This window comes from Ornithorhynchus anatinus, chromosome 6 (genome assembly GCF_004115215.2).
Source record: "Ornithorhynchus anatinus isolate Pmale09 chromosome 6, mOrnAna1.pri.v4, whole genome shotgun sequence".
Classification (NCBI taxonomy): Eukaryota; Metazoa; Chordata; class Mammalia; order Monotremata; family Ornithorhynchidae; genus Ornithorhynchus; species Ornithorhynchus anatinus.
Window position 1 is genome coordinate 32099458 of NC_041733.1, and position 144179 is coordinate 32243636.

General features: G+C 43.7%; 1 protein-coding gene across 1 annotated transcript; it reads right to left on the reverse strand.

Moving 5' to 3' along the window:
- Positions 1–30058: 30058 nt before the first annotated feature.
- On the reverse strand, positions 30059–34250 carry SLITRK2 (SLIT and NTRK like family member 2). The gene is made up of 2 exons (XM_001510529.4): positions 34157–34250; positions 30059–33678 (listed from the first exon to the last, which is right to left on the reverse strand). The coding sequence occupies exon 2, from the start codon at positions 33633–33635 to the stop codon at positions 31089–31091; it is 2547 nt and encodes an 848-aa protein (XP_001510579.2). The 5' UTR covers positions 33636–33678; positions 34157–34250; the 3' UTR covers positions 30059–31088.
- Positions 34251–144179: the final 109929 nt, after the last annotated feature.

Consider the following 144179-nt stretch of genomic DNA (forward strand, 5'->3'; position numbering starts at 1 on the left):
ATCGGTATTTCAAAATTAAGTGAAAAAGAGACCCTGGATTTGACTGGACTAAGGACATTAAATATATATCTCCGGTAGTTGGATGAACTCAGATCAAAAGCTAGACTTATTGCTTATCCCTTGGGATTTAATGCCATATCTTTTAAAAAACTGCTGTATTATTTAAGGCACTGGGTGGCTGAAGCCTAAGATGACTTATGAGCCTCTCAAATCCATTTTAAATGCTTCTTCTCTGAGGTTCCAACAGCATTATTTTCCCCAACGGTTCTGAAGAAAGCCAAAATGCAAACTCTGGATCTTCACTGAACAGTCAATTCCGAAAGAGGCAATTTCCAGTTAATACTGTGGAGCTCTGGGGAAAATACAAACCATCATCGTAAAGATCATTCAAGTCCACTTTTCAAGTCACACCCTGGCCAAAGAAAAGAATGACTGATACAATTAAAGAAGTTTTGGGCAAAATGAACTCCCTCGCTTAGGAGAAACCATTAATAAGCTATTTGGGCAGTAGCCAGCCTATTTGCTATTTAAGTTCCTAAAGGGTCTTTCCAGAAAAATGCGAGCTTTGCATGAGCCATTTTATTTATCTCTGTTGCGACAATTTAGCTGTTTTCGGTTCTACAGCTCATTTGCATTATTCACTTGCTACTTTATTACACCCTAATCCCTCGCAATGAGTACAATTTAATGAAGAGAATTGTAGAAGTACAGTTCGGCCAGTAGATGAAACAAATGCATGTCTTATTTATTCCAGCATATTAACCTTAGTATTTTCCAAGCAGCATCCTTCAGCATGACATTGACTTACAGTTGACCTCGTAGCAAAGATTCACTTTGCTGGCAGAAGGAAAGCTTTTTAAGTGGGAAGCACACCCCACTGGGCCGTTCAGAAACCGAGGAAAAGCACTGCCGTTTCACTTGTTCATCCACTATATTTATACAAAAGTCAACAGTCCGCTTTGGAAAGTAATTCTGCCACTCGGTATTCTTAAATGAATGGAAGGGCCATTTAAGGGTTGCTCTGGATTTAAGGACAACTGAAGCTCAATAATGGATGGTCACTCTTTGACTAACAACTCTGCAAATAGTAGAGGAAATGTACTGCTGGTGGTTACTGTAATGGTCAGCTTAATTTACATGAGAGTGGAATAAGACGGCTCTATTCGTACTCATTATCCCTCGGAGTTCTTTTCTATAAAACAGCCTTACTGTAGCAATGAGGCTTCAATGTAGCATCAACCAGTGAGACTTCGAGATGCTTTCAAATTGACTTAGAATCCATGGATACATTGCTGCTCCTTACAGATTAATTTAGGAAGGATTTTTTCCTTCCCTGACAGTGCCCTAAAGGGTACCCTGATGCCCTAAGTGTTCGATTTACTATTAGAGAAAGCACGGGAGAGGATCCAGTGAGAAACTGCTCTTTCTACTAAATGATAAATATATTTAGCGCATTTGCTTTCATAAATGTAAATGTGAGTTTCTCTTCATACAGAGATTTCCATGATCTTGGCAAGTACACTGAGCATTTTAATTGATGACATTAAAAATGTTGGTGTGATCTAATTTCAGAGTGAAAAAGACTTGAAACATTTGGGATATATATGCATATACACCCTTAAATAGGACAAGAAATACGTTTCTTGAACCGAAGCGACCCTAGTTCCCCAAAACTGGGAGTTCTGCCATTAACTGTGTCGAAAACTGCATTTCCAAACGGCCTCTAACTCTCAGCTCTTCCAGCTCAAGCACACCGTTTACATCTTTTCCCTTGTGTGAGTCCCGCAGATTTGTCAGACTATATCCCTCCCTTCCTTCAAAGTCCGGCTCAAGAGACCCATCTTCCACAGGAGGTGTTCAGACCCCAGTGAAATCTACCACATTTAGGTGGGATACGCATTAACCCTCAATACTCAGGTGCTACTCTATCTATCTTGAGGTCTTTGCAAAAGTCTTTCTATCTAGCTCTCATTTGCACCTATGAATTCCTCATCAATTTCCATCTGTTACTCTTTAGCTACCCCAAGCCACAGTACACAGTAAGAGCACAAATACTGTCGATACTATTCAGTTGCTTTCAACTTTACACACTCCACTTATAATCACTAGAGCTGGATGAAACTTAGACTTTCTAAAGGACTCAGAACTGGCAGTGGAAGGTAGATAGATCACACATGATGACCAAGGATCCTTCAGAGTAATTACAGCATTTTGTCCGGTGTCGATTCCTGGTGAGATTTTTCAGTAAATTCTGAAAGGTCTCACATTATTGAAATTCTCAGTCAATGCTTCAAGTGATTTTGAAGAGAAGTGTCTCTTTTTAAAATACTTCAGAGTGTTTCTCAAGGTCCCAAGATGGAAAAAAAGCAAAACCAATGCACAGCACAACCTAATGATGGTTGATAAAAAACGGTTCCAGAGATAGCTTATGAAGAGTCTACTTCTGAAATGAAATGCAGGTGACAAAACAACTTAGAATGGCTTAAGGAACTCGTCTCTGAATCTGTGCAAGTGAGATCATGGAATTGGAAGTGACCTTCCTACTAAGCAGACTAAGGAAATCTATCTACCAACTCTGTTATGTTATACATTCTCAAGTGATTAGTACTGTGGTAATGTGATTTTTTCACTTTTAAAAGGATTCCACGTAGGGCTCCGGCAAAAGAAAAAATAAATTGTGGAGTGACAGACTGCTGAGCAGTCGAGTTCCACCTGGTCCACCGATGTTTTAGGCACTCAGAAACAGATGTACACTGCTTAGAGCACAACAGCAGGTATGCAACCTATGGATTCCACATCAAAATACAAACATGCTAAGGCTTGACCTTCACTGACAGAATATACCAAAGAAGCCAGGGCAATCTTTCCACAAACAAAATCCCAAACTCAAACTTTGTGGTGAACTTTTACGAGATTTGCAGGGAAAGAAATCACTTTCTTTAAGACATAAAAAAAAAAAATATTTTATTTTTTTAATTTTTTCATTAGAGCACAGGCCTTGAAGATAGAAGGACCTGGGTCCTAAATCCACTCCACCACCTGCCCGCTGCATGACCACGGGCAAGTCACTTAACTTCTCTGTGCCTCAGTTACCTCATCTGTAAAAGAAGGACTAAGACTCTGAGCCCCTCGTGGGACAGTGACTGGGTCCATCCTGATGCGTTTGTATTTACCCACTTAGTGTGGTGCCTGTCACGTAATAAGCACTTAACAAATGCCCTAAAAGAAAAAAAAAGGTTTGAGAAGTTGCTCCCATCAGGGCTGGGTGTGCAGCACCGGATGATGTTGACAAAAGTCATTTAGTACAACTCCAGACCACATCGCTGCCTAACATAAGCGATCTCTGCAGCACACCAGGTCCAGGAGAAGTGCGGGAAACACCAAGCAAATAATTGGGAGTCATCCTTTAAAATCCTATAGGGCTCTTACACTCTATCAACGTATAACCAAAGAATGAAATGGCTCCAGTTTTCTCTCTGACCAAGTTGATTCACACTGCGCAAATCCTACAGGGTTAACAGCCACATTTCAAGGTCCTCCTTATCACGCTTATGATTGGTGCAAAGTCCGACGAGGCATAAAAAAAACCTCCCCACATATGAAGACTTGTTCCAATTATTGATCAAGTCACCACAGAAGTCAGGGCCTTGAAAAATAACCAAATACTTAGACCTGATGACATACCTGTTGATGAGTGTCGGCGTGGGAGGGAAGCATGACTTAGACACTCAGGAAAGTTCTTCCTCATCATCTGGAGCGCTGAGATGTTGCAGGAATCAAAAAGATGCCGCCATCATCATCTCCATCTTTAAGAAAGATGAGAGATTATAACCAAGACAATTATCAAGGCATCTGATTTCCCCCCTCTGTGAGCTATTTTAATATCTGTCATTCTCAGTAGATTGTAAGCTCTTGGTGGTCAGGGATCTTGTCTACCAACTCTGTTGCATCGTACTCTCCCAAGCGCTTAGTACGGTGTTCTACACCCAGTAAGCACTTAATAAACACCACTGAATTGCTGGAAAAGACATTGTCAGAATCCCTCTGGGTTGGCTACACGCTGATGAAACCCTAGCACGACTCCAGACCACACCACTGCCTTACATAAGCGATCTCTGCAGCACATCAGATCCAGGAGAAAGTGCAGGAAAAACCATCCGGACCTCTTTTCAATTTCCTTCGAAACTATCGGTACATCTGGATCCTGGAAATGACTAAGTACATTTTGCTGCTTTAAGGAGTTAAGACTCGAGAACTACTGGAAGATAGCATCATCAGTCAATCCAATCAGAAGCAGCATGGATTAGCTGATAGAGCATGGGCCTGGGAGTCGGAAGGAGCTGTGTTTTAATCCCGGCTTCGCAACTTGTCTGCTGTGTGACCTTGGGCCAGTCACTTCACTTATCTGGGTCTCAATTACCTCCTTTGTAAAATGGGGATTCAGACTCTGCGCCCCATAAGAGACGGGGACTAGGTCCAACCCAATTTGCTTGTATCCCAGCATTTAGTACAGTGCCTATGTAGTAAGTGCTTAACAAATGCCACGATTATTATTATTCTTACTATTATTTCAGACCTAGTGTGCCTGGTCTGTCCCCTTCCCCACTGCCATCGGGGAAAATAGGGTAGGGACTATGTAGAATATATTCTACACTAACATGCTGGAGAACGCAATAGCGGAACTGGATACAGGAAATGAGTATATGTTTCCACTCCTCTGGTAAACTCTTCCAACTCGACCTACTCAAAGCACCATCCGCAGCTCTAGAGATAATCATTCAAAAATAACTGTACACACATGTCTGAACCCTAGAGGAACCCATTCAATATGGGAGGCCAACACTAATGCCATGTTACCAAATCATCATAATAACGATAATGATAATTATACTATTTGTTAAGCGCTTACTGAGTGGCAAGCACTGTTCTAAGCACAGGGCAAGATACAAGGTCACCAGGTTGGAACCAGACCCTGTCCCACATGGGGCTCAGTTTTAATCTCCATTTTACAGATGAGGAAACTGAAGCTCAGAGAAATAAAATGACTTGCCTAAGGTCACTCAGTAGGCAAGTGGTGGAGGCAGGATTAGAACCCACGCCCCCGACTCCCAAGCCTGTGCTCTTGCTACTAGGTCACGCTGCTTCCCTGCCCTGTGGCTTTTGCTTCTTAAGACTGGGGTTCTTCGAGAGCCAGTGTGACGGAACCAAACCTCAAGATAATAGGTAAAAGTGTGGTAGAATTCCATTAAGGCAAGAGTCAGGGAAAATTCATGGTTACTCCAGATATTTTCAAATTTCCAATAGAAGCCATAGGTATATAGGTCAGAGGGAGAATGTGGGCCAGTGAAGAAAAACAAGTTAAATCCAACTTCTTAAATAAGTAATTCAACCTGTATTCTTTGGCCTAAATATTTACAGTTCAGCCAAGAAGTGTCAGAGCAGCACATGAGAAAAAGCAGTGATGATTAAGTCTGCAGACATAGTTTCACTTAGATTTAAAATCTTCCTGATGCATGGTTTGCCTAAATTCCTTCCACTCTTCTGCTGTTGGGCTTCCCAACAGCCCCTTCCCCAGTCTAGGAGGGACTCAGACACCAGCACCGAAGCCTTCAAAACTTTTAGAAGATCGGGAAACCACAGCTGAGGCTGTGACTATTGTTACTTTAGGTCAGAGCATTTTTTTTCCTTAATTTTTTTAATGATATCTTGTTAAGCACTTACCACGTGCCAGGCGCCGAACTGAGAGCTGGGGTAAAATCAGTATAATCATTTTGGACACGCTCCCTGTCCCACATAAGGCTCACCATCCTAACCCCCATTTTACAGATGAGGTAACTGAGGCAAAGAGAATTTAAGTGACTTGCTTAAGGTCACGCAGCAGACATTAGGCAGAGCTGAGATTGGAACCTAGGTCCCCCGATTCCCTGGCCCAGGATTTTTCCACTAGACAACACTGCTTCTGCATTGAGAAGCCTAAACGCCTGCCGGTTCTGCCTTATCTTCATCGTCTTTTACTTCATTGTGTGTTGAGTCATACTTATTAAGTGCTTACTGTGTGCAGAGCACTGTTCTAAGCACTCGGGAGAGTACAGTACAACATTAAACAGTGAGCATCCCCGCCCACAACGAGATTACAGTCGGGGGGGTGGGCAGGGAGTGGGGGGTGGAGTGGGGGAGACAGACCTCAATACAAATAAATAAATGGACAGTTAGGTACATAAGTGCTGTGGAGCTGGAAGTTGGGAAGAGCAAATGGAGCAAGTTGGGGAGATGCAGAAGGGAGTGGAAGATAAGGAAAAGTAGGACTTGGTCTGGTAAGGCCTCTTGGAGGAGATGACACTTGAAAATGTCTGTAGGATTTGAGAAGGAAGGGCATTCCAGGCCAGAGGCAGGATGTGGGCCAGGGGTCGGTGGCGAGATCGAGGCACAGTGAAAAGTTTAGCACTAGAGGAGTGAAGAGCGCGGGCTGGGTTGTAGAAGGAGAGAAGCTAGATGAGGTAGGAGGGGGCATGGTGATGGAGTATTTAAAGCCAAAGGTGAGGAGTTTTTGTTTGATGCCAAGGTGGACGGGCAACCGCTGGAGTGTTTTGAGGAGCGGGGTGACGTCCTGAACGCTTTTAAAGAAAAATGATCTGGGCAGCAGAGCGAAGTATCGACTGGAGTGGAGACAGGAGGCTGAGAGGTCAGCAAGGAGGCTGATGCAGTAATCCAGGTGGGATAGGATGAGTGATTGTATTAAGGTGGATGGAAAGGAAAGGGCAGATTTTAATGATGTTGTGAAGGTGGGACAGACAGGATTTAGTGATGGATTGAATATGTACTTGTAAAATATTTTAGTTTCATCTTTCCATATGTGCCTATCAGTCTCCCCCAATTCTTACCTTTAGTTTGTAAATCCCTTAGCGGCCAGAGACTGTTTCTACCTCAGCCATGTACTTCTTACAGTGCTTTGCATGAGGTAAGTGCTTGATCAGGGCTATTACTCCTCTTCCATGTTATAAACTGAATAAATTCACTCTTCCCCTAAAGGAATTCTAAGTGCATCCTTCAGGTTAGTGGGGAATTAATAAAGTGTCATGTGATAGGAAGCAGCATGCCTGAGTGGAAGTCATGGGACCTATCCCAGCTCCACCACTTGTCTTCAGTGAGACCTTGGGTAAATCAATTAACTTATCTGTGCTCAGTTTCCTCATCTTCATCTGTAAAACGAAGATTAAATCCTACTCCCGCCTTCTTAGACTTTGAGCCCCAGATGGGACAGCTACTGTGTACCTCCTAATTTTTTGTATTCACCCCCGTGAATAGTACAATGCTTGGAACATTGCAAGTTTACTAACAAGTATCAGCACATTGCAAGTGCTAATAAGTACCATAATCACCATCACCATGGACCAAAGCCACCTCAGACCTTTTCATGGATAGACTGGGATCTGGAGCATCTGATGGAAGGCTTGGTCTCCCAAAAATATCCATAGGATTCTGAAACACTGATTTTTTTTTTTATGCTTCCAGGAACAGGTGAGGATTGAAAGCTCCTCATCAAGCCAAACCTAATATCACCCTTTAGGGTCCTGCTCTCACCCATTGGCTCTCAACTATCATCAAGGGGATCATTTGAGATCCAGCCAGGTCTTCTCCATCCCGAGAGGAGGAAGCTTGGCAGGGTCTTATCTCCCTCTACATCCTCTCCGTTCAAGCCCAAAATATCCCTCTGGCACCCGAGAGCTAAAGTCCCTTCCAAATGCAGTCAAAGAAGTCAGAGCCCTAACAAGCTTTCCAATAGAGAATTCTAAAGAACTTTCAATGAGTCAATTAGTAGTAATAGTATTTTTAAGTACTTACTGTATTCAACATAGGAGAGAATACACTTGCCCCATCCCTAAATAATTTATTCAAATGCCTTTCCCTCTCCTCCAAAATGATTTCCTTTCCTAGAATCCTATTTTCCTACAAGCTTCTTAGTGCTGTCATCCTCCCAAGTCTGTTCTCCTCTGTATGGACTAGATTCCCTCCTCCTGCTCTGGATTCCTTCCATAAGATTTTCAGGTTCCAGGATAAAACTTCCTCAGTTTTAGGCCATGTTCTCCCCTTCCATCCCACTGAAGTGTAAAGACCCTCACCTCTAAGGGATCTTAGCCACTAAACCCCAATCTAGATAATCCTCCTGCCTCCCAAAATCACTCAACTCCAACTCACCCACTGTCTGTGAGGCTGCTTCTCCTCCCAATTAAGTAGTCACCGCCTCTTTTCTCAATCCACCCTCATGATTGGCTGTGTTCCAGGTGAAACTAATAACTAGGTATTCCCTAATCCAGTGACCTTTTTTCAAGGAGGGTAGTCATTAAGAGCGACTACCTGTTCTAGCAATCTCTTTCTCTCTTCATCAGAGCCATTGTGGAGAGGGTGATAGAAACTAGTTTCTTAGTCCTATCCCTTCGATGGTATTTCCAAAGGTTCCTGGATAACAAAGTTCTCTTGGGTAGAGAGATCCATTCATTCAATCGTATTTATTGAGCACTTACTGTGTGCAGAGCACTGTACTAGGTGCTTGGAGTCGACAGATGCTCCATATTTGAAGGTTTGTTGGGGGTGAATTCCTATTCTGGCATGTAGTTGAAAGGACAAATTGTACCTGACTTTTGTTGTGATAAATCACCTACCCATTACAGAGCCTGTCATTTTTGAATCTGCCCCTGACTTTCCTATCTTTCTGAAGCTTCTCCTAGAAAGGAGAGAGCGATCCCTTTCCCGATTACTCTGCCAAATGTTAATGCATTTGCATTGCTCGTTCGCTCTGCTCCCTTTGCACTTCACCGTTTGGATAGCCTTTTGTTATCCCTCGTCTATGTGTGATCCATCACAAATCATTCAATATTTCATTCTTTTGAAAGGTCCTCGAGTCATTAGAATGTGTCTTCCTAGTTGGTAGGATATAATTCATCCAAGAACTCAGTCAAAAGACTTTCGAAAATTCAAATCAATATTATGTGTAAAAAGCTACTTACAAATAGAGATCCAATACTGCCTATGTACACGTGTTGGGTTTGCAGCTGGTTTAAGGAGACGTGCTGGATTACAAATGCAAATATGCACCAGGGTATCTTTTGAAACAACATTATTTATAGAGCATGTTGTGTGAGCACAGAAACCCAAGTGCTTGGGAGTGTCCAACAGAGAAGAAACCACTATTTTGTAAGATACAGGATGGTATATGAGTATTTGTTATAATAATAACTGTGCAACTTGTTAAGCTCTTATCATAGTCAGGGATTGTCTCTGTTGGTTGCTGAATTGTACTTCCCAAGCACTTAGTACAGCGTTTTGCACAGAGTAAGCGCTCAATAAATACGATTGAATGAATGAATGTGCCGAGCACTGTACTAAGTGCTGAGGAACATACGAGATGATCATGTCCCACATGGGCTCACATTCTAAGTAGGAGGGAGGATTGGCATTGAATCTCCATTTTGCAGATGGGGGAACTGAGGCACAAAAAAGTTAAGTGACTTACCCAAGGTCAGATAGCATGTAAGGGGCAGAGTTGGGATTAGAACCCAGGTCCTCTGACTTCCAGATCTGTGCTCTTTCCACTAGTCCAGACGGTTGTCTTATGGAACGCATCATCACAGCGTTCACTAAAGGAACGTGGCTGATTACTCACTAAATTTTTATTACCGAGGTCTTTATTTGAAATTCTAATAAATATATTTTTGGGCATTGGGGAAAAAAACCAGTGAAGGTGTATAGAAACAAAGGGCAATGAATATGCCCCTATTTTACAAAGTTATTCGTTCATAAATGGGGATTCCCTCAATTTTGTGCATTTGACATAATATTCTAAATTCAGTCATTCATTCATATTTATTGAGCACTTACTTTTTGCAGAACACTGTACTAAGCACTTGGAAAGTACAATTCAGCAATAGAGAACATCCCTGCCCATACCAGGCCTACATCTATATCAACACAGCGGTCTTAGACGAAGACCAACACGATGCAGATAGGCCTTGGGGACGAGTCCAGGAAAGCATGGGCAATTATCTTTATGCCACATATATTGACCACGGTCTCAGAAGCCACTGAATTTGGATAGTGACATTTTTGGAACGAACTCAGAGCCGAGACATGGTCTAGGCCTAGGGTACTTTGTTTTGCTTTTGCTTTGGCACTTTCTATGTGCCAGGCACGGTCCTAAGCACTGGGCTGCACGCTAACCAAGTTGGACTAAGAGCACGTCCCACGTGGGGCTCACAGCCTAAGTTGGAGGGAAGAGGATTTAGTCCCCATTTTTCAGGAGGGGAAACTGAAGCACAGAGTAGTGAAGTGACTTGCCCGAGGACATTCAGCAGAAAAGTGGCAGAGGTAGGATTAGAACGCAGATCCTTCTGACTCCCAGGTCCCATTCTCTATCCACTAGGCTACACTGCTTCTTTATCACTGTCTGCTGTGCGACCTTGGGCAAGCCGCTTAACTTCCCTGTGCCTCAGTGACCTCATCTGCAAAATGGGGATTAAAACTGGGAGCTCCATGTCAGACAACCTGATTTCCTTGTATCTACCCCAGTGCTTAAGACAGTGCTCAGCACATAGTAAGCGCTTAACAAATACCATAATTATTAGCGGTAGTAATTATTTTAATTCTCAACTATCTTATTTTTACTTTATGTTTTAACATATTTTATTTTAATATGTGTCCCCAGGTAGGCTGAGTTCCTCACGGACAGGGGTCAGGTCCATCAGCACTTCTATATTTCATTTTCCCAAGTGCTTACTTCACTTACCTGTAGTGCTCTTCCACGTAGCCAAAGCTGGAATGGCCCGAACTAATCGCACGTAAATCTATGGGCTAACATCTTCCCATAATACAGCTAAGTCGAGGCAGTTAATTCAAGACACTTAGCTCTATAGTGGGGTAAAATCAAAGTGTTAGGATAATTCATCTTTAATGAGATTTCACTTTCTCTGTTCTACCACCCCATATTTGCATCTTGGCATCGTATTGTGATTTTCAATGTTTTGAAGTTTTTCTCTGCTAATAGACATGAAGGGGTTTCTTTGGAAATATTGGCATCCACAACCAAAGAGCATTCCCCCTCATTCAATCAAGTGCAGAAGGTAGTGGGCTAAAATCGAAGTGAGTCAGACCGTATCTCTAATCCAGGATGATGGGCATGAGAAGAAGTGACAATTTGATCCTTGATATTTATTCATTCATTCATTCATTCATTCATTCATTCATTCATTCAATAGTATTTATTGAGCGCTTACTATGTGCAGAGCACTGTACTAAGCCCTTGGAATGAACAAGTCGGCAACAGATAGAGACAGTCCCTGCCGTTTGACGGGCTTACGGTCTAATCTGGGGAGAATTTAATGGTGCCTTATTATGTTATATACCTATCAACAGCTCTACAGTGTGACTATGATTCCTGGAAAATAGATTTTAGCGGTTATACATATACACGCTTCCCGAAGAGTAGACACTACCCAGAGCAGAACCATTTCCATAATGCACATGATTTTATGCATTCCAACTTTTAAATAAGCAATTTACTTAGTAAATCACTAAATTGGAGATTACCACCATGAGGAAATTAACGGTTTACATTTCGGTCCATTTACAAAATTCCCTTCCGCCGCCAAGCTCTCAAGCAAGTGTTCAAGAGACACCAAAGTAAATTTTATTAACGGTGCTTGTGGATAAAGGAAAGAGTAACGGTAATTAAATTCAAAATGTACTGTTGCAGGTTACACACTCAAGTAGATCTTCTTAGAGCTAAATAGGTTGTATGTGCATGCTCACTAACTATACTAAAATAGCCTGGTATGTTTTATTTACTTTTACAGTGTGACTTGAAAATTATATCCCCAAGCAAAAAGGGTTTTCTTAAAGAATTGTTGAAGGTGACACATTGCCTCTTCAATAAAAAGAAGGAATCTAAAAATATATATTTTTCTTCTCATGTGCAAGGAAACAAAATACTGTGCTTATTTAGTTGTTATACCAAGAAATATTCATGGCTCATAAGCATATTCAGGTAGTAGAATTTATAATGCCAAGATACTATTTTTGGGGGGATGGGGAGGATTTTTTATTGTCCATCTTATTTTTGCCGCAGCTCTGAGTAAGGGTAATGTTTCATAAATAAACAAAGGGGCATAGAGGTTGTGTTACATTCATCTGAGCCTGCCATTAAGCCCATAGACAAAAGCAGAGTGTAGAAATAACTCTGAAATAATGTTGGTATTTGTTAAGCGCTTACTATGTGCCGAGCATTGTTCTAAGCGCTGGGTAGATACAGGGTAATCAGGTTGTCCCACGTGAGGCTCACAATCTTAATCCCCATTTTACAGATGAGGTAACTGAGGCACAGAGAAGTGAAGTGACTCGCCCACAGTCACACAGCTGACAAGTGGCAGAGCCGGGAGTCGAACTCATGACCTCTGACTCTGAAGCCCAGGCTCTTTCCACTGAGCCCCGCTGCTTCCCCTGTAGAAAAACGTAACTGTCATACCACCAAATCATTTTACAGAGCCACAATCATCCAAATGCTTCTGTAATATTGGAAAAGGACAGAATTCCCAGTTTACTACAGATCAGTCAGATGTACATTTATCTAAGGACACAAATTACGCTTTAACTGTACAATCCGCAGCACATCTCTCTTTAGTTATATTTGATTATGTGTGGGTTCTATAGTGTCATCCGTTTGTGTTGAGCCAAGAACAAATCCCCCACTTTTCATAACATTTACCTGGAAGCCGAGGGACCTTCGCAGCTCTGTCGTTTTCCAGCTGTGGGACTATGGGTGAGGCACCTAACTTCTCTGTGCTCATTAATAATTATAACAGTAAGCATAATAGTGTTTAAGCACTTATATGCCAAGCACTGTACTCAGCACTGGGATAGACAGAAGATAATCAAGTTGGATACAATCCTTATCCCACATAATAATTTTGGTATTTGTTAAGCACTTACTATGTGCTGAGCACTTTTCTAAGCACTGGGGTAAATACAGGGTAATCAAGTTGTCCCTCGTGGGGCTTACAGTCTTCATCCCCATTTTACAGATGAGGTAACTGAGGCACCGAGCAGGTAAGTGACTGGCCCGAGGTCACACAGCTGACAAGTGGCGGAGCCGGGATTAGAACCCACGACCTCTGACGTCCAAGCCCGTGCTCTTTCTACTAAGCCACGCTGCTTCTCTGGGGCTCATAGTCTAAGTAAGAGGGAGAAGAGGTATTGCCCATTTTACAGGTTCAGAAAATGAGGCCCTGAGAAGTTTGCCCAAGGTTACACAGAAGGCAGTGGCAGAGTGGAGATTAGAACTCGGGTCCCAGGCCTGAGCCCTTTCCACTAGGCAGCACTGCTTGTCTACCTGAGTTTTCTCATCTGTAAAATGGGGAGAAAGAGCCCGTTCTCTCTTCCCCCTTAGAATGTGAACCTCACTGGGAAAGTGACTGTATCTGATCTGATTACCTTTTATCTACCCCAGTACTTAGTGCAGCATTTTGCACAAAGTGCTTAATATCACAATTATTATTACTTCCCTGACAAGCCTACAGCAAACACTCAATATTGTTGCCTAACAAATCATTTTCGTTATCTTCTGGAATGACTTCACTTTCCTGAAACCAACTTCCACAAGCAAATGAGTTCTTTCCTCTTCCGTTTTCTACATCACTTGTGGACATGTGAATAAATATATGATAAAGTCATGCGACATAACACCCTCAAATTCTAGAACCATTTGAAGACTTCAAAGGAAAAAGGAGGAGGAAGTGGTGATCCCACCTGGTTTGCTGCTAGCTCCAACCACATCTGGTGGACAGAGCACTCGAGCCTGGATAGGGAAGAGGTTTCACTCACTAAACCCCCATAATTTGACAGTCTATTTACACCCCCACGCCCAGAACTCCTAAATCCTCATCCAAACTCACTAAATCATCCTGTTCTTCCACAATCCCTCCTCAGTGATCAGAAGCATTTTCTCCTCTTTCACAATAACTGCATCCTCTCTCACAGAATCACTGAGTATTTGGCAGGAGAGTTAGCTAATTACATCGTAATCCCTACTGATATTACGGACGTGACCCTAGAGGAACAAAATCTTTAGCTTTCAGATTAGGGAAGTGTGTATTAATACTATAAAAGCTTCGTTAACTGGCATTTTAGCAAAGAAATCCTGTAGCTGTATAGGTATGTCTACTTCTATTTTTAAAGATAAGAGTGAAATACTATCCGTGCCGTCTGTAAAGCTCAAAGCTAAATGCTTAACATATTAAGAACAAGCCACGTTCACCACAGTCATCCTTATTTTGTTTTCGAAAAATTCAATCAGGTCTCAGATACGTGCTCCAAAATAGAACAAGCACACACTGGGCCTATAGCTGACTTTGTAATGTGGATGAACAATAACGAGGAAAGAGCGTTAACAGAACCCAGCTAGTAGGGAAAGGACTCATCTCGGTTAGCCAAAGAAGGAGCACCTATTAGAACTGTGGGAAAGCAGGCATGAAAAGAAGTCACAGTGTGACTTCGACTCATTCAAAAAATAGTTGGAAGTATTGTGAAACTTTTGGGTCTTTAGAGAAACTTTTAATGGACAAGAGTTTGGCAGGACAAGATTCTGAATTCTATTGGTGGTGTCCACGTTGTTCAAAGACCACAGACCTACCCAGGAAACATCGCTTGGGTTCCTAAATTACTCAGGAGGAAGTTAGTGTAAAGCAGGCTTAAAATATTTTAATTATCTGACTCAATAAGATATTTCTATTCCCATCCACAGAATACCAACATCCTCCTATTTTACTCCCGTTACTTGATTTCTCTCTTCTTAGGCTAGACCACAGAACCCAATACAACCCGGTGTTGACTGACAATCAAAACATTTATATCCTTAAAACCAAGCGACATTCATCACTGGGCCATACATCTGGGGAATTGATGAGAATGTGGCTTTTTGCTGCCAATATTTAAATTGCAGGTATTGCAATTAACTCAAGTTCACTTTTGCAAGAATAAAATATACATGATGAGCTCTATGCTAATGACTGTCACAGCAAAGATGAACAAGGTATTTCAAACAGTCCCCGCAGGAACACTGTTCTCTCATAACGACTTTTTCTTCTTTCCATCCTGGGGAATGGGAAAGACAAGGAGAGGGAATAAGGACCGACTACTGAGTCTTCTCTCCTTCCCTGAAGAAAATAAAGGTCATTTACTCCAACCCTTAAACCAGCCCATGGAATGAATATGGCCAGAGAATAGGTACTAATAAGTTTGCATTAGTTTGAGTACATTTTCACAGCATCTTCTCCAGTGTTTGGGGGAACTATTTTAGCTCATGCTACGAATGGGACCAACACGATCGCATGACAGTGCGGTGTATAAAATGGTTTCAAAATAGATCAATATAGAATAGATTGCAATCTTAGGTTTTGCAAGTGTTGTGTGAGCAGGAGAGGGAAGAGGAGATAATTCTCCTCTTCTCTAGAGGGGAAAACCAGTTCAGGTTGATGTCTACTGGGCCAGGCAGTTTATTTTCATTGCAGTTAGATGGTAAGACAAAGACGGCTGGGATTTGTGGGAGTGAAATCATCCCACAGCAGAGATGTTGTGACCATATTTTTTTTAAGGGTCTAAAAACTTCCACAAAGGTACATAAGCAAAGCCCAGAGAAAAAGTGAATATGGAGAGGACTCTAGTCCGGGATCCTCCTTGTGAATCCTCTGGCCATCTGTCTGGGCCTCGAGGGCTCCCCGGGATCCCGGAGGAAGTCATTTACTTTCAAAGTACTTATTAGTTAGGTTTGCCATTTGTGAGTTCGCCAGGGAATTAGTCGCATCCCCTCTATACTGCCTTCCTTTCTTCATCCTTCAAAACTGATTTTCTTCAACACTGGCAACAGAGATGGTCTCCAAAAGCATCGGAACTGTGAAAAAAAAGTTCCACTAAAATAAGAGATCTAGGAATGGGATGGCAGAGCCGAAGAGCAGCAGATGGAGGAGGCAGGAGCTGCGATAACACACTTGGCATGGATTGGTGCGGGCTCACATTCCTCAACAGGAAAGAAGTCAAAAGGGCAACCCCTGGAATGCCCAGTACAGTGCCATTAACTGAGTTTACCATTGCCTGTGCGGTAACTAAGGGGAGCTTTACTGCTGCCTGCTTCCTCGGAGAAGGGGACAAATCCAAAGAGAGTAATGGAGGGGTTCACTGAGCTGGGAAATATGTGCAGCGGAAAGGGTTTATAGTCTCTGGGCCATGTTTCTCAAAGTTGCTTTTTTCCCCGGTAACACTGTGGCGATGTCCTAGATGTTCACAGTGACACTACAAAGCACATTTGTTACTTAGTCTTAAAATGGATGAAATATCAAAGTATATATCCTTTTTCTCATGCAGATGAGAGGTTGAAAAACCCTATGAAACATCACAGTGGAATAAAAAGAAAAAAAATAGCTAATTTCTCTGGGTGCAAAGTAAAAAAAAATACAATAAACAAGCTTCCAGATACAAAGGGACCAGTTCCCACAAATATGATCTGTCATTCAAATTTGCATATAAAGTTAAGAAGTCTTGAAATGACACATTTTCAGAAAAACCGAGACCCGGCCGACAACAGACCTTTCATATTCTTTTGCTTTCATTACTAAAAAGCCTCAACTGCTATGCATCAGTAGCTTATTCTACAGGTTTTACTTACAAGAATATAGGAGATCTGTCAGATAACAGAAAGTCGTTCCCACTAAGGGAAAAACAAACTGGAAAAATAAGAAAACTCATTAGACAAAACAGCCACATACCATAATTTCACACTTCTCACTGGAGAATGAATGTGGTGTTCATGCTTGGGTGGCTAGGGTAAATTAGACAATCCAGGGTATCTTCCTGTGCTCTAGCTAAAGCTTGAACAGATAAGAGATCATTAACATCGCCAAAAAAAAAAACCTTGTGTTTTTCTAAGACAGTTTCTACTTATAAGTGTGAGACTTGTAAATATCAACTGTGCATTTGTTTCATTTTGGAAACTCATAAAAGAGAATATTTGTTAAGTTCTCAGGGGCATATGAATGTAAATGCAGTGAGTTCACTCTGCTAGGAACTATCTATAAGATAGACATCAAATCGAAAAAGTCTTCCTATACATTCTTCCCAAGACGAAGAGAAAGCCGCACATAACAGACAGTCAACGGCTTTAAGATGTGCATTTGTAAGTAAACCTCTCCCTTCTCAGTTGGTTGGCTGTCTAGACTGGTTCCATACTGGCAGTGAGAAAGTACATGCTGACTCTGGAAGAGAGTATCTCCAAAGGTTGATTTTCCTCCTTTACTTCTTCCTCTCATTAAACAAGTTGAAAATGGGAACAGAAAAGACAAAATACAGCGCCAGTCTAAACCCACGGATTCATGCATATTGCAGAAAACTGTCAGAGACACTTCACTCTTGTCTAATGTGCATATTGAGTTTGCTGCTCCTGCCGGCTTCCTCTGCCATTGAAAAATTTATTGGATATAAACAGTGAACCAGAATAAATACCATTCGAGGGAGGAGGGAGGAAAGAAACAAGTTAAAGGGTTTTTCTCCCTCTCCTTTTTCAGAATTCCAGCCTCCCAAAGAAGAAACAAAGCCAGCTACAAAACCACCACAAAAAAACAAAATAAATAAAACCCACACATACGATAGGGCTTGGTCACATGGCATTAAAACAAAGACCACCAAAAAAAATGAATAAATGGAAAATACAAAAACTAGTTGCTCAAGTTAGTCACTTGGTGACAGTATAGTATTTTCAATTGACTGACAATACCCAGAAAGAAAGGGCTGATGGATAAGACGACTCAACTTTGACTACAAAATGAATATCCAAGGAGAACCAAGAAAAACAAAGAGTAGGAGAGATCAGGATTAGAGTGAAAAGTTTTGTGAATGAAGACGGGTCCAAGAAGGAAAAGCATTTTAGGGAAAAAAAGATACCAGAAGGAAAATCACCAAGCTTGGCTAATTGATCAAATTGATAAAATGAATCTTCTAATCTAGTGGACAAACATTTTCTACATCAGTAACTGTAAATTCACCGTGGAGAAGACAGGAGTTGTAAACAGCTCACTAGAAAAGCAGCATGGCTCAGTGGAGAGAGCCCGGGCTTGGGAGTCAGAGGTCAGGGGTTCGAATCCCGGCTCTGCCACTTGTCAGCTGTGTGACTGTGGGCAAGTCACTTCGCTTCTCTGTGCCTCAGTTACCTCATCTGGAAAATGGGGATTAACTGTGAGCCTCACGTGGGACAACCTGATGACCCTTTATCTACCCCAGCGCTTAGAACAGTGCTCTGCACATAGTAAGCGCTTAACAAATACCAACATTATTATTATTATGAATTTGGGGTCAGTGAGAGCTATATACCAGGCTAGTAAAACATGAACACTGTACCATCTGCACACTCTTTGAACAGAAAAAGCTCAAAGTGATTAAACACATACAGTCTGTAGATTATTACCCAGCTGACAAAAGTGGAAGCTAACCTAACTTTAATCTGGCAGGCTAGATAAAAGCACCAATACATACTTCTACCCTCAGTAAAAGTGGATCCAGGATTTTCTTTTTTCTTCCTGCGAGTTCTATTTAGCATCCTTTTTTTAAAAAAAATTAAAGTTAGCAGACTTCAGACACACACTCCGGTAGATGACTGTTTCACCCTGAGTTGTGCTCTAGAACAGGTAGTCCAGAGAGGTTTAAGGAAAAGAGAAAAAATACAGTCTTATGCTTTCCCTCTTTCCGCAAAAGACCCAAGCGGATGCCTCCCTTCCCCCCACCAAACCAACACTATACACAGTTTTCACTGTTCTGCCTTCTGTGTGAAGTCGCTTAGTGTAGCAATAGTGCTTTGTGCTGGGGAAAGAACAAAACCTCTGCATCCTAGCAGTGGAGAGATTTGTAAGAGCCCATGGAAGGTCAAAAGGGTGAATCACTGTGTGACTTGTATATAATCAGAATCTTTCCAAACTGAAACAGGCTGTAGGTGATTATATAAAACGTAACGAAGCAAAAAAAAATATTAAAATTAAAGACAATTAGGGATTAGTGTTTTAGCCTTGGTTTTATTCTTCACACAACACTGAATAAAAATAGTTGGAACTTACTTTAAGAATTGAAGAAAAAAGTTTGTCCAGATTGTTCTTACTGTAAGTCGAGAGAATACGGCATGTTGTTAATGGGGAGAAGCAAATCAGTGGAATAGAATGAACGATCACTCTTCCTATCATTGATGCCATTCCTATACTTGATGTCAATTATAAATTATTTTAGAATGGCTAAGCATCAATAATACAAATATTAAGAAAATTTAAGACTAATCAGCATTAATTTCACATAAGCAGTAGCTCTACTTGCCATTCACAGCTTTTAATCACAATAGAAATGGGCCTTGAAATGTATTTGAAATTCTGCACTGAAAGGTTATGCTTCACTTATAACATTTCCCTGCCTTGTATAATTTTTAAAATTTACTTTCTCGTGGGGTTGTGAATGGCCGTTTTTCAAAATATTCACATTTTATTTGGGAAATTTCTCTTTTCTATTCTGTAATGATGCTCGTTTTCCACCATATTAAAAAAGTAAATGTAAAAAAAAAATAGGAAAGCATTAGGGCTTTAGCCAAAATCTTGCAAAGAAGAAATTTATACCCCGGAAAATGTTAGAAAAGGGATGCAGAAGTTTTGGGGGGGGTTTTTGGGGAGGAGGTTATTGCATAATGATTAGGGCTGACAGGTTGTATTACTTCTGGGGTGACAATTCACATTTAATGGTATTTAGCTCTTTGGAATAATGCTGTAAGGGTTGCAATTTTCTTAGTGCTGAATGAAAAACATTTTGAATCCCTTCTTTTCCATTTTTAAGAATCAGATGTGTTCTTTTGGGGGTAGAAAGAAAAATAAAATTTAAGCCAAATCCACATATTTGTTTCCATAACTTTATGTAAATCTGGTGAAGTTTACCTAAATCAAGTAGCTGAAACCAAAGCTGAAATCAGTAAGTTACTGTCGCTTCTTACAGTGATGGGGAATATGGTTCCTTTTCCAAAGATCTAGGATTGCTTCAAGCATTTTCTTCAAAACTAATTTCACTCTAATCACGATGCTGTTTATAAAGTGAATGTTAGGCAAAAAAAAGGAAAATTGGACAAACAGGGACTTTGTTGGCCAAAGAAGGAAAAGTGGACAAACAGAGACTTTGATGTCACTGTTTCCTAGAGAATAAGCAGCCTTTGGCAGTATAAAAAGCATTAAGCAATGAAGACTTTAGGAAAATGAAGAATAAATCAAAAGGATTCAAAGAAAAATCTTTGGCTTTTAGCAACAGTCTTTCATTACTGATTTCTGGGGATGATCAAGATTATTCTCAATTACTTCTGATCTGTACTTAGGTCTTTCTGAACTGAACAAGTTGATTTCGCATTTTCTTTCAAACTGAATTCAGTGAACACTATGGGAATGAGGAGATATGTTGAACTTTTATTTTTCCTAGCAATAAGTGGGTTCCAATAAGTACAAATCTTCAAGTCATAGAAGTAGATCACAATTCACGTGCTAGGTTTTTCTGAAGAGGTTCGGGAAACAACAGATTTAGAGGTCACCTGAACTCATAACCACATCATCATCGGTGGTATTTATTGAGCATCTACTCTGTGCAAATCACTATACTAAGCGCTTACAAGGCAACCAAGTTGGTAGAAACATTCCCTGCCCAATACGAATACTCATCCAAAAGAGACTATACCATTATTCCAAACTCAGCCTTTGGTATGTTCAGAAGGAGGGGAGACAATTTAGGTCCAACGTAGCGAAGCTGATATTCTAAGCAGAATTCCTCCAAACTATAAATCTCCTCTGAGCACATACAGCATTATGGCTATTGTGGTATTATCAATGGCTTAAGAATCATTTTGACTGGGGGATTAGCTGAGTGTTTCACAGCCTTAAAAATGAAATAGAGCTGCAAGTGTCTAACAAGATATATAGTGGGATCTTGCTAATTCACACTAATGACTGGGCAGCCCTTTTAGAACTGATAAATTTTCTGAACAGTTGAAAGGCAACGTACATGAACTAGAGACAAGTTTGTTCCTAGAACTTGTTAATTTGCATCCCAAAGAGAAGCGATAAATTACAACCCCGTGGCTTCACTTTTAATTGGAATACAGATTCAAACTTGTAAACACAAAACTCAAGCGCAAAGCAAAAAACAGCTAGTTTCACAAGTACGACTTTCATAAAGCCTCATCTTTCAAACAAAACTACACTGTTGGTGATTAGGGGAATATTTTCAGTTTTCCCGTTCAAGAGATCTATCGAGAAGGAACTAAAAGTGTACTCAGGTTACCCATAGGCTTAGCACAGTGCAAGGATTTTATAAACACCACAGTTATTATAAATCAATAAATCACGTCCCTGCCTATCATTTGTGCTTATCCTTGACCCTAACACCATCACTGTCTCTTTCACGAAGTCAGAGCAGAGGTATCACATAAGCTGAGCTCCTACTTCCTCCACAGCCAGACTCAGGCCAGGAATCAATACCAACACTTCTTCCTCGTGACTATCCTGATGGTTCCGGCCTATCAGCCCTAGACGTCCTGCTTCTCCCTTCTCTTCTTCACTATTCTTACTGAGAATGTCTACTGCGGCTACATCCTCAGGAGGCAAGGTTTTTGACCAAATGACCTGCTAGGGCATCTCCTGGGATGGGCAAAACCAGAAAGAATCCTGAATATGAACCAGTTAACCAGGGCAACGAGGTCCACAGTGGCTATTGAGTCTGCTCCATTATGACCCAATTGCCAAACTCTCTCTGGAGTTCTGCTGCCGTCACTTGGGCCATAAATGGATCCTTGAGTAAAAAAAAAAACAAACCAAACAAAAAAACAAACCACCTCATTGTCTTTAAATGTGTTTCTCTCTTACTTTGCTCCTCCTCAAGTCTCCACAGCGATACAACAGGTAGGTTCGAGAGAATATGAGTGACAGTGAGCAAATCATTCCAACAAAATCAACTCCTTCACCCCCAAGTCTCTGGTGCTAGGGCAAGGCCCATCAAGTGCTGCCTACAGAATTCTAATCCTCTTTCTCGTCCTCTTTTCTCCACTAAAGCAACTGCTCTCTGGGAGCTGTCCCCACTCAATTGGGGTGATGCAGAGATTTAATTTGACTTCAGAGATTTACATACATGAATAAGTATATTAATCCCAGTCATTTCCTTCAAGTGAATCAAGGGAACTTAATTTTAAGACAAATCCTGGATTGGAGATCTGAGATCCTAAATTTCTTGCTAATTCGTGCTAACCTCTGACACCTCCTTTGACTTCTCCGTTTTTAGTTTACCGTATGCAAAGTACAAAGCAAATCCTCCCTCCTCACCTTAACGAAAGTTGTGATAGTAAAGCTACTAACAAAATAGAAGTTGAGGTATTTTGAGTTGTGAGTTATGTGAAATAAAGCTGCTTTATAAATCGATGGCCTAAATTATAACTATCAGAAAAATGAATTGAAAGATAAATCATGAGCTTTTTGAGGACACCTTCATTTATTATTCATTTATAGCCTACCCAAATCACAGATGAACATTTTTTTCACCTGTGCTTCCTAAATCGAAGTTGGTCTTACCTATAACTGTGACATCACCTTTCACTTCCCTCATACAAGTCATGTGTTGTTAAAAGAACTGCACGCTGGAAACCGAAGTGCCAGATCAAACTATCCAGAAACACCTCAAGAATACAGGGAAGCAGAAGGAAAGAGAAAAGAAGGAGAAAGAGGAAGGGAGAGGGAAAAAGGGAGGACACCGAATTCCCAAACCATGCTCTATTTGAAAGTCAGGGATCTATGTCATGTCTATAAGGTGTCTCTACTGAGGTCCAGAACTTACTTTTTTAAAGGTATTTGTTAAGCACCTATTATATGCCAGGCACTGTACTAAGCATTGAGGTTTATACACAATGCTTACTGAGGTTGGACACAGTTCATGTCCCATATGGGGCCCACAGTTTTACTCCCCATTTTACAGATGAGGGACACTGAGGCACCGAGGAATGAAGTGACTTGTCCAAGGTAACACAGCAGACAAGTGGCAGAAGGACTCCCAGCCTCATGCTCTATCCATTACGCCACACTGCTTCTCCTCTCCTTGTTTCTGCAGTTCCAACAGCATTCAATTTTGTCCATTCCCAGAGAGACAATACAAAGTTCAAGCAAGCGTCCTGTTCTTAAAAGCTCAATGACAAATTTGATTGTGGAGGAAAAAAAAAACAAACCAGAGAAGAAGGACAAGGAACCGATACATAATAAATCTCTCTTTAAAAAGCAGCATTGTGCCATTACAAGCTACAGACTTACAAAAGAAAAATGATCCAAATACAAAATATTTAAAATGTGAACATGTAGTAGTGTCTGATCAAAGCAGAATAATAATTCAGACCAAAAAAAGACACCACGTGACTATTTTTTTCCTATGTAATCTAGAAAATCAATTAAAGTTTCCTATTCCCTTGAGTAGACCCATGACAAAATAATTTTGCTCTAATTAAAAATAGAGATAGACAGAAGGAAAACCCCAAGTAGTGTTACTTTGGAGTCACTACCAAATCTTAACACGTCTCTCAGGATCTCCTGTGTAAGAGCCATGTGAAAACTTATTTTTTCCAAAAGATGCATTATAAATTGCAAGAATTTCTAGGGCTTTACAGTTATGTTTGTTTTCCAGTTCAAACCTATTTAGGCAGATACACCGCTTCAACAAATCTATAGAACTATTGACAATGATGAAGTTGGCCTCTCCACTGCCATGAGATGTTTTGCTCACTAGAGTGGATCAATGAATTTCCTCAAAGAGAACCGAGTTGTCCAAGCGTCAGTTTCCCTGGTGATAAGGAACTTAATGACCTTAAGAAAAGAGAAAGAAATAAGAAACACCATTGAAATGGAAAAAAAAAAATCTTGTTTGCCCTGAACTGAGAAAATTCAGTTAAAAAAAACAACCCACTGGCATTAAATTTACTTCAGTAGGACACAGAAGAGACATAGCAAGGCCAGGGGATGGTTGAATGTCACTCAAACTATTAATTAATGGCATTTACTGAGTACTTAACTATACTGTAGTAACCAGAAAACTGACCAGAACAATATTAAGGATAGTCATTGATGTTCAAAAGGAAAAACAGAAATGCAAATAGTTCAAGTGAAAAGGTGGGTTTTCTTTTGCATAATTATGGCCTTTCAGAAGTTGCCATGTAGAGGAAGACATATAGTATGGCCCACAAAATCCTACTTTAAAAATTGTCCTAGCCTGAAGGAATTATATCGTTCTACCCAGTAGGTACTAAAGCTCAAGCCAGGAGGGAAAAGAAGGCAAAAAGAGAATTGACAAAGTCAAGCTCTAGAGAGAAAACTACCATTCAAAGTTGCTGGTGAGTGCAGGCTATCCCCTCAGAACCCAACACCTCCAAGAGACAGACAGGAACAATTTAACCCACTGTCTAATAGGTAATCTATTTTTAATCTTGAGTGCCACTTGGAGTTGAGGTCATAAAGAGACAAAAAACACTCAAGATTTTCATCATCTCTGTAGATGAAGAGAAATTGTTCTTCCTGCAGTACTAGTCATGTGTCAGAATCAATTCTCTTAGCCTCATAAGCAGGACCGTTTAGACTGTGAGCCCGTCACTGGGCAGGGATTGGCTCAGTGGAAAGAGCCCGGGCTTCGGAGTCAGAGGTCACGAGTTCGACACCCGGCTCTGCCACTTGTCAGTTGTGTGACTGTGGGCGAGTCACTTAACTTCTCTGTGCCTCAGTTACCTCATCTATAAATGGGGATTAACTGTGAGCCTCACGTGGGACAACCTGATTTACCCTGTATCTAGCCCAGCGCTTAGAACGGTGCTCTGCACATAGTAAGCGCTTAACAAATACCAACATTATCATTATTATTATCTGTTGCCGAATTGGACATTCCAAGCACTTAGTACAGTGCTCGGCAAATAGTAAGTGCTCAATAAATACTATTGAATGAATGAATGACCATGACATCGATACCATCAATACCTTGGCAAGAGGCTTTCCAAGAGAAAAAAAACAATTTGTGAAGACGAGACAAACTTTCACCATAGCTCTCCCATATTTAAAAATAAATAAATAAATCAATAGTACACCTCAATTAGAACTGGAGAGTCGAAAAAAATGAATTGACTACTTCAAGAAACTTGCTGTTACTTCCAAAGACCACTTGCTTCTGCTGCTGCTAATGAATGCTAATAAGAGATGTATAGCTGCTAAATAGCAATAACAGATCCACTCTCTTGTTTAATTTCCAAGACTAGGTATCCTATAAATTTATGCACTGCCCTAATCATGTTCCCCCTGGAGATATGCAGCAACCACTGCTTCCAGGTCTTCTACATTAGTCTTTTAAAGCAATAGAACAAAGACGTTTGTGAGGCAATTTAATGCCTCAACCTCCATTTCCTTTTAAAAACCCAAAAAACACAAAACCCACAATTTTTTAAACTTAAAAGGACTGTTATAAAGGTGTTTCATCTGTGTAGAATTGCTTAGTGAAGCCAAAAATATGAAACCGTATTAGCAAGATGTATACCTTATATAATATACCGGTAAAGTTAGACCACGTAATAAAAATAATCCTATGACAAAAAAGACATCTCAGATTCTTCAGTCATATCAATTCAGCTTTAAAATAATTAAATTTTTTTGGTATCTGGCCAAATGTCAAACTCTATGAAAATCATTCCAACTGGTCATTTTTGTGCTTATCAATTACAAGCACAGTTCAATGAATCCATTTTTAAAAACAGTTCTACCTGGATTTTTTTGAGTAAAGCATGCAATTATTAACATATTTCCCATTGATCTCTGCTCCAAATTGATCTCTTCTTTGGAGTCTCATGACTATTTTCACTTCCTTTAAAACGAATATATTCGCTCAAACGCACTTTTCACAGTTATTCAATATAATGGCCTTGAGTAGAAACAAACCATAGACCAAAATGTCCTTCAGGACTCTTTTACTGAGAGATTCACTTTTTAATTCAATACTTTTTAAATGTTATGTTGGGGTAAGAGTTAAAATATGCATAAAAGAAACTCTTACTATCACTATGAAGGGTTTAAGCAGCTGAAAAGTGTTCAAATGAATGTACTGGGAAATCTGAATGCAGAGAATATAGTTTTCTCTTTAGGAAAATGGCAAGAATATCCCTAATTTGGACAAAGTGTGTATCTGCATGTTCAATGACTATAGCCATCCAAATATGGGCAGAAGCAAAAAAAAAGTTGCTAGATTCAAAATGAAATCTATGCTCTAAAGTCCACTCTTGTGCAGACAGGATGGAAATGGAAACATAACTGCCATTGGACTCTATTAGTAAAGGAGGATGCTGCATCCTGTTGGCTGATAATACATTTCCTATAGTAGCATCAACATTGAGGACCTACTAAATCCAACCTACTTTAAAATCCCTGTTGTGCACAAATATAAATTGAAACCAAAAAGTTCTATATTTTGTCTTTTACTTTAGTCTAGGTTCAAAGCTTATGAAGAAAAAGGCATTTCTCTAATCAAGAAACCCTATTTTTTCACTATAGTTCATTTATAGTTTATGGAATGTATCTGATTGTATCTGTATCTGTATCTGATTGTATCAGTCCTTAGTGGACTGATCTTTTAGCTCAGGACAAAAACTGAATTGTGGCATATTCCATTATCAGTCACATCATTTTCAAGACTTTTACTACGCTACGATACATAATTCACTAGTTCAACTTGAGGAAACTGCATCAACCTTTATATAGACAACCCCTTTCAGCAGACACTAATAAAATAGTATCATAACAGGAGGTGAAAAACCAGATTTCTATGCAAAACAACCACCTTAGAAAACTGGTTTCCCTTCCTGGAAGGCAAAAGAGCATCCTAACTATGATAATTGTCATTTCTTATTGTTAGGGTAAACTCTTGAAATAGAGATAAAACGATATTCTCGGCATTTTCAGAAAAAAATGAACGTTAAACACTGCTTTCACGAGAAGGATATTCTGATATTTACAATGCAAACATTTACCAATATTCACATAGCCAAGCAAATAGTTCTGCCTCTTTGGGGAGCATTATTCATAAGAAACAATACTTAGATCTTAATAGTGAGTCCCACCTATCAGAAACCAGGTTATATTTTTCTAGGCTGCACTTACATTCTATTTATGGAAGATACTTTTGTTCAGCAGCTAGACTGCTTAAACTCCCTCCCCATACATTTTCAATAGCAGAGCAGATTGACATCCCGAAAATATATGTTCTAAAAACCCTCTACCTGAAAACTAGCCAGAACACTTCGGGAGATGCCCAACAAAGCATGGAACATCAAATAACCACAGCAGTAACAGTAACCAAACCTCCTGCATGATCTAGAAAAGGAGCAGCCTTCAGTGGACCAAAAAAAAAAATAAATCCTCCAAAAAGATCCTCCAAAAATATGAGGCTCTAGAAAGGGGATTAGCAGGTTTTCCTTAGCCACTCACCACTGGAGAAGAATCAAAGCATTCCAGACTTGACTCAAAATGAGATCCTCTCCCACTGCCTAGTAGCTAAAGCCTGGGCTTGGGAATCAGAACGACCAGGGTTCTTATCTTGTCTCTGCCATTCATCTGCTGTGTGATCTCGAGCAAGTCACTTAACTTCTCTGTGACTCCGTTACCCCATCTGTAAAATGGGAATTCATTTTGGGTACCCCCTGTGGGACACGGACTGTGTCCAACCTGATTAGCTTGTATCTACCCTAGAGTTTAGTATAGTGCCTGGCACATAGTAAGCATTTAAACTAATAACACACACACACAAAAAAATGAGGCAGAAATGTGGAGAGTGTCGTTAAATTAACGAGCCATGGTTGAGCTCAGCAAAAGGTCAGAACCACTAATGAATCATCTCGGTTGAGGGGAATTTCTCCTTAGGACAGCAGGGTCATCGAGCTTGGCCCGGAGTCGAAGACGTTACATTCCCGAGTGGGGCTACTGTTCATACCTTCTCAAGCTGCACGTAAAATAAAAAGCTAGATGGCCAAATCCAGCTGGAGAAGATAAAAATAAGTATCCTAAAATAAAACTCTTTTAAGAACGCTCAGGATGGCAAAGCAAAACAAAATGCATTCAGTGAGAACGAAAATAGATCTAAACAAAGTTTACCCGGAAAAAGCTTATTTAGTTAAATGAACAAATCAAAAGTGTTGGATCTTGAAACAGAATGTAAATGAAATAGGAACCTGGGAAACAGAATGAACATTCAAAGTGAAACCATAATTATTGCACAAGAAAATTCATAAACTTTGAGTTCTTCTAAAAGGCCTCTTTAGAATCATGTAACTAAAATGATTTTAAGCTGTTTCTCCTGAGAAGAATGAAACACATTCTTCTCCATTCCTTAGAGCGATTTTATTTTGGGGAGAAAAATGACTAAACTTTAATTCAATTTCAATTCTAGAAATGACTTGTCAGGAATCTTTACCCAGACAGTGCTAATGGTTATATTAAGAAACACTGAATATAATGATTCACTTTTGCAATGTCAAAAAATCTCTGCACCTGTTTTCACGAATTGTTTGCCAAAAATGCATTTCAGCGACATCAGATAACAGCAGCCCTGAGACCCTTTCCAAGCTTTTCACATGTAAGTACCTCACCCAAAGAGGAGGTCTCGATTTCCAGATGAAATCTCCAAATTCAACTTATAGGATACCATATCTCCTCCTTCTTGAAGTAAGACCATTTTGAAGACAGATTCTCCAGTAGTTCTTTGCAGCAGCCCAGTTTTAACCCTGAGCTAATGAGTAGAAGTTATGATCTCTAAACAAAGAATTGACACGTTAGTTGTCATGGTATTCGAACATCACATCATACGTTGAAATGGATATGCTGAATGTCCTATAGCTCTGAATATGCAACTACGGGCCCTTTCAGTTCTTCAAAAATGAAGCTTTTGACTGGTAAAGTATTGATTAAAAAGGTGGAGTTAAGTAATTTATAATTGAAAGTCTATTGCTCAAAAACCCCTCTAATGTCAGATGATGTGCTATTAGTCATAGTAAGGCTTAAAAAATAAGTCATCAGAGTCCACTTCAATCTCTGCATGATAATAAAGGATTATTATGTGCAGTAACCTATTTATGAAAAGGAAACAGTGTGCTTCTTTCAGACTCCATCAATTGCTTTAATAAGGAACTGAAAAGGCTGGCCTATTTTATATGCAGATCACCATCCCAGTTGCATAAGGATTTACAATAGACCAAACAAAACTGTTTTTGTTGTAAATAAGGGCTGTTTGTTTAAATCACACAATAATGTTTGCATCCAAAAAATATTTCCTGAAAAATAAGTGTTAATAAAGATGTTATATGTACTTGATTAATTAAAATCATTTGAAGTCCTCCACACCCCCTGCTCCAAAATCTAGCTAGGTAAACTTTTCTGGAATTATATACGTAAAGTTGAAATAATTCAAGTAGCATGAGCACAAGGAACGGCTGAAGAGGAAAAAAAAAAAGATACAAGTTGCTTCCCTGGGCGATTATTGTCCTATTAGAAAATGAAAGAGGATGATGGTATAGCACTCTTTTAAAATTTAACAAAACTGAGAGGATTTCTTAAAGTGGGAAAGTGCCGTATTAATTCTCCTCTACTTAAAGAAGGTCACGCAAGTATTTCTATTTGAAAATACTGACGGTAATAAGGGAATTGAGGTAGGTAACTCTTCTGCAGTCCCTGGACAAAAAAACAAAACAAAACAAAACAAAACACCGAACAACTTACATGGAATTTCTGGAAACCCAAATTCGAATCCTACTTTTGAAATCTCTCTAGAATATGGTTAAAAGGGTTCAAATAAATATGTATTAAATGAGGTGTCTGGCGGCCTCTGCTGGTGCACGAGCTTAAAAAAGAGTTTACCATAAGAAGAAAAATGCAATCGTAATTTCAATTAACGTTAGAAAGAGACTCTCATTAAATGTATAAAAATAACTAATTTAATGCCAAAAAAATTACAAGTTATGTAATGGTCTCCTAATTAGGAAAATAATCTAAAGCCACTGAACTTTACTGAGCCATGTTAGTGGTGCAACGTAATGATTTAGGGCAGGATATCAATTGTTCAATTCACTATATCATGTTAAATATCCTTTATTAATAAATGATTAATCCCAACTGAGGCAATATATTGCCCGTAGTCCATCTCTAAATCCCTTCAGTCGACTTCAATGGATCACTAAAAACAAACTCAGAGGAGAAGAAATATTTTACAGTTAAATCTATCAGGTCCTAGAACTAGACTCATTTACTGAAGGGTTGGTTCGTCTATAAATCAAGCAAACTCTCCTTTGATTTAATGCATCTGACATATAGATCTATTTTACACTTTTTTAATTTCAAAAATACAACACATTAAAATATGTTCAATTTATCAAAGCTAAAAGCAACATTTAAGTAATGTACTTAAAGTGCAAAGGCACTTTAACACAAAAAAAGTGACGCCCAGTGGCTATACTTTGTAACCAAAATGAAAATACCGTATATTCTTATTTACAAAAAAAAAAAAAAAAAAAAGGTTCAGTCCAAAAAGATCTTTGGAGATCTTCTGATAATACATGAAGCTGTCACCTTCATTAAAAAAAAAAAAAATCTATCCCTTTCTCTCCCTAACTAATTGATCCCACCTTTAACTCCAAATTCCCAATCCTCCCCCACCCCCTGCAAAGAAGAAGATTTATGCAAAATTCATCGTAGAAACGTTCATTTACACCGCTAGTTACTGGGGAGGGGAAAGACAGAGAAATAATTTAAAGAAACTTCGCCAAGGCCGAGACATCGCTTCACTCAGTCTCCTGACTAAAATATTTTCAAAGGTTCCATGTTAGCACAGGGAAGTAAAGAAACAAAAACCGAAAAGAGCAAGTGAAATGGATCGCGATTATTCACGTTGCCATAATTCTGAAGTCAATTCAAGTTTTATGCAATAGGTTTTTAATTATTTCTCCTTCACAGCTGACTGATTGCAGTTTGTTTTTCCAGAACTTCGAGGTAGTCTGGTTCTGTTTGCAGTTTTCCTTGGAGTAAGGGGTGTTCAGGTTTTGACTGTTCTGCAAAGTATTTTCTGGGGGTTCCGTATAAACCAGTTTTATTTATTCTGTCTTGATTTTGGCGCCTGGATTCATACGAAGGTGCGAACTGCCTTTTAGGTAAGGTGCAAAAGTTATAGTGGAGCACTCCGCCACTGGGAAGCTCCTTGACTCTCTCCGCGACGTTTTGATAGAGCAACTCGGGTTCCCTGGGAGAGGACGGCTTTTCCAGTAATTCGGATGCACTTATCGTATAGGCAAGGGCGACCGGCTCTTCCTTTTTGGGGTCCAGATTACTGTAACTGAATTCTTGAAGGTTTCTGTAATAGGCCACGGGATCCCCTTCCTTCTGCATGTAGATCGGATTCTGGCACATCTGCCCCACGGGGGGAGGGATGTAGTTGTAAACGTGTCCTTCGGCTTTATCGTGGGTCTCCGTGCCGTAAGAGCCGTACTGCAGCTGGAAGGAGCTCACGTCTAAGTTGTTGGCGCCGGCCGGGGCGCCCTGCACCCCCTTCCGCCGCTTGAGGACGAAGACGAACAGGCCGGCCCCGAAACAGACCGACAGGATGAAGACGACCAGCAACCCGAGAATTAAGACGGAGAGGGGGACCTCGGTGTGTATCTCCGGGTAGGAGCTGGGAGACACGCTAAGGGAATGGGGCACGTCCGTGTTCTGATCCGCGGATAAAACGGTGGCGTCCGACAAACCGGGGTCTTCGGGACAGATGGCCTCCCTCCCCAGGAATTTCAGAATCTCCCCCGCGTGCCTGGCCGGAGATTCGCAGGTCACTTCGTTGATGATGACCGGGGAGTTGGCGTGTTCCGTCCAGTCCTTCAGGCCCATGATGTCACACGTGCAGTCCCAGGGGTTTTCCTGGAGATCGATCTGAACGAAGGCGGGGAGTTGGTCTAGCACCCCTCGGACAGGCAGATGGGAGAAGTGGTTGTTCCTCAGGTTCAGTCTCGTCAGGACCGTGCCCCCGAACACGCGATCGGGCAACGACCTCAGCAAGTTGTTGTTCAGAAATAAGAGCTGGAGGTTACTCAAGGCGTCGAAGGTTCGGGGCCGGATCTCCTTAATGACATTGTACTCTAAGTACAGGTACTGCAAACTCTGCAGGCCCTCGAACATGGAAGGGTACAGACTTTCAAGGTAATTGCCGTTCAGATAAAGCCTGCGTAAACTGGTGAGGTTCGTAAAGGCACCTTCCCGAATGACGGCGATCCGGTTGTTTCCCAAATGCAGCAGGTCCAAAGAACCGTATTCTACGAGATCGTTCTTATAAACGATCTGCAGGTAGTTACCCGTAAGATAAAGTTTCTTTGGACTGGTAGGTTTGGGGCGCAGATCTGAAATATTCGAGAATCTCCTCTCCTGGCAGTTGACGTTCAACCCGTTGTCCGAGCTCTGCGAGGTGCAGATGCAACTGCTCGGGCAGGCGAGCGGCACGGGCGACTTGGTCTGGTAGACCATGATGGGGCCGAAACTCTGCCGGTCCTTGGAGACGGTGACCCGAGGGGTGGGGCGGTTCCTCGTCTTGGGCGGCCGGCTGGCTTTCGGAGCCCTGGTCGGGGTGAGGGCCGGGTTAACGGTGGGCGACATCCTCTGGACGTGGGAATCGGGAGAGGGGGGACGGTTCCCCCTCTGACCGGAGTCGCCGACGCTTCTCCTGGGGCAGAGGTCCTGCCTGGTCAACTGGGTCACGTCTTTGCCGTGCAGCCGAAACGGGGTTTCGCAGACGATCTCCCCCACGAAGACGGTGATGGTGTCTAGCCAGGCCTTCAGGGGAAGGAGGTCGCAAGTACAGTTCCAGGGATTTTCTTCCAGCTGGATCTCCATGATGCCGCCAATGTGTTCCAGGACGCCGGCAAAAGGCATCATTTTCAGCCTGTTCCCCCTCAGGTCTAAGTGGGTCAGCAGAACGAAACGAAACACGTTGTTGGGGAGGGCCAGCAGGAGGTTGTCATTAAGGATCAGGACTTTCAGTTTATTTAGTTTGCTGAAAGCTCCCGCCTCGATGGCGCTGATGTAGTTGTAATCTGCTTGGAGGTATTCTAAACTGTCTAAGCCCAGAAACGTGTCCTCTCGCAAAACCTCCAGCTTGTTGTTGTTGAGGTGCAGCCTCTTGAGGGTCTTGAGCCCACTGAACGCCCCGGTCCCGATCTCCCGCAGCTCGTTATTTCCCAGGTGGAGAGTCACGGCGTTGGAGTAGTTGACGAACTCATTGGGATGGAGTCTGGTCAGTAAGTTCCCATTGAGGAAAAGCTGGTAGATGCGGTACTGGGGGGGCTGGAGCAGGCTGACGCTTGTAAATCCTTTGTTTTCGCAATTGATATTCAGAACGTTTTCCTTCTCTTCGCACAGGCAGCGGATCTTGCAAATGTCTTTGGCAGTTTTGCGGCACTCCGTCTGCGAGATCCCGGCCACGGTTAACACGCTGAGCAACCAAACGCCGTTCAGCATTTTTATACGCCGTAGATGCCAGCTCCGGTACCTACAGTCAAGCCTTAAGAGGCGGGAGGGCCGAAGGGGAAGGGGCAGGAGACGGGGTGGGGGGGGGCGAAGGAGGAGACAGACAAAGAGCCGATTAAAACGGCCAGGAAAGTGGGATGGGGGAAGGAGGAGCATCCGACCACATGAGAAACCATCCTTTTCGAATCCGCGCCCCTCTCCGGCCGCTCCCCCGCTCCTCCTCCATCGACCCCCCAAAAAACCCAACAACATAATTACACGCATCATCTATCTCCCCCCTTCCCCCCCTTCGAAGGGGTCCTCACCAACCCAGTTCTCCTACCAAACCTGCCCTTCTCCATCACCCCCGGGGGCGGCTCGCCCGTCTCGCAGCAGAAACAGCTTCACTTTTTAGGGGGCTTTTTCTTTTTTTGTATTTTCCTCTGCGCAGAGACGGGGAGGATCAAATTAAAGACTCCGAAGGGAAAAAGGGGGTTGGGGGGGTGGGGTGGGGGGGAGGATGCGGTACTCACACATCAGGAGAACATGAGACTCCGGTCCTTTGCGGTCTTCTGGGACTTTAGCATCTTGTGTGCTGAGACGGAGAGGTGGACGGGGAGGTTGCGGGGGGAGGAGAATGGCAAGGCGGGGGGGGGGGGGGGGGGCGTTCTTCCTAGAGGGTTGAGTGTGTGTGTGTGTGTGTGTGTGTGTGTGTGTGTGTCTGGTGTCTGTGCAAGCTGGCTGGCTGCAGAAATAGAAGTCCTCGTGGGAAAGCGAGGGGGAGCGGAGAGAAGTTTGGCCAACCTTTGGGTCTCTGCGAGAGAGAGGGGGAAATAAAGAAGGGGGGGAGAGAGAGACAGGGATACAGAGAGAGAGAGAGACAGGGACACAGGGAGAGAGACAGGGATACAGAGAGAAAGAGAGACAGGGATACAGAGAGAGAGACAGGGAAACAGAGAGAGAGACAGGGATACAGAGAGAAAGAGAGACAGGGATACAGAGAGAGAGACAGGGAAACACAGAGAGACGGGGATACAGAGAGAGAGAGAGAGACAGGGATGCAGGGAGAGAGAGACAGGGATACAGAGAGAAAGAGAGACAGGGATACAGAGAGAGAGACAGGGAAACACAGGGAGACAGGGATACAGAGAGAGAGACAGGGATACAGAGAGAGACAGGAAACAGAGAGATAGGGATAGAGAGAGAGCAGGGAAACAGAGAGAGACGGGAAAACAGAGAGAGACCGGGAAAGAGAGAGAGACAGGGATACAGGGAGAGAGAGAAGCGGAGGTAGAGGAGGGCAAGTGTGTGTGTGCGTGCGTGCGCCGGGGCGCCGCGGAGGGGAGCGCAGCGTATCGCAGATGGTGGGAGGCCTCCGATGCCCTTGGCGGGCGGGCTGGGATCCTGGGCCCCCCGATGTCCGGCCGTCCGTCCGCCCGGCCGTCCGGCCGTCCGGCCGCGGACCAGTTGGAATGGGAAAAGGCTGATGCGGCTTCCCTGGGACCCGACGGGGGGCTGACGTCACAGCCTGGAAGGATGCGGCCCGGCGGAGGAGGAGGAGGAGATGGACGAGGAGGAGGAGGAGGTAGAAGAGGAGGGGGAGGGGCAGAGGGAGGAGGAGAGGGGGGCAGCCCAGAGGGCGGGCTGCAGAAGATGGGGGGTGGGGTGGGAGGGAGGGAGGACCTGCGGGGTCCCTCTCCTCCCCTCCCCTCCTTCCAGGGTCTTCCCCAGATGCCCCCCACCCCTCCTCGACCCTCCCCTTCTGTCCCCCGAGGGCGCCTCCGATGCCACCCTCACCTAGGGGCCGCGCAGCTCCTACGGTGGGAACCCGGTGGGGGCCGCGGGGATGTCAGGAAAGGGGGTGGGGGACCATTTCCCTCCCCCCTTCCCCATCCACTAGGCGACCCGGCCCACCCACGGCCACCCTGCGGGATCGTCTTCAGCTCTTCCGAGCGGGGGGCTCCTGCCGGAATCCCCAGGCAGGAGCCTAAAGTAAGTGGGGAGGGAAATGTGGGCAGGGGGTGACCTCCAGAGAGGCCTCCGGTTGGGTTTGGGGGGGGGGGGGGGAAGGGCAACCCTAAAAGACAGCCAGCGTGGGGGTGTGCATGCGTGGAGAAGCAGCGTGGCCGAGTGGCAAGACCGTGGGGCTGGGGAGTCAGAGGTCCTGGGTTCCAATCCCGCCCCTGCCGCTCATCAGCCGCGTGACCGAGCCGGTCGCTTCGCACCTCTGGGCCTCGGAGCCGTAAAACGAAGATCGAGACCGTGAGCCCCACGGGGGACAACCTCGTTACCTTGAATCTGCCCCGGCGCCTAGAACGGCGCTTGGCACGTAGTGAGCGCTGAGCAGATATCATCGTTATCGTGATGATGATGATGATGATGGCGCACACACGCGTGGGGCTGTTTTCGAGGCCGAAGGCTCCTCGCGGGGCGACGTGGACGGTAGGGGAATCTCGGAGCCTGCACGGCGGCCGTTGGGCGTGAGAGCGGGCCGGTGAAACCCCCAAAGTTTAAACTGGATCGGAAGGTGTTGCTTCGCCTTCGCCTTGGCCGGTGTGATGAGTGGGGAGACCGGAGAGGAACTAGGCCGCCGGCCACTGGAGATCGCGTGGCCGCGTCGGCTACGAAGCCTAAGGCCGGGCCGGTTTTTCCGACCGCGGGGAGGGAGGAGGAGGAGGAGCGGAGAGGATATCCAGGACGTGAGGTGGGTACGAGGGACGGCGTCCGAAAACCAGAAGAGGAGGAAGAAATCAAGGGAAGGAAAGAAAGAGGGGACGGAGAAGGAAAAACGCAGACACGCACGTTGGGGCGAGTATCGCCGACGTGGCTCAAACCTGAGATTTCTTTCCGAAAGAGTGGATTCGTTTTATGCCGCAGGTGGACGTGTCTCGGGAAATCTTATTTCTCCGAGCGTATCTCCCAGGAAATTCGTGTGTGTGTGTTTAAGTTGTCAGTTTCCCTCCAAGTAAAAGTTGCTAATTCTGTATCTGAGATGAGCGGGTGAATGATATGACAGTAGAAACCTGTTCATCTGCAGGAAGGGGGGGCAGAGGCCCAGTCTGTACAAGTGACTCTCCCCGCCTTTCCCATTTAATCCTGGCCCTTTGAATTTCAGAGGTTGTATAATGTGCTAAGAACACTTTACATCCAGAATCGCGGGCACGGTGGAGGTCTAGAGACCGGTTTTGAGTTTTCAGTAGCTTCGGGAAGGGAGGGCAACCTAAAAAAAAGAAGAGAGCAACTGCTAGAGGCGAGTGCCGTCCAAACCTTTCAAGTCCCCTTGTCCGGCAATCGCTGTAATCAGTCGATGATATTTACTGAGTGGCCGTGATGTGCAGAACACGCTACTAAGCACAGAGAAGTAATAATGATGTCGGTATGCGTTAAGCGCCTACGATGTGCCGAGCACTGTTCTAAACGCTGGGGTAGATACAGGGTCATCAGGTTGTCCCACGTGAGGCTCACAGTTAATCCCCATTTTCCAGATGAGGTAACTGAGGCCCAGAGAAGTGAAGTGACTGGCCCACAGTCACACAGCCGACAAGTGGCAGAGCCGGGATTCGAACTCATGACCTCTGACTCCCAAGCCCGGGCCCTTTCCACTGAGCCACGCAATCTAGATATTGAGACTGTGAGCCCCGTGTGGGACGGGGGTGACCAAACCGATTTGCTTGCGCTTAGTACAGTGCCTGGTACATGGTAAGCGCTTAACGGACACCACGATTATTAATCCCGTCTCTGCCACTTGTCGGCTGTGTGACTGTGGGCGGGTCACTTCGCTCCTCTGGGCCTCAGTTACCTCATCGGTAAAATGGGGATTAACCGTGAGCCTCACGTGGGACGACCCGATGACCCTGTATCTCCCCCAGCGCTTAGAGCAGTGCCCTGCACATAGTAAGCGCTTCACAGATACCGACATTATTATTATTATACAGTACACAAACAATCAGTGGTATTTACTGAGCCCGTACTGTGTGCAGAACATTTACACAGCTTGGGAAGAACAATAGAGTCGACAGACAATATCCCCGCTCTCGAGAAGCATACTCTAATATGCCCGACACTGAGGATGGATGTTACAAGAAAGTTGTAAAATAATTTACAGACAGAAGGAAGAAAACACTAGTGAGCTATGGAAATCGTCAATATATGCAAAAGTGCCGTGAGTGATTATAAGTCCCCAAGTGCTGAGACGGCACAAAAGAACTTGAGGTAATAGTTGCGAGGCCGTAACTCTATATTAAAAAATAAAAATCGGTTGAGTGAAAGCTTCCCGGAGGATATAGGATTCAGTACCGTGACGGTCAAGCCAACTTAATCCAAGTGGTCAGCGGGTCGGGATATTATCGGACACGGACCGATTTACGGGCAGCTTTGCCGAATGAGAAACAGTACTACAGCAGAAAGAACTAAACTTGATGAAGATTTTTTTTTTTTTTTCTACAAGCAATTATCATGTCCAATTGTGGTGACGGGAGAGTTCAGAACACCTAACGCTTGTTTTACGTGTAATTTCTTTCAAATAGTGATTTGATAGATAGCTCCACTTCAGACCACGGCACCGGTGGGCAGTTGTTCATGGAGTGCATGAAATAAAATGTAAGGAATTAAGTCCAGAATTTTTCAAATGCTGGTTTCATTACAGCAGTGTCCCACTTGAAAAAGGTCTGCAATACTTGTTCTGAAATGTCATAAAGATTTAATATGTCCTTAAAGGGGGAAAATTTTGAAAATAATCAAATAAACTGGGGAACTGCTGAGCATTTTCCTATGATGCCCCAATAGCTGTAAAAAAAATTTTCAGTTTGCTCATCTTGGATAAGACGCTCCTTTAGTTCGGTTACCCTTAGTTTTTTATCGTATATTTAAATATCCTAGGTTCATAGTGCAGATTGTCAGATCGATTTGCTTTTTACCGAATTTAAAAAGTGACGGGACCTGTCTTTTTATGCTTCCCGCAGTTCTGTTTTCCTTTTTTTTCAACACAGATATCTTTGAGATTTTAAGGCTCTGTAAAAGCGTCACAGTCGAGAAATGGCCTTTATCTTTCTAAAAATCCAACTAGGTCGTCGAGGGAGGCAACTTGCCCTCACTGCGGCTTATGAGGGACTGAGTCCCCGGGAGAGCTTTTTTTTCTCTTTTTGGAAATAAAAAGCGAAGGTGCTTTCCATTTGAGGTCGATGGCAATTGGATCAAAGTTAATACTCGGTATCGATCTGGAGAAATAGAATTTATAGGAAGACTTCCTGCCCTAGAGTCTGGTCAGCTTACAGACCAGATTTATCTGCCTCTGCTTGCTCGGCTCTTGGTCGTTCTTGAAGTCTCCACAAGATCTTTAGCAGCTACAGATAAAACTCTGTGGGAAACCGCAGCGCGGAATCCAATAAAGTTTAGGCCCCGTCGATCTTGTCAGCGTGGCTCGGCGGAAAGAGCCCGGGCTTCGGGGTCAGAGGTCACGGGTTCGAATGCCGGCTCTGCCACTCGGCAGCCGTGTGACTGTGGGCAAGTCGCTTCACTTCTCTGGGCCTCAGTGACCTCATCTGGAAAATGGGGATTAACTGCGAGCCTCACGGGGGGACGGCCTGATGACCCCGTATCTACCCCAGCGTCGAGAGCAGCGCTCCGCGCATAGTAAGCGCTCAACAAATACTAACATTGTTACTATTTTTCGATGGGCCGAGGCCAGGACGAATGGGGAGAAACCGCAGAGAGAGAACTAACTGGTTTAAGGGGACGGGGGAGCGGAGTCGGCTCTGGCAAGATAAAACGCAGGAAGGAAATAATAATGAGAATAATCTTGGTATTTGTTAAGCGCTTACTACGCGCAAAGCACCGTTCTGAGCGCTGGGGGGATGCAATGCTAATGTTGGTATTCGTTAAGCGCTTACTATGTGCAGAGCACTGTTCTCAGCGCTGGGGTAGATACAGGTAATCAGGTTGTCCCACGGGAGGCTCGCAGTCTTCGTCCCCATTTTACAGATGAGGGAACTGAGGCCCAGAGAAGTGAGGTGACTCGCCCACAGTCACACAGCTGCCAAGCGGCCGAGCCGGAATTCGAACCCGTGACCTCTGACTCTCAACCCCGGGCTCTTTCCACGGAGCCACGCTGCTCAACATGTCTCACGTGGGGCTCACAGTCTTAATCCCCATTTTACGGATGAGGTAACTGAGGCCCAAGGAGGTTAAGTGACCCGTCCAATGACCCTTCTGTGTCAGTTTTACCAAATGGGGCAAGAGAGATGAAGACTGGGTTTGGGCCAACGCAGTAATGAGGGGCAGGAGAAAAATTGGAGCGGGGTGGGAGGAGGGTAGGAAGAGCAAGGTGGGAGGACCCACTTGGGCTCTTGGCCCTTTTTGGCCCGATCCGGATAATAATAATAATAATAATGTTGGTATTTGCTAAGCGCTTACTATGTGTCGAGCACCGTTCTAAGCGCTGGGGTAGACACAGGGGAATCACGTTGTCCCACGTGGGGCTCACAGTCTTAATCCACAGTCTTAAGCTTAGGGTCTTTCCACTACTATTAAAAATAATAATAATAATAATAACGTTGGTATTTGTTAAGCGCTTACTATGTGCAGAGCACCGTTCTAAGCGCTGGGGGAGATACAGGGTCATCAGGTTGTCCCACGTGAGGCTCATAGGTAATTGCCATTTTCCAGATGGGGTAACCGAGGCACCGAGAAGTGAAGTGACTTGCCCAAAGCCACCCAGCTGACAGGTGGCAGAGCCGGGGTTTGAACCCATGACCTCTGACTCCAAAGCCCGGGCTCCTTCCGGTGAGCCACGCTGCTTCTCTGGTGCCAAGGTCCAGCGAGGAGCCGGCAAGGGGCCGCTTCGGGGATGCCCCTGCCCCTCGCCCCCCTCGGAGGGCACACGCAGAGGCCCGGCTCCCTTCTCCTTGAGGGGCACGAAGCAGCGTGGCCCCGGGGGAAAGAGCCCGGGCTTGGGAGTCAGAGGTCCTGGGTTCTAATCCCGACTCCGCCGCTTGTCATCTGGGTGCCTTTAGGCCCTCTGGGCCTCAGTGACCTCATCTGGAAAACGGGGAGGAAGACTGGGAGCCCCACGTGGGACAACCTGATGACCTTGGATCCTCCCCAGCGCTTAGAACGGTGCTTGGCACATAGTAAGCGCTTAACAAACACCTGTCCGTCTGACTGGAATGCCGGCTCCGCCACTTGTCAGTCGTGTGTCTTCGGGCAAGTCACTTAACTTCTCTGTGCCTCGGTTACCTCGTATGCAAATGGGGACGAAGACTGTGAGCCCCATGGCGGACAACCTGATGACCTAGTATCTACCCCAGTGCTTAGAACAGTGCTTGGCACATAGTCGGCGCTTAACAAATCCCATTGTTATTATTATGTCACTTCAGTTCTCCGGGCCTCACGTCCCTCATCTGGAAAATGGGGATGGAGATTGTGAGCCCCACGTGGGACAGCCTGATGACCGAGTATCTACCCCCGGGCTTAGAACAGTGCTTGGCACATAGTGAGCGCTCAACAAATGCCAGCGTTATCCTCACGATTCTCCTCCATCCCGGTCCCCCGGGGAAGAGGATCGCCTGGTAGCCGGCTCGCTGCGCCACAGAGAGGCCCCGTTGGGCGCAGAGCGCATGGAGCGCCCAGGGCGCAAGGACCAAACGAGCGACAGGCCCGGCACCTAGGGGAGGAAATAATGATAATAATAATAATGATAACAATAATAATAATAATGCTGGTATTGGTTAAGCACTCACTATGTGCCAAGCACCGTTCTAAGCGCCGGGGTAGATACAAGGTCAGGTTGTCCCACGTAAGCTCACAGTCTTCATCCCCATTTGACAGATGAGGTCACTGAGGGCACCGAGAATAATAGTTGTTGTATTTGTTAAACGCTTCCTATGTGCCAAGCACTGTTCTAAGCGCTGGGGCAGATGACAAGGTGATGACGTCGTCCCACGTAGGGCTCACCGTCTTCATCCCCATTTGACAGATGAGGTCACCGAGAAGCAGCGTGGCTCAGCGGAAAGAGCCCGGGCTTAGGAATCAGAGGTCGTGGGTTCTAATCCCGGTTCTGCCACCTGTCAGCTGTGTGACGGTGGGCGGGTCACTCAACTTCTCTGTGCCTCAGTTCCCTCATCTGTAAATTGGGGATTAAGACTGTGAGCCCCAGGTGGGACAACCTGATTATCCCGTATCCCCCCCAGCGCTTAGAACAGTGCTCGGCACGGAGTAAGCGCTTAACAATTACCAACATTATTATTTTTGCGAGCTCACCTCCTCCAAGAGGCCTTCCCAGAATGAGCTTCCCCTTTTCCCTCTGCTCCCTCTGCTGCCTCTCTACCCCCGCTTCATCTCCCCTCAGCTAAGCCCCCTTTCCCCCCTTTCCCTCTGCTCCTCCCCCCCGCCTTCCCCTCCCCTCAGCACGGTGCTCATTTGGATAGATTTTTATTACCCTATTTATTTTGTCAATGAGGTGTCCATCCCCTCGATTCTATTTATCTCGATTAAGTTGTCTTGTTTTTGTCCGTCTGTCTCCCCCCCGATAAGACTGTGAGCCCGCCACTGGGCAGGGATGGTCTCTATCTGTTGCCCGATCGTCCATTCCAGGCGCTTGGTCCAGTGCTCTGCACATAGGAAGCGCTCAATAAATACTATGGAATGAATGGAAGTGACTTAACCGAGGTCATACAGCTGACAAGCGGCGGAGCCAGGATTGGAACCCATGACCTCTGACTCCCAAGCCCGGGCTATTTCCACTAAGTTACGGTGTGACGGTATTTGTTAAGCGCTTACCATGTGCTGAGCACTGTACTAAGCACTGGGGGAGATACGGGTGATCAGGTCGTCCCACGTGAGGCTCCCGGTCTTCATCCCCATTTTACAGATGAGGTCGCTGAGGCCCAGAGAAGTGAAGTGACTTGCCCACGGTCACCCGGCTGACGAGTGCCGGAGTCAGAATTCGAAACCACAACCTTCTGACCCGAGCCCTGCTCTTACACAGTGAGCGCTCGGTAAATAGGATCGAACGAATGAATGAATGAATAATAATGGCATCTGTTAAGTGCTTACTATGTGCGAAGCACGGTTCCAGACGCTGGGAGGGGGATACAAGGTGAGCAGGTTGTCCCACGTGGCGCTCACCGTCTTCATCCCCATTTTCCAGATGAGGTCACTGAGGCCCAGAGGAGTGAAGCGACTTGCCCACAGTCGCCCAGCTGACAAGTGGCGGGGTCGGGATTGGAACCCACGACCTTCTGACTCCCAAGCCCGGGCTCTTTCCACTGAGCCACGCTGCTTCTCGAAGAAGCCCCCCAGACCCCGCTGCCCCCAGACCCCTCCTGGGGTGGGCGGCTCCTCCTCCATTCGTTCAGTCAGTCGTATTTATTGAGCGCTTACTGTGTGCAGAGCACTGTACTAAGCGCTTGGAAAGCACCGTTGGGCAACAGAGAGAGACAGTCGCTGCCCAACAACGGGCTCACGGTCTAGACCTTCTCTGGCAGGTCAGATTCGCAGTGCAATCATCTACCCAGTTGGAGTGTTTTTTACTCAAGATGGGCCTTAAAAATAATTACATTTACAGGAGTCGCATCCCCCAAAATTCGCCCTCAGGGTCCACGGTCAGGGGCGGGGAATGCCGCAGCCTGCGCATCCTGGATCTCTGGACATTCATTCGATCCTATTTATTGAGCGCTTACTGTGTGCCGACACTGTACTGAGCGCTTGGAAAGTACAATACAGCAGTGAAGAGAGACAATCCCCGCCCCACAGCGGGCTTCGTGGCAAGAACACGGGCTTGGGAGTCAGAGGACGTGGGTTCTGATCCCAGCTCCGCCCCCCTGTCTGCTGTGTGACCTCGGGCAAGTCACTTCACTTCTCTGTGCCTCAGTTACCTCATGGGGAAAATGGGGATGAAGACTGTGAGCCCCACGTGGGACACCCTGATTACCTGGTATCCACCCCGGCGCTTAGAACGGTGCTTGGCACGTACGTCGTAAGCGCTTAACAAATACCATAATGATCATTATTATTAGTAACCCGGGGTGTTCAGGGAAGGAGGGCGGATGCCTCCCGTTCTACCGGGCCCACCACTGGACGTACCGAACGCGAATTGAGATTATATTACATTTTATCCTGTATGACATAGACGTCTATCGGGGTTGTTGGCCACCTTAAGAGTGTTATGAATTTGAGTGGAAACCCCAGAGAGTTCTAGACCCCGGTGACGGTCGTGACCCTTTGACGGGGAAGCAGCGGGGCTCAGTGGAAAGAGCCCGGGCTTGGGAGTCAGAGGTCATGGGTTCGACTCCCGGCTCTGCCACTCGTCGGCTGGGTGACTGTGGGCGAGTCACTTGACTTCTCTGGGCCTCAGTTGCCTCGTCTGTAAAATGGGGATTAACCGTGAGCCTCACGTGGGACAACCCGATGACCCCGGATCTCCCCCAGCGCTTAGAACGGTGCTCTGCACATAGTAAGCGCTTAACAAATACCAACGTTATTACTGATGATCCACTCTGATCACCAAATATTCGAAGTGGGCAGCCCACAATAGTTTCCCCAAATTCCTTCAGCGGCACTTCTACCCATCCCTAACCCAAATGACAGAGATTTGATCCTCTGGGGCTCAGAGAGGAAAAGTTCTTTCCCTGGGATTCCAGACCTTAGGGTCTTTTGGCTACTATTAATAACAATAATAATGTTGGTATTTGTGAAGCGCTTACTATGTGCTGAGCACCGTTCTAAGCGCTGGGGGAGATACAGGGTCATCGGGTCGTCCCACGTGAGGCTCACAGGTAATCCCCATTTTACAGATGAGGTAACTGAGGCCCAGAGAAGTGAAGTGACTCGCCCACGGTCCCACAGCTGACAGGTGGCAGAGCTGGGACTCGAACCCATGACCTCTGACTCCCAAGCCTGGACTCCTCCCACTGAGCCACGCTACGACTATTAATAATAATAACAACAATAATAATGCGTGACGTTTAAGCACTTACTCCATGCCAATCACTCTACTGAGTGCTGAGATAATGGTATTTACTGAGCGCTTACTATGTGCTGAGTACTGTACTAAGTGCTTGAGAGAGTTTAATAGAGCAGAACTGGCAGACGTGTTCCCTGCCCCCAATGAGGGAACTGTCTAGAGGGGAAGACAGACATTAATGGTATTTGTTAAGCGCTTACTATGTGCCGAGCACCGTTCTCAGCGCTGGGGGAGACACAGGGGGATCGGGTTGTCCCACGTGGGGCTCACGGTCTTAATCCCCATTTTCCAGATGAGGTCACTGAGGCACCGAGAAGTGAAGTGACTTGCCCAAAGTCCCACAGCTGACAAGTGGCCGAGCGGGGATTCGAACCCATGACCTCTGACTCCAAAGCCCGTGCTCTTTCCACTGAGCCACGCTGCTTCATTAATACAAATGAATAATTTATAATATTTGATTTAAAGGTAGATTCCTTCATTCAGTAGTATTTATTGAGCGCTTACTATGTGCAGAGCACCGTACTAAGCGCTCGGAATGGGCAAATCGGTAACGGATAGAGACGGTCCCTGCCCTCTGACGGGCTCACGGTCTGATCGGGGGAGACGGACGGACGAGAACAATGGCAATAAAGAGATACCTAAGTGGTCTCCTCCTTGCCAAATCCATCCTAATCCTCCTCGACTACTCAGCGGCCTTTGGCAATATCCATCGTCCTCTTCTCCTGGAAACATTCTTCAACCTTGCCGTCGCTGATACTGTCTTCTCCTGGTTCTCCTCCTATCTCTCTGACCGCTCGTCCTCAGTTGATTTCCCGGGGTCCTCCTCTGCCTCCCACCTGTTACCTGTGGGAGTCCCTCAAGGTTAAATTCGGAGTCCCCTTCTATTCTCCATCCCGCGGCTTCAACTCTTCGCGGATGATTCCCAAATCCGCACCTCCGGCCCTGTTCTTTCTCCCTCTCTGCGGTTTCACATTTCCTTCTGCCTCCAAGACATCTCCTGGAGGATGTCCCGCCGACACATAATGACGTTGGTATTTGTTAAGCGCTTACCGGGTGCGGAGCACCGTTCTAAGCGCTGGGGGAGATCCGGGGTCATCAGGTTGTCCCACGTGCGGCTCACAGTTAATCCCCATTTTCCAGATGAGGTAACTGAGGCACGGAGAAGTGAAGCGACTCGCCCACAGTCCCACAGCTGAGAAGTGGTAGAGCCGGCATTCGAATCCGTGACCTCTGACTCCCCAGCCCCGGCTCTTTCCGCTGTGCCACGCTGCTTCTCTAAAGCATCAGAGAAAGCATCTAAAAAGATGCTTCTCTGAAGCATCTTCACATCGGACTTAACATGTCCCAATCGGAACTCCTTATCTTCTCACCCAAACCCTGTCCTCTCCCTGATTTTCCTGTCGCTGTAGACAACACCACGAGCCTTCCTGTCTCACAAGCCCGTAATCTTGGTATTATCCTCGTCTCATCTCTTTCACTCAACCCGCATATTCAATCTATCACTAAATTCTGGACTTCGATCTTCACAACACTGCTAAAATCCACTCTTTCTTCTCCATCCAAATCGCGACCCCATTAATCGAAGCACTTATCCTATCCTGCCTCGTTTACTGGAGCAACGTCCTTTTTTTTAAAATATTATTTATTGAGCGCTTACTATCTGCAGAGCACTCTACTAAGCGCTTGGAATGGACAGATCGGTAACAGAGACAGTCCCCGCCCTTTGACGGGCTTACGGTCTAATCGGGGGAGACGGACAGACGAGACCAATGGCAATAAATAGAATCGAGGGGGTGAACGTCTCGTTAAAACAATAGCAAATAAATAGAATCGAGGCGATGTACATCTCATTAACAGAATAAATAGGGCAATGAGAATATATACAGTTGAGCGGACGCGTACGGCGCTGAGGGGAGGGGAAGGGAGAGGGGGAGGAGCAGAGGGAAGCGGCAAGACTTCCTTGCTGAAGGCCCTGCCATCTGTTTCTCCCCACTTCAGTTCATACTCCACTCTGCTGCCCAGATCATTTTTCTACCGACATCTTCTGTTTCCCCACTCCTCAAAAACCTCCAGTTTCCTCTCCGTCAAACAGAAGCTCCGTACCGACCGCTTTAGATCACTCAATCATCTTTCCCCTTCCTACCTCACTTCGCTCCCAATACAACCCTGCCACACACTTCACTCTTCTACTGCCAACCTACTCACCTGTACTTTGATCTCGTCTATCTCACCACCGACCTCTCACCCGTGTCCCGCCTCTGTCCTGGAACGCCTTCCCTCTTCATATCAGGCAGATCAGACGGTCAGCCCGTCAAACGGCGGGGACCGTCTCTATCTGTGGCCGACTTGTTCGTTCCAAGCGCTTAGTACGGTGCTCTGCCCATAGTAAGCGCTCGATAAATACTAGTGAATGAGTGAATATTGACTCTCCCCACCTTCAAAGCCTTATTGAAGGCCCATCTTCTCCAAGAGACCTCTCTTAAGCCTTCATTTCCTCTTCTCTCACCTCCTTCTGAATCACCCTGATGTGCTCCCTTTATTCACCTCCCCCTCAGCCCCGTGACACTTATTTGCATTCCTGAAATGTATTCATTTATATTAACGTTGGTCCCCCCCTCTCGACTGTAGGCCTATCGTGAGCAGGGACCGTATCTACCAAACTCTGTTCTACTGCACTCCCAGGTTCTTAGTACGGTGCTCTGCATCGAGCAGGTGCTCAGTAAATATGATTGATTGATGGAAGTTCTCTGGGGTTGGGGCGAATATCAAACGCTCAAGCGCGCAGATGACGCAGAAGGGAGAGGGAGCGGGAAAGTGTATTTTAAATCTGCCTGCCAAACCCCGATCACAGCAAAAATGGCTAAAAGGAAATGTTAATGTTTGGTATCAATATCCAGATCACGTAGTCGGGGAACGTGTCCACCAATTCTGCTAAACTGAACTGTCCCAAGCACTTAATGTAATGCCCTGCATAGAGGAAGCGCTCGATAAGTACAATCGATGGATCGACTGATCCATCGGCCAGAAACTTTACATTAGGGACCTGTGAGAGCTCGCGATTTGTGAGGTTGGGACTCCTTGCTCAAGTCCACTGAGGAGAAATATCAACCCTCTTTTACCCAAGAAATTCAGCCAGAATTCTCCTTTCTCCTTAGACTGGGAGCCCCGTGTGGGACGGGGACTGTGTCCAGCCTGATTATCTTGTATCGACCCCGACAGTACGGTGCTTGGCATAGTAAGTGCTTACTAAATAATAACATCAAAAGAGGGCTTAATCATCTCTTGGAGGAGAGGTGACCTTATTAAAGGTTTAAAGGTGGGGAGAGTGGTACGGGAGGGAATGCCAGGGTAGGGGGAGGAACAGAAGCAGCGTGGCTCAAGAGAAGCAGCGTGGCTCAGTGGAAAGAGCCCGGGCTTCGGGGTCAGAGGGCATGGGTTCGAATCCCCGCTCTGCCACTTGGCAGCTGGGGGACTGTGGGCGAGTCACTTCACTTCTCCGTGCCTCAGTTCCCTCATCTGGAAAATGGGGATGAAGACTGTGAGCCCCACGTGGGACAACCTGAACACCTGGTATCCGCCCCCAGCGCTTAGAACAGTGCTTTGCACATAGTAAGCGCTTAACAAATGCCATCGTTATTATTATTCTAAACAGTTCAGACAGAGCCCCTGCTCACGTGGGACTCACAGTCTAGGAGGGAGGAAGGACAGACATTTTATCCACTGTCCAGACGAGGTAACTGAGGTATAGTGAAATTAAGCGACTTGCTGAAGGAAACACAGCAGGCAATCAATCAATCAATCAATCAATCGTATTTATTGAGCAGTGGCAAAACTGACATTAGGACCTACGTCCTCTGCCTCGCAGATCCATGCTCTTTCCACTAGACCACACCGGCTGCTCAGTGACCATCTGGACCTGAGGAAATAGGCAACAGAGACAGTGGGCAAGTGAAACAGGGAATCCAGGTACATTTCTTCCCCTAGTGTAAAAACATTCCTGACTCTGCTTCAGTTCAGTCGCCCATCTTTCACCTTCGCCAAGCAGAATTTGTACAGACTATTGCACCGTGAGACCTATTTCGGAGCCTCAGGTAGGCTCGTGTCACTCCCTTATATTTCAGAGGTTTGCAAGTTGAGAGACAGAAGTTGAGGAAGCGGAGCAAGGAAAATAATCGATGAATAGAGAATGTAGGGATCTGGCAGGGGGGAAGGTCGAGGAAATTGTTTCAAAGGTTTGGTGGCCGCATATTAGACTCGAAGGAAGGCTTTATGAGCTGGTATTGAGGGAAACACTCATCTGAGAAAAATAGGCCAAGGATCTCTACACTGTCCCAATCACTGCACAAATAAAACAATTTAGCCATGGTTCCTGGAGTACGAGACCCCAGAAAGTAATGTTATTTGGGAAATCCACCCGGCCAGTGATGAGGATGATTTGGCCAGTTTCTTCCTCACTTTTTTTTTTTTTAATGGTATTTCTTAAGTTCTTACTATGGGCCAGGCACTGTATCACGTGCTGGGGTAGATTCAAGATTGGGCACAGTTCATAAGGCTCACAGTCTTAATCCCCATTTTGCAGATTAAGCAACTAAGGCACAGAGAAGTTAAGTGATTTATCCAAGGTCTTACAGCAGACAAGTGGCAGAGCTGGAATTAGAACCCAGGTCTTCTGACTCGCAGGCTCTCTCAACTAGACCATGCTCCTTCTCTTTGTTCTTTTCCTTGCTTTTCTTAAGTGCTGTTTCCATCATTTCACCTTTGGGAGTTTCATCTGACAAGATGCTCTGCCTGCTTTTCGTTTCTCTCTTAGCTACCCGGGAACTTGGAGGAGAGGTTTCTTAACTTTCTTTTCTTAACGTTCTTAACTTGAATCACAAATGAAATGCATCCAGAATAAAGGAGACAAATGTTGAGGGCAAATGAAGGTTTATAGCTTCCCATTAGTTTTGTCTGGTTCTCATTTTCAGTCCTTCTTTTACTCTCCCCTGCACAACTGAACAATTTAATTTAAGGATTGAGCATATTTTTAGGACTGAGCAAAGGATCATTTCTAAATCTTATCTAAGTATTTTCCCCTGTGCTTTGCCCACAATAGGCATTTAATACATAGTCTTACTACTACTTTAAGATTAAAGTTCACCAGGGAGGGAACAGTGCAACAGAATTAGCAGACGCGTTCCCTGCCCCAAAAGAGCCAACCTTAGGTATGCTAGGGTTATCTCTCAGACAATCGATGAGTGATATTTATTAAATTGTATTGTACTCACCCAAGTGCTTAGTGCAGTGCTCTGCACCTAGTAAGTGCTCAATAAATATGATTGATTGATTGACTGCCATCTTCTGTGCATACAGAGGGCTTGAGAGAATACAATGAAAATAGAAGAGAGGGAACCTTGCTCTCTAGGAGTTTTCAACTTCAAGGGGGAGACAGAAAGACACAAATGATTCGCAAATAATGCGAGCGTGAGAAAGATCACCACTATGCCTGTGGAAAGTAGGAATTTGGGGTTTTGGGGACCTGGTCTGAGACCTGCTAGAGACATTCCCTTCACACAATGCGCTTAAAGTATAAAGGGAAGGGCAGACGATAATATAATTTCCATACTTTAGCCACAGCGCTCGGTAGCTCCCATGATACTCATTCTTGTCTTGGACTTTTTCTGTAGTTGATCTATTCTTTTTTATTGTTTAATTTTTCCTTAAGTATCCCTTCCCCAAACCACCACCCCCAGCACCCTTATTCTTAAACGGTGAACCCCTTGAAGGCCGAGGATCGTGCCTAATTCTCATCTGGTCTGGCCAGGCTGGGTGCAGGTTTCCTGGACAGGCTGTGGGTTTGGGCTTGTCTTTAGATGCCGTAATACCGCGCTCCCCCCCCCCACCAAACTTCCTCTCTTCCTCGCCCCTCACCCTCTCACCCTGCAATAGCCTCCATGGCTATGGCTATTTGGCAAGTAGTTTAAAGAATAATATTTATGTACATTCACAAACGATAAATAAGAAGATCTCAGGCGCTTGTATGGCCAATGCGAGTGCCTTACTCATCGACGGCATAAAAGGTAGACGAGGGCAGGGCAGGGCCTGCTGACGCAGAGGCGGAAAAGTGATATTTGGGCCCACGGGGGTAGGTCGTTGTACCCCTAAAGTCAATCGTCCATCTTGAAATTCCTGCTGCAGGTCACGGGGGACCGGGTGAGAGTGTGGATGGCTTTGTGCAAACCATCACCTCTGCTGCTTATGGAGGACTCGTCCCCTCTGATCCTGAGTGTGAGTCTTAGGCAAACGGGGCGCTGAGGTTAATGGCCATTTGATCGATGAGAATAACAGATCTTGGTGTCCTGCTAAGTGTCTGAGCAGTGCTATTTAGGCAGGCAGAGATTTCCACGAGTATGGTTGGGGCTGCAAAAGGCCCCTAACCGTCATCTGCCTCACCAAACACAAAACTGGCTCACAAGAGGATTGAGCTTAGTGAACTCTAATCTTGTAGTAGTAATAAGACTATGAATTGAATGCCTACTCTGAGCAAAGCACTGGGGAAAAAAAAATCCATGGATAAGAATTAGGCACGCTCCTCGGCCTTCAAGGGGTTCACCGTTAAAGAATGGGAGGGGTGGATTGGGGAGGGACACATAAGGAAAGATTAAACGATAGAAAAAAAACAGATCAACGACAGAAAAAGTCCAAGACAAGAACGGGTATCATGGGAGCTACCGAACGCTGTGGCTAAAGTATGGAAATTATATTATTGTCTGCCTTTCCCTTTATACTTTAAGCTCGTTGTGGGCAGGGAATGTTTCTGTCAACTCTGGTTTATATTATACTCTTCCAAGCACTTAGTACAGTGTTCTGCCCACACTAGTTGCTCAATAAATACCACCGATTGACGGATTGCTCACGGAGTACTGTCACGGTTCTCACCGCTCGGGTGGGGTGGTTCAGGATCCAATAGACACAAAAGCCACAGACATCAAGATCCCAAGCCCAACATTTACAAAGTGCAAAGGCTTCCTGCCGCATCCTCTCCCCTTCCAAGGGGGAGCAGGCAGGAAGGGTCCCAGTGTTCGGGGGAACTCGCAGTTCTAACGCAACTTCCAGGTGAGAAGCGGCGCGGCTCAGTGGAAAGAGCCTGGGCTTCGGAGTCAGAGGTCATGGGTTCGACTCCCGGCTCTGCTGCTTGTCAGCTGTGTGACTGTGGGCGAGCCACTTCACTTCTCTGGGCCTCGGTTCCCTCATCTGGAAAATGGGGATTAAAAGTGTGTGAGCCCCACGTGGGACAACCTGATTCTCCTGTATCTCCCCCAGCGCTTAGAACAGTGCTCGGCACCTAGGAAGCGCTTAACAAATAGCAACATTATCACCTTGCTCTGATGCTTGTCCTCATTCTGCCTAGGTGGAGAACCGATTCAAGTTGAAATCACATCCCACCTACTGTCTCTAAATTTTACTGGCTATTGCTCAACTCCTGGCATTTATGTTCTGGACCGATGTGAAGGAGACCAGCTGAGAAGCAGTGTAGCCTAGTGGATAGGGCACGGGCCTGAGCGTCAGAAGGACGTGGGTTCTAACCCCGGCTCCCCCCATTGCCTGCCGTGTGACCTTGGCCAAGTCACTTCACTTCCTCTGTGGTTCGGGTTACCTCAACTGTAAAACGTGCACTGAACGTGACCGTGGTATTTGTTGAGGGCTTACTGTGTGCCAAGCACTGTTCGATACAAGAGAATCTAGTAGACACAGTCCCTGTCCCACATGGGGCTCCAGTCCAAGGGGGAGGGACAACGGCTATTGAATCCCCATTCTGCGGATGAAGGAAGTGAGGCCCGGAGATGTTAAGTGGCTTGTCCAAGGTCACACAAGTGGTGGAGTCAGCATTAGAACCCAGAGCCTCGGGCTTCAAGGCCCATGCTCTTCCCACTAGGCCACGCTGCTTCCCAATGTTGTAAAGTTCCAAGATGGCATCTATGTATTCAATTAAATAATATTTCTTTTCCCCAGTCCTTTAGACTGTACGTTCTTTATAGGCAGGGAACACATCTACCGATCTCCCCAGTGCTTAGTACAGTGCTCAGTACACAAAAAGTGCTTAGTAAATGCTATTGAGTGATGTTTTAATCTTTGATCCCACCTGCTTCTTCACTTTATCCTTTATCCTTTCCCTTCTGCCTCCAAATATTCTTTTCCTTCAGAGCTGTGAGAAGGATTATTTTCTAAGATGATTGGCCTGATTTTTTGGCGATAATTTTATCATCCTTTATTTTTAAAGAATCAGGTTCTTTTTCAAGTAGCCTAAAGCTTTGCATCTTTTAATAGCGTCTCATGAGACTTTGGCATCATTAGCATTCACTTTCTAAAGGCTTGCTTGAAGTTTCCTTTATTCATCTAGGTAATTTTAAAATAAGCCATTCTAAAAAATGTCTCAGCTCGTAGGAAACGTTCGGTTACATTTACAGATTTCGTATGATCATTTTTCTTAAAGATGATAATGCTCTGACAACGTTTTCTAGCAGCCGAAGCCTCTGGCATCGATGAAACTTGTCTATTGGCTTACGGGATGATCAATATAATTAACTTGCCTTTATAGTGCTCCAATTTCTCTAAGATCATGTCCACACAACTGAAATATCTGTATTATTTGAGCCAAAAAGCTACTTCTGACTGAATCACTCACATTATTGAGCAATAAGCAGTGTTATCGTCTCGATGCTCAAATTCCAGATCGACCATCGGGGGTCACGGGTTCGCCTCCCGGCTCTGCCACTTGTCAGCTGTGTGACCGTGGGCGAGTCACTTCACTTCTCTGCGCCTCAGTTACCTCATCTGTACAACGGGGATTAACCGTGAGCCTCCCGTGGGACGACCTGATTACCCTGTACCTACCCCAGCGCTTAGAACAGTGCTCTGCACCTAGTAAGTGCTTAACAAATACCACTCACTGATAATACAGGTGCATTATCATTAATGATAATAATACGGTATTATTATGATCTACTTGCCAGAATTCCCTAGATGATTGAAAGCTCTGCACCTCACCTAATTCTGGGCTAAGACAAAATATGAATTAATAATGGAAAATAGAGTGAGAAGTAAAGATCGGTCAGAGGAGGGGCAGGCAGCGTGGTCTGATAGAAAAGAACATGAGCCTGGCAATCAGGAGACGTGGGTTCTAGTTCCAGCCCTGCCACTTATCTGCTGGCTGCCTTGGGTAACTCACTTATCTTCTCGGAGCCTCAGTTTCCTCATCTGTAAAATGCAAACAAAAGAGCCGTTCTCTCTCCTTCTTCGCCCTGTGAACGGCAGGGACTACGCTGGAGCTGATTTTCTCGCATCTACTGGAGCGCCTCAAAGTACTTGTCTGCTGTGTGATCTTGAGGAAGTCACTTCACTTCTCTGTGCCTCAGTTACCTCATATATAAAATGGGGATTAAGACTGTGAGCCTCAAGTGGGACAGGGCCTGTATCCAACCTGACCATCTTGTATCTGTCCTAGGGCTTAGTACAGTGTCTGGTAATGATAATGATGTTGGAATTTGTTAAGCGCTTACTACATGCACTGTTCTAAGCGCTGGGGGACACAAGGTGATCAGGTTGTCCCACGTGGGGCTCACAGTTTTTAATCCCCATTTTACAGATGAGGTAACTGAGGCCCAGAGAATTCAAGTGACTTGCCCGAGGTCACACCGCAGACAAGTGGCGGAGCGGGAATAGAACCCACGACCTCTGACTCCCAAGCCCGGGCTCTTTCCACTAAGCCACGCTACTTCTCAACATAACCTACTTTACCGCTGTGGTAGGTATCTAAGTAAAAGAATCTCTAGCTTGGTCACTGGGGATGTCTTCACAATATTGGATGCTTCGAACAAGAAAGATTTAGCCGATTTCAGAATTTCCTATCCTCTAAAACCAGATCTCGCATTATTGCTAACAGAGGGCACTTAACTCTGTTACCTCTCTAAGTGTAGTATATTTCCGAATTTGTCTTCCTAATGTGGAGTTATTTAATGGGTCTCTAACAACAGCTGCAAAACAAGAGACCCTCAAGTAGAGGTAGTAAAGAGACAGTTTTGCTGAAAAAGGAGACAATTTACCAAAGGAAGGAGGTTTGCTGATAGCCAAAGGGAAACTGAAAGAGTAATAACTTTAAAATATAGATCATATTTCTAGTCTGGTGTTCACTGGAAAGGAAAAGTAATCTGCTGGAAAGCCAACATTATTTGCTTTCTCCCATTTTTGGAATGTGATTCTCCTTTCAAGTGCCCTGATTCATAGGTCTTCTTCCTATAACCACCATTATTTGTTCCATTGAAAAAGAAAACAATATTAACAGCACCCTCTTCCTATTTAAAATGGGTTGGTTTTTTTTCATTTACCTGATGACAAAGAATACCACATGGCAATCTATGACACCTAAACAGTAAAAGCGGCAAAAGAGACAACAGGGTTGTGAAGACAGTTTTTAAAAACCCATATTTTCCAGCAGTTGGAACCTTTGACTGGTTAGTGAACTTTTTCCACTGGCTTATCATTTCTCCCATATACACGGGCATTTTTTCTCTCTCTACGTATGCTGTTTATGTAAAAAAAAAAAGAGTGATCAAGCTAATGGATGATTGTCCAAATCGTGTAGGCAGGGAGCGTGTCTACCAATTCCGTTAAACTGTACTCTCCCAAGCACTTAATGTAATGCCTTGCATAGAGGAAGCGCTCAATAAATACAATTGATTGACCAGCTGATTGATAAACCAGAAACTTTACTTGAGGGACTTGTTAGAGCTCATGATTTGTGAGGTTGGGACCTCCTTGCTGATGTTCACTGAGCAGAACTATCAACCCTCTTTTACCCAAGGGATTCAGACAGAATAAGAGGGATAAAACGACTGACCAGAATCCAGATGGAAACTCTAGGCAACCCATGATTGACCGGACTGAAGTGGTTCCCAGAGAGAATGACCGTCAGCCACTAATGTTCAATCAAAATTACAAATGAAATGAATGCAGAAAGAGATTCGCCAACTGAGATTTAAAACTACATACATGAAGATTAAATGACCGACTGTGGGCGTTCCTTACTCAAGATAGAGACTTTTGGTCAGAAAAGAGATGGAATCAAAAAACCCCAAAGTACGCGTACGTCTCTGGCCTATTTTACTGCGGATATTGGTTACATGAAAGATCGGCACCTTTCTGTGCAGAAGAACCGAACAAAATGAAATATAGGAGCAGGTGGTGTACAAAGAGTCACTCACAAAATTTAAGCTCGTTAATGTGGCTTACCAACGTGGTTCAGTGGAAAGAACCTGGGCTTGGGAGTCAGAGGTCATGGGTTCGAATCCCAGCTCTGCCACTTGTCAGCTGTGTGACTGTGGGCAAGTCACTTCACTTCTCTGTGCCTCAGTTCCCTCATCTGTAAAATGGGGATTAACTGTGAGTCTCACGTGGGACACCCTGATGACCCTGTATCTCCCCCGGCGCTTAGAACAGTGCTCTGCACATAGTAAGTGCTTAACAAATACCAACATTATTATTGTGACCCAAATGGTTTTAAAAGCCTTACCTCCCCCACAGCCCCTGCTCAATGGTCCAGCCACAGCACTGCTAAATCCCATCCTTCCTCCTACCATCTAAGTAGGAGGGAGTAGGATTGAATCCCCATTTCACAAATGAGGAAACTGAGGTGGAGGGAAGTTAGGTGATTTGGTCCAAGTCAAATGGGAGTGAAGTGGCAGTGACTCCTAATCCTGGGCTCTTTCCTTTCGGCTATTTTCTTTCCACAAAAAAGAAATACAGGAAAGTGATGAATATGAAAATGAAGAATAGAAACTAAATGGAGCTACGTCCAATGCACGGGCAAAAAACATCCCTATGAGATTAAAAAAAACAAACTAGAATGCGTCAAGGAGTTTTAGTGTTCATTAGGTTGGGTCGGCTTGTGCACTGGAGATGGTTTCATTTACTTTCCATTCTCATCAGACCTTACCTCATCCTTCTGGGTTATAACCAACTCCATGTCTACGTTGCTTTTCTTTCTCTGCAAAATCCAGAGGAGCTGGATTTTTCATCATGCGGCCACTTGAACACAATTTGCACAACCAGAGAGTTGACTGCTGGTACAGTGCTCTGCGCATGGTAAGCGCTCAATAAATACGATTGAACGAATGTTCCTACTCTTCCGCTTTTCCATTTCTAATCACACTGGGAAACCTGGATCAGCGATACTCCAAGGGACAGGTTCAGGAATACTCTGACTAGGACCTCGTAGCCTGGAAGAGTATTGAACCACTTAACTGCTGCAATCCGTTCATTCATTCATTCAATAGTATTTACTGAGCGCCTACTATGTGCAGAGCACTGTACTAAGCGCTTGGAAAGAACAAGTCGGCAACAGATAGAGACGGTCCCTGCCGTTTGACGGGCTGACGGTCTAACCGGGGGAGACAGACGGGTTCTTTCACCTTCCTTCGGTCGATCCAGCAATCGGTGGTTTTTTATTGAGCACCTACTGTGTGCAGAGCACTGTACTGAGCTCTTGGAGGAGTTCAGCGCGACAGAGTTAGCAGACACATTCCCTGTCCAGAGTGAGCTTTCTGCTTGAAGATGTCGTTAATGGCGGCTTCTTTAAAGTCCTGAGGCATCCACCCAAAGCTCCCTATGTTGAAGAAGAACTTGTGTAAGTATTTAAGCAGGGGGTTCCTGCCGGGCTTGGAAACCTGAACAGATACGTCATTGAGACCTAGGGATTGGCATTTTTTCCCGGTGAGGGATTGGCATTTTTTCCCGGTTCTGCCCGATGCAGTCATATTCTGTTTAATTTGGACAAAGACTGGGAATAGTACTGACCACCGTCACCAGTATTTTGAATTATCCATCAGTCGTATTTATGGAGTTCTTACTAAGCGCAGAGCGGTATTCTAAGCTCTTGGGACAATACGAATATAACAGAGTTATTAAACACATTCCCTGCGCGCATGAGATGACAGTTTACAGTCTAGGGCCTAGCTAAGTTCGTTGTGAGCCGGGAGTATGTCCGTTTATTGTTATACTGTACTCTCCCGAGCACGCCGTACAGCGCTCTGCGAACAGTAAGCGCTCAATAACAATGATTAAATGAATGAATAATGTTAATGGCTTCACGTCTCCCTTGGTTCTGAAGTTTGGATAAAGTGGAATTTGTGGTTATGTGACACAAAGCGGTCATTAATTTGACCATAGAGTGATTCGTACGATAGGGATTTTATAAAACCTTTGGGTCATGCCATCCCAGATAAGTTGAGGTTATCTGTCTTTCCAAACCTGGAGGCAAGTTATTTCAGTGATATCTCGAATTAGGAAGCGAAAAAGAAAAAAAATGCTATGTTAATGAGGCAGCATGATGCATTAAAGAAGCCAAATAAATTCAGTATCGAGTGATTATTCAATTTGAGGTGCAAAGAAAAAAAATCCACAATTAAGATTCACAAATTGAAAAGTTTCTGTACATTTTAAACTGTTACCTTCCATCTAAATGCTAATGAAATTAGTCATCTTTCAGATTTTTCTATTTACAAAATGTCAGAAATTATTTTGGGTGCAGATGTTGGTAAAGGTACTTGACTTCCCGAGACTATTAATTTTTTTAGTACTTCATACGCAGAATCCTCTAACATAAATTAGATATATGTGAAATTAAATTAACACAGGCATCCTGCCGAGTGGAAAGGTTGTTTTGGGAATAAATCATAATCCCAGAAATTAGTATGCAGATTAGTATAGAGTGTAATATATATATATATTCGTTCATTCAATCGTATTTATTGAGCGCTTACTGTGTGCAGAGCACTGTACTAACCGCTTGGAATGTACAATTTGGCAACAGATAGAGAAAGTCCCTGCCCAACAACGGGCTCACGGTCTAAAAGGGGGAGACAGACAGCAAAACGAAACAAGGAGTCATGCATCGATACCATTAAAATAGATGAATAGAATCATAGATGTATACACATCATTAATAAAATAGAGTAATAAAAAATATATTAGTCAGTACATAGAACATGGCTACCAATTCTGTTATGTAGTAATGATAATAATGATAATGTTGGTATTTGTTAAGCGCTTACTATGTGCCGAGCGCTGTTCTAAGCGCTGGGTAGATACAAGGTGGCTCAGTGGAAAGAGCACGGGCTTGGGAGTCAGAGGTCATGAGTTCGAATCCCGGCTCTGCCACTTGGCAGCTGTGTGACTGTGGGCAAGTCACTTCACTTCTCTGGGCCTCAGTTCCCTCATCTGTAAAATGGGGATTAAGACCGTGAGCCTCACGTGGGACAACCCGATTCCCCTGTGTCTACCCCAGCGCTTAGAACGGTGCTTGGCACATAGTAAGCGCTTAACAAATACCAACATTATTATTATTATTACAAGATAATCAGGTCGCCCCACCTGGGGCTCACAGTTCAAATCCCCATTTTCCAGATGAGGTAACTGAGGCACAGAGAAGTTAAGTGACTTGCCCAAGTGCTTAGAACAGTACTATGCACATAGTAAGGGCTGAATAAATACAACTGATGGATTGATTATATAAGGAAAATGCTTATTTTTAATGACTCTAGCATACAATTATTTTGTCCTTGTCAGGTGTTCTGTTGCCGCCTTGATATTTGAAGGATGTTTTTCAGCGAAAGAAAGTCAGTAACAAAACAGAGCCAGCACCCACACATAACTACACTCCCCAAAATAGAGCAGTTTAGCCAGTAAAACATGGCCTTTTAGTCAACAATATTTTTTCCAAATTTTTTTTCTACTACTATATTTCAAATTTGTACCCAGCAACAAAAATCTGATAGGCCGTGAGGCACGTCCGAAAGTGCTACCTTCAGGCAGTCATTGGTATTTATTGAGCATTTACTGTGTGCAGAACACTGTACTACGCGCTTGGGAGAGTACAAGATAACCATAAACACACACACATTCCCTGCCCGCAACGAGTTAACCGTCTAGAGGGGGAGGCAGATAGTAACATAAATATAAAAATGACAGATATTCGTTCAATAGTATTTATTGAGCTCTTACTATGTGCAGAGCACTGTACTAAGCGCTTGGAATGTATGAAAAATAAATGCTCTGGGGATGAGAGGGAGGATGAATGAAGGAAGCAAGTCAGGGTGACACAGAAGGGAGTGGGAGAAGAGGAAAGTAGGGCGAAGTCAGGGAAGAGATAGAGAGAGATAGGTAGATAGAGCCTAAAACTTATTTTACAGATCATATATTCCAAGAGAGGCATAAATGTATGAGGGACTTGCTGAAATCTCTTTGTCTACCACCAAAATACATAAGGCCAACACTCACGTAGGAATTTAAGAAATCCAATTATTAGCCCTTTAGTTACCTTTCACTCCTTTGCCTCTAGCAGTTCCACTTGCCTCTGATTTTGTAGCCACCGAGAATTCCCCTGAATCGCATCTTTGCACACCCTCTAATTGACACTTCACCAGCTCTTATCAAGGTCCCTGGGTGGCAGAGCCAATCAATCAGATTCATTGAGCTCCCACTGTGTGCAGAGCACTGCGCTAAATGCTTGGGAGAGTACGATTCTACGGAGTTGGTAGGCGTGTTCCTTCACCTGGAGGCAGATTTGCCAATGCCTGCCCTAGAGAAGTTTGATTCCGCTTTTCTGTACTGCTCCCTGGACAATTGGAGTCTTAATTGAAGATGAATTTAGTTAAAAGCAAAGAAGGGGCAAGGCCAAAGTATGGGCCTTGGAGACGGAGGACCTGGGTTCTAATCCCAGCTCCCCCACTTTCTTGCTGCGTGACCTTCAACGAGTCCCGTACCTTCTCTGGGCTCAGTTTCTTCATCTGTAAAAGGGGCATTAAATACTGTTATCCCTCCTACTTAAACCACGAGCCTCAGCGGGGGACGGAGACTCTGTCCAGTCTGATTATCTTGTCTCTATTCCTCCTCTTAGTACGGTGCCAGGCACGTAATAGGCACGTAAAAAGAACTATTCAAAAAAGTAATCCCAGCTCAACCGTTTGCTTACCGTATGACCCTGGACAAGTCACTTAACTTTTAAGAGGATTGGTTTCCTCATCTGGAAAACAGGGATTCCATCCCCGTTCTCCCTCCTACTTAATACTGTGGGGCAGGGCCTGAGTACGATCTAGGGAGAACGGGGATGGAATCCCTGTTTTACAGATGAGGAAACCAATCCTCTTAAAAGTCACTTAACTTCTCTGTGCCTCAGTTACCTCATCTGTAAAAGGGGGATTAAGACCGTGAGCCCCGAGCGGGACAACCTGATGACCCTGTATCTACCCCGGCGCTTAGAACGGTGCTCGGCACATAGTAAGCGCTTAACAAATACCAACATTATCATCTCGTATCTACCCTAGCGTTTAGTACGTTGCTTGGCAATGTCACATTTATTGAGTGCCGACTGTGTGTTCTTACTGCGTGCAGGGCGGTGTACTGAGCCCCTGGGAGGCTACCACATAACACAGTAAGCGCTTAAGCAACGCCACACATCATTATTAATATTAGAATGCAGGTGGAGAAAACAAAGGGAAAAATGCTAAATAAATGACCACTCAATATATCGAATACTTCACTCATTTATTCATTTAATCATATTTATACTAAGCACTCGGGACAGTACACTAAAATAATGAACATACATAGTCCCTGTCCACAGTGAGCTCACAGTCCTCAGTGGGGAGACTGATATTGAGAAGCAGCGTGGCTCAGTGGAAAGAGCCCGGGCTTGGGAGTCGGAGGTCATGGGTTCGAATCCCCGCTCTGCCACTTGTCAGCTGTGTGACCGTGGGCGAGTCACTTCACTTCTCTGGGCCTCAGTTCCCTCTTCTGTCAAATGGGGATTAAGACTGTGAGCCTCACGTGGGACAACCTGATTACGCTGTATCTCCCCCGGTGCTTAGAACAGTGCTCTGCACATAGTAAGCGCTTAACAAATACCAACAGGATTATTATTATTAAAAAAACGACAGATACGTACATAGGTGCCACGGGGCCGGGAGGGGAGAAGAACAGAGGGAACAAATCAGGGTGACACGGGGGAGAAGAGGAATGAGGGGGGCTTAGTCAGGGAAGGCCTCCTGGAGGAGATGTGCCTTCGATAAGGTTTTGACGAGGGGAGAGTAACTGTCAGATCCGAGGAAGGATGTTTCAGGCCAGAGGCAGGATGTGGGCGAGGGATCGGAGGGGAGGTAGGTGAGATCTAGGCCTTGTGAGAAGACTAGAATTGGAGGCGTGAAAGGCGCGGGCTGGGTTGCAGGAGGAGAGAAGTGAGGTGAGGTAGGAGGGGAAAAGGGGATGGAATGCTTTAAAGCCAGGGGTGAGGGAGTTTTTATTCGATGCAGAGGTAGATGAGCAGCAGCGTGGCTTGGTGGGAAGAGCAATGACTTAGGAGTTAGAAGTTGCGGGTTCTCATCTCAGCTCTGCCACTTAAGCGAGCAAGTCACTTAACGTCCCTGCGCCTCAGTTACTTCGCCTGGAAAACGGGGATTGAGACCGTAAGCCCCATGTGGGACAACCTCATTACCTCGTATTCATTCATTCATTCATTCAATAGTATTTATTGAGCGCTTACTATGTGCAGAGCACTGTACTAAGCGCTTGGGAAGAACAAGTCGGCAACAGATAGAGACGGTCCCTGCCGTCTGACGGGCTTACGGTCTAATCGGGGGAGACGGACAGACGAGAACGATGGCGATAAATAGAGTCGAGGGGAAGAACGTCTCGTAAAAACCGATGGCGACTAAATAGAATCAAGGCGATGTACAATTCATTAACAAAATAAATAGGGTAATGACAAAATAAATAGGGTAATGACAAAATAAATAGGGTAATGATGACCCCTCATTCCTCTTCTCCCCTGTGTCACCCTGATTTGCTCCCTCTGTTCTTCTCCCCTCCCGGCCCCGTAGCACTTATGTACGTATCTGTCGTTTTTTTAATAATAATAATAATACTGTTGGTATTTGTTAAGCGCTTACTATGTGCAGAGCACTGTTCTAAGCACTGGGGTAGATACAGCGTAATCAGGTTGTCCCACGTGAGGCTCACAGTCCTATCTCCCCCGGCGCTTAGAACAGTGCTTGGCACATAGTAAGCGCTTAACAGATGCTATCATTATTCGATGGGCAACCACTGGAGGTTTGTGAGGAGGGGTGTGACATATCCTGAACGTTTTTGTAGAAAAATGATCGGGGCAGCAGAGTGTAAGCCCGTCAAAGGGCAGGGACCGTCTCTCTCTGTTGCCGACTTGTACATTCCAAGCGCTTACTACAGTGCTCTGCACCTAGGAAGCGCTCGATAAATACTATTGAATGAATGAGTGAAGTATGGAATGGAGAGGGAAGAGACAGGCTGCAGGAAGGTCAGCGAGGACGCCGATGCGGTGATCCAGGGGGGATAAGATGAGTGAGTGTATTAATGTGGAAGCCGTTTGGACGGAGAGGAAAGGGCAGACTTTAGAGATGTTGTGAAGGGGGGACCGACAGGGTATTAGTGATGGATTGAATATGTGGTTTGAATGAGGGAGGGACGTCAAGTTACTTAGTGTGCAATTTTTATTTCTCATTGAGCTACAGCCAAATATGTTTGAATTCTATTTACAAGTCAGGAATAAACCCGTGGTATTTTATTTATTTTTTAATGGGCTGTGTTAAGTGCTTACTGTGTTCCAGGCACTGTACTAAGCGCTGGGGTAGATATGAGCTAATCAGGCTGGACACAGGGCATGTCCCACGTGGGCCTCACAGTCTTTCTATTTTAAAAATGAGGTAAGTGAGGCAGGGAGAAGTTAAGTGACTTGCCCAAGGTCACACAGCTGACAAGTGGTGGAGGAGGGATTGAAACCCAGGTCCTCTGACTCCCAGGCTTATGCATTTTCTTGTAAACCCGTCAAACGGCTGGGGCCGTCTCTATCTGTTGCCGACTTGTTCGTTCCGAGCGCTTAGTACAGTGCTCTGCACATAGTAAGCGCTCAATAAATACTATTGAATGAATGAATGAATTTTCCATCAGGTCATGCTGCCTATTTATTGAGTGCTTACAGTATGGAGATCGCCGCACTAAGGACACGGGGGAGTACCTGGCTACTCACCACCCCTCCTCTCCATATCACTGATGTCCCTATCCTTATACTCTCTTGCTTCCCCACCTGTAATTTATTTTAATGTCTGCCTCACCCATTAGATCATAGACTCCCAAAGGGCAGGGATCGTGTCTGTCAATTCTATGCTTTTTTATGGTATTTTTGAAGCACTTACTATGTGCCAGGAAATGATACTAAGCCCTGGGGTAGATAATACTAATGTTGGTATTTGTTATAATAATAATGTTGGTATTTGTTAAGCGCTTACTATGTGCCGAGCACTGTTCTAAGCGCTGGGGTAGACACAGGGGAATCAGGATGTCCCACATGGGGCTCACAACTATGTGCCGAGCACTGTTCTAAGCGCTGGGGTAGACACGGGGAAATCAGGTTGTCCCACGTGAGGCTCACAGTCTTGATCCCCATTTTACAGACGAGGTAACTGAGGCCCAGAGAAGTGAAGTGACTCGCCCACAGTCACACAGCTGCCAAGTGGCAGAGCCGGGATTCGAACCCATGAGCTCCAACTCCCAAGCCCGGGCTCTTTCCACTGAGCCACGCTGCTCATATAACCAGGTTGGACACAGTCCGTGTCCCATATGGAATTCACAGTCTTAATTCCCATTTTACAGATGAAGTAACAGGCAAAGAGTAGGCAGGGAATGTTTCTATTGTTATATTGTACTCTCCCAAGCACTTAATACAGTGCTCTGAAAACAAGAAATGCGCAATAAATACCACTGATGGATTGATCCTGAAGACTTGGTAGGCACTATCCTTACCCTCAAGGAGTTTAAATTCTAATGGAACCTGTTTGTCTGTCTTCACGTGTCCCCCGATTAGACCGTAAGCCCGTCAAAGGGCGGGGACTGTCTCTATCTGTTGCCGATTTGTACATTCCAAGCGCTCAGTCCAGTGCTCTGCACATAGTAAGCGCTCAATAAATACTATAGAATGAATGAAAGTGTCATCAGCCTTTATGATACCTCCAGTTTTGTTTATCTTCAATTCTGTCTTCAGCCTTGGTGATAAGTCTTTCTTCTCACTCTGATTCTCTACTTGGAGAAAGATCAAGTGCCAGGAGAAAAATCCAAATGACTATAGTTTTCAAAGCTTCTCCAAGCCAGGGACCTTTACTCCCTTGACTTCTATTATATGTTCTCCAATTACACCGGTCAGTCCCTTAAACAAAGCAGACCCTCGATAACACCTTGCAGATATAGTTTAGTGAGTCTCGGTGGATTTATCTTCCTTCTCCTGGTCCCTAAAGTCATTCTCCCCTATTTGTCGGTACTTGTTCATTCTCTTCCGACTGTGGTCTGTAGTCTTCCTTTGTCTCAAGCCAGAACATAATGTTTTCATTTTGGCAGGAACAAGAGCTCATAAACCTAATATCTTCTTTTCCTTTACTATTTGGGAATCCTACGGAGGCACGTAAGTGTATCAGAGTGCTCGGACAGAGTGCTTCTTCCGCAAAGCTGTTCTTAGGGAACAGACCGTTTCACAGTTTGGGTTGGTGTCACTGCAGAAGACCTCCGATATATTGGGAACACAATGTGATGATCTCTTTTCAGAGGTAAGTTTACTTACAAGATTCTCATCCTGGGGGATTCCGAGTGGTTATTTATATAGGAGGAGAATCTTGTCTGTGAGGAATATCTCTTCTCAAGAGCTAACCTTCTATAGACCCAGTTTAATACAGCTGACACAGACGTTAAATGCCTTTCCCATGGTATTTGTTAAGGGCTTACTATGTGCCGAACACCGTACTAAGCGCAGGGGCAGATACAAGCTAATCTGGTTCGACAAAGTCCAGGAGGGAACTGAGGCCCAGAGAAGTTAAGTGACTGGCCCATGGCAGACAAGTGATGGAGCCAGGATTAGAACCCAGGCCCTTCTAACTCCCAGGGCCGGGCTCTATCCACTAGACCGTGCTGCTTCTCAAGCAGAAACATCCTTCTGAAGGATCCCACGTACAGTAATCAATCAATCATTTATCGAGTGCTTACTGTGTGCAGAGCACTGTACTAAGCAGGTGAGAGAGGATGCTATAACAGACTACTTACCCTGTTTAACATAATAATTGTGGTTTCTGTTTAGCTTTTACTATGTGTCAAGCTCAATGCTAAACACTGGGATAGATACCGGATAATCAGGTCCCACATGGGGCTTACAGTCTAAATAGGGGGGAGATCAGGAATTGGAATCCCCATTTAGCAGATGAGGGAACTAAGACAGAGAGAAATGATTTGCCCAAGGTAAACTGTGGAACCCAGATTAGAACCCAAGTCCTCTGACTCCAGGCCCGGGCTCTTTCCACTAAGCCCTGCTGTTTCACGTCCATGATGGCTCGAAACTCGCAAATTACCCTGTAAACAGTCATGGCATTTTAATAGATGAACACCAAGGATTTTCAGCCAAACCACCTTGTGTGAAAATGGACAATATCTGTTCAAGTCAGGATTTATGGCAGGCTGTTTAGATGCTATTCAGAAGAGAGAGTGGAACTGTTGCCTTAATTTAGGGAAGCAGCATGGCTTAGTGGATAAAGAACGGGCCCAGGAGTCCGAAAGACCCGGGCTCTGATTCCGGCTCTGCCACGTGTCTGCTCTGTGATCTTGGGCAAATCACTTAACTTCTCTGGGTCTTAGTTACCTCAGCTGCAAAATGGGATTAGGAGTGTGAGTCTCATGTGGGCCAGGAACTGTGTCCATCCTGATTAACTAGTATCTACCCCAGCACTTAGAACAGTGCTTGGCACACAGCACTTAACAAGGACAATGATAATGATAACAAATTTTAGTAATTTCCACTGGTTGTGAAAAGATGGATTGCAATTGCAGAAGAAGGAGGTGACCAGAAAAAGCATCTTCACATCAATGAATTGAAAGTGCCAACCCATTTCTTCCTATTCACTCTTCTCTCTAGCATCTTATCACATTGTTAGATGAAGCCAAGGCTGCTAAAGAATGTGGTTGTATTATTTCCAGAAGTTGGCATCATAGATGTAATGAAGATGTATAATTAAATAGAGCTGGTGCCTGATTTTCTGTGTGATGGTTTTGTATTCCAGGTTTTTTTTCATACCAAGGGGCCCTGGAACCATGGTTGTCAGCGTCTCAAACTCTTTGAGCAACTGGTTGGGGAAAAAGCATAAAACTGTGGGAGAAAAGGGAGCTGATCCGTCATTTTACTGCTTGGTGACATCTGGAGCGGGATGGTTCTGTAAAAAGACCTCCCGCCACCTACCATTTTATAGCCTAGAGGTTTGCCTTTTTTCTTAAATGGTATTTATTAAGCTCTTTCATTCATTCATTCATTCAATAGTTTATTGAGCGCTTACTATGTGCAGAGCACTGTACTAAGCGCTTGGAATGAACAAGTCGGCAACCGATAGAGACGGTCCCTGCCCTCTGACGGGCTCACGGTCTAATCGGGGGAGACGGACAGACGAGAACGATGGCGATAAATAGAGTCGAGGGGAAGAACATCTCGTAAGAACCGATGGCGACTAAATAGAATCGAGGCGATGTACATCTCATTAACAAAATAAATAGGGTGATGAAAATATATACAGTCGAGCGGACGAGTGCAGTGCTGAGGGGATGGGAAGGGAGAGGGGGAGGAGCGGAGGGAAAGGGGGGGGAAAGAGGGTTAAGCTGCGGAGAGGTGAAGGGGGGCGGTGGAGGGAATAGAGGGAGAAGGGGAGCTCAGTCTGGGAAGGCCTCTTGGAGGAGGTGAGTTTTAAGTAGGGTTTTGAAGAGGGGAAGAGAATCAGTTTGGCGGAGGTGAGGAGGGAGGGCGTTCCGGGACCGCTCTTACTATGTGCCAGTCACCGTTCTAAGCGCTGGAGTAGATACAGGCTAATCACGTTGGACCTAGTTCGTGTCCCACATGGGGCTCGCAGTTTTAATCCCCATTTAACAGATGAACTAAATAAGACACAGAGAAGTTTAGGGATTTGCCTAAGGTCATCCAGCAGGCAACTGGCGGGGTCGGGATTAAAACCCAGGTCCTTCTAACTCCCGGACCCGAGCTCTATCCACTGGGCCACATTTACTCTTCTACTTTGATTGTTGACTACTAAGAACTTCCTTTCATTCATTCATTTATTCATTCATTCAATCTTATTTATTGACTCTTTACTGTGTGCAAAGCACTGTATTGAGTGCTTGGGAGAGTACACTATAACAGCGAGTACAATATAACAATAATTGCATCTTTACACTGCCTGGGGATCTAGGAATTCTATTGGAAAACTAACTGAAACCTAATCCAGCCTCCTGTCTCTCCTAACTCCGGTCGATACTTCACTCTGCTGCTCAGATCATTTTTCTACAAAAACATTCAGGATATGACAACCCAGTCCTCAAAAACTCCACTGATTGCCCATCTACCTCCACATCAAAACCTCTTCACCACTGCTCTAAAGCACTCCACCACCTTGGCCCTTCCTAACTCACCTCCCTTCTCTTCTTCTACGACCCGGCCGGGACACTTCACTCACCTAGTGCTAATTTTCTCACTGTGCCTCCATCTCACCCGTCTCACAGCCGACCCCTAGCCCGAGTCCTACCTCTGGCCTCCTCAAATCCGACAGATAATTACTCTCCCTGCCTTCAAAGCCTTATTGAAGGCACATCTCTTCCAAGAGGACTTCCCAAACTTAGCCCCCATTTTTCCTCTTCTCCCATTCCAGCTTCTTATCTTCCCTCCCAAACCCTGTCCTCTCCCTGACTTCCCTGTCAGTGTGGACGGCACGATCATCCTTCCAGTCTCACGGGCCCGCAACCTCTGTGTCATCCTTGACTCGGCTCTCTCATTCACCCCACACATCCAGTCGGTCACCAACCCCTGCCGGTCTCACCTTCACGGTATCGCCAAGATCCGCCCTTTCCTCTCCATCCAAATGGCTATCGTGCTGCTACAAGCTCTCATAATATCTCGACTGGACTGGATTATTGTGTCGGCCTCCTCTCGGATCTCCCTTCCTCCTGTCTCTCCCCACTCCAGTCTATTCTCCATTCCCCTGCCCGGCTCATCTTCCTACAGAAACGCTCTGGGCCTGTCACTCCCCTTCTCAAAAACCTTCAGTGGTTGCCTGTCGACCTTCGCACGAAACAAAAGCTCATCACTCTGGGCTTCAAAGCTCTCCACTCCTTGCCCCCTCCTACCTCTCCTCCCTTCTCTCTTTCTACTGCCCACCCCGTAGGCTCCTCTCCTCTGCCGCCCACCTCCTCACCGTCCCCCGTTCGCACCTACCGCGCCGTTGACCCCTGGCCCGCATCCTGCCGCTGACCTGGAATGCCCTCCCACCAAACTAACTCTTTTCCCCTCTTCAAAGCCCTACTGAGAGCTCACCTCCTCCAGGAGGCCTTTCCAGACGGAGCCCCCCCTTTCCCTCTGCTCCCCCTCCCGCCCTTCCCCCCCACTCTCTGCTCTTCCCCCTTCCCCTCCCCTCAGCACCGTGCTCATTTGTATATATCATTTATTACTCTATTTATTTTGTTAATGAGGTGTACATCTCCTTGATTCTGTTTATCTTGATGATGTTGTCTTGCTTTGTTTGGTTCTGTTTTGCTTTGCTGGCCGTCTCCCCGGTTTAGACTGTGAGCCCGCCACTGGGCAGGGATTGTCTCTATTCGTTGCCAAATTGTACATTCCAAGCGCTTAGTACATTGTTTTGCACATAGTAACCACTGAATAAATATTATTGAATGAATGAATGTGTTGCCCTGACTTGCTCCCTTTCTTCATCCCTCCTCCCAACCCCACAGCTTTTATCTATATATCTATAATTTTATTTGTATTGATATCTCTCCCTGTTAGAAAGTAAGCTCGTTGTGGGCAGGAAATATGACTGTTTATCGTTGTAATGTACTCTCCCACAGTAAGCACTCAATAAATACAATCGAATGAATAAATGAATATATGAAGGTCGTCAGACTCCTAGGACTTGGCTCTTTCTACTGGGACATGTTGACTCTCAGTGCTGTTCCAAGTCTACAGCGTCGGCTGCAATTCATTTGGACTATTATGTACCACGATGGAAAAATAAAGTAGGATGCAGTAAAAAAAAAATAAAAATGTTTTTAAAACCTTTTTAAAAATGTTAACTTAAAATTACAGGCTTTCACCCAGTTTTATTACACAAGTTCTAGAATAAACAGTGCCTAACGTTAATATCTGACTAGGAATGTTGTTAAAGCCAATTTATTTTATTAGTAATGGATATTAAAGAAAGGTGAATATTAATGGGAAATGATATTGTAGCTGCTCAGTGTGTAACCTAGCCTTTTTCCAGTCCCTTTTAAGATTCTCACACCTTTCTCGGCCCTGTCTAGAATTTGAAAAAAGCTGAGCTCTGGTGATGTGAGATAATTATCACTGAATCGTCACACCGTGCATTTCGTGCTCATTAGTGATACATTGAATTTTTATGGTTTTCCAGCCGGCATTACACATACATTCAATTTGATAAACAGCAATTATTTCAGCAGAGGAATCCTTATGCATTCTGAATAGAGTTTACCTTCCCACATGAGGAAAGAACCCTGTTTATCCCAGCACTAAATAAACTTTCGAAAATGTCTAGATTAATAAAAAACTAACCATTAGGTCTCTACAAGTCAAACGCTCTCTCTAACACTATTGGGATCTCTTTGCTTCCTTCTCATGAATCTAAAAGCAGCTGCCGATTAAATTAAAAAAAGAAAATCCCGACCTTGAGTTTTACAACCTGTAGCACCCATTGTTCTCGCCGTCTGTACACGTTCAGTGAACAGTACGTCCAATTCTCCAGCCAAATTCAATGCTACTGTCTCCATAATAATAACTGTGATATTATTAAGCACTTATTATATACCAAGCACTGTACTAAGCAGTGGGGTAAATATAAGATAATAAGGTCTGTCCCTTTACTTGTGCTGCAATCTCCTTGCAGAATTCTTTGCCTCTTTCTGAATGTCAAAACCATATCCTTTGCTCCATTCAAAGCTCTACTAAACATTCTCCTCCTCCGATAATCACATCCATCCAGGAATCTCCTAACTGTTGTTCTATCCACTAGGCCACACTGCCTCTCGGGCCAAAAAATGGATTGTACCTTGTCGTCATGTGGCTTAGAATCAATACATAGAATCACAGACTGTAAGCAGAGGCAGCGTGGCTCAGTGGAAAGAGCCCGGGCTTGGGAGTCAGAGATCGTGGGTTCGAATCCCGGCTCTGCCACTTGTCAGCTGTGTGACTCTGGGCAAGTCACTTCACTTCTCTGTACCTCAGTGATCTCATCTGTAAAATGGGGATTGAGACTGTGAGCCTCACGAGGGACAACGTGACTACCCTGTATCTACCCCAGCGCTTAGAACAGTGCTCTGCACATTGTAAGCGCTGAACAGATACCAACATTATTATTCTTAAGCACAATTTCACCCTGAGCTTATATCTGAAAGATCATAAGATCTGACAAAATAGGAAGAGAGACAACAGAAAAGCCAAGGGAAGTTTTAACAATTACACTGTCCTCCGTATTTCAAGGATTTCTTCCTTCCAGAACCAAATGGGGCTGGTATGGGCTACCAGATGCATTTTCTAAAGAGAAACCAGATCACCGCTGAGGAGTACGGCCGTCAGCTAGCAACAGTTTGCGGATCAAAGATTTATGCCAAAAACTCTCTCAGTGACCAGAAGTTGATGAGAAAGGAACCAACGCTTTTCTCCTTTCAAATAGTTCACATTAAGATGCACCAGCAAACACGTAGGACATGTGCCCCAAGGGAGATGGCACAATAATCTTTCCGGTGAAATTATTGGCCAATTGAGCCTCAAATAATAGGATCTCTGCCTCAATCAAATTCCACCTCTCCAGTTGACCTTGGTTCCGTTTAGAGCCATAGAACTGAAAGAGAATCACTTAGGCAGCTGTGTTTACTGAGGCAGAACAATGAATTAGGTGCTGGGAGATGTTGAAAAAGGAGGCGAAAGCTATGTCCCCGTCAGCCAGGGTATTAAAATCTAACAGAGGGAGATAGAATCAATACCAATACGCAAACCAAAAATGAAGGGGAAATTAATTCATTCGTTCAATTGACTTTATGGGACACTTACTGTGTACAGAGCACTTTTCTAAGCCCTTGAAGAGTACAATATATCAGTAAACAGACACTTTCCCTGCCCACAGTGAGCGTACAGTCCAGAGGGGGAGACAGACATTATTATGAATGAAGAAAAAAAGAAAGACAGAAAGAAGGACAGAAAGAAGGACAGAAAGAAAGACAGAAAGACAGAAAGACAGAAAGACAGAAAGACAGAAAGACAGAAAGAAAGAAAGAAAGAAAGAAAGAAAGAAAGAAAGAAAGAAAGAAAGAAAGAGGAAGGAAGGAAGGAAGGAAGGAAGGAAGGAAGGAAGGAAGGAAGGAAGGAAGGAAGGAAGGAAGGAAGGAAGGAAGGAAGGAAGAGAAAAAGAAAGAAAGAAAGAAAGAAAGAAAGAAAGAAAGAAAGAAAGAAAGAAAGAAAGAAAGAAAGAAAGAAAGAAAGAAAGAAGGAAAGAAGGAAAGAAGGAAAGAAGGAAAGAAGGAAAGAAGGAAAGAAGGAAAGAAAGAAAGAAAGAAAGAAAGAAAGAAAGAAAGAAAGAAAGAAAGAAAGAAAGAAAGAAAGAAGAAGGAAAGAAGGAAAAAGGATATAATAAATAAAAATATAATAAATAAATTGAAGATATAATAAATCACAAGTAACTGAAATGAAATCATGTAAAATGTACATGAATGCAAACAATAAAAAACTTGCAACTGCCATGCAAGTTGTGGGTCTTCTTCGTTGGGTACCTGGGTAATAATCATAACTGTGGTATTTGTTAAATACTTATGTGCCCCACACTGTAGTAAGTGCTGGGGTGGATTCAAGCAAATTGGGTAGGAAACAGTCTCTGTCCCACATGAGGTTTGCGGTCGTAATTCCCATTTTACAGATGAGGTATCTGATACCCAGAGAAGTGAGGTGACTTGGCCAATGTCACACAGCAAACAAATGGCAGAGCCGGGATTAGAACCCAGTTCCTCTGCCTCCCGGGCTCATGCTCTATCCACTAAGCCACGCTGCTTCTCTATGCATTAGCATTATTAGATCGCAAGCTAGAAGGCGGGAAACGTGTCTCATGACTGTGATACTTGCCCAAACACTTTCATTCACTTATTCAACTGTATTTATTGAGTGCTTCCTGTGTGCAGAACGCTGTACTAAGCGCTTAGAAAGTACAATAAAGCAATAAAGAGAGACAATCCTTGCCCACGTAATACAATATAAGGCGCTGTGGGCAAGGAACGTGTTTACCAACTCTCCCGTATTCTACTCTCCCAAGCGAGTAGTTCAGTGCTCCGCACACAGTAAGTGCTCCATAAATGCGACTGATTGCGACTGATTGATTAGCAACAATAAGTGTTTAATAAATCTCATTGATAATGATCATCTTCATACTACTAAGCACCTATCAGCTGCAGCTACAACACTGCACGCTCAAGTAGAATGAGCAAAAGATGTGATCCCTCATCTTGAAGAACTTTCATTCCACTCTGTTGGCTGGCTGTCAGGAATTTCTGCAAACACGTGAGGACTTTTAGTCAGTCACCATCTCGTGGCGTTAGGGTGGGCAGTTGACTGAGGAGTTTTGGTGATCATTCAGTCAGTGGTATTTATTGAGCACTTATTGTGTGCAGAGCAATCGATCAATCATATTAATTGAATGTTTACGGTGTGCAAAACACTGTACTAAGTGATATAAGAGTTGGTAGACACGTTCCCTGCCCACAACGAAGCTCACGAAGCGCTTGGGAGAGTACAATACAACAGAGTTGGTAGACATGCTTACTACAAAAAGCACCTAGTAAGTGCTCTGTTCATAGTTAGTGCTCAATAAATATCCCCAAATGAATGAATCAATGAATCTGTTCCTTGTCCACAGCAAACTCACAGTCTAGAAGATAGGGATAGCAGGAAGATCCAGGTTTCGGGACTAACGGAGTCTGTCCTCGGATCATTCACCATTCCTCCCGTGTTCTTCTCCAAACTCACTTAATTGGCTCTCCCTGGCCCTTTTTCCCGCTGTAGCTTCTGCCATTTCTCCCTGTCATCCTCCCCAGTGTCCTCTGCATCTCTTCTCTAGACTGTAAGCTCATTATGGGCAGGGAATGTGCCTAATGACGCCATTGTATTGCACTATCCCAAGAGCTTAGTAATGATAATAATAATAATAATACTGGTATTTGTTAAGTTCTTACTGCGTTCCAAGCACTGTTCTACGCACTGGGGTAGATACAGGGTAATCAGGTTGTCCCTCGTGGGGCTCACACTCTTAATCCCCATTTTGCAGATGAGGTAACGGAGGCACAGAGAAGTGAAGTGACTTGCCCACGGTCACACAGCTGACAAGTGGCAGAGCTGGGATTCAAACTCGTGACTTCTGACTCCAAAGCCCGTTCTCTTTCCACTGAGCCACGCTGCTTCTCTGCTTCTTTTACTCTCCCAAGTGCTCAATACAGTGCTGTGCACACAGTAAACACTCAACAAATCTGATTGAATGAATATTATTAGTAGTAGTAGTATCATTATTAAATCTCAGAGCCCCAGTCGGCAGGGGAGCTCTGGCTGGATGGCCACCGTCTCAGCTTCTGTTTTCTCCACCTACCTCGCGTTTTTTTGGTTAGGGGTGAGGAAGTTGCTTCTCTCCCCTCAGACCTCCAAATTTGCTACTAGATGAAGGCCCGTAGGACCTTACTGAGAAATTCGCCACTGACAATCCGTCGACTGTATTTATGGAGTGCTTTATGGTGTGCAGAGCACTATACTAAGGATTTGGGAGATTAAAGTGTAACAGACCTGCCCGCGACAAGCTTAATGTCTACCGGGGATGAGCTTAAATCATAGAGGACGTCTGATGTCCTCTGCAGTGTTCAAGTAATTAAGAGAGTTAGCCTCTATGATAATTCAGGGCTTAAAATGGAACCTTGCTACTGTAAAGATAGGATTTCCCGCTGAAATATCGATTCAGTTAACGGCCCAAGAAATAGGTCAGGCCGTCCAGGCCGGCGTTCTTTCTGTCTCCAACAATGGTAGTGGGATTTTGAGAGGAAGAGTGGGATGACTGTACTCTTTGATATGCATCCTAAATATTAGGATTTAACTCACGTCCCCCGTGACTTTTCCCCCCACATCCCACTACATCCCTGACTTTTCCCTCTCCTAACCTGTTTTAGACTTCTTGCCACTGAGGTTCCAAATGTTAGCTTTTCCGAATTAACCGATTTTTCAGGGAAACAGAGGAAAGGAAAATTACGTTAGCAATCGATAGAAATTAAAGTCAAGTGTTAGAAATATGTTTAACCAATACTGCTCAGCTGTATGACACGTGTTTTGGAATGTAAGGATATTTAACGGTGAAAGCATATGCATAGGTTTATTTTTTAAAATATGTATTTTTATCAAGTGAAACCAAAAGGAATTCTTTTAAATTGCAGCATTTTGACATCTCTTCATTCAATCGGAATGAAGTCAGTTATCTAGATAGTCATATTGCAATTCTATTTTTCAAAGTGTTTGAAATATTCTTCAGCACTCCGTTCATCTCAGTATCTTAATATCTCAGCATCTCCGGAGTGATAGGGAAGCACAATAAAAATGTCTGTGGATATGAGAACGATAGCATAATAAGAGAATTATAGTGACATGGGAGCAAGTCCTCAATGTTAAAGAGTTTGAGAGCTGCAGTACCTTCCCGCACACATTCAACAAGACCAGAGGTAAATTAATTATGCATAAAATTTGCTTTTTTTGATTTCCCCCATGTGCCCTAGATCTTTCCTTGTCTCTCTATCCCTAACTTCTTCCACCATTGCCTCTGAATTTTCAAGGTTTAGTCAAATGGCTCAAAACACAGTCTCACCATCATCTCCTGACCATGCAACCGAGGTGGGGCTAGGAAAACAGGAAAGCCTAGCCAGAGAGGGCAACTGGATCAAGTGTAGAAAAGATCTATCATTTAGCCCCATGAGGAACAGGACTTGTTTAATTCCCATCCTTGTAGTTTTTATGGCATTTTGTTAAGTGCTTAGTATGTGTCAGGCACTGTATTAAGCCCTGTGTTAGATAATAATAATAATAATTATAATGTTGGTATTTATTAAGCGCTTACTATGTGCAGAGCACCGTTCTAAGCGCTGGGGTAGATACAGGGTGATCAGGTTGTCCCACATGAAGCTCACAGTCTTAATCCCCATTTTACAGCTGAGGGAACTGAGGCCCAGAGAAGTGAAATGACTCGCCCACACTCACACAGCTGACAAGTGGCAGAGCCGGGATTCGAACCTATGACCTCTGACTCCCGAGCCCGGGCTCTTTCCACTGAGCCACGCTGCTTCCCTATGAGCACTAAATATAGATGATTGCTAGAGAAGCAGCGTGGCTCAGTGGAAAGAGGCCCGGCTTGGGAGTCAGAGGTCTTGGGTTCAAATCCCAGCTAGATACAACCCCTGTCCCCATTTTAAATTTTACAGAAGTAGGAAGGAGAGCGGGTACTGAATTCCCATTTGGCAGATGAGGGAACTGAGGCACAGAGAAGTGAAGTGACTTGCCCAAGGTCACACAGCAAACAAGTAGCACTGTCAAAATTAGAACCCAGGTCCTCTGACTTTCAGCCCCCTGCTCTTTCCACTACATCATGCTATTTCCTAGTGCTGCTGCTCCTGCTTACATTAGTGGCCCTGTCAATGACCGGGCACAATAAGAGTACAAGTCAGGAGCACCTATTGGAGATAATAATAGCAATGTTGGTATTTGTTAAGCGCTTACTATATGCAGAGCACTGTTCTAAGCGCTGGGGTAGGTACAGGGTAATCGGGTCGTTCCACGTGAGGCTCACAGTTAATCCCCATTTTACAGATGAGGTCACTGAGGGCCAGAGAAGTGAAGTGACTTGCCCACAGTCACACAGCTGACAAGTGGCAGAGTTGGGATTTGAACCCAAGACCTCTGACTCCCAAGCCCGGCCTCTTCCCACTGAGCCACGCTGCTTCTCTAGCAATCATGTATATTTAGTGCTCATTGTGTACCAAACACTTGGAAAGTATAACATAGCAAGAGTTGATAGGCATGTTCCCCGCCCACAAGGTACTTGCAGTCCGAGGAGACAAACATTAAAGTAAATTAAGGTTATGAATTATGGAAAGAGGTCAAAGGAAAGTTGGAAAACTGAGATGTTGGGAAGAAGGAAGGGAGAGAAGGGAAAGGGGAAAGACAGAGAATGTTGGTATTCATGTCTCCTGGTTTGGGATTTCATCCTATAGGGTAGGAAATTATTTAAGGTAAGTGTCATTTGCATCAAACTCCAAGAGGCCCCTGTGGTTCTCGGAAACCCTCTGACTGTCTGGGTTCCTCTCTTAAATTCGCCGAAAGTGCTTTTCACATGACAGTATTATTTGTTCATGTATAAAATATTAAAGTGAATGTTTGAAAATGATATAGCCACGAGGAGGAGAGAGTTTAAAGTACATTTCGTGATATCAACCCAGCTACCGTGAGACAGATTTCCCTAATACTAACTTGGTATTTACTGAGTTTTGTGAAGTGAACAATCTCAGACCGGAGAGCCGAATTTAAGACTGAGAACAGTAGAAATCCTGAAAGAAAATCCATATAAACAGCTTCAATCAGGAAATCAGTCAGTGGAATTTAGTAAATTCTGCTGCTGTATGGTGAACCGGGGTGATCGGAGACCTGAGCTGGAGGCCATTCACCTATAGCGTGACCTTGGGCAAGTCTTTTATTAACTTCTCCGGGCCTCAGTTTCGTCATTTGTAAAACGGGGGTAACACACTGTTTATCTTTCTCTCTTAAAAAGAGAGTCCATGCGGGAAAGGGACCATGTCTGATCTCGTTATGTTGGATCTGCCGCAGCACAGGGCATATGGCTCAGCATACAGGAAACGCTTCTTACCAACATGACTATTATCGCTATGTAACTATACTAAATGCTGAGAGAATGTGATGGAATTAGAAGACATGATCTTTGCCCTCAGGAGCTTACAGTCTAGCAGGGAAGACTGACACAAAATAAGTTACAGAGAGGAAGAAAAAGAATGGAGAGATGACTATAAAGACGAGTAAGTACTTAAATCACAGAGTGTGTGTTTTTATTTTTAAAGTCCATTAAGTGTAGAGGTGTGGTGGAAGAGGCTTTTCCCTCTATAACAGATTTGTTTCTTGTACCTTCCTTTTCTATTAGGCCGAGATGTCGTCAGTTAACTATTCTTGTTTGACGAGCTTCCCAAACAGTTTTCACAGAATAACTTCTGAAATTTATGACTGCATAATCATCCTGTCACCGATCCTTCTATCTAAAAACACCGATCATGGGCCTGATAAGCACACATGTGTGATGATGCCGCAGGTTTTGCTGGTGACATGAACCATTATCTTTTGGGAGGACAGTGCACTGAACTACTTTTATTTGTATGACATTCATTAGTGGTGACATTAAAATCAAGCACCATGAATTATTATGTTCTCTGTGACTGGTCAGATGAATACAATGCCAAGAAAGAGAAAAGATAAAATATTTTTCAGGAGCTTGCTAAGAGAGATGTAGAAGTTCAGTAGGCATTCTTTGGAACTTGAATTTATTTCAGGCCACAAGGTCACCATTCTAAACTATAATAAGTATATGGCTCTTTATCCAGAAAGGTTTGAAATACAATTAAAAAATTCTAACAGGTAATGGTTTAAGATGGGGGGATATGTTTCATCAATTCTACGTACATTAAATCATGAACAATATATGCTTTTGTATAGAGCCCCTGTAAAATAAGGCTAAAATATCAACTGTTGAAGATGACTTCCTTGACTGTGCTATCTTCCACCTAAATTTCTTGTCTCTCCAGGGCTAATGCAAGCAGAGGGCAGGTATTCCAATTTCACCATGGTCATGTTGGTCAGTCTTTGACCAACTGAGCAGTTGATCCTGAGAAAATCCTGGGTGTGAGTTTTAAATGTAAGAAGTCCCAGATAAGGTAGTTAAGGATTAGTTCTGCTCCTAAATCCTCCCTTGCCCTTCCTTCACACGCCAAGTCAGAAATGGAGCCCTGAAGAAATTATTGACTGGGATTTCCCTCTTCTTCCTAACCAGTAGCCCTCTACACAAACTTGAATATTTCTATAGTGTCTGAGCGAGAAAGCTTTTGGCATCCTCTCAGGGCTCAGTAAATACTTGATGATTTACTAAACTCAGGTTAATTCAGAATTTAAGACACTGAAAAAGAGGATTACCCTATCATGGCATGACTCTTCTGGAAAATATCTGTTTTACCAAAAGATCCGGGTATTACAGCACATCTTTTTTTTCTTTTTCTATTTCTCAGATGATGAAGCAGCTGGAGATAAAAATGCACTGCATATTGCCATATTTTACATGGGTCATCTCAAAATGGAAAGGGAAAGACTGGAATACCAAAGGAAAGCTAAAATAGGGAAACTTGAGAAAATGTTGGGAGGGGGGAAGAAGAGGCGAGCAACTCTGCAAGCATGAAAACTTGGAGAAAATTATAGCGTTGGGTAAAAGAAAGAAATGGAAACAAGCTGCCAGGAAGTTATAGATGGGATATGTTGCCTCTGAAAGATTCCGTTACCACTTACCAAGTAGCAGGAGGTATAAGAAGTTTCTGAACCATCTGGCCAAATGGGAACACTGAAAATTGAAAAAAAGTACACTTAAGAGGAGGAAAAATATGATTTTTTTTTCAACCTCAAATCAATTTTTTTTAATAAATACATTTGTTTTATCTGTATTCCTCTATCATCATTTAGGACCATTTTAACTTTTAGTGCTCGGCAGCCTTGCTGTCACCTGACCTCATTCTGTCAAGCAGTCTTCAATCTGCTTCTAATTTGCACAAGGGCTGACCTGGAATCAAACATATAAAAAAGATAGCCTATTTGAGAAATTAAAACGAGCCCACTGTCATTGTCTGGGGCACTCCATAGAAGGAAGAAGATTTCTGGAGGTTTTTTTAATTGAGCATTTGGGCTTGTGATACAAAATAAGATTTTTTTTACACATCAGGCCCAGGGCACCCTTTAATAATAATAATAATAATGTTGGTATTTGTTAAGCACTATGTGCAGAGCACTGTTCTAAGCGCTGGATAATGATGGTATTTGTTAAGCGCTCACTATGTGCCAAGCACTGTTCTAAGCACTGGGGTAGATAGAAGGTAATCGGGTTGTCCCACGTAGGGCTCACAGTCTTAATCCTCATTTACAGATGAGGTAACTGAGACACAGAAAAGTGAAGTGACTTGCCCCAAGTCCCACAGCTGATAAACAGCGGAGCCGGGATCAGAACCCACGACCTCTGCCTCCGAAGCCCATAATCTTTCCACTAAGCCACGCTGCTTTGACATAATCAAAGATATGACTATATTTGATTAGTAGTTTGGGCTTGAGTCATATTCCTCGCCAAGCCATGGTTGACCAACCAACTTCCAATACCTTGGCCGATATAAGATGGGAGCCTCAACTAAATTATAATCTAATTGTTAATTGTAGTATTTGATTTAACTTTTACTATATACCAAGAATTGTGCTAAACAGTAGGGTAGATCAGAACAGTGTAGACACAATCCAGAGCAATTGGGTTTCCTAACCCTCAATCCCGGGCTCTTTCCACCGGGCCACACTGCCTACCTAAAGAAGCTTCTGAAATTGAATCATTACTCCGTTCAGTCCTTAATATTAGATTAGAACCAGAAAGGCCACTGACCTTAATCCCTCTTCTTAGTGTTCCATAAAAAAAAATTTTGGTTTTGATTCTTTCTTTTCCCTTTCCAATAGTTGTTTATCCCAGATATTTAATACTGCCCTTGTTGATTCAGGGCTGTCAGTTCAGCTCCGGTTTAAATGAGGACCTTTCACTTTGTGGCCATTGAGTGTGCTTTAAAAGACAACAACAACAAAAAGTAGAGTCCAGAAATTAGAGCCTAAAAATGGCAAAGGAAATAAGGTTTTTCTGCTTTCTGTTGATAAAACTTTGCACATGATCTTGGTGACTAAAATTATAGGCATTTAGAGTGTCAGGAAAGAAAAACTTATTGTAGTAAAATAGCACTGAGCTATTCTCTTTGTAATAGGTATGAAGGAGTTTGGCTTTTTTTCTTCCTGTTTCTTAAAATAGCAAGGCTGTATGAGATTAAAATACCTGGTAGAAACGAGAGGAGTTGAGAATTCTGCAGTTCATTAAAGGTTGATTACGTAGGTGTTTCTGAAGAAGTATAATTTGAATTTTACTACCAAAGCAAATCTGACCAGTTTCTCCAGATCTTCCAGCACAGATTTAGCGGTCCTGAGGTGGAAGGGGAAAAGTCAGCCCCACAGTGTTCCGTATCACATTGTTAAGTCCTGTCCTACACACATACACTGCTTCACATGACGTCAATAAGCATATGCTCGTAACAACGTGCGTGACCTAATTAGGTTGTCCCTTCCCTCACCCTCTCCGTGCTTCACCTAACAGCTTTTCTTCCAAATGCAATTGCCCTCCTCTTCCTCCTCCGTGCCGGCCACAGTGCAAGAACGCTACAGGAAAGATATGCCAGAGGGACTGCCTGAATTTGGCGGAACCCCAGGTGCCAGGTGAAGCCAGATCAATCTGGGAAGCTGCTTTTCCCTCACTCCCCCGTAATCCTCTCCCAGCAGAAGTCCTCTCCCCTCCAATCTTAAATGACCTTCAGGCTCACTTTTCCTCTCTCCTCTGCCTGCTGACTGCTTAGTTCATGGAACTAGGCCAGGTCGGGAAGCCTAGCGTGAATTTGAATAGATGAGTGTGGCATTGGTTTTTTCACAGGTAGTTTCCATTATTTACATTATCTTGTCAACTAAAACTCCATTTAAACAAATTTAACTTTCAACTAGTGAATTTTCATGGAGGCCCAAAGGTTCTATTACCAAATACAAATTCACAGTAGAGTGAATTACAACCACCGACCCCTCCACCCCCAAAATCCAAGTTTTCAGGCTCTATAGCAAATACGCATCTTTGAACGTGAGCTGTCCTGGGCATCTTCAAACACCATTCTGGAGTGATTTGGAGAGAGCTTCAACTACTGCAGGCAGCTATCTTTCCATATGCCTTCTGGCTGGATGTAAAATCCCATACAAACTACAAGATACGCTGGGAGCCTTCAAGTTGTCAGGCATTTCCTAACATTTTCTTGTCCAAGAAGTACATTAACACTCTGTCTTCTCTCGCTGATTTCCTACTACTTCGCTGATTCTAACTACAACCCAGGATATTCACTTCACTCCTCTAACACCTACCTTCTCAATGTACTTCAATCTCGTCCATCTTGCCGCCGGCCCCTTGCCCATGTCCCGCCTCTGCCTGGAATTCCCTTCCCTTTCATATCCTACCGACCAACTCTCTCCCCATCTTTGACACCTTATTAAAATCATATTTCCTCCAAGAGGTCTTTCCTGACTGAGCTCTCATTTCCCCTATTCCCTCTCCCTTCTACTCTGCCTTTTCATTTGAATTTATACCCCTCATTCCCTCCAACCTCAGCTCCACAGAATTTGTGTACATCCTTGTAATTTATTTTAATGTCTGTCTCAACCGCTAAACTGTAACCTCCCTATGGGCAGGGAACATGTTTTCCGACTCTGTTATATTGTACTCTTCCAAGCGCTTAGTACAGTAAGCGCTCAATAAATACCAGGGATTGATTCCTTGAAAGGGGAGTAGTGCTAGACATCTTTGTACTTGGAGTTGAGCCTTGAGGAAAAACTTTAAATCATGAAAAAATACCAACAAAAAGCCACCCTTTGGCCATTACAGTTTTTGACCTAAAGTGAATAAGAAAACAGAGTCTCCTGCTCCCTGAGTCGTGAGCTGTTCCATCCTCCCTTTTGGTTAAAGTTGTAATTTGTATTCCTGCAGCTGTTTCATTTCAATTGGCCCAAAATCTATTAAAAGGTTTTAGTATCATTCCCAAATTCACATATCTAAATAGCTTCATGCATGAAAGCATGGCCTTTTCTTGAATGACCAACCAAGATAGCAGCGTGGTCTAGTGGATAGAGCATTGCTAGGGAGTCAGAAGAACTTTAGTTTTAATCCCAGCTCCACCACTTAATAATAATAATAACGATGGCATTTTTAAGCACTTACTATGTGCAAAGCACTGTTCTAAGCACCGGAGAGGATACAAGGTGATCAGATTCTCCCACCTGGGGCTCACAGTCTTAATCCCCATTTTATAGATGGGGTAACTGAGGCACAGAGAAGTAACTTGCCCAAAGTCACACAGCTGACAAGTGGCTGAGTTGGGGTTTTAACCCCTTGACCTCTGACTCCTAAGCCCGGCTCTTTCCACTGAGCCACGCTGCGCTGTGACCTTGGGCAAGTCACTTACCTTCTCGGTGTCTCACTTACTTCATCTGTAAAATGGGCATTGAGATTGTGGGGATCCTATCTGGAACAGATACAGTGTCCAACCCTATCGTCTTGTATCTACCCCCCCCCCCCAGTGCTTAGCACAGTGACTGGCACACAGTAAGTACTTAACAAATACCATTGAAAAAGGATATGGTTAATTCAGTAATTGTACTGATAACCTAGGGCAAATGTTCCCTCGGAATCATCCATATTTGAGCTACAGCATAACTCACGTTCCTAATTTAGTGTCTGGCGTATTGTAGGTATGAACAACTGTGCGGTCCTTTATGTGGCAATGTTTTACATGAAATCTACTAATGTATTCAATAAATAGCTGTAGGAGGGTCTGACAAGTAGTATAGTGAAATTAATTTCCACTGACTGTCCCTTCTAAGAGCCTACTTCCTTTCCTCTGTTATAGCTAAATTATTTTGTAAAAGAGGCAAATGGAATGACACTAGGGAAGGGAAAAAATAGGCTGGGATTAAATAAAAATGAATCACCGAGTGTCACTAAATCCATTGTTCACCAATTCCCGTTGAACATTTTTAGAGTACTTGATTGTTTTAATGACCGACTCAATTTAGTAATTTATAAAATGTCAGACATTGCCCGATATTGTCAATGATTAGAGGAAACAACGTTAATATATAGCGATTGCGGGGAATCAACAACTCTTGGTTCATTCATGGTTTTTACCAATAACGGAAAATGTGACAGGCAAGTTATTCAACACATTTGTAGATCAGATTCTCTGCCTGTAAAATAGGATAATGATAATTGTTCTTCTTATTCTATTTCAAGTAATGTTTTACCGTGTTTATCAAGGTGCTTCAGATACAAGCTGCCTTGAACAGGACAGCACAATTCAAACTAGAAGGATAGAGTTGATGCCTTCCAGAAGTTCATCTTATTAAGAAGGTTGTGTGAGGCAAAGAACATTTTTGTTTTTTCCCAAACTCCCATTCATGAGTTATTACGTATAGACTGCCAGGCGTAAGTGAAAGTTCAGGCTTGAAAAGACACCAGGTAGAAAATCACTGAGTCCGGTCATATGCTCTGCTGAGGGGAAGGCTTTCCTGTACTGGGGTCATGGGGCAAATGTCAGTCCATTCTTCTATAGGCTCCTTTATTTTCTCTATTAGTCAGAGTGCATAATAATGATAATAATAACAGTACTTGTTAAGCACTTACTAAGTGCCAAGCACTGTTCTAAATGCTGGGGTAGATACAAGTTAATCAAGTTGGACACAGTCCCGATCCCACATGAGGCTCACAGTCTTAATCCCCCTTTTACAGATGAGGTAACAGAAGCCCAGAGAAGTGAAGGGACTTGACCAAGGTCATGCAGCAGAGTTGTGGCAGAGCTGGGCTCAGAACCCACATCCTTCTGACTCCCAGGCCCGTGCTCTATCCACTAAGCCACTCTGGGAGGCAACATTGCTGTGCCTGAGTTCAACCCATTTTCCTGAGCCTTAAAGAATGGTAAAACCTCCTGGATCTGGTGGGGTACCTGCTGACGCGTAAAAACGGGGAAGGGATGGCCAGTTCCGACGCTTTTACAGACACGCTTTAACATGTGGAAACTTGCCAGTCTCCTCTGGTCGATGGGGTCCCGTACCACATACCTACATACCCCTAAACCCAGTGGGGATGGAGTTCCTTAAAACACCTCCCTAGCACATCTCTACACTGCAAGACGTAGTCCAGGCCCCCCAAGGGACCTTTCGGTTTCTAAAATAGACCGTAAACTCTTCCTTTTAGAGTTTAAGTTCCTTGTGGGCAGGGAATACAACAACTCTGTTGTGCTGTACTCTTCCAAGTCGTTAGTACGGTGCTCTACAAAAAGTAAGCGTTCAACAAATGGCTCTGATTGATTCATTAAGTAGTTACCCTGTCTTCCGACCAGAATTTCAACTATCTAGGTGGGAGGGAAGCTTGGGACCAAATAAGAAGGGATTCTAGGTGCGTAGTCTCCGGCATGACAGGTTTATTTCAAATCTCTATTACCTGCTTAGCAGCCACCACTGTGGGATCCCATTGCTTGTTCATAAAGAATCCACAGCCGTTCAATTTCAAGCCTATTTTTTTCTTGTTGATCCAAAGCACTGCAGAACATATTTTAGTGTTTGTGCTACCAGAATTTGTGTTTTATTCTATTATCTAGTAAATCAAACTCCTAACATGGAATTTTTAATCTCAGAATTAAACATAAACTAATCAAAATCTCCCTGGAGACAGCATTATATACTTTTCCACCTTCTGTTATCAGCTCACACATTTGCCTTGTTTAGTAACAAGCAAGAAACTCATTAATGGCTGTTAACTACTATTTCAAAATATTTTCATTTACTTTCAATAGTCTGGGCCAATTGCAAAATAAGCAGCATCAATGTATAATCCGCATAAATGTATGCCGGGCAGGCCCAGTCAAAGGCTCGTTTGTTAATTCTTTAATGAGAATAATTGAAAACACAGTGTTCTGATTTCTTTTAAGATGTCAATGAATTGGAGAGAAATACCCTAGAGCTTCTATCCTCCCTTCCACCAATCTTCTTAGGAACCTGTCTTGAATTCATCGGAAAACAGGACTCTACAAAATTCACAAGACCCGGAGTGGGTCGAGTCTGTTGAGATGGAACACAGAAAGACCCTTTAAACTCTAGAGAACAAGTTCATTGTATTAAACACAGATATAGGCCATTCAAAAATCACAGCATGCTATTGTAGTGTAGCGTCTTTTAGCCGTCTGAACCGGCTAATCAGTCTGAGGGGAAGGAGCATGGGAAATGGCGTGGTGGCCGGCTAGGGAGCAGTAATCTTATAAACCCGGAGCATTCACCCGGGAAAGAACGAAAGGTGTCCGTAAAACGAGCCGGTTGTTCGAAAGCGGGTCGTTCATATGATGTAATGTCATTTCTACGCCCCGACGCCCTTGAAGTAGTGGTCCCCGAATCCTCACTGCGTGCATTCCGCCAAGCGCTGTGGAAAATTAGCTTGCCCTACTCCAACTTCACCTACAGCCCATGACGAGAACACAAGCTGATCTTGAAGGAAAGCGAAAGAAAAGGAAACCACACGAGAAAATTACCAATTTGACCTGTGCGACAGAGAAGCGTTTTCTGCGTGTCGAAGTACATTACTTTCATGGGAAAGGTCATGGGACTTTGGATGTTTATTGCTCAAAAGGTTAGAAGTCTGTGATCCGGGAGCCGAGCCAAGGTCTGTTTACTGCCCAGTTGGAGGATACTGAAAAGAGCCATTGATCAGTTTGTCACCGCTGTTTGGGGGGATTATAGCTCACGTTAGCTTTTTAACTCCTTCTTTCCTATAGAGATATTTAATCGCAATCGCTTAGCCAGGAATTATTCGGAAACATTCCAGCAAGCATAGCTGTGGGACACTGGATTACTTGCGAAACTGTTAGAAGTTAAATCAACTTCAGCAGGAAGCAGCGTGGCCCGGTGGATAGAGCACGGGCCTCGGAGTCAGAAGGACCTGGGTTCCGAAGCTGGTTCCGCCACTTCTCTGCTGCGTGACCTTGGGAAAATCACTTCGCTTCTCTGGGCCTCAGTTGGCTCATCTGGAAAACGGGATTAAGACCGTGAGCTCCGTGTGGGACATGGATCCTGTCCAACTTGATTTGCTTGCCTCTACACACTACTTTGTGTAGCGTAAGCACTTAACAAATACCATGAAAAAGAAAATTTTACCTCAAGTCTACCACCGCAAGTGCTTACTTGAGTGCGCTACACACAGTAAGCAGTGAATCACTACTAGTGATTGCTTCAGAATGTCTATGAATTGATATCAGTGGAATTCACGGAGGGCTTACTGTGTGCGGAACCTCATTCTCAGCACTTGGAAGAGTACAATAAAAACAGAGTTGATAGACACATTCCCCGCTCACAACGAGCTTACGGGCCAGAAGATATTCTAAGTCTTCATTTGACGTACTAAACCTTGGTATTAAATATCCTAACCCGCCACCAAGTAGGGGAATGTGGAGTGTGATTTATGTAGCGCGTGTCATCTCCGGTTCTGCTCTCTCTCTTACTTATGTTCATTTAAAAAACCTGTTTAGTGAACATTCATGAACCATCATCGATCTACTTCAGGAAGAGTACATTTGCTTTTAATAACTCCACGGTACACACTAACACACACAGTACACACAGAGGCAGCGTGGCTCAGTGGAAAGAGCCCGGGCTTGGGAGTCAGAGGTCGCGGTTTCGAATCCCGGCTCGGCCGCTCGCCAGCTGCGTGACTTTGGGCAGGTCACTTAACCTCTCTGTGCCTCAGTTACCTCATCCGTAAAATGGAGATTAAGACTGTGAGCCCCACGTGGGACAAACCGATCACCTGGTATCCCCCAGCGCTTAGAACAGTGCTTTGCACATAGTAAACGCTTAACAAATACCACTAACGCACAGAGGTGGTCTAAAATTATCTCCAAGTAGCACCTCTTAGGAGAGTGATCAGAGGAAAGCCAGAGTGGAACATCAATAAATAAATCGGGTACAAATTAAAACTTGCCTCCACCTTGACTATACTGGGGACAATTAAGAGTTCGTACAGTTCTGCAAAATTTGGTCACAGTGTTATGAACAGCGGAAACTTCATACCGTGCTGCTTTAATGAACTATTAATCCGCTAATAATTTGCAATTTATGCTTCATGTTCCATGCAGATCACATCTGCCCCTTCATAAACAAATCATAACATAAAATGGATTAAGGTATCCTTCCTAGAGGAAGATTATGAAGACCATAGAGATAATTTCCATCATGCATTTAATTTCTGTTCCGGTCTCCAGAAATTGCATTCTAATTTTGATGATGTATCTTTATTATTTTCATCATTTTGTATCTCGGATAAGATTACCCAGCCTCTCTCGATTTCACATTTCACCTGTGAATAGAAATGATGATATTGGGTTTAAAGCTCCTTGAGAATCTTGAAGTAAAGGGCGAGTTAGATTAGAGAGTATTCCTAGAGATAGACCCAGCATGTATTAAGCATTAATATTTTTACAGTATTTCAAACAGCAGCTGGAAAAGTGGAAAATATGGTAGAGCTTTTTTATAGGTACTCGATGAACAGGTTATTATGTTCCGTCTGCATTATCCCAACGATTTTAGATTAATTCAATAGTATTTATTGAGCGCTTATTATGTGCCGAGCACTGTACTAAGCGCTTGGAATGTACAAATCGGCAACAGATAGAGACAACCCCTGCCCATCGCTTACAGTCTAGTCGGGGGAGAGAATTTCTCCCTACGCCCTCTCCCTTCTGCTCAGTGGAAAGAGCACGGGCTTTGGAGTCAGGGCTCATGAGTTCGAATCCCAGCTCTGCCACTTGTCGGCTGTGTGACTGTGGGCAAGTCACTTAACTTCTCTGGGCCTCAGTTCCCTCATCTGTAAAATGGGGATTAAGACTGTGAGCCCCACGTGGGACAACCTGATTCCCCTATGTCTACCCCAGTGCTTAGAACAGTGCTCGGCACATAGTAAGCGCTTAACAAATACCAACATTATTATTATTATTATTATTCTGCATCACTTACGCACTCGGATCTGTACCCTTTATGCACTTGATATTCATCCTACCCTCGGAGCCACAGCAATTATGTACATATCCATAATTGATTTTAATTTCTGTTTCCCCCTCTAGAAAGTAAGCTCCTTATGGGCAGGAAATGTGTTTACCAACTCTATTGTATCAACCCCCCTGAACTCTTAGTACAGTCCTCTGTATACAGCAAATAATAAATACCGTGGATTGATAGACTGAATGTTTACTTCTCATAGTTTATTATCTATCATTGTAAGTAGCAGCGTGGCCTGATGAAGAGAGCACCTACCTGGGAGCTAGAGGATCTGGGTTCTAATCCTGACTCTGCTACTTGCCTACTGAGTGCCCTTGGGCAGTAAGCTGATTCTCTACACTTTAAGCTCATTGTGGACAGGGAATGTGACTGTTCATTGTTGTATTGTACTCTCCCAAGTGCTTAGTACAATGCTCTGCACACAGTAAGCACTCAATAAATATTACTGAATGGTTGAATGAACTTCTCTCTGCCTCTTCCTTCATCTGCAAAATGAGAATTCAATACTTCTCGTCCCTTCTATTTAGACTGTGAGTCCCATGTGGGACAGGGACTGTGTCTGAATTGATTATCTTACCTCCACCCCACACTTACTTTAGGGCTTGGCATATAGTAAGCGCTTAACAAATCTAATGATAATAATAATGATAATAATAATAATAATGATAATAGTCTATACAGTCAGTACTGCCATATTAGATGATTTCACTAGGCATTTGTGCTAGAATGCTAATAGGAAATTAGCAAGTTTGGGCTCCAGGGAGGTACATTATGAAAATGAACTGGTAGGGTACATATTCTCAGGGTTGAGAAGGATGAGTGAGTGCTACAGTACAAATTTTCCTTAATGCAAAGTTTTGATGGGTAATGATTATCTCCTATAGTACAACTCAAACCCGCTATTGGAGAACTAGCTTGTAATTGACTATTATTTATTACCTCTAGTATAATAACATGTCATTATACTCTACACTATGACTAAAAGCAGTGAAACACTTCTTGTTGTAAAGTTGGGCATCTAAATCTCCTAGTGTCATTTAGGGTCAAATACTGAGTGGCTTGAAGTGGATCAAAGTCATTAGTGCAACTAATATTCATTCTTACCTGTAAAAAGAGCAGGAATGGGGAGAAGGTCCTCAATCCTATATTGGATTTTTAAGCCATAGTCACACTGATGGATAGACTCTCACTGTCAGTACCATCATCTTCTAAGAAAAAGTGTTTGTGAGTGTGTGTGTATTTATTTACACACACATACATATACTCATATATATATATATACATAAACCTAAATGTTTTTAGCAATATAAGGTGATTAACTGGAATGCAAACTATCAAAAGCATACTTATATAAGATGAACGTATAGCAAATGCATGCATACATATATATATATATATATATAAACATATGTGTGAGATATTTACACATACACACACACAAACATATCCATTGAAAAATAAAGTATATTAATATTTCAGTGCCTCATAGTGAAATTCAATTGTCTCATCATTTATTCCTGCTGTTGGAAGGCTTTCTAGGTGCTATGTCAACTACTGAGTTAAATCTTTTCACCTTAACCATATAGCACAATTTGTGTAAAACCTAGAGAAGAATTCAAGGATTGAAATCCATTTTACCTTTTTGGATTGCTATTTTTCTCTCACCAAAATAAAAGGGGGGAACAATTAAGGATCATGTTGCTTGCTCAAGTTCCCTTTTATTTGGAGAAGGAAAAATTCAGGGATAGAAAAGTTGACATCATACCCTTCAGAAAAATGGCTTTCCACCTAATTGCATTTGCCCCTCGAAAATCGAGGCAATAAATCAGGTAATCAAAATCAGTTTTACCTCACACAATAAATACATTAATCAGAATCAGTTCTACCAACTGGAACTTTGCCATTTTCTACAGTTTCTACTATACTGTGCTATTCATAAGGAAACATAGGAATATACCACCTATGTTTATCATAGAATTTCTCAAAGATACAGTAATACCTTATTTGATTTTCACTGTAAGTCCTTCTTCCCTAAATTGATGTTAAATGGAAAAAAGGAGATTATATAAAGCCACTGAAATTTTCATACTGGGAAATATGTGATATTCATATGCATATGTATTAAGTCTCTAAAGGTGCTTTAAATCTAAGAAATAAATATGTCAAGAGATATTTCATTCTCTTATGCTTCGAAAAGTAGTAAAAATCCCCAAAGTGATTTGAATTTAACTTCTTTGCCTGTAATTAATTTTTACTAAATCGAGCCAATAAGTAGAAATAAAGTCTGTGATAAATGCAATGAAAGATTGCCCGACACATATTTTATATAGAAATATAAATCAACAATTTATTAAAACCCCCTTCTAATGCATAACTTTTCTCTGTCTTTTCCATGCTAAGTAGAGCTGTAGTAGGGTTACTATGGTGATTAGAAAAAAATGAAATGAACTCTGATTCATTATAATTGTTGAATGTTACAATCTCCCTAAAAAAAGCCGCCGCCTTTACTTCTGGACTACGTCTCTTGGTTTCATGCTGGCTCTTGGGAATCACAATTAAACTTGGAATGAATCACTTACAGAAGCTACTGAAGAAGGTAGTGAAACAGAGAAGTGAAAACTGAGAAGAGCTTGGTGTCCTAAGAATGAAAAGGTTTCCAGAATGAAGTAGTTCAATTTGCATTTGCAACCGCCTTTCCATTTGGAGCTCGTCCGTTTGTGTCAAATTCACAAGATTAGGTCCACAAATCACATTCTGTTTTCGTAGTTCAATATCAAATGTAGTTAATGTGTAAATACTTTAAAATCAGGATGGATTCTGACTACCATTTTAAAAAATATTCTTCATCGAGTAACCACGAACTGCATAATCTCTCATCCAGAACCACAGATTATATGTTGGAAAAACATGTAAGGGCTGGAATTAGTTACCTGAAGAAAGTCTCACTCAAGAGATAGCAGAATAATGATGTTGAAGTTCATAAAATATTTGGAATGAGAGCCAGTACATCATCATCACCATCAGTCACTATCATTATTATAAACATAAGCTTTATTAAGTATACTTTTATGAGTTAGGTACTCTACTCTACAATATCGCCAAGATCCGCCCTTTCCTCTCCACCCAAACGGCTACCTTACTATTACGGGCTCTCGTTATATCCCGGCTAGACTACTGTGTCGGCCTTCTCTCTGACCTCCCTTCCTCCTCTCTCGCCCCGCTCCGGTCTATTCTTCACTCCGCTGCCCGGCTCATCTTCCTGCAGAAACGATCTGGGCATGTCACTCCCCTTCTTAAACAACTCCAGTGGTTGCCTATCGACCTCCGCTCCAAACAAAAACTCCTCACTCTAGGCTTCGAGGCTCTCCATCACCTTGCCCCTTCCTACCTCTCCTCCCTTCTCTCTTTCTACCGCCCACCCCGCACGCTCCGCTCCTCTGCCGCCCACCTCCTCGCCGTCCCTCGGTCTCGCCTATCCCGCCGTCGACCCCCGGGTCACGTCCTCCCGCGGTCCCGGAACGCCCTCCCTCCTCACCTCCGCCAAACTGATTCTCTTTCCCTCTTCAAAACCTTACTTAAAAATCACCTCCTCCAAGAGGCGTTCCCAGACTGAGCTCCTCTTCCCCCTCTAGTCCCTCTGCCATCCCCCCTTTACCTCTCCGCAGCTAAAGCCTCATTTTCCCCTTTTCCCTCTGCTCCTCCACCTCTCCCTTCCCATCCCCACAGCACTGTACTCGTCCGCTCGACTGTATATATTTTCGTTACTCTATTTATTTTGTTAATGAATTGTACATCGCCTCGATTCTATTTAGTTGCCATCGGTTTTTACGAGATGTTCTTCCCCTTGACGCTGTTTAGTGCCATCGTTCTCGTCCGTCCGTCTCCCCCGATTAGACCGTAAGCCCGTCAAATGGCAGGGACCGTCTCTATCTGTTGCTGACTTGCTCATCCCAAGCGCTTAGTACAGTGCTCTGCACATAGTACGCGCTCAATAAATACTATTGAATGAATGAATGAATACATTGGAGAAAAGACAAAAAAAACCCATAATGAATATTGGAGGATCTGTGCTTGTTTCTCATTAATCAGGACAGTCATAAATTATTGGAGGGCACATCTGCCCTCAGACAACGTCTAGGGGACTGGCTAAAATCCTCCTTTCAATCTAAGTTACAGAAGAAACCGTGAGCTGAGAATTTCTCACCTGCCACTTCAGGTGCTGCCCCTGTGATTTCTCTCTTGACTGCTTCTTGTTCCATTTCCCGGAGGTGTCTAGTTGGGGTAGAACTTTGTTGAGGCAGAAAAAAAACCACTGCAAAATAGCCTTTGAGAGCTGGAGATTTGGCAGAAGCAGCCACATCCCATGTGTTACTGGCAGGTGCAGCCATTCCCCGTTGACAGGAGTGATGACAGATACAGCACGAGAAGCGTGGTGAGCACTGTGTGCTTCTGTTTTGATGTATCTATCACTCTTCTATTTCTCACTCTGCTGGTTTGTCTTTCTCTGTCTCCGTTGCTTTCTTTCTATATTCCATATTCTTCTCTCCATAGTCCATATTCTTCTCTCTATATGAGAATATGTCTTTAATAACCATGATAATAATTGTGGAATTAAAGTGCTGATTATATATTGAACACGATACTAAGTGCTGGGGTAGATACTAGATATAAGGTGATCTCTGCCTCTCTCTCTTTTCTCTAGGAGTCTCCATCCGATTTTACCGCCTGGACCTGTAATCTCCTCCCTTGTTATGTGTTGACTTTTCATTTCTGAAAAATGACCGTTGGACAAAAACTAAGGCCCATGAAAGCTAGAAAGAAAAACAAGCACCGCTGATGCAGTCTCATTGGACTATATACTCCGCGAGCACAGCCTTTGGCTTTGGGTGTACTCGCCAAGCACTTTATGAAGTGCTGGGCACATAGTAGGCGCTCAATCAGTACTATTGATTTCCTGCTTGAAATGGGCGAAAAAAGACATTTAGAATGTTTTCTGTAGATTTGATGATTTAAAGGACTCTAAATCACCTTAACTCAAAAAATTGATTTAAAAACATGAAATTGAATAATTAACCTTTAAAATGGCAATTCCTTGACACAAAATAATAATAATAATAATGGTATTTGTTATGTGCTTACTGTGTGCCGAGCACTGTGCTAAGCGCTGGGGTAGATACAAGGTAATCAGGTTGTCCCTCGTGGGGCTCCCAGGCTCAATCCCCATTTTACAGGTAAGGTGACTGAGACACAGAGAGCTTAAGTGGCTTGCCCAAGGTCACACAGCAGACAAGCGGCGGGGCCGGGATTAGAACCCACATCCCCTGACTGTCAAGCCGGGGTTCTTTCCACTAAGCCATGCTGCTTCTTTATGACCTGAAGTGAAATGTTCTGCCTAATAAATAAATTCTAAAATATAAACAATTATTTCTATATTTCTGAGGTCACACAGCAGACAAGCGGCGGGGCCGGGATTAGAACCCACATCCCTTGACTGTCAAGCCGGGGTTCTTTCCACTAAGTCATGCTGCTTCTTTATGACCTGAAGTGAAATGTTCTGCCTAATAAATAAATTCTAAAATATAAACAATTATTTCTTTATTTCTGAGATGAATCATATCTTTTCGCTACATACTATAAAATGTTTACGTTAATGCCTCTATCCCCCTCAAGACTTTACGCTTGTTGTGGACATGGAGCCTTTCTATCAACTCTGCTGTACTGTACTCTCCCAGGAGCTAAGTACAGTGTAAGGACACAGTAAACGCTCAGTAAGTACCACCGAAGATGACAATGTTGGAAAACATTTCCACACGTAAAATCAAAAATCTTTTCTCCGATCATTTGTTCCGACCTTTTACATGCATACCAAATATAAGTTGCTATTCAATATAATGTTTTTTAAAAGAATTCATAACTAACCTCTACACGCTTTCCTTTCCTGAAGAATGGGCAATGAATCATTTGTGATATGATATTCACAAGGTAATTTGCCCTGCAAGTCATTTTTTGCTTTATCAGTCCACGTATTTTGTAAGGATGTAATTAGTTTTTAGTCTTTCCTTCCGTATCCACAGTAGAATAGCTTTTAAATTAATCTAGGTCCATAGTGGGTGGGAAAGTCATAGTAATGGTGATATCTGTAAAGCACACTTACCATGTGCTAAACCTTGCATTAAATACTGGGGTGGATACAAGGTAATTGGATCGGATATAGTCCAAATGGGACTCGCAGTCTATGCTGGAAGGAGAGCAGGCCTTAAATTCTTATTTTATTCATTCATTCAATCGTATTTATTGAGCACTTACTATGTGCAGAGCACTGTACTAAGCGCTTGGGATGTACAAATCGGCAACAGATAGAGACAGTCCCTGCCCACTGACGGGTTATAAAGGAACTGAGTCAGCGAGAAGCTAAGTGATTTCCCCAAGGTCACATAGCAGGCAAGTGGAGACGTTGGAATTAGAAACCAGGTCCTCTAATTCCCAGGACATTTGTCTTTCCACGAGGCCACGCTGCTTCCGTAACTTTGGCCTCTTGATCCCGCCTACCAAACGAAAGCCTGAGGAATCTGCAAAAGCCTCCCTGTCAGCCGTGAGGGTCAGCAACGAACCCAGCATGAAACAACGGAGCAGGAGGACACACAATTGCTAAGGGTAACAGCCTCCTCGAAAAGGATTAAGGGTAAACCAGCTGTAAATATAATGATAATAATAATGTTGGTATTTGTTAAGCGCTTACTATGTGCAGAGCACTGTTCTAAGCGCTGGGGTAGACACAGGGGAATCAGGTTGTCCCACGTAGGGCTCACAGTCTTAATCCCCATTTTACAGATGAGGTAACTGAGGCACCGAGAAGTGAAGTGACTTGCCCACAGTCACACAGCTGACAAGTGGCAGAGCAGGGATTCGAACCCATGACCCCCTGACTCCAAAGCCCGTGCTCTTTCCACTGAGCCACGCTGCTTCTCTCCATACCAACTGTCTCTTTATTAATAAAGGAATCGTGAAAATAAGCCAAATCACTGACTGTCATTTGATAAAACAAAATAACAAACTCTCTGATTTTATTTTCTTCTAGAGTAACTCGGTTTTAATCCAACGACTGTTAGTGCTGAATAACTGTAACCCCTCTGTTTCAACTTTCTCATTCTGTTCATACTGTACATTTTGGTTTGCCCACTGTGACTTTTTAATCCTCTTATACTGATGGCTCCCCATGAATCCATTGATTGAAATGGCTTCATACTGATTTCTGGGATCAAGAAATTCAATTTGACCGCAATCATATTGATGTACAAACTATGATAAGAAAAACTCCCCAGTCTTGCATATATTGCTTAGAAAAATGATGTATAAGTTTATGAAAAACAGAATTCGTCAGTCTACTATGACCGAATGCTGAAGTGGATCCATCAGAGAAATAGCAGATACGTGTTAGAATTAAAGCAGGCACCCTTTGATAATAACCTTCGTAAAGTTTTATTTAGGATTAGGGCTTCCCATTCCACAGTAATGAGGTGCTTAGGAAAAACGATGTTGATAAAAATTCAATTTAAAATTTGTAATTTTATTTAAAAAACTGATTAATGGATGCTTGGCTTTTTATAATAAGCAGAGTACTTGGTGTCTGAAATATCATTATTCTATGTCTGGAATTGTGAAATTACTCCAAAATGAGTTCCAAAATACATTGCCTGGCTTTTTGTAGGGGAGCATTTAATGTTAACTTTACGGGAGATGTCCAGGGATTAAAAGCTCCTTCTGTATACAGCAGTGAAGTTCAGATTTCAGTGACTCTGTGGTACTCATTTCTGGCCCTGGCAAAACCAGGAAACACATTTGTATTGCATCTTTTATTATATCTGTAATTTATTTTGTCTGTCTCCCCATCTAGACTGTAAAATTCTGGTAGCCAGGGAACATTTCTTCCAGCTCTGTTGTACCGTACTCTCCCAAACACTTAGTGCACTGTTCTGCACGTGGTAAATGCTCAGTAGATACCGTTAATTGATTGATTGCTTCCTAATTTTTATGGTGGATCTTGAAAACATTATGGATGATATTCCAGTTATCATCTCACCTCTTTTGTCTCTACTTCCATTTCAATTGTACTGTATTGGCATGGCCTAGGGAACCACAAGAACCAAAAAAACAATTCTGAACTCAGTACAAAATAAAAAAAAAAAACCAGCTTGAAATCTCAAGACGGTGATGATAAAAAGTATTAAACTTCAGGTTCAAACTTTACCTCCTGAAATAAGACCTAAAATGAAAAGGCATAGGGAAAGGAAAAAAAAACCCACAATATTCTTTTACTATTTACAGTTTCTTTACCTAGTAAAATATACAATTTTTAATAGCTTCATAGCATTTCATGGCACAGTTTTCAGGGAAATCATTTCTAAAATATTTTCTAACTCAAGTTTATTAATGTTCAGGATGTTGTTCGGGATGTTTTACAGTAAGAGTCACATCACTATTTTGTAATATTTGATACCTATTAACATATGCCTTCTCATATTTTCAAGGTCCATCATAAAAATTAGGAAGCAGTCAATCAATCGGTGGTATTTATTGAGCATTTACCACGTGCCGAACACTGTTCTAAGTTTGGGGGAGAGTACCATACGACGGAGTCGGAAGGCATGCTCCCTGGCTACCAGAATTTTACAGTCTAGATGGGGAGCCAGACAAAATAAATTACAGATATAATAACAGATGCGATACAAAATAATTACAGATAAGTACATATCTGGCTGGGTGAATATCAAGCGCTTAAAGGGTGCAGATCCAAGGGCTAGGGCGAAGCAGAAGGGAGTGGGAGTAGGGAAATGAAGGCTTAGTCACGGAAGGCCTCTTGGAGATGTAATTTTAATAAGGCTTTGAAGGTGGGGAAAGTAGTCTGTTGTATATGAAGCTAAAGACCAGGAGCAGGACATGGGTAGAGGTCGGTGGAGAGCCAGATGAAATCAAAGTACAATGAGTAGATTGGCATTAGAGGAACAAAGTGTGTAGACTAGTTGTAGTAGGAAAATAGGGAGGTAAGGTAGGAGGGGACAAGGTGATTCAGAGCCCATCTGAAATCATACACATGCCCCAAATCAGGATTTTCCAGCATACATTTTGAAATTCTACCACCGGATGAATTTAGTCAAAAGCTAAAATTCAGAACAGTGAATTTCTTTTTCTTCACGTTACCACCCAGGGAATGTACAGCTCCCTTGCTAATTTTTTTGACAACTAATTTTCTAGAGAAAAAGCACCCAGTCTTATCTTCAATTGGCTTTGATCTTTTGATCCTCTTAATGTTGTGGGTGGGGTGTGGGGGAGGAGAGAGCTACATTTAGCTGTTGTGTAGTTTATCCAGCTACACTGACAGGATTTCAGTGAGAATTCTGAACAAAGTTGCATTGTTTGAAGCTGCAGTAATTAGCAGCCCTTACTTTCTTTCAGCCCCAAATCCACAGACAGATCCCGGGGACAAGAAAGGCAGAGACTTCATTTTGATTTGTATTTAAAAAAGAATCATCCTAAAAGAGGCTTCTTGATATTTAAGGAGAGACTGGGCCAGGAGAATAGAGAAGGGAGATAGCAGCGTGGATCAGTGGAAAGAGCCTGGGCTTCGGGGTCAGAGGTTATGGGTTCGACTCCCAGCTCTGCCACTTGTCAGCTGTGTGACTTTGGGCAAGTCACTTCACTTCTCTGTGCCTCAGTTACCTCATCTGTAAAATGGGGATTAACTGTGAGCCTCACGTGGGACAACCTGATTACCCCAGCGCTTAGAACAGTGCTCTGCACACAGTAAGCGCATAACAAATACCAACATTATTATCTTTCAGGCTCAAAGGAGCTATTACAAGCAGTTGGATTTTATCAATATGTGCAACGGCGGATAATAGGACTGAAGTGTAACCGCAATCCTTTCTGCTCTGTGTTTGTGCAAATATTTTCCCTTGATGCACTACTGCTTTGCTAGCTACACTGCCTGGGTCAGTTTTTGTTTGTGTCCCACTTTCTCAGTCTGTCTTAACAAAATCTACACTTTCTGATGGCTGTAATAAGCATATGACAGAATGGGACCCACTTATTTGCTTAAGGATGGAGCTGCAGTAGTAAAACAGCATGGCCTAGTGGAAAGAACGTAGGTCTGGGAGCCAGAGGACCTGGGTTCTAATCCTGCCTTTGCCACTTTCCTCTTGCGACCTTAAGCAAATCAGTGAGTGTTTCTGTGCTTCAGTTTATCAGTGAAATGGGGATTGATACGTGTTATCCCTCTATCTTAGACTGTTCACTACATGTGGGACAGGAATTAGGTTCTGAACCTATTATCTTGGCTCTGCCCCTGTGCTCTGCTCTGTGCTTGGCACATGGTAAGTTCTTAACAAATATTATTACTCTTAATAATAGCTTAAGTTCTTTCCTAAATGTGGTGCCCAGTGCTTGTGATTATAGGTCCTTTTCTCCGAAACACAGTTTCAAGTTCATGTTTCTAGGAGTTAAGAACTTGAAAACAAGGATCTTCAATTATAAGCAAGATTAATTCAGACATACGCACCTGTTACTGGCAATAGGTCTAAGGTGAGAAGAGATCGTTTCCAAGGACTGAGAAAAAATTTAGATTCTATCCCATTCAACCAATCGGTAGTATCTTATTGAGCACCTACTCTATGCAGAATACAAAGCAGCGTGGCTCAGTGGAAAGAGCACGGGCTGGGGAGTCCGAGGTCATGGGTTCAAATCCCAGATCCGCCGCTTGTCCGCTGTGTGACTTTGGGCAAGTCACTTAACTGTGCTGTGCCTCACTTGCCTCATCTGTAAAATGGGGAGTAAGACTGTGAGCCCCATGTGGGACAACTTGATCACCTTGTATCCTTCCCAATGCTTAGAACGGTACTTTGCACATAGTAAGTGCTTAACAAATGCCATTATTATTACTATACTAATCCTTGGGAGAGTATAATAGTGTTAATCTCTATCCCTGTCCTCGAGAAGTTTACAACTTAGTCGGGGAGGCAGATAATGAAAAAAAAAAATTACCAATTCATTATCTGTCTTCTCTATGGAGAGCACCATCCATTTAAACCAGCTGTAGTAATAGATTATATTAGAGGGGTATGTGCTTACTGAATTCCGAACTAAAAAATTACAAACACACATATAATATAATATAAAATGAAACAGTTGTTGAAAGCGGATAGAAATAGCAATTGTCATGTTAGATAAAAACTAGTGATCTTATTGAGGAGTAAATAATGAGGACTATTGAACACGTTCAATTTTTAACTTACTCCTATTACATTAGAAATCTGAATTAGAAATGGAAATCGGTCTTCTCACTCCGCTCACACTGCAATCGATGTCTTCTGAATTCATCAAAGAACTATAGCACAAGTTCTCTTCTACAGATTCATAATTCTATCGGGATGTTTCCTATCAGGTAGTCACAATATTCCTTTACCGTAAAACATTTAAATCCAGTTTGTGACTCCTGGTTATCTTTCTTGGATTTTCCTAGTTATTCCTCATCTAGTTGGAACTAAATGAATGAGTGAGCAGTGCCATATTTTATATACAAAGGGTTCTTGTCTGTTTGGATTACTCTGTATTCGCATCTCACTACATGTGTGAAGACCACTCATAATCATCAAGTTGTATTGCTCATTACAGATTTTTCATTTAGATGACTAAGGCCGAGTATACGATGCAAACACTTCTGAAATACTGATTGAAGAGTAAGTGAAAATGGAATGATTTTATAAAAAAAGATTATTTTATAGGAAAGTGGGTGTAATGTACTCACCGATTTGATTTCCTTACTTACCTGTCAAAACTAACATTGAGAATCTCGTATCAAACTTATTTTAGTTCCAAAGAAAGAGCTGTTGCTATGGCTTTCAGTAGAAAAATAGGTACAGAATTCCTTCACTATTGAATACTTGAACACCCCCAAAAAACATACCTCTGTAAAGTTTATTCTAGCTCCAAATCCCCTAGAAGAAGATTTATCTTATTAGGTGATTACCTATCAGGAGACATTATTGACTTTCTAATGCACAAAAACAATCGATAGAAAAAGTTACCGTTTCAACTATTTGAAAAGAATTATGGAGAAAAATGGAATATTCTTTGAATGAATCAGTCATATTTATTGTGTGCAGAGCACTGTGCTAAGTTCTTGTAGCTAGTAGACACATTTCCTGCCCACAGTGTGCTTCAGGTCTAGACATTAATGTAAATAAAATATGGATATGCGCCTAAGTGTGGTGAGATTGAGGATTGGAGTGAATAAAGGGAGCAAATCAGGGTGATATAGCAGAGAATGGGAGAAGAGGAAATAAGGGCTTAGGCAGAGAAGGCCTATTGGAGGAGATGTGCCTTCAGTTAGGCCCCGAAGGTGGGGAGAGCAATTGTCTTGGGTATGGACAGGGACAGCGTTCAAGGCCAGCGACAGGACATGAGAGAGAGGTTAATGCTAACTTTTTTTATTGTACCTCAATTTCGTCTATCTCGCCACCGACCTCTCGCCCACACCCTGCCTGAGAAAGGCTCTCCTTTCTCAAATCAGGTAGACCATTACCCTTCCCCCATCAAAGCCTTACTGAAGACACATGATGATGATGAGGTTGGTATTTGTTAAGCGCTTACTATGTGCCGAGCACCGTTCTAAGCACTGGGGTAGACACAGGGGAATCAGGTTGTCCCACGTGGGGCTCACGGTCTTAATCCCCATTTTACAGATGAGGTCACTGAGGCACCGAGAAGTGAAGTGGCTCGCCCAAAGTCACACAGCTGACAAGTGGCCGAGCCGGCATTCGAACCCATGACCTCTGACTCCAAAGCCCGTGCTCTTTCCACTGAGCCACGCTGCTTCTCTACACATCTCCTACAAGACGCCTTTCCTGACTATCCCCTTCTTTCCTCTCCCCATACTTACTTCTGCACTGCCCTGACTTACTCCCTTTATTCCTCTTCTTTCCCAGCCCTAAAGCATTTATGTACAGATCTGCAATTTATTCATTTATATTAATGTCTGTCTCCCCCCATTTAGACTGTAAGCTGGCTGGGGACGGGGAATGCGTCTGTTCACTGTTGTATTTTACTCTCCCAAGCGCTTAGTACAGTGCTCTGCACAGAGTAAGCGCTCAATAAGTACAATTGAATGAATGAATGAATGACTAAAAGAGATGAAATTGAGGTACAGTGCATAGGTTGGTATTGGAGGAAACAAAGTGTGTGGGCAGGGTTGTAGTAGGAAAGAGATGAAATTGAGGTACAGTGCGTAGGTTGGCATAGGAGGAAACGAAGTGTGTGGGCTGGGTTGTAGTAAGAAAGTAACGAGGTGAGGTGGAGGGGGCAAGGTGATCGCGTACTTTAAAACCATTAGTGAGGAGTTTCTCTTTGATTCGGAGGTGAACGGGCGACCACTGGCGTTTCTTGACAAGTGGAGAAACGTAGGCTGAATGGCTTTGTAGAAAAATGATCTGAAGAGCAGAGTAAAGTATGGACTGGAGTGGGAAGAAACAGGCTGCAGGAAGGTCAGCAAGGTGGATGATTAAGGAATCAAGGTGGATTAGGTTAATTCTTGTATTAACATGGTAGCACTTGGTATGGAGAGAAAAGGGTGTATTTGAATATTGTCTGCCTCACCACCTCTAGATTTTAAGCTCTCTTTGGGCAGTAAAGTATCTGTTGCATTGTTTTATTGTACTCTCCCAAGTGCTTTATACAGTGTTTTGCGTACAGCAAATCCTCAATAAGTATGATTGAATGAATGAACAAATGAATGATGGTTGAACGGCCAGGATTTAGTGATAGATTGAATTTATGGGTTGAATGAGAGAGATGAGTTACAGAGAATGCCAAGGTTATGGGATTGCGAGATGGGCAAGCTGTTGGTGCTGTCTACTTTAATGGGAAAGTCAAGGGGAGGACAGGGTTTGGGAGGGAAGATGAGGCCTTCTGTTTTGGATACGTTACTTTTGTGGTGATGGCGGGACATCAGATAGAGATGTCTTGCAGGCAGGAGGAAATGCGAGACAGCAGTTCCTGTTAATGAGCCCTATTTTCCCATGAAAGAGTAGGACCGTGTAGAGATGCTTCTATACAGCGGCTATCCTCTACATTTTTGATTCCTTTCATATATTTCCTTTCATCCCATTATTTAACTTTGTGCCAAAGAACGCACCTTGCGCAGTGAGGGAGAGGATCAGGCTTGGAGATGAATGATATTGTTTCGGTGGCAGGTCTTGGGGAGAGGCTGCTGATGGAAATTTGGTTACCTCTTGATGAGGCAACTGAGGCACAGACAAGCTAAGTGATCCGCCCAAGGTCACACAGAAAGCAAGTGGCAAAGCCAGGATTAGAACTCAAGTCATCTGACTCCCAGACCTGTGTTCTTTTCTCTAGGCCACACCACTTTTCAATTAAATGTTGCTTGGTGTTAAATGGTGAGTGGCTCAGGACGCTGACTTTTGGGTCAAGGAGGACTGGTTCTAGAGTTGAGTTTAAGTTGAACCATCCTTTCGGTGGTTTGAGGAACCACTAAAGAAATATTTTGGCCGGAATCTCCCAATTACTATACAGATCAGTTCGGTTTAAAGCAATTAACTAGGGAGAAACAGTTAACCAGTTTTTTAAAAAAGTATTATCACCATTTGGAAATGATCACCGATGATTTGGACACCAATTCCTCCTTCCCCAGAAATTCCTGCCTTACTCCCTCAGTCTTGTTTATAGACAGGATTTCTAATACTCACTCTGAAGATCCTAAAGGGATCGTCCAGTGCATCTGGGGTGTGTAGAGAGTTCACCCAAATCAAGCTCAAAATTTAGGGACGCACCCAGTGAGCCTATAATATTCTGAGTGGTTTTCTAAAACTCATTAAATAATTGGTCAACTTTTGTTTGAATATCTGCATAGAAATAGACAAGGAGGTTAATTGGTGAAAATACAAGTGAAGTATTTTCATGGGAATATTTCAGAATAAATTTAATAAAGTAACTCTAGCATTTCCTTGAAGGGATTAGCTTTTATTTATTCAGACAAGTATTTATTCATGTAAAGCTATATACTGCATTTTTTTTTTCCTCAGAGTATCCTCCAAGGGGAACATAAAAGTAAAAGGTAAACAAGTTACTCTTTCACTAAAAATGGGCATACGATTCTAGGAATTTAACAGGCTCTGCATTTTAATATATTCAGGGAAGCAGAGTGCCATTCAGACCCAAGGTTATTGTTATAAAGGTCAGTTTTGAAGCTTTGCTGAGGTCAAAATGTCTGGAGAATAAAGAAGGATTCACTCCTTATTACGATTCATTTTCACCCCCAACTATCATTTCGTTTCAACCCCAAATCTTTGGGCAAAAAAGAGCATCCTTGTGCTGGTGGATGAACACTTTAATCGTTGCCGAGTGAATCAAGTTCAGATGGCCAGCGGACGCGGTTTGTAAAGCAGCAGCACATTTCATTGCTATTGTTCTCGTCCGTCCTTCTCCCCCGATTAGACCGTAAGCCCGTCAAAGGGCAGGGACCGTCTCTATCTGTTACCGATTTGTCCATTCCAAGCGCTTAGTACAGTGCTCTGCACATAGTAAGCGCTCAATACATACTATTGAATGAATGAATTTTACCTTGTAAATTACAGAAACGTAAAATCAGGTTAAATCTACTATTATTACTGAGACACTATTTCTACTCAGGGATAGAATGAGCTTGTAGTTCCCGAACTTTATTCAGGTGTACATTAACTTTGTGACATATGGTGTCTCGGAAGAGGGATTCACTAAACGTTTAGTACATATCATGACTATTAAAAAAATGCAAAACAACCAGAAGGTACTGTCCAAGAGCCACAACTGAAGAAAGGCACGCTCTCTTTAAACCCACTGTGCTCCAAAGTGACTTCTAGCCACCGTCTCGTTTCCGCATTTTCCGTGGATCAACTAGTGGCTTGGGAGTCAGAGGTCATGGGTTCGAATCCCGGCTCTGCCACTCGGCATCTGTGTGACTGTGGGCGAGTCACTTCACTTCTCTGTGCCTCAGTGACCTCATCTGGAAAATGGGGATGAAGACTGTGAGCCTCACGTGGGACAACCTGATTACCCTGTATCTCCCCCAGCGCTTAGAACAGTGCTCTGCACAGAGTAAGTGCTTAACAAAAACCAACATTATTATTAGTAGCTTTCAAAAATAATTTCCAGTGATTTTTCTGATTCCCACTTAATATTGATTCTCTGTGATGTATATGTATTCAGTAGCCGCAGACCCTGAGTCAAATTTATTGAGTCGAATTATCAATCAAAATTATTCATTCATTCAATAGTATTTATTGAGCGCTTACTATGGGCAGAGCACTGTAGTAAGCGCTTGGAATGGACAAATCGGTAACAGATAGAGACAGTCCCCGCCCTCTGACGGGCTTACGGTCTAATCGGGGGAGACGGACAGACGAGAACAATTTATTGAGTGCTTACTGCACGCAGAACACTGTGCTAATCGTTTGGGAGAAAACAGTATAAGAGAGTCGGTAGACATGTTCCCGGTCTACTAGGGGAGCTTATAGTCTAGAGGTTACTTCGTGTTGTTCTGGTCATTAGAATCTGTTTAGGTTTTTTCCTTTCTTACTGTATACTGCTTATTCTTCAGGAATTTAGGAAGAACACTACTGAAGCTACGGATTTAAACACATACCAGAACTCAGAGAAGCAACGTGGCCTAGTGGAAAGAGAACAGACCTGGAAGACAGAGGACCTGGGTTCTAGTCCCGGCTCTGCCAGATGCTTGCTATGTGAGCTTGGGCACGTCACTGAACTTTCCTGTACCTCGGCTACATCTGGATTTAATCCTCCTCTCTCCGATTCAGACTGTCAGCTCCCTGTGGGACAGGGACTGTGTCCAACTTGAAAAATCTGTCCACCACGATAAACTCTGTGAGAAGCGGTGTGGCCTAGTGTATAAAGCCCGGGATCAGAAGGACTTTCGTTATAATCTAGGCTCTCTCACTCATCTGCTGAGTGAACCTGGCAAGCCAGATAACTTCTCTCTGCCTCAGTTACCTCATTTGTGAAAAGGGGATTAGTACTATGAGCGTCTGTGGGTCATGGACTGTGTTCAGCCTGATTTGCTTGTATCTACGCGGGAGTTAGTACAGTGCCTGGTGCATAGTAAGTACTTAACGAATATGAGACGCAGCGTGGCTCAATGGAAAGAGCCCGGGCTTGAGAGTCGGAGGTCATGGGTTCTAATCTCGGCTCCGCCACTTGTCAGCTGTGTGACTTTGGGCAAGTTACTTCACTTCTCTGTGCTTGAGTTACCTCCTCTGTAAAATGGGGATGAAGACTGTGAGCCCCATGTGGGACAACCTAATCACCTTGTATCCCCCCCCCCAGTGCTTAGAACAGTGCTTTGTACATAGTAAGCACTTAATAAATACCACCATTATTATTATTATTATTGTTATTACCTCTTTAAAAAATTCAACCCCAAACCTCTATCTGCCCCTGCACTTAGAACAGGGCTTGACACATAGTAAAAGCTTAAAAAAAATGCCATTAATAAAACCAAACAAAAAACTTATTCTTCTTTCCTAGTCCTAAGAGAGTGCTTATTCTAACTATAAAAATCAATCTCCTAGCACATTTTGGATTTTGGTTTTGTGACCTCGGTGGTTCTTTTAAGACACCTCTTACTTTGAAGAGAGAACTGCCTGAGGCTATATGCATCTTTCTTCTTATGTTTTCCTGAAAGAGAGAAATGGAAAAAAAAATTCTGACCAGCATCACGCTTGATGAACTTCAGCAGGAGCTGGGAGAGCTATTTTAGGAAATTAAAATAGTGTTCAAGCAGCCCACATTCTGAAATAAAGAAAAGCGCACCAATTCAGAGAAATGTGCCTTTCTGTGGTCTCTGCTTTACTGCCTGCCTGATGGCATTTTATAGCTAACTTGCTAAAGAGAGAAAATGCTTCATTTTGTAATTTCTGGATTGTTTGCATCCACCCCAGCACTTAGTACAGTGCCGGGCTCGTAGCGGGCGCTTATCAAATATCGTAATTATTAACAAATACCACAGTTATAATGTGGTACAAGAACTGTTGTCATCGGAAGGTTTGTAGTTTATCTGATGGACAGTAGGAAACTCTGGGTATGTTAATGGCAGCCCCGTTCTTCATGGTTTATCCTGAAGAAAAGAACCTTCCACATTCTGAGATATTGTGAGAAAGTGGGCAGGCTTTCTAGGTGATTCCAATTTGGCTGCAGAAGATATTGATAGCTAACTAGAAACCAGGTACCTCTGGCAGACTAGAGGTAACCATTTGTGGGTAGAAACATTCCTAGTTAGGCAAACCTTCCAAACAAATCAGAAGCAAAACCGAGTGATTCGCTAGAGTCAATCATCAGTAACATTGATTAAGCACTTAAATTTTGCACTGAAAATAATAATTTCTGGATATTAACTAGAACAGACTTTGGTCTCGATCCACAGAAGGCTCCCCATTTCTCTCTGTCTTTACCTTAATGTCTACGTGCATCACTATTCATCCACGTCCTTGTGGGCAGACATGGCTAAGTCATCACCCTCGACAAAAATGCCAGCCTGTTTCCAAAGGACAGATAGAATGGGACCAGGTCTTTTCTGTTTTCAAGCACAACTCCCCGCCCTGTCAACTTCCCTTTCCCACAGACTGTTTTCGATTGCGTAGGTTTCTGCATCCACCACCCCATCTCACCCTTTCCATTTCATATCCCGTAGTAGCAGGGATGCGGACACCGTGATCAAGGCTTCCGGTTGCTATGGGAGGTAGGGGGGTCACTCTGCTGAACCCAACACATTTGGGTGCCGGCATTTGGTCCAGAGTCCATGGAGAAGCAGCGTTGCCGAGTGGAAAGAACTTAGACCGTGGGCCCCAGGTCCGGCTTGATCACCTTTGATCTACCCCGGCTTTTAATAATGATCACAATTATAATAATAATAATGTTGGTATTTGTTCAGCGCTTACTACGTGCAGAGCAGCGTTCTAAGCGCTGGGGTAGATTCAGGGTCATCTGGTTGTCCACGTGAGGTTCACAGTCTTAATCCCCATTTTAAAGATGAGGTAACTGAGGCACAGAGAAGTGAAGTGACTTGCCCACAGTCACACAGCTGACAAGTGGCAGAGCCAGGATTCGAACCCATGACCTCTGACTCCCAGGCCCGGGCTCTTTCCGCTGAGTCACGCTATTGTTTATTCATTGCTTGATGCAAAGCAAACTCTTAATACCGTAATAAAAGTTTAGTGATCGGAATTCTCATTCTGGCTCCGCCATTTTCCTCCCGTATGACCTTGGACAATTCACTTCATGACTCTAGGCCTCAGTTTCATCCTCTCGAATAATGACGACGCTATTTGTTAAGCGCTTACTATGTATCAAGCGCTGTTCTAAGTGCTGGGGCAGTTACAAGCTGATCGGTTTGGACACAGTCCCTGTTCCACATGGGACTCACAGTCTGAATCCCTATTTTCCAGAAGAGGTAACTGAGGCACTGAGAAGTGAAGTGACTTGCCCAAGATCACACAGCATACAAGTGGCAGAGTTGGGATTAGAACCCAGATCCTCCTAAATCCCAGGCCTGGGCACAATGGACTACTCCACGATCCTTCCCTGTAAAGGAAATAGCTGCTCTCCCTTCCCCTTCAACCGTGAGCCTCGATAATAATAAGGTTGCCATTTGTTAAGCGCTTACTATGTGCAAAGCACTGTTCTAAGCGCTGGGGAGGATACAAGGTGATCAGGTTGTCCCACGTGGGGCTCACAGTCTTAATCCCCATTTCACAGATGAGGTCACTGAGGCACAGAGAATAATCATGATAATAATTATATTGGTATTTGTTAAGCGCTTACTATGTGCACAGCACTGTCCTAAGCACTGGGATAGGTACAGGGTAATCAGGTTGTCCCTCGTGAGGCTCACAGTCTTAGTCCCCATTTTAGAGATGAGGTAACGGAGGCACAGAGAAGTGAAGTGACTTGCCCACAGTCACACAGCTGACAAGTGGCAGAGCGGGGATTTGAACCCATGACCTCTGACGTCCAAGCCCGGGCTCTTTCCACTGGGCCACGCTGCTTCTCAAATGGGGCAAGGACAGTGTCCCACAAATACCACAGTTATTATTATTCTATAGTCTCTATGATAAACCTAGCCCCAAATTTCCTTTTCATCCCAATGTAACTCATACCTTCCTAGAGTTCCATCTTGGTTCTTTCTCATCTATCTCCCTCCATGGCCTCTGGAAAATCAGGTCAAAAGAGAACAGAAGGAAACCTTACAGATCCGCCCAGGTGAACTGCCTTCGCCACCTTGGAGATCCGGAAAAAATAAATACTCTTCCCGTCAGCCGTAGTCCTTAATCATTATGTATTTTTGTAAAGCTAAAAGTGTGGATAAGTAGCAACTCAGACTTTCTATATAAAGACAAATCGAAATGGTGTTGGGAAATTAGCTGGAGAACTGCAATAGCCTTCCAACAGATGGAGAACAAGTTCGACGAACAGTCTGATATTCTATACGCAGAGGCACCGACTAAATATTGGCTGATGAAAAAAAAATCTATTACTTGAGCCAAAGCTACCCAACTATTTTTTCAAGAGCGGAATTTTTTGGCCTGAAATACCCAGAAAATTACTTCTTCACTTTCCCATGTAGACACAGCTTGAGTTTTAAAATTCTCTGTAAACTGAAGTAGTCATTCAAAGACAAATAGGGCATTTAAAATCCGGGAGGCTATTGCCAAATAAAACGTAGAATCGCAAAAGCCTTTCACCTATTAGCACTCAAACATAAATTTTTATGGTAAACCTTAGCTTATTTTAGACAAAGATTTCCAAACAGGATCATTTGTTTTTAATCATTCTTCCACCCAGATCGCCAAACTCTATTGTATTTGTACTTTCCCAAGCACTTAGTAGAGTGCTCTGCACACAGTGAGACATCAAATTCCACTGATTGACAGCAAAATAATCCTTAATTTTAGGGCAGTTCTGAGAATACTTATAGATTCTAGCCATTCTCATGGTCTGAGTGATAACCTAATCCATTCCAATACCATCTTCTTCCATCACTTTTTTTTTAATAGCTTAAATTCTTGGGGGATTTTAGGGGCAGTCTAGTAAGAAATGTTAGATCAACAAATCATTTTCAAAATACTTTCTTTGCAAGAATTTAATAGTAGATAATGAGTCTCGCCATTTTAATATAATTATTTTTAAAATGAGCTAATTTCCCATCTATTTCAAAGGGACATTTTGCTGGCCAAAGGCCAGATGACCACTCACAGTCCTTTTCCAGCACTTGGAACAGTGCTCGGCACATAGTAAGCGCTTAACAAATACCAACATTATTATTCCCTCCTGATTTTTCCAAACAGAGATGTTAATCAATCTAATTTATTGAATGCTTACTGTGTCCAGAACATTGTACTAAGCACTTGGGAGAATACAATATGGCATTCCCTGCCCACAGGGAGCTCACAGTCTAGAGGGGAAGACAGACAATAATACAAACACACGTATGGACATAAGTGACTTGGGACTGAAGGGAGTGAATAAAAGACCAAATCGGGATGACGCAGAAGGGAAAAGAGGAAGGGAGGGCCTCGTCAGGGAAGGCATCTTCAAGGAGATGTGCCCTAAGTACGGCTTTGAAGGTGGGGAGATTAATTGTCCGGCTATGAAGAGGGAGAGCGTTCCAGTCCAGAGGCAGAACATGGGCAACAGGTCATCAGCGCGATAGATGAGATCAAGGTACAGTGAGTAGGTTGATATCAGAAGAAGCGAAGTGTACGGGCTGGGTTTTTAAGAGGAGAGCAGCAAGGTTAGGTAGGAGGGGACACGGTGATTGAATGCTTTAAAGTCGATGGTAAAGGATTTTTCTCTTTGATGCAGAGGTGGACGGGATATCCCTGATCACTAATGACTTCAGGTCCCTGAACTAATTTAAATATAACACTCTAGGGTCCGATTGAGAAAACTAAATAATCCTACTTCTGCCAGTGATCAGGAAAGTCTTCTCTTCCAAAATCAAAGGCCATCAAATGCATGAATAAGTTGTCTTTTGTAGACTACGAGTGAATATTGAAAAACTAAATAGAAGAGGTTGATATGTACTTGGGATTCTTTTGAAAATCTCTATGTTTACAGTAGTCCAAAAAAAGCTCATGAGTGATGAATAAATGACATTATTTCTCTGTGCTTTAGTACTACTCTCTGTTCAAAGACAAGATTTGGGTTAAACAGTAATGAAAGTAAAGCAGATAGTTTAAACTTAGAGAGGAAGCTAAAACAGTCTGGTATTTGAAAATCTTTTCAAGTAGTTAGCAAGTGATAGATGTAAGTGTTAAATAGTTCGAGTGCTAGTGAATTGGAAATGAGAAATAATCTCAAATTGCAAAACATAGCAATATAAACTGCACGTAAAGATATGTTTGTGTTCCTCCCCCCCTCTTTTAAGGGCTTTGTGAGTAGGGACTTAGCCACTTTGGTATTTCCTGAACATTTAGTACGGTGTGTTGCACCCCGTGTGCAATCGATAAATATTACTACTTTATTGCTACTACTTCTTTAAAACACTTTGATAGGATCAGGATTAAGAAATCCTTACTAAAGTTCTTTATATTTTCCAAACTCTCAGAGGTTCACGCCCGGGGAATTTGTTTACTAACTGCTAAGTTGTGCTCTCCTAAGTGGTTACCACATTGCTCTGCACATAGTAAGTGCTCAGAGAAGCAGTGTGGTCTAGCGGATAGTCAGAAGGACCTGGTTTCCAATTCAGTTACCTCATCTGTAAAATGGGGATTAAGACTATGAGCTCCAGTGCTGAGTACAGTGTCCGGCACAGAGTAAACACTTAAATACCATTGGAATGATTATTATGTGGGATCTGGACTGTGTCCAACCAGTATGAACCCCAGTGCTTAGCTCAGCATCTGGTATTAAGTGCGTTCTACCCCTAAAAATACATGAATAAATATGACTGATGGACCGATTCTTCCAAATTGCACATCCCGTACTTCCTGAATTTAGACCTACTGGATTCCTGATGTTGAGCTTGCACTGTATATCAAAGAAAAGTTTTATATGCACAGAAAAGTTTTAAAAAGAAAAGGTGTTACCATAGTCATTGGTGGACGCAGTGAATATTAATCATTCATATTTATTGAACACACTGTGTGCAAAGCACTCTACTAAATGCTTGGGACAGTATAATATAACAAGTTTATAGAAATGTTCCCTGGTCACTGGAGATAAAGCGTTCTTCCAGCGAAAAGATTTTTAGAAAAGACTAGAACCCTGTGTTCACACATTTCAGATAGAGGAGATAGTGACTAAGTTTTCTTGTGATGTTGAAATCTTTCCTCTTTCTCATGCTCAAAAAGAACACTTTAGGATCATGGCCATCTTCCTCTGGAATCGATGCCATATCAACACGCAACAGCTGCAGGCAAGTTCTCTGCGTCCCCCGTTTGACAATCACTGACACTCTCTGTATTTTTCTTCACCCACCTCCCACTTAGTAATTTTTAAAAGAAGGCTTTGTGATATCCAGACTTGCAGCTATTCGAACAGCACATAATTCTACCTAAAGTAATTGGCTTCAGTAGCACAACACCATTAACCCCGTACATTGGTTCTTTTAACAGCCCATACTCCAGCTCATCAAACTTTATTCTCAGCCATAAAGGAAGTTATGACCTATGCTGTATATTTCTTATCCAATTTACCTGAACATATCTCCAAAGATTTGGAAACACCAAATGTCATTAAATGTGAATATTCATCTTTTCTTTGTCTTCAGAAATCGCAGCTGTACACTACCTTTTGTGGCTTAAGAAAATTTTTGTTTGTTGCTTTTTTTAAACAGCATTTGTTAAGCACTTTTTATGCAGCAAACATTGTTCTAAGAGCTAGGGTAGGAAGAAACTAATCAAGCTGGATGTAGTTCACGACCCGGGGGGCTCACAGTTTCAATTCCCATTTTATAGGTGAGGAAACCGAAGCAAAGAGAAGTGAAGTGACTTAGCCAAGGTCACACAACAAGCAATTTGCAGAGCCAGGATTAGAACCCAGGTCCCTCTGACTACCAGGTCCGTATTGCCTCCATTAGAACACAGTGCTTCCCTAAAACTCACTAATTTTAAAAATTGAAGATGCAAGTCTGATTACACAGGACATTAAGATTTGAAAGCTGATAAAATATGAGATCTTGTCTCAAAAAAATTGTAGTATTTGAGAGGTGCTTACTACATGTCAGTACTGAACTAAGTGCTGGGGTAGGTACAAGTAATCAGGTCTCACCTGGGCCTCACCGGCTAAGTAGGAGGGAGAACAATTATTGAATCCCCATTTTACAGTTGAGGAGACTAAGGTACAGGGAAATTAAGTGACTCGCCCAAGGTCACACAGCATATACACGGTGGAGATGGGATTAAAACCCAGATCCTCTGACTCCCAGACCCACTCACTTTCCATTAGGCCACGCAACTTCTCTGTACTTCAACAGAGATCATTGAGGATGGCAAAATCAACTCTACTGATCCCGACAAGGGACTTCATCTTCATTCGATAGTATTTATTGAGCGCTTACTATGTGCAGGGCACTGTACTAAGCGCTTGGAATATACATTTCGGGAACAGCTGGAGACAATCCCTGCCCAATGTCGGGCTCACCGTCTTATTTTCTCTTGATTTTGGTTTGGATAACATTCAAAACACTCTTGTTAACACAGAGGTTTCTTTCTGCAATGTGATTACATGAACATGCTTAGGCTGGGGTGAATCAATGAAGTTACATCATCATCGTAATAATAATGATGATATTCGTTAAGCGCTTGCTATGTGCCAAGCACTGTTCCTGGGGTCTTATTAAGGGATTAAATCTTAATCCCATGTTACAGATGAGGTAACTGAGGCACAGGGAAGTTAAGTGATTTGCCCAACGTCACACAACTAAGTGGCAGAGCTGGGATTAGAACCCATGACCTCTGATTCCCAAGACCGTGCTCTTTCCACTAAGCTCCGCTGCTTCTCCATGTATTCTCACGTACGCTCGTGTATTTGTGTATCATGCTAGTTACTCTTACATAGTAGTCACAAGGTGCAGTTAGTATTTATTTAATTTCCAGTCCAGTCCGGTCCAATAGAAAGAGCACTCACTGGTCTAGGAAGCAGGAGACGGAGTCTGGTTCTAAATTCTCCGACTGTTCCACGATGTAAAGGTTTCTGAGCCTAGAACCGTCTGGGGCATCTCGCAAGGGGGGCACATCGGGTAGAAATTCAGAAAGAGCAGGCTAATAATAATAACGTTGGTATTTGTTAAGCGCTTACTATGTGCAGAGCACTGTTCTGAGCGCTGGGACAGAGACGGGATAACCAGGTTGTCCCACGTGAGGCTCAGAGTCTTAATCCCCATTTTACAGATGAGGTCACTGAGATGGCAAAGATGCAATCAGGGCCAGTCCCGTGGCACAGCATCGGACTACGCTGGGGTCACCTCTGTGGCAAATGGGATAATGCACATGAAAGCGTTCACATGCCCCTCATTCATTCATTCATTCATTCAATAGTATTTATTGAGCGCTTACTATGTGCAGAGCACTGTACTAAGCGCTTGGAATGTACAAATCGGTAACAGATAGAGACAGTCCCTGCCCTCTGACGGGATTACGGTCTAATCGGGGGAGACGGGCAGACAAGATGATGTCATCTCATGATGTCCTGCATCCTGGTCTGCCTCCTTGCTTGCCACTTCCTGTGACCCAGAGAGAACATAAATGGCAGGGATCAGTGAGTGTAAAGACCACTGAAGCTTTCAGACTTTCTTATTTTTTTAAAATCAAAGTAAAAGCTAAAAAATTGACTTAAACTAGTTCATGTTTGAGCAACTTAAATCCTTTATAATGTAGAATTAGATCATCTGTCTAGAAGGGAAAATTTGCATTTTAATAACACTCCAACTCAGGAGTAAATTTAGTTATGTCCTGCTATGGAGTGCAATGGCTATGAATGGACATTACTAAATTGATCTCCATTTTCTTAGTAAAAACATCATGAATTAAAACAAAACATTCACACTCCTCTCTATCTAAATGTTGCTTTTTGCCTTCCGACGCCAATTCCCTAGCCCCATATTACTGCAGGAGCAATCGGCTGTAACTGCACGTTAAATCCAAATTTCTTTTTTTCTATTCTTAACCTGGATAGCCGAGCATGTTGGTTCTGAGTACAGCGTTGCAGTTTGATTTCGAGACCACGAAAGGTTCAGATCAGATAGCAAGCGGAGAACAAGTTAAAATAGGAAAGAGGGGGGAGAGTTTGTGTCTCAGTCATTAAATCAATCAGTTAATGGTATGTATTTCAGTGCTCACTATGTGCCGAGCACTGTACTAAGCACTTGGGGGAGTGCAACAGAATTAGCAGGTAGGTTTCCTGCCCGAGACAAGCTCACAATCTAGAGCTGAGCTAACAGTCAAGGGTATTTGAGTGCTGCGAGCAGAGGACACACGATCCCTGTCTCCATTAGAGCTAGAAGCCTAAAATAATCAAAATAATAAAGACACTTATTAAGTGATAATAATGTTGGTATTTGTTAAGCGCTTACTATGTGCAGAGCACTGTTTTAAGTGCTGGGGGAGATACAGGGTAATCAGGTTGTCCCACGGAGGCTCGTGGTTAATCCCCATTTTACAGATGAGGTCACTGAGGCACAGAGAAGTTAAGTGACTTGCCCTCAGTCACACAGCTGACAAGTGGCAGAGTAGGGATTCGAACCCGTGACCTCCGACTCCCAAGCCCGGGCTGTTTCCACTGAGCCAAGCTGCTTCTCTGTACTTACTACGTGTCAAGCGTCGTTCTAAACCTTGGGTTAAATACCAAACCATTTGGTCCCACATGAGGCTCACAGTCTAAGAAGGAAGGTGAACGGGTATTGAATCTCCATTTTATAGATGAGATGACTAAGACATAGAGAAGTTAAACTACTTCTACTGAGCCGTAGAGCGTGGCTCCGTGGAACGAGCCCAGGCTTGGGAGTCAGAGGTCACGGGTTCGAATCCCCACTCTGCAACTTGTCAGCTGTGTGACTGTGGGCAAGACACTTCACTTCTCCGTGCCTCAGTTACCTCATCTGTAAAAGGGGAATTAAGACTGTGAGCCTCACGAGGGACAACCTGATTACCCTATATCGACCCCAGGGCACAGAAGAGGGCTCTGCACACAGTAAGTGCTTAACAAATACCAACATTATTAGGTTGCCATGCTATAAATTCTGAGGTAGACTGCATAAAGCAGGGATGAGGGATGAGTCACTGTATGTGATGGAAAACATCAAAGAACCATAGCGATTTTTTGGCTAGAAATTCCAGGTTTAACCAAAGCATTCTAAATGGAATGTTCTATCCTATACAGGATGAAGACGCTAATCAGGCAACACCAGACGCTACTGGAGAAACTGCAAAAACTAGAAGAGTTAGTAATAGTAGGAAATTTCATTCGTGGTACATCAGGCAAACAGGTATAGTGTTTGAATACAGTAAACGACTGTTGGCTAAAATAGTTGGTCTTACAGACCAAAAGGAAAGATACTGGATTTAATTTTGAGTAATAAACTGGAGTTGTTGTAGAAGTTTTATAGAGCCATTCTTAAATAAAGTCCAGAGCAATCTATGGCATCTGTTGAGTGTTGACTATGGGCAGCGCACTGTGCTAAGTGCTTAAGAGACAATTTTAAGATCTGGTTTCCAAGGAGGGATGGGTCATGGGGAGGTCAAGATAAACCAACAGAAGGATATTTAATTTTAGAAAAGGAAGCTACATAAAAGTGTGGACCTTAGTTAAGAGAAAGCTTAAAGGAGCAACTAAACAGAAAACTCAGTGATTCGCTAAAAACCCGGACGCTGATAAAAACACTGAAGTCCCCGCAAAAAATGCGTACCACGGAACTAAAAAGCAAAACCAAACCAAAACAAACAAAAAACAGATCATGCAACGGACTTGCACCGTGACTAACAAGCTAAAACATCATTAGGAGGACGAAGTCATTCTTTACAAAACAGAAGGTTCACCCAGCTAAGGAGGATAATGATAAAGAACGATATTTTGGTGCAAGCAGAAAATAAGGATGGTCAAAGAGGAATTTGGCAAGAACCTTGCAGGGGATGTCAATGGTTTGTGAAAATTATTTAAAAAAAATTAGGAGGAAACTAGTCCTAATCTCCACTTTATAGATGAGGTAACTGAGGAACAGAGCAGTTAAATGACTTGCACTAGTTCACACAGCGGACAAGCGGTGGAGCGGGGGCTAGAACTCAGGTCCTCTGACTCCCAGGCCCATGCTCTAACCACTACGTCACTTGGAAGAGTACCAAAGAGTGAGATTAGCACATCACCGACTCAAGTCACAAATTTTTACCCAGGGCCTGCCTTGGGGTTGGGGGGAGAGATTGGGAGGTTTGCTCCAGCTTGCCAGCCAATCTGCTCAGGATCATGGGAACTCCACAAGTGCCCAGTCTGAGTGTCATATCCTGGCAGCAGAGACCCAAGTGTGAAATCCCCATTTGGACTCCCCCCGGCCAAGGGTAAGGGATATGGGCTGCTGTGTGCCAGGCAGTCGGCCCGCAGCGCCACCGTCTGTCCCTCAGATCAGTCTAGCGTTTGGCTCCGGATGGTGCAGGGGTGATGTTAACGACCCCTCCAGGGTAGAGGTGGGGTGAAAATCGGCCCCTGGTCCTTATGACAGAGCCCTTCCATTAGTGAGGGGCACTGTCCCTGTCCTCCCTGCAAGTCCCAAGGGCCTGGGCTGGGAATACAATCAGGGCCCAGCCCCACCCCACCTCATCTTCTACTTGCCAACACAACCTGCCTCCCCTCTCCTATGTTATATTTTTGGGAAATGGGGGGATAAGGGAGGCTCCCTGATCCTAAGATCCCACCCCTCTGCCGCTACAGAGTCCCTCCTACAGAATCTCCTGGAACGGACGATCCGGGCCCCATCTGAGCCGTGGAGCCAAAAGAAACAACATACGTGTCCACTCTGAAATAATTCCTACCAGGACAGTCATCTCTGCTCTTACTATTTTACTAGACTTGCATCCCAGATTATTTCTGTTTTACCTCTGGATAAATTCTACGGGGACCAGTCAGCATCACCCTCCCATCTCTCTCACCTCTGCGTCACCCACACACTCAAGTTTTTACCCCTTAAGCACTTCGATCCTCACCCACCCCTACCGCATTTATATACATGTCCTTATATTCAGTTGCTTCCCCTACCTGTAATTCTAAATGTCTGCCTTTCCTGCTAGATTGTAAATTCCCTGAGGTCAGGGATCTCTTGTGCGCTCCCAAGCTCTTCGTACAGGGCTCTGAACAGGAATGCTCGATGAACAGATTGATAGACTAAATGACCAGACAGCAACCATTTGACGCTTATTAAGGCACGCCAAAGGCAAATTAAAGACTTTGGGCCACCCCCACCACTGAAAAAAAAAAATGCCTAACCCATCATAGCAGATGTCCAGTGTCGGAATAAACTCATGGACCTCCAATGTAACTCCTGCCCATAAGGGAACCCAAAGTGAATCGGAAAACTTTGAGTTTGATGATTCTCCCTTCCAACTGGAAAATGACTACAGTCTCTTCAAGTTTATAATCAGTGAGCCAAACCCGTGTGCAGACAGGGTGGGTTTGGTAAGGAGAAATCACATCTTGTTTATTTGCCCGAGTTGCCGAGGAGTCTAAAGCAAGTGGGAGATGGGAACCAATAGAGGCCGTTGCCAAGGTTCCACAGAAAAGGCTTTAAAAATGAGTAATCATGGGATGGAGTGAATATTCTGTCAGAGCAGAAAAGTGGCATCAGGATAAGAATCAAGGGGATGAGATTAATGGGCCTCTTGTCAAGATGGAGAGGTTTTCAGAAAAACATTTTTTTTTCCTTAGAGGCACAACCTCTCTGATGCATAATGTGTTCCAAAGATTTTTAGTTCAGACATTTCAAGGGCAGACTCTCAAAATGCAATTCCAAGACAAAAGGCTCCTAAATATTTGCTTTTTTCAGTGACAGAAGTAGAATCCTCTGGTCAGAAACTAAATGGTGCATTTATGACTCATCAAGTAACCAGACTTATTAATACTCATAATTCAACTAACGAGCATACCCAATATCACAAACGTATAACTTGACTGGCCACTGAGGTATTTTTCACTCACCTCTCAAGAATTCACAAGAGACAAAATATTGACCAATGCTTCAATCCCACCTCAACCATGTAGACAAAAGCATGTCTACAGTAAGTGTTGTGGCTTCTATCATAATGCAAAGGATAAGTTCAGTGGAATTAAAAAAACCATCAAAAACAATTCAAAAGAAAAGAAACATCATACATACCCTACCACTGATGATTTCTACCTATCCCAAACCAAGATTGTGCTGCCTTTGCTAACCAATCCACGGATACATCTGTAAATAGAATTAGAACCGTGGGCTACTGGACAACTGGCTCAACCATTTATTTCACCTGGTTTTGTCTCTGTTGTGCCTTGCTTAAGGAGGGTTTCGAGACAAAAATCTCTTGAGTGGTTGTCACCGAAGACAATCAAGCCTATCCAAGATATCCAGTAAAGACATCCAAAGCTAACTGAAGAGCTGTTTGAAGAATATACACAGAACTGTTACACATAAGCACGGTGTATTTCTTTTTCTGATGAAGTATATGCACTTTATTTTCCACATTTTAGCCCATTCCATTATCTGCTCCAACTCCCACACATCTTTCAAGTCCCACACACCCCTCCTTGGATCATCCAGCCAATCAATATTTTATTGAGCACCTCCTCTATGCTGACACTGTACCAAGTGTTTGGGAAATTACACTAGAGTAGATAATTTTCCCGTCCTTGCCTTCCAACTCTGTTATATTGTACTCTCCCAAGTGATTTATACAGTACTGTGTACACTAAATACAATCGATTGATTGATTCAAGGAACATATGGTCCTCAATCCCTCTTCACTCCCCACTCACAACTGCCTGGCAATTCTCAAGGCTCTTGAAATCTGTTTAACAGTTATCCCATCCACGTACCCCAATCCGTGCTTCCAATCCTAAAGTCGAGGAGCAAAGTGTTTGGCTGAGTTAGGTAGGATATCACAAAGTTCAGGGAATAATAATAATTGCTATGTGTTAAGCGCTTACTATGTGCAGAGCACTGTTCTAAGCGCTGGGGGAGATACAGGGTAATCGGGTCGTCCCACGTGGGGCTCACAGTCTTAATCCTCATTTGACAGATGAGGTAACTGAGGCCCAGAGAAGTGAAGTGACTTGCCCACAGTCACACAGCTGACAAGTGGCGGATCCGGGAGTCGAACTCACGGCCTCTGACTCCGAAGCCCAGGCTCTTTACACTGAGCCACGCGGAGAGCTGACTGTCATAAAACCAAAAGTAAGGTATTTCTGTTTGATAAGGAAAATGATGAGCAACCAATAACTATTTTTGAAGAGCGGGGGATGTGGACCGAACAGATTTTTAGTAAAAATGAATCTGACAGCGACATGAAGTATGGACTGGAGAGGAGAGGGAGAGAAGGCAGGAAGGTGAACAAGTAGACCTATGCAATAGCTGAGGGAATATAAGTGCCTGGATCAGTGTGGAGGCAATGTGGATGGAGAGGGAGATGCCAATTTTACAGAGGTGATCCAAGTCAAACGATCAGGATTTGGCAACAGACTAAATGTGTGGATCAAATGAGAGCAAGGAGTCGAGGAAGAGCCCAAGGTTATAGGTCTGTGAGACCGGGAAGATGGCGGTGCTGTTTCTATTAAGGGGAAACTGAGGTAGAAGACAAGATTTGAGTGAAAAGATGAGGAGTTCTGTTTCGGACATGTTAAGTTTGAAGAGTCGCCATAACATCCAAGTAGAAATGTCCTGAAGGCAGGGGGAAATGCAAAACTGCAGAGAATGAGGGCTCAAGGTAGAGAAACAGATTGGGAATCATCTGTGTAGAGATGGTGGTGAATGAGTTCTCCAAGGGAGTGGGTATAGATGGAAAATAGAAGGGAACCAGAGCTCAGCCTAAGGAACTCCCTCAGTTAGGGCCTGAAAGGTAGAGGAAAAGAGAGAGTGGATAAGTAATAATACTGGCATTTGTCAGGTTCTTACTATGTGCCAAGCCTTGTTCTAAGTGCTGGAGCACTGTTCTATGCCCTGGGTGGAGAGGAGAGAGCTGATCGAGTGACTCAGAGAAAAAGACCCAGATTGTACTCGGAATGTCAGTGCAAAGTATCTAAGTAATAATAATAATAATAATGTTGGTATTGGTTAAGCGCTTACTATGTGCAGAGCACTGTTCTAAGCGCTGGGGGAGATACAGCATAATCAGGTCGTCCCACGTGAGGCTCACAGTCTTCATCCCCATTTTAAAGCTCACCTCCTCCAAGAGGCCTTCCCAGACTGAGCTCCCCTTTTCCCTCTGCTCCCTCTACCCCCCTCTTCACCTCTCCGCAGCTAAACCCTCTTTTCCCCCCCCGTCCCCCTGCTCCTCCCCGTCTCCCTTCCCATCTCCTCAGCACTGTACTCGTCCGCTCAACTGTATAGATCTTCGTTACCCTATTTATTTTATTAATGAGATGCACATCACCTAGATTCTATTTATTTGCTATTGTTTTAATGAGATGTTCATCCCCTTGATTCTATTTATTGCTATTGTCCTGTCCGTCTCCCCCGATTAGACCGTAAGCCCGTCAAAGGGCAGCGACCGTCTCTATCTGTTACCAAATTGTCCATTCCAAGCGCATAGTCAGTGAGCGCTCAATAAATACTATTGGATGAATGAATGAATGACGGATGAGGTCACCGAGGCCCAGAGAAGTGAAGTGACTCGCCCACCGTCACACAACTGAAAAGTGGCAGAGCTGGGATTCGAACTCATGACCTCTGACTCCCGAGCCCGGGCTCTTTCCACTGAGCCACGCTGCTTCTAACGACAGTACACAAGAGATTCGGTAACAGCTTACGGTCATTTAAGAGCATGCCGTATGAAGGAGTTAAGCGTAGAGACACGTGTACACTTCAAACCATTCGGTCCTGTGAGTCTGTAAGGCAAGTGTAGGTCAGTTTATAGGCACCCAGTGATTTAACCTCCCGCAGCACAAGCAGCAAAATGCCAGAAGTTCCATAAATAATTCCTTACAAGGCCAACTCATTATCCTAACAGGCTGAAAACTGTTGATCAGAAAACGAACTACTTTAATAATATATGCCCTACCTTTGGCAGCTTCTCTTGCTTATCGACAGCTCTGCCGTATCTCAAGGGTAAAGGAAACCCAAGACTAAAAGCTCAGAAAAAAAAAAAAAAAGGTCAACAAAATCCGTTCACAGACAGAATATAAAGCCTTCTATTGCATGGCATTACAAACCTTGTAATACGAGAGGAAAAATGCCTCTGAAATGAATTTGAAAAAGGTCCTTCCGGTAGACTTAATTTCAAATTCACTCTACGGACCTAAAATACAAAAAGTGAAGACTCCAAATGTCTTCCACTACAATTTACAATCTTCCAAAATGACTAAGTTTTTAAGGGGCTTTTTCCAATCTCCTATATTGAAAACACTTAAAGGTCTGCAATAAGGAAAACAACAGTATGACCCACACGACTAAAAGTGCTATTTTTCTACTGGGTACTTTTTCCAAAACTTCAGGAGTACAGAACAAAACAACAACAGGACCGTTCCAGCACTTAGAACAGTGGTCTGCACACAGTAAGCACTTAACAAATACCAACATCATTTAATGGTATTTTTCCAATAATAATTATAGAAAAAGTGTTTGGAGACCCAACAGCTTTGCAAACTAAATATGCAATTGCATGAACCAAACATACACAGATGACTAGATAAATCCTTAGGTCCAATATTTCAACGGTTTGCTCAGTCAAATAGTAGCCCTTTAAAGTTTGCTCTCAGAATATTCCTCCTTAAATTGATCACCAGTGTCCAAGTGTGACAACAGATGGGAGAAGTAGCGATAATTCATGCTTTTCATCTATTGTTCATCACAGCTACAGCTTTTACATTGTTCACCAAAAGTAGCCTCAGATATCAAAGGATCCTGGAAGTGAATGTCACACCAAAATCAAACTGTCACAAGGCATCCCATCACATCCAAGCCAGATCAAATGGAAGGAAAATATTAATAGAATGCAAACCGCCGGAGGTGATTGGTTGAGATGTTGATTTTATGCCAGTCAGTGTATTTTTCAAGCACATAAACATTTTCATCAACAGTCGAAATGCTTTACTTCTCTGTCCTTCTAGCTCATTCTTGGTATAGTTTAGATCCCAGCTCTGCCACTCGTCAGCTGTGTGACTGTGGGCAAGTCACTTAACTTCTCGGTGCCCCAGTTCCCTCAACTGTAAAATGGGGATTAAGACTGTGAGCCCCACGTGGGACGACCTGATTCCCCTGTGTCTACCCCAGCGCTTAGAACAGTGCTCTGCACATAGTATGCGCTTAACAAATACCAACGTTATTTTTATTATTATCTCCACAGTGATTATAACAAAAGTGTTTCTCTTTCTTTATAATCTTTTATCTCCTGGCAATTCCCCCTGCCTAGTAAATCCTAGTCATAAAGACAACTGGCTATAAGCAAAGAGTCAATCACTGATGGGTGAGTTTTCAGACGCCCAGAATTAACCGAGAGACTATGGAAAGGAGTGGCAAATCTTCCATGACCACAGAAAAGGTTGTCAATGAAAAATATGGACTGAGAACTTCCTCTCTGCATAGTACCAAACTTAATTAATTCATGATCGTATTTGTTAAGCGCTTACTATGTGCAGAGCACTGTTCTAAGCGCTGGGGGAGATACGGGATGATCAGGTTGTCCCACGTGGGGCTCACAGTTTTATTCCCTATTTTACAGATGAGGGAACTGAGACACAGAGAAGTTAAGTGAGTTGTCCACAGTCACACAGCTGACAAGTGGCAGATCTGGGATTCGAACCCATGACCTCTGACTCCAAAGCCCGGGCTCTTTCCACTGAGCCACGCTGATTCTCTTACCCTTACCCAACTTACCTTACTCTTATCTTCTCTTACTCTTACTTACTCTCACTCTTACCCAACTTAACCCTCGGAAGAGTGCCATAGTGCAAGTAAGCGGCGTGGCTCAGTGGAAAGAGCCCGGGCATGGGAGTCACAGGTTGTGGGTTCTAATCCCCGCTCTGCCGCTTGTCTGCTGTGTGACCGTAAGCAAGTCACTTAACCTCTCTGTGCCTCAGTTATCTCATCTGAGATAAGCATCGGGATTAAAAAAAATGTGAGCCCCTCGTGGGAGGATCTGATGACCCTGTATCTACCGCAGCACTTAGAACAGTGCTGGGCATATAGTGAGCGCTTAACAAATGCCATGATTGAGAGCAGCGTGTCTCGGTGGAAAGAGCCCAGGCTTGGGAGTCAGAGGTCGTGGGTTCGAATTCCGACTCTGCCACTTATCAGCTGGGTGACTGTGGGCAAGTCACTTCACTTCTCTGTGCCTCAGTTCCCTCATCTGTAAAATGGGGGTCGAGACTGTGAGCCCCACGTGGGAAAGAGACTGTGTCCGACCCGATCTTCTTGTATCCACTCCAGCTCTTAGTACAGTGCCTGGCACGTGGTTAAGCGCTTAACAAATGCCATAATTATTATTTTATAGAGTTAGAAGACATGATCCCTACCCTCGAGAGGCATGCAATCTAGTTGGAGAGAGACACTGTAATAGGTAGGGGAAAACAGCAAAGTTAAAGAAATGTACCTAAGTTCATTCATTCAATAGTATTTATTGAGCGCTTACTATGTGCGGAGCACTGTACTCAGCGCTTGGAATGAACAAGTCGGCAACAGACAGAGACAGTCCCTGCCGCTTGACGGGCTTACGGTCTAATCGGGGGAGACGGACGGACGAGAACAATGGCAATAATCCTTCCGGAGTAGCAGGATGAGTGCCCAGGTGCTTAGGTACCACTGAAGTGGTCATGGGGGAGAAATCTGGTGGGAAAATGAGATATCCATCAGGGAAGACTTCCTGGAAAAGTGATTTCAGAAGGACCTCGAAAATGGGGAGCACAGCATCCTGACAGTTGTGAAGGGGGAAGTTATTCCAGCCAGAAGGGAGTGCTTAGCATGAGGCTAGAGAGATGAGAGCAAGTACCATGCGTAGGCAGGTTTGGGAAGAGCTGAAACATGTACAACCCAGTGGAAGAAGAGCCAAGGTAAGTAGTAGGGAGAATGTTGATCGGCTGCCTTAAAGCCAGCGGTCAGGAGCTTCTGCTTAATGTAGGGAGGTCACTGGAAGATTTTGAGGCATGGGGAGATGCTGGCAAAGTAGTCTTTTAGAAACATGATTTGGGCAGGAGAATGAAGTATGGATTGAATGAGAAAAGAGACGGGTGACAGAGGGGTCCGAGAGGAAGCTGACGTTGAACCAACTGGGCTATGGTAGGTACTTGGATCAGCGAGGTGACAGTTTGGATGGAGAGGAAGGGGTGAATGACGACGATTGACGACGTAGACAAATTCCCAACCTGACTTGCGACTGATTATTGGGGTGGAAAGAGGAGAGAAGTCAGAGATTAAGGATAGAAGTCTCAAAGGGAAGCAGCATGGCCTAGTGGAAAAAGCCTGGGCCTGGGAGCTAAAGGAGCTGGGTTCTAAGCTCAGCCTCACCTCTCGTCTGCTGTGTTACCTTGGGCAACTCATTTCACTTCTCTGTGCCTCAATTATCTCCTCTGTAAAATGGGGAGTAAGATCACATGCCCGATATGGGACATGGATTGTGCCCGAACCAGTTTTCTTAACTCTATCGCTGTGCTTAGTACAGTGCCTGGCACGAAGCAAGTGCTTAACAAATACCATTAAAAAGAAAGTTAGTACTGGCATCACTGCTCTTCCTTCCCATCGTCGTCATGCTTGTGATTAATACTGCAATTAATCGGACTACAAACATCAGCTAGAGACTCCCCTCTCTCTCTTTCTTTATGTCCTGCTGTCTCTCTCCCACTTCACCCTCTTTTGGGCCCTCTCCTACTGTATTTTTGCCTCCCTTCTGGAGTACCTCCTATTTAGCAAGCCCACCCACTCCCCCCTCATTTATTCCCAAATCAAAAATGAATGATTGGCCCCGTTTGCTACAATTATATCTATGAAAACCCCAAATCAGGACCTCAGATTTGGAACACTGTTTGGTAATCCCCATCTCTGTTGTTTCTCTTCTCCAGTTACTAATTGCTTATTTCAAATTGCAAGTCCACTGAAGGCAATGCAATTTCAAGTATATAAAGCCTTCCATTAGAGGTGCCATTTAGAAGCATTGGAAATATAGTATTGTCATGTCATTATTAAATGTCAAGCCCTCTCATTACACTTATCTTTATTAATCCGGTCTGTTAAAAAGGCTGCACAGAATACAAAGTAATAGGAAATCGATTCACTACAACACGTGCAATTGATGTTTTTAAGGTGGATCATTTCTAACAATTCCATTTAAAGTCAAATTGCATGCAATGAAATTGCTGTGAAATCCACCAATATGCAATCGGTGTAAAATGAGGAAATTGCGAGTTGTGTGAAATTGTAAAAAAAACAAAAAGTATTCTTTTCTAGGACGCCTTGAAGTGGGACAGAGGAAAGGAGGGGTGGAGGCAAATGCCGGGGGTATCAGCCCACTGGAGAGGAGGTTCTTAGATGCCACTTAATAATAACGTTGGTATTTGTTAAGCGCTTACTACGTGCCAAGCACTGTTCTAAGCGCTGGGGTAGACACAGGGGAATCAGGTTGTCCCACGTGGGGCTCACGGTCTTAATCCCCATTTTACAGATGAGGTAACTGAAGCACAGAGAGGTTAAGTGACTCGCCCAAAGTCACACAGCTGACAAGTGGCCGAGCCGGAATTCGAACCCATGAACTCTGACTCCAAAGCCCGTGCTCTTTCCACGGAGCCACGCTGCTTCTCTACTTATTCGGTAGCCTTCCCTCCCTAAACCATCCTGCATGTAAATTCCGGTTTAATGGGAAGTTCATGAAAAAAAGACAGAGACAGCAGGATACCAGCCTGGATCCTCAATGGAATCCCCACTTGCACTCTCTGCTCCATAGAATATGAACTGCTGATAACAGTTCAGGGGTGTAGATTGAGTTCACGTGCTGTCGGTCAATCAAAAGTATTTACTGAGTGCTTCTTCCATGTGGAGGACTTTATTAAGCACCTAGGACGCTACGACAGAGGTAGTAGACCTGACTCCTGCTCTCTAGGAGCTGACCATCTAGTGGGGAAGACAGACACTAAACTAATAATAATAATAATAATGTTGGCATTTGTTAAGCGCTTACTACGTGCACAGCACTGTTGTGAGCGCTGGGGTAGATACAGGGTATTCACGTTGTCCCACGTGAGGCTCACGGTCTTCATCCCCATTTTACAGATGAGGGAACTGAGGCACAGAGAAGTGAAGTGACTTGCCCACAGTCACCCAGCTGACAAGTGGCCGAGCCGGAAGTCGAACCCGTGACCTCCGACTCCCAACCCCGGCCTCTTTCCGCTGAGCCACGCTGCTTCTCTACATTACGAACTACGTTGTAGGTAGGGGAAAGCAACAGAGTCTAAAAGGGCTTATGCTAGTGCTTTAGGGTTGATGGGAGAGTTTGGTAATATAGAAGTGTTGAATTGGTTTCAGGGGAGGAAATCGAGTGAAGAGATGCGATTTCAGAAAAGCTCTGAATGTGAGACAGCAGTGGTGCTCCAGATAGGAAGGGGGAGGGATTTCCAGATAGGAGGGAAGTCGCGACTAAATGTGGGGGCAAGAGAGGCAAGGACGAGGCACAAGGAGTGAGTTGAGAAGGAACGTGGCCTAGCGGCGAAGGTACAGGTCTGGGAGGCAGAGGACCTGAGTTCCAATCCCGAATCCACCACTTGTCTCGTGCGTGACCTTTGGCAACTCATTTAACGTCTCTGTGCCTCAGTTTCTTCATCTGTAAAATGGGAAATAAATCCTATTTAGCTCCATGTGAAGAGGGACTTGGTCCCACCTATCTTGTATCTGCCCCAGTGTGCTTGGCAGTAGTTAGCACTTTAATACCATCATTACCGAGAAGGACCATGGTGCAAAGAGCATGGGCCTGGGAGTCAGAAGGACCTGAGTTCTAATTCTGGGTCTACTTGTCTGCTGCGTGACCTTGGAAACGTCACTTAACTTAGAGAAGCAGCGTGGCTCAGTGGAAAGAGCACGGGCTTTGGAGTCAGAGGTCATGGGTTTGAATCCCGGCTCGGTCACTTGTCAGCTGTGTGACTTTGGGCAAGTCACTTAACTTCTCGGTGCCTCAGTTACCTCATCTGTAAAATGGGGGTGCAGACTGTGAGCCCCACGTGGGACACCCTGATTCCCCTGTGTCTACCCCAGCGCTTAGAACAGTGCTCGGCACATAGTAAGCGCTTAACAAATACCAACATTATTATTATTATTATTATTATTCTCCTTGCCTCAGTTGCTTCATCTCTAAAATGGGGATTGAGAATGTGAGCCCCATGTGAGAAACGGACTGTGTCCAACTGATTAGTAGCGCGGCTCAGTGGAAAGAGCACGGGCTTGGGAGCCAGAGGTCGTGGGTTCGACTCCCGCCTCTACCACCTGTCAGCTGTGTGACTGTGGGCAAGTCACTCTACTTCTCTGTGCCTCAGTTCCCTCATCTGTAAAATGGGGATGAAGACTGTGAGCCTCACGTGGGACAACCCGATTACCCTGTATCTCCCCCAGCGTTTAGAACAGTGCTCTGTACATAGTAAGCGCTTAACCGATACCAACATTATCATCATTATCATTATTACCCCAGAGTTTAAGCACTGTGCTTGGACAAAGTAAGCACTTAATGTATATGTTAAAAAAAGTTGGCTTGAAAGCAAACAAGTGAGTCAGCATCATTTGTCCTTTGACGCGCCTCAGAATCAAAATATATTGGAAGTTTATCATTCTATCAAGGACTTTAGGGAAAGGTATTTAATGTTCCAATCTACACTGGAAAAATTGTTGAAACAATTTTGGTAATTTCTTAGTCTTTATTTTCATCATAATCATATATTATGGAATGACTTAATGAAACTAAAGTTCACAAAAATGTTATTTCATTGCATCTTCTGAGATCATTCTAAAAAACCTTGAAAAATTCGGATATGCGAGAATTGAAATTAATGCCACTCGTTTCATGATAATTCATTCATTCAATCCATTCAATCCTATTTATTAAGTGCTTTCTGTGTGCAATTCACCGTATTAAGTGCTTGGGAAGGATGATACGGCAATAAAGCAGCGTGGTTCAGCGGAAAGAGCCCGGGCTTGGGAGTCAGAGGTCATGGGTTCTAATCCCGGCTCCGCCGCTTGTCAGCTGTGTGGCTCTAGGCAAGTCACTTAACTTCTCTGTGACTCAGTTCCCTCATCTGTAAAATGGGGATTAAGTCTGTGAGCCTCTCGTGGGACGACCTGATTACCTTGTATCTCCCCCAGCGCTTAGAACAGTACTCTGCACATAGTAAGCGCTTAACAAATACCAACATTATTATTATTATTAAAGAGTGACAATCCCTGCCCCTAATGAGCTCACAGTCTAGAAGGGGTGAGACAAACATCAATACAAATAGATATCAATATAGATAAACAAAATTACTGATAAATACAAAAGTGCTGTGGGGCAGGAAGAGCAAAGAACAAAGGATCAAGTCAGGACAACACAGAAGGGAGTGGGAGATGAAGAAAAGTGGGGCTTAGTCTGGGAAGGCTTCTTGGAGGAGATGTAAGGCTTTGAAGATGGGGGGAGTAACTGTCCGGAGGATTTGAGGAGGGAGGACTTTCCAGGACAGGGGTAGGACGGGGGCTATGGGTCGGTAGTGAGACAGGAGAAATGGAGGCACAGTGAAAAGGTTAGCACCAGAAGAGTGAAGTGTGCGGGCTGGGTCGGAGAAGGAGAGCAACGAGGTGAGGTAGGAGGGGCCAAGGTCGTGGAGTGCTTTAGAGCCAACGGTGAGGAGTTTTTGTTTGATAAGGAGGTGGATGGGCAACCACCGGAGATTTTTGAGGAGCGGGGGTGACGTGTCCCGAACGATTCTGTAGAGAGATGATCCGGGCAGCGGAGTGAAGTATGGCCTGGAGTGGGAAGAGGCAGGGGGGTGGAAGGTCATAAGGGAGGCTAATGCAGTCATCTAGGTGGAATAGGATGAGAGATTGTATTTTTCATTCATTCATTCATTCATTCAATAGTATTTATCGAGCGCTTCCTATGTGCAGAGCACTGTACTAAGCGCTTGGAATGTACAAGTCGGCAACAGATAGAGACAGTCCCTGCCCTTTGACGGGCTTACGGTCTAATCAGTGTGGGAGCAGAATGGATGGAGAGGAAAGGGCGGATTTTCGTGATGTTAAGTACTGGTACTGGTATGGTATTGAAAAGTACTATGTTTCCTGACACGGAAAAAATCTGCAAAAAGTTAGCTCTGGTATTTCAAGGAGAAAAACATCATGAAATTCAGCATGATTAAGAAGGAACATATGTCCTTCAGTACTTAGGCACAGCAGAAAGTATTAGGGACAAACTATCAGCTGGGAATGTTCTGGGTTTTTATGGTCTAAGTTAATATCTTGCTTTGAGCATTCTCAAGTTACCCAAATTTGTCTTATAATAATAGTTTACATGATGACATCGTAGTGAGTGTAAAAGCATCCACTATGCACTCAGAAACAATTCATAGAAAATACTGTATATTTAAATCCCTTTTTAATTTTGTTTTCTGAGTTTTTGTTTTTATTTGTAGCTACTGTTGCTTTTATATTATAAAATATTATTTTGCCTTCTACCGTTCGACAACATGTGCCCTTTTATCACCAACATACACAACTGCCACATCCTAGGCATGTTAATTCATCATTATTTCTCCAGTGACCATTGGCCACTTTAAAGAGCTCCTGATCTCTGTGAAGAAATTAAAAATGCAATTGGCTAGCTGAGCATCTAGTGTGCTGCTAAATTTACCAAGCATGGGGGAATACATTTAGACTCTCAGACTGTCATCGCCTAAAAATAATTTGGACAATTAAAGCCTAAAAAAAGCATATTAGCGTAAACTAGCCGGGAATTTTCGACTCCAAAATACTCTGACCTGAAATAGATAATTGTTCATTTCTAGGTTTGAATTTTCCAGATACCTTGCATATGTGAACACAAATGGAAAGCCAATAACCTAGATCCCTTGACTAAATATATTCCCTTTTAAATTAACTAAAAATCACCACTTGCATATAAATAGGAAATTTTGTTCCATATGAGATTTAGAATCTTAGAAGCCCACAGTAGAATTTTTAGCATAATTTATTTGCTCAAAGTTCTGATCACTTACGACATCACAATTGCTGACTGATCAGAACCTTCCAGGCCTGGTGATAATGTCCAATTTGAAATGATGAAAGATTGGATGTTAGAAATTCTACAACTAGAAGCAGCGTGGTCTAGAGGATAGAGCATGGGCCTGGGAGTGAGAAGGACCTGGGTTCTAATCCCAGTTCCATCACATCTGCCGGGTGACCTTGGTCAAGTCACTTCATTTCTCTGGGTCTCAGTTGCCTCACCTGTAAAAAGGGAGTTAAGACTGTGAGCCCCATGTGGGACATGGACTGTGTCCAGCCTGATTATCGTGAGCAGGAAACGTGTTTACCAACTCTGCTATATTGTACTTGCCCAAGTGTTTCGTGCAGAGCTCTGAAGCCAGTAAATATGATTGATTGTTCTACTCCCAGTGCTTACTTACTACAGTGCCTGGCACATAGTAAGACCTTAAATATAATTTAAAACAATAGATTTGGAAGTCCATTTACATGGAAGTTCATCTAATCCTGTCCCCTGCCTTCAGGCATGTAAATAACCAAACCATTCAAGGTAGGTACACGTCTATTCCTGTCTTAAAAATCTCCGGGGATGGCAACCCCTCAATTCAACTTGATAGGTCATTCCAGGTTTTGAACAGTCTGGTAGCTTGAAAGCTCGTCGACATTTCTACCCTAGACTTTCCTTGCTTTAACGGTGGTCAGAAAAACTCTGGTCTGTCTAGAGAGATCTTTCTCAGATCCAAGAGGTCAACTCACCAAGGTCATGTGGTCCACGCAACAGCCTCTCAAGCGATGAAGACTAAACAGAATTGTGTCTATCGTCTCTGTTATATTGTACTCTCCCCAGTCATTTGGTACAGTGCTCCGCACACAGTAATTGCTCAGGAAATCTGTTTGATTGACAGGTGTGCATTGATTCTTCTTTTTAAAAGTCTACTTGGTTGTTGCCTGAGCTTGACGAGTGACTTTAATTGACAGTCAACTGAAATAACTACTTGAAAAGAAGGGAAACACAAACCTCATTTCTATCAGGACTGGGCAATTCATACGGCCTCAGCAATTCACTGTAGTATGAGACTTGAAGACTCCCGCATAGCCTTTTCAGCTCCAGTGGAGTACTAATGGATAATAATTGGTAAATAACATTTCCAAATCAGTACTAGGTGTAAGAAATCAGACAGACTTTAAAAGCTGATAATCCAAACCTTTCTAAAGTCAAAAAAGATCATTTTCTACAACTGATCTTCCCATCTTTTTTGTTTGTTTGTTTGTTTGAAAGGAGCACCTGCTTACAATCTAGAAGTAAATGCTTTCAGAAATGTATAGGGTAACAATCACGACAGCGTTACTATCAGTGACATCCATTCAGCTTCTATTTTTGCAGTTCTTAATTCCCAAATTGTGCATAAGTAGTGTGGACCAGAAAAGTCCAGAGGAGCTTCCAGGTTAAAGTTCATTACCTATCCAAGGCACACACATGCCCTATGCGTTCTAGAGTTAGTTCCTCTCCTTGAGCCTGAAAAGATATTTTTGGCTCAGAGCAACAGGGCAGAGGAACTAATTTCTGGAGCCTGATAAGCAGGGTAGGGTCACCATTTAGGAACAAAGGAAAGGCTAACGGAATTTGAAACTTGCCGCCCAGTGGAATATTCTCCCCTTCTCCCAAATAAACATAACCGAGAGAAACTCTCATTCAGCCTCCATACCAATTTGCCTAGAAGGTTTTCTACTTCGGTTTTTATTTTTCCACTCCCAGTGGAAATAGTCAGTGGTGCAAGAAAGACAGTTGTGCCAGAGGGAGATAATACACCCAACAAATCTTTTATTTCAGTACTGCTCAGAGCCCACCACTGCCAGATATACCCAAAGGAATTTAAGGGAGTAACATTTTCTGTGGACTTTAAAGTAGCAAACAATACACTACTAGAAGTATTTGATCATGATGCTGATATCTCACATCTGAGTCAGAATCCTGGCATTTGGAAAATATTCTACCACTATTAATGGTGCCATTTGACAAATAAGAATGCCAGACTGAAAATGACTTGGTAGTTGATTCTATTTAATGTCATTCTTCCACATATTTATTCTTTTTCTCTGCCAAGGACAACTTTTCCGTGATGCATCATTATATGTCAAAAATCATGATTTCCAGGTTTAATTGCATATATCCAAAGGTAAATGTCAGATTCTGAGCCAGCCAGTGGTGCTAAAAGCAGAAAGCTTCCTTCTGCTCCCATATTTATATAGGAAGGCCTGATACGTGCAATTATCTCTATAGATATATAAAGAGATATGTAATAATACTAATAATGGCCGCTGTCAAGTGCTTACCATGTGTCAAGCACTGTTCTAAGTGCTGGGGTAGATACGAGCTGATGGTTGGACACAGTCCTTGTCCCAGATGGGTCCACTGTCTTAATCTCCATTTTACAGGTGAGATAACTGAGGCACCGAGAAGTGAAGTGACTTGCCCCAGGTCACATAACAGACAAGTGGTGGAGCTGGGATTAGAACTGAGGTCCTTCTGACTCCAAGCCCGGTGCACTATCCAGTAGGCCATGCTGCCTCTTAGGGGTGGGGAAGGAGGAGGGGGTGCCCACCTGTATATACATGTACACACACATGTACACAAACACACACACAGAGTCAAATTCATCCAAGATATCGTGTTTGAGCCTGGAAAGATCCTTGCGGATTCCGCAGTCCAAGCCGTATTCCGTCCACACAAAGGCTGACCTTATTGTGCTGCTATATTTGTTGCTCATAGTACTTAGAGCTCTTGGCAAATTCGCTTTCTTGTTTCCAGATCATTTTGGAGCTTCTCCTCGAAGTGAGCCACTCCTTTCCAAATTGCAGGATACCCCAACCAGTCTACTGGCAGCCACCGACCCCGGAGACAGTTTCAACCTACGCAGGAGAAACAGTCAAAATAATTTCAGTTATTCTCTACGGAACATAATTAAAATCGAACCGGAATTCAAAGCATAAACTATCCAACCAAACAGAAGGAAAATGATTTTCACTTAGCAGGTGATAAGCGTGTGGAATCTGGCATCACAGGAAGCTGGATAGACAGAAATAGCAAAGGTTTTGGAAAACGTTTTGGATAAATTCATGAAGGAAAAGCCATTATTGGTTTATCAGAGGGCAAGTTGGAGATGTGAGATGAAACACCTACAACTACAAGAACAGATGATAAGGGAGGCAATCAATCATCACACTTTTCTACCAGAATCTTTTGCTGCAATGATCAGAGTTGAAATGCCGGGAGGGGTGAATCATCAATCCGGCCTAATACAGCATTTCCAACATTTCTCATTGCTTCCGTGTCCCATCCGGACAAGCAAATTTGCTGCCAGTTTATTTTATATCGCCATAGGAATATTAGGAACGGATGTTACACATCAAGTCACAAAGCCAACTTAAATAGATGTTATTGTTGCTAATATAAGAATCAGGCAGAACGCCCTCAAAACATATTCTATTACACGAAAAGGTCTTTCGAAATAATCTTGGTTCTAGAGAATGATCTACTACAATGTCAAGTGCGCCCTAATGAGAGTACTTCGGGTTTATGCCCATATCTATCTTGATTGAAGATGATGCGTATTTTCCACGGCAGATCACGTTACAGGGCGTGCGTGAAATACTAAATTGGACAGAATGAAAAGTACAAAATGGAACAAAAAAGTCGGAGGGGAGAGAGGGAGGTGGGGTGACTAAGTAGTGATTGGGAGAACCACAGAAAGAGCTGGGCTGGTGGTCAGGGAGTCCTACTGCGACCCAACCCGCACACTCCGCTCCTCTAATGCCAACTGACTCGTTGTACTTCTATCTCACTGACAACTCACTGCCCACAATCTTCCTCTGGTCTGGAACTCCCTCCCCTTTAATAGCTAAGAGGCCACGATTTTCACCTGCAAAACCCTTCTTTAGAAAAAAAAAATCCCCATCTCCCACAAGAGGCCTTCCCGGACTAAGTCCCGTTTCCTCTACCTGCCGTCCCGTCTGTGTCACCTGTGTACTTGGCTGTGCACCCCTTGGGAACTTTGATACTCATTCAAAGACCTCAAAGACCTTGGGAACTTTGATATTCATTCGAGAAGCAGCGTGGCTCAGTGGAAAGAGCCCGGGTTTGAGAGTCAGAACTCACGGGTTCGAATCCCGGCTCTGCCACTTGTCAGCTGTGTGACTGTGGGCAAGTCACTTCACTTCTCTATGCCTCAGTTACCTCATCTGCAAAATGGGGATGAAGACTGTGAGCCTCACGTGGGACAACCTGATGATCCTGTATCTCTCCCAGCGCTTAAAACAGTGCTTGGCACATAGTAAGCGCTTAACAAACACCAACACTATTATTATTATTATTCCAGCCACCAAGCAGTTATTTACATACTTCACAGTCTATCATTTCCCCTATCCATAATTTATTTTAAAGTCGTCTTCCTCCTCTAGCCTGTAAGCTCCCCGTGGTTAGGGGTCCTGTCTAATAATAATAATGATGATGATGGTATTTGTTAAGCACTTACTATGTGTCAGGCACCGTTCTAAGCGTCGGGGTAGATACAAGGTTATCAGATTGTGCCACGTGGGCTCACAGTCTTCATCCCCATTTTACAGATGAGGTAACTGAGACACAGAGAAGTGAAGTGACTGGCCCGAAGTCACACGGCTGACAAGTGGCAGAGCCGGGATTAGAACCCGCAACCTCTGACTCCCAAGCCCGTGATCTTTCCACTCAACCATGCTGCTTCTCTAAATCCAGAGATGTAGCGTGGGGCACTTTTTAAAATATCAGTTAAGCACTTACTATGTGTCAAGCACTGTTCTGGGGTAGATACAAGATCCTCAAGTTGGACACAGCCCCTGTCCTACATGGGGTTCACAGTCTTAATCCCTATTTTACAGAGGAAGTAAGTGAGGCACAGAAAAAATTGACGTGCCAAAGGTCACACAGCAGACAAGCGGCAGAGCCAGGATTAGAACCCACATCCTTCTGACTCCCAGGCTTGTGCTCTTATCAACTCTACCAACTCCAGTATATTTTACTCTTCCAAGTGCTTAGTAAAATGTTCTGCACATAGTAATAGTTCAATAAATACCACTGATTGTTTGGAGTTGACCTTTCAATGCCCAAAGAACATTTTTCGTTTTGAGGTTAGGCCACAAGCTCTGTGCCAGACCAAAAAATTATTCTATTTTATTCAAGATGAAAAGGAAGCAGAATTTAAGACCAGTATGCTTCTAATATAAAAGAGATGACTGGATTTCATCACTTTCTCCAACCTGACCGTTACCCAGTGGACTGCAATTTTAAGTGTCAGTTTTCAAAATGTGACTGTTTTTGACCAAAACGAATCCAAATTAAACAGGGCCTTAAGCTGTGAAACACAAGGGTCCCTTCAGACCTTCCCAATGTGTTCTGAATAACTCAGATGTTGGTTTTGTGAAAAAGGAAAATTCAGTATAAAAAAATAAAGATTACACCCAGCTGTTATTAAACTCGAAGGTTGTGTTGGAGTGAAACACCTCATTAAGGAAAACTCTGGCTATAGCCCTCGCCCTTTCCCATACCGTACACGTGCAAGATAAAAGCACACGCACAGGTCGTTTCTTCCAACACCACAGCAAGCCATGTCCAAACAAGGTTTAAATTTATCCAGCAAATTCTTTAACAACATTCTAGTGTGCAGAGACAACGAGCATTATGAAGGGACAGAGGGTTCCAGAATGAGAAATGAATTTCCAAATAATTGGAAAAAATATATATATACATCGATTCTCTAACTTTCAATAAAGCATCATATGCCACCTAGAAATTTTTCATAATGAATATTAAAGGGAGTTGTTAACCTCCAATTTTACGTTTCCCATTTTAATAAATCAATACTACACCCCGGGTTCATTTGACCAAGTCTTTAATGTTTCTGTGACATTTAACTTACATGAGGATAAAAATACCTGTCCATCTTCCTTCTTTCTTGATGGTAAAGCCTGCTTGGACAGAGTCCCTTTCCAATCAGGTTACCTTGATCTTCACTAGCAAATAGCACAAGAATTGACAGATAGAAGCAGCATGGGGTAGTGGACAGAGCACGGGCCTGGGAGTCAGAAGGCCACGGATTCTAATACTGGCTCTGCCGCTTGTCTGCTGTGTGACCTTGGTCAAGTCACTTTACTTCTCTGAGCCTCCGTCACCGCATCTGTAAAATGGGGATTGAGGCTGGGGGTCCCATGTGGGCACACAGGAAGCTCTTAAGAAATAGCACTATTATTATATTAGAGAAAACATTAAATAAATGCCTCCATATTATGTTTGTGCCTCCTCTTCTGGAAAGAAAGGAGTCATTCAACCTCTTGGCCACTCCCATTGTCAAAGGATCCCTCTGAACATCCACCTCTGAAATCCCTTATCCTTCTCTAACTTCCATCCCCGCTTGATCATGAAAGTGACTGCATTCAATACTGGATGTCTATGATAACTACTGATGTTGATAATTTACGCCACGTTAATGCATTACTGGAAAAAGCACAAATCCTGGTTCTCTTAGGGATAATGTGAGAAGGAAAACCGTATAAGGCAGGTATGTGGGGTTTTTTGCATATTTCCCAAGATACTAAAATTAATCAGTGATAAATTTCAGATTACCCATGGCACATAAATTAAATATTTTATATGCATTAAAAACTAAATGCAGAAAAAATGATATAAATAATGTCACAGTCCATTTTCTCCGTCTACTGATATAAATTACTTTTGGCTATGCATCCTCAAAATTCCGACTGCATTATCCCATCAGATATTTCTGGGCAGATATAGCTTTACTTCCAAATGAAGAGGCAGAAGCCTATTTGATACGCTCATACATTTAAAAATTCCATAATTCACTCTGCTGATAATTAAACAGGAAGTCTGAAGCCAAAGCAGGTTTGAGAAATGAGGGTTCTAAACCATTCATTCTAGGGGCCACATATGATTTTTTAATTTCCTTCAATGCTAGCACTCTTACCTGATTGACAGTGAGCATTTCAAATTCTCTAACCACCATAACTCTTCAGTCTACACAATCACAAATGGACAGACACACACACAATGCAACAATCTTTTGGGGTGGAAGATAAACTTTAGTGACGGTGATGTTTTATCAGCACGTGTGAGGGTGACTGAAAAATCGTATGCGTTCTCAACAAGTCACTCCTCACTAGGCTTTTACAAAGATTTGTCTCTAGTATTCTGTTTCAATTTCACTTTCTAGTTCCTGGCACTGTGTCGATTTTGTCAAAAAGAGCATTTCCAATTCTTCATTGTTCCGACCAAGATTGATATATAGGAATAAATAGGTAACAATAGTGACAACGATTTGGATGAGCAATGTAGCAATTTGAATAGAAGAGGAAGTGAGGAACAATTAATACAGTACTCTGCCCAGATTTAGAACTTAATATCACTGATGGGATCTTTCTAGCAAGGAAGAGGAAGTGAACACAAAACGGAGGGAGAGAGCACATGAGGAAGAGAAGAATTAGAAGGATTAATTGGTATCTGTTAAGTGCTTACTACGTGCAGAGCACTGTTCTAAGCGCTGGGGTAGATACAGGGGAATGAGGTTCACAGTCTTCACCCCCATTTTAGAGATGAGGGAACTGAGGCACAGAGAAGTGAAGTAACTTGCCCACAGTCACACAGTCACACAGATTCGAACCCATGAACTCTGACTCCCAAGCCCGGGTTCTTTCCACTGAGCCACGCTGCTTCTCTGAAGAATCCAGTTCCTCTCACTCAATGGTTATATGCTCTTCCACATCGTTTGAAGCAGCAGAGGCTGAAGGTCTGTAGCAATAGGGTCGACTGCACTGGAACATTACATTTACGGGAGTGGATTTAGTGCGGAGGAATGAGGTCAGAATGAATCAAGGAACAAGACAGGGGTGCAATCTGAATAAGAGACGTTGGTTGGATGACAAAAGGATCTGGGCATCATCACATCCCCCAGTACTTAGTAGAAGGGCTTGAAGTACGACTCAACGTGGGACAGTGACTCTTATGATTGACATCTTCCAGAAATAAGACTCAATCCGACACGGCCTACTGGTGCGCTCAACCTCCCGGCCACGCTGAAGAGGCCTCTGTTCACCTCCACCTGACCAATCCCTCCCAGACCGCTCCTCCACCTCCAAATAACACAATTACTATCCATCCTGAGAGGTGTTTGCAAGAACCAAGTGAGCACTAGCTTTCACCATGAGTAATAATAATAATGATAATAGTAGTGGTATTTGTTCATTCATTCATTCAATAGTATTTATTGAGCGCTTACTATGTGCAGAGCACTGTCCTAAGCGCTTGGAATGAACATGTCGGCAACAGATAGAGACAGCTCCTGCCGTTTGACGGGTTTACAGTCTAATCGGGGGAGACGGACGGACGAGAACGATGGCGATAAATAGAGTCGAGGGGAAGAACGTCTCGTAAAAACCGATGGCGACTAAATAGAATCGAGGCGATGTACAATTCATTAACAAAATAAATAGGGTGACGGAAATATATACAGTCGAGCGGACGAGTACAGTGCTGTGGGGAGGGGAAGGGAGAGGGGGAGGAGCAGAGGGACAGGGGGAAAAGAGGGTTTAGCTGCGGAGAGGTGAAGGGGGGGTGGCAGAGGGAGTAGAGGGAGAAGAGGAGCTCAGTCTGGGAAGGCCTCTTGGAGGAGGTGAGTTTTAAGTAGGGTTTTGAAGAGGGGAAGAGAATCAGTTTGGCGGAGGTGAGGAGGGAGGGCGTTCCGGGACCGCGGGAGGACGTGGCCCGGGGGTCGACGGCGGGACGGGCGAGACCGAGGGACGGCGAGGAGGTGGGCGGCGGAGGAGCGGAGCGTGCGGGGTGGGCGGTAGAAAGAGAGAAGGGAGGAGAGGTAGGAAGGGGCGAGGTGATGTAGAGCCTCGAAGTCTAGAGTGAGGAGTTTTTGTTTGGAGCGGAGGTCGATAGGCAACCACTGGAGTTGTTTAAGAAGGGGAGTGACACGCCCAGATCGTTTCTGCGGGAAGATGAGCCGGGCAGCGGAGTGAAGAATAGACCGGAGCGGGGCGAGAGAGGAGGAAGGGAGGTCAGAGAGAAGGCTGACACGGTAGTCTAGCCGGGATATAACGAGAGCCCGTAGCAGTAAGGTAGCCGTCTGGGTGGAGAGGAAAGGGCGGATCTTGGCGATACGGTAAAGGTGAAACCGGCCGGTCTCGGTAACGGATAGGATGTGTGGGGTGAACGAGAGGGACGAGTCAAGGATGACACTGAGATCGCGGGCCCAAGAGACGGGAAGGATGGTCGTGCCATCCACGGTGATAGAGAAGTCTGGGAGAGGACCGGGTTTGGGAGGGAAGATGAGGAGCTCGGTCTCGCTCGTGTTGAGTTTTAGGTGGCGGGCCGACATCCAGGTGGAGACGTCCCGGAGGCGGGAGGAGATGTGAGCCCGAAGGGAGGGGGAGAGGACAGGGGCGGAGATGTAGATCTGCGTGTCGTCTGCGTAGAGATGGTAGTCAAAGCCGTGAGAGCGGATGAGTTCACCGAGGGAGTGAGTGTAAGTGGAGAACGGAAGAGGGCCGACAACTGACCCTCGAGGAACTCCTACAGTTAAAGGATGGGAGGGGGAGGAGGCGCCGGCGAAGGAGACCGAGAATGACCGGCCAGAGAGGTGAGAGGAGAACCGGGAGAGGACGGAGTCCGTGAAGCCAAGGTGAGATAAGGTATGGAGGAGGAGGGGATGGTCGACGGTGTCAAAGGCAGCAGAGAGGTCAAGGAGGATCAGAATGGAGTAAGAGCCATTGGATTTGGCAAGAAGGAGGTCACGGGTGACCTTAGAGAGAGCAGTCTCGGTAGAGTGGAGGGGACGGAAGCCAGATTGGAGGGGGTCTAGGGTCTAGTATTTGTTAAGTGCTTATTATACACCAAACACTTTATTAAGTGCTGGGTGATAATAGCTGTATCTAAGCGCTTCCTTTGTACCAAGCACCATACCGAGCACTGGAGTACACACAAGATAATCACGTCCTACTTGGGGATTGTAGGTATTGAACCCCCATCTTGCCGATGAGGGAATTGAGGCACAGAGAAGTTAAGGGCACAAAGTCACACAGCAAGTACGAGCAGGGATTAGAACGCAGGTCCTCTGACACCCAGGCTCTTTTCACTAGGCAATACTGCTCCTCTAGGGTACATGCTGACACTAGGGTACTTGTTGATTGACTCTAGGGAAGGTGTACTGTTAATTGGTAGCAGATATGGCTCTGAAACTACCTAGGAATAATTTAGTTTTTCTGTCTCTCATGTCTGTAAAGGATGTCGCTGATGAGGAGCTACAAGGCATTTCACTAAGTTAGCGTCTGCCCACGCTAAATGTGGAACTAATCTAAAATCCCACTTGAAAATAAAGAAAGTGCTTTACGCTCACAAAGTTGTGATACACACTACCCCAAATGTTTAAAATGAGACACATATTTGTACTCGGAATAAAAAATCAATAAGCCAGCTAGATCAAGTGGATGAAGTTATAATGTTGGTATTTGTTAAGCGCTTACTATGTGCCGAGCACTGTTCTAAGCGCTGGGGTAGACACAGGGGAATCAGGTTGTCCCACGTGGGGCTCACAGTCTTAATCCCCATTTTACAGATGAGGGAACTGAGGCACAGAGAAGTGAAGTGACTTGCCCACAGTCACACAGCTGACAAGGGGCCGATCAGGGATTCGAACCCATGACCTCTGACTCCAAAGCCCGGGCTCTTTGCAATACGGCAACATAGAAAAAGAGAAGATTTAACTACTCAAAAGTTCTAAGCCTCTTCTAAAGCTAGTCATGAAACCCTTTTTGAATTCCACTACTATCCCAATCCTAATTTCACTTCTTTTGCCATTTCTGGGCAAAACCGATCATTTCCAATAGGCATCTTTTCTTTGGCTGAATGAAAACACACATAAACATTCAAATCAGCAACACCACAGAAAAATTCAGTGTTGAGTTTCAGATCCATACTTACTTAATAAAGCACAATATTTATTATTCAAAAGAAACTTGAAATAGGTTGCTTGTAACAAATGGCAAAGTCGTTGAATTTTTTCTCCTCTTTGAAAAAGTATTCTGGAAAATCAGCAGTTGTGCTCCTCTCAGTCGGTATTCGGGAAACTCAACATTGAATGTATAAGAGACAAATATGCTGGAGTTGAAAGTTTTAGGTGAGAGCATGATTTTATACACTTTCAGATCCTTAAGGCAGTGCAATTTCTTTGTAATAAATCAATATGTACAAAATTCCATTTGTAAAGAGAGGATTACTACCAACCTGCATATCCCAAAGATCAGTACAGAATCTGAACGTAATAAAACCCAAAATATCAGAGTAGATTAAGCAGCGGTCAGGTAAAAATAATAATAATTTTTAAAAACCCTTATTTTGCTACCCTCATGTGAGTCTTTGTTCACCTCACTGACACAAGGTAAACATTTAATACTATAATTAGCAATTATTTTCTCCCAATCTCTAAAAGTTAACTTTCCCCTTTCTAAATCTCAGTCACAGTCATGAAACCTGCTAATGGTAAAAAAGTGGAATTGAAAAAAAAAGGAAAAGTAGAAAGTCTTTCCTTTGATAGTCAGTCATGTTTTACATATCACTGCTCTGCTTTCCTTTACCTCTCTTCCTTGATTCTTACTTTCAATCTATCCCAATCCACATCCCACTGAGATATGGGAATAAACACCGTGTTTACCATGTTAGGGTTGACAGAAAGCCACAGGAGCCAAACAGGTTGAAAAAGAACTCAATTGCCTTTACCAGGGATATAGTATTGCATAAATACACCCAACAGCAACATAATTTTTAGGACAGTATTTATGCATCGAGCTCTGTGCTATATATTAGAGAATATATAAAGATGCCAGACAGTCCCTGCCATCAAGAGCCATTCAGTGGCGTTTAATAGTAAGAATAATCATCATCATATTTGTTAAGCACTTACTCTGTATCAAGCACCGTTCTGAGCTCTAGGGTAGATATAAATTAATCAGGTTGGACAACGTCCCTGTCCCACACTAGGGGTTACAGTCTAAGATGGAAGGAAAGCAAGTAATTTATCCCCATCTTAGAGTTGAGGAAACCGAGGCCCAGAGAAGTTAACTGACTTGCCCAAGGTCACAGAGCAGGCAAATAGCAGAGGCAGAGCAGAGAAGCATAGGAAGTTCACTGGAGTAATAATTACAGTATTTGTTAAACGCTTACTATGTGCCAAGCATTGTCCTAAGCCCTGGGGTAGATACAGGTAATCAGGTTGTCCCACGTGGGGCTCACAGTCTTAACTGCCATTTTACAGATGAGGAAACTGAAGCACAGAGAAGTTAAGCGGCTTGCCCAAGGGCACGCAGCAGGCAAGTGGCGGAGTCGGGATTATTCAATAGTATTTATTGAGCGCTTACTATGTGCAGAGCACTGTACTAAGCGCTTGGAATGTACAATTCGGCAACAGATAGAGACAATTCCTGCCCATTGACGGGCTTACAGTCTAATCGGGGGAGACAGGCGGACAAAAACAATAGCAATAAATAGAATCAAGGGGATGTACATCTCATTAACAAAATAAATAGGGTAATAAAAATATATACAAATGAGCACAGTGCTGAGGGGAGGGGAAGGGAGCGCTTACTATGTGCAGAGCAATTGTTATCGACAAAAATTAGACAAATTAGAAAGGGTTCGTTTAGTCGATGAAGAGACGAAAGACTCCGAGAGAACGGGTCAAAGAACAGGACAGTAGGAAAGTGGCGAGCGGCCCGTTCACCCCGGTGGGGTACGAGTGACCGCAGCGCCCCGATCCCGGGCCGCGCTGCCAGCTTTATTGGTACGGCGAACCCCCCCGCTGGCACAGGGCACCCAATCGGGGCTAGGCACACATAGTAACAGTAACCAATCAGTAGGCACTTTCGTGATCCCGTGACACCCGACCGGTCCGCGCCAGAGTGGCGCGC

Bases quoted from the DNA above. Each gene is read 5' to 3' on its own strand.
- SLITRK2 (XM_001510529.4), bottom strand. From the start codon at position 33,635: ATGCTGAACGGCGTTTGGTTGCTCAGCGTGTTAACCGTGGCCGGGATC.